The sequence below is a fragment of the Polistes fuscatus genome, unplaced genomic scaffold, assembly GCF_010416935.1.
Source record: "Polistes fuscatus isolate 324 unplaced genomic scaffold, CU_Pfus_HIC Scaffold1, whole genome shotgun sequence".
Taxonomy (NCBI): Eukaryota; Metazoa; Arthropoda; class Insecta; order Hymenoptera; family Vespidae; genus Polistes; species Polistes fuscatus.
In genome coordinates, this window is record NW_025112997.1 from 12,461,073 (window position 1) to 12,600,611 (window position 139,539).

Consider the following 139,539-nt stretch of genomic DNA (forward strand, 5'->3'; position numbering starts at 1 on the left):
AAGGATGAGAAGAGGAAAATATATATATGTATATTATATATATATGCATATATATAATTTATAATTTAGTATTTGTATAATGTATATTGTAATATATATGTTATCATATTATAACATTCACGACTATATATATTATATGTATGTAATATTATATAATTATATTATAATATATACAAACAAATTATATGTATTGACAAAATTATATATACATATATACGTAGTATATATATATATAATATGTGCATATGTATACGTATATCATATAGTAGCAACTACTTGCAAGACTGTGGAACATTATAGGTGTATAAATGTTTAAATAAATTATTATAATGTGGCAATCAATTATGTTTTTTTTGTGTATATAATTAACTGACAATACAGTATATAAACAAATTATCGATAAATCTTTAGAAAAAAAATATACTTACCGGTTCGTATCTTCTCGTAAATATTCGTCGAGTTATCTACTCGCTTAATTAATTATTTAAAAACGTGTTAACATAAACTTTATTCCGTATTTATTATTAAATATATGTCTATATTTATATATAAATATTTATATATACTTCTATAGAAAGTTATCCGATAAATTTAAATTACAACGATTACGTAAATTTCATTCTTTTAGCCACCGGTAGAAGCAGCACCAGTTGCATACAACTCGAACGCCATCTACCGTTCAATCCAATCAAAATTCTTTTAGTATCGGGCAAGAAGAAGTTTTGTTATCGAATGGTGTCAGTGTAATTTAATATTTCTTGTATTACGAATATTCATGAAATAATTTTTCGTAACACGGAATTAAAATCCATATATTATTATATAATTATAGAGTAAAAGTTTTTTTAAATTAGAAATTCTATAACCTCCAAAAATATGTCTGCCACTAAATTACAGGTAAGATAATAATTGCAAATAAAACTATAATTTATATATCCTAATTAGATAAAATATATGAGTGAGAATAATGTTTTAATTTAAATTATATAATAAGTTCTTATCCGATTTTAGTCATTATATTATTTTCCAAAACCAAATCGATGGACTAAAGGAATAGGAGCAGCTCTACCAGAAGAATATAAAAAATTTTGGAAAGAATGGAAAATTCAACAACCCACTGCGGTTCATTACATAAAAGAGGAGGGAAAATATACTAGAAATGAAAAAACAGGAGAAGTGTATGTTTAAAAAAAAAGTCAACTTATCAAACTTTTAAAAGAATATTTATCATTTGTTTTATTGTAGATATCCGGTACAAAATATACCGATTCCTCTGAAGTATCCAAAAGAATTTGATCAGTTTATATTAGGTGGTGAAGCTATAGTCCAAGGGTTCATGAAACGTGGAAAATATAATCGCAGAAGTCCTCATTTTTGGTTTCCTGTATTAAGGAGATCAATACTCTATAGTGAAGTTTTGGATACATATATAAGAACTGTCATTACATTGAGAACTATTAATTTAATTCATGAAAATTATGGATTTGATCATTATTTATTGAAGGTATGTATTAGGGTATAAGAAAGTATTAGGAAAATATTAGCAAATAAAATTATAATTCATTTCCTAGACTCCAGCGTGCGACTTGAAATCAAATCTCGCTGTGAAACTAAAGCGAGAAATACTTATTGCATTAGCAGATAAAACATTATATCCAAATGATGAAGCCAAACGAGAAGAAGTATATAACAAATATTCGCAATATTTATCTTCAGTAAGTTATTATATTTGTTAACTGCTTTATATATATATATATAACTTTGAAAATATCTTTATTTGTATTATCTTTCACTTTTTAGTATACACGAGCAGAAATTGAATGGTATGGCTTAACGTTTAAGGACGCGTGTAAAAAATACATTAATTTGCAAAAAGAACAGACTATAGTCGAACCATTAAAAATTAAATACAGATCTGAATTAATAGCTAAACTTAAAGAAAACAATATTGAAGAAGTACAGGGTGTTGATGTCAGTTTACCAGATAAAAAGTACGTATTGCATAAATAATCTTTCTGAACATTTAAACTTTTAACTAAACATAATTTTTATAGGGACGGTTCATGGTTATCCAAATGGAATCCATTTCAAAAGACATCAGAAACCAAATAAATAATATTTTTAACTTGATAATGGATATTTTGTAAATAGTAAAAGAAAAAGGAAAGTATTTCAAGTAAACGTAATACCCAAACAATGTTTTCTTATTTTTACACAATACAAATTTATTGGTATTAGATTTTTAAATTATTCGTGGTGATATAAAGTGTTCTTTATATGATGTTAAAATCGATTTTTAAGAACTTTCATTATTACGAAATTATTAAAACCTGTAGTTATTTAAAACTTTCCTATAGAGAAAGATAAAACAAAATAAAATTCAAAATTCACATATATATGTATATTGTACCCTAAATATGAAAGAAATTTTCTAAGAAAAATTTCAAATTTGAAACAAAATTTACTAAACTTCCTTTGACGTAAACAATAATAAAACTATGATATTGAACATTCTACATCACCATCTTTTGGCAAGCAATCTAATAATGATGCTACAGCTCTGGTAATGTATGTCATTGTTCCAAAACTACCACTAGGAGCACTATCATAAAAGTGTTGGCATACGTAAGCTGCTCCTCCACACAGAAGATTTCCCAATGCAGTTGTTTCACGCTGTTCTTTCGGTTTGGCACAACAGAGAGTAGCATCACCATCAACTTTCATCTAAAGATGATATATTGATTAGAATTCTATGCATAATATAATATGATATATTATTATTATTATTATTATATATTCATAAATATTCAAATTAATAGCCACAGTATTCCATACCTGATCTTCCAAAAAGATAGCATTTGCCTTATGTACTAAATGTTCAACAGCAATAAGACCTCCTAAAGAAGCTACTGCATTATGTTCAGTTACTAATGTTAATACCATTAAAGCTTCAACAACAAGTTGACGATATTCTGGTTGCGGTATGGTGTTTAAAACTGTCTCTACTGCTAAAGCAAATTTTAATTCACCTGGTGTCATTTCTTGAGTAAGATTTTGAGGAAGAACACGTCCCTCTATAGCTAAACCTTGACACTAGAAAAAAGTCATAATAATAAAAAGTTAATAAATAAATAAGTTAGTATATATACATACATATTAAAATTTTTAAAATATACCCTTTCTAAAACTTGCCAAACTCGTGGATAGAAACCTCGTGGTACTCTGTTAAGTGCACCATCTAATCTACGCCTTCGTAACCATTGTCCTTGGCGATCAGGTTCAGTTTCACTGCTATCTGTTTGATCGGGACTTAAAAATCCACCAATCTGAGATTTCTAAAAAAATGTCGTTATAATTTTATATTTTACATTGATTATTTAAATCAAATTTATTTACCTTGCTCACTCTACTTGATTTGCAACTGATGATAGAAAAATTACCTCTTCCAACTGCAAAAGCAATAAAACATTAAAATATTATATTATCGGATTAATTTTGTTCCTAATAAAAATTTAAGGAAACTTACCACTACTTATCGCAAATTCTTTTCCGCTCATGATATGATGTAAAAGATTTTTCATTTCAAATGGAGATAAATTCAACAAATGTTCAGAAGCTTCTTCACCCGTACAAATCAATGTTCTTGACAATTCCGTGGCCATTACTTGAATAATTAAGCCAACCCTAAGCCTCAACATTTCATGAAATAACTGCGGTTCCGTTCTAATAAACATAGCTAAATATACAAGCAATTCCTGTGTTAACATAGCTGTGGATTCATCATCTCCATATGCTTGATGAATCAAAGATCTTAATTCATTCTCGGGTAACGGAGCTACAATCGTATGCTCATTGCTTGGTGGCATTCCAACAGTAACTTGTTTTTGTCGTACTAACAAGTCTGTGACAGCTTTTGCTAAATCTTCTACTCTTTTTCCTAGCATACCAGCAGAGTGACGAACAATGCCCCACATTTTTTGTTGACATGCTTTTTCATAAAGATCCTTTAATAAGTCTTTTACTAATACTGGATGACCTTCTTCTACCATGCCCGTATTGAAATAAAGTCCTTGTGAATCGACCTATAATGCATATAAAATTATAAATTTTATAAATGAAAATAAAAAAAGGAACAATATGTTAAACAATAAACTAACAAGATATTGTAATATGTCTCCCTGTTCTTCAAGACTCTCAGTCTCGCGAAGCATTGTTAATAATTCTTCAACTTCTGTATCAGCATATTGTGTCTCAGATATGGCTCGAGATTTATGACTTTTTCCAGTAGTTCTCCATATCCGAATATCTTCCGTAGGAGATGGTGTACGATCGGTGTATGGAGGTTGCGTCGAACTTGGACTCAAAGTTGTATCTGTCACTTCAATAAATGGATTTAAGTTTATTATAGCAGCAGACGGTCTACGATCTTCTGCCGTCATTCCGAAAATTTCAGCTAAAAAAAATTTACATTATATATTAATATATAATATAACATATAATTATATTGCATCTAGTAATATCACTATGTTATATCTCTGTTAATATCACTCTATTAAGATATAAGATTTCTTTAATATAATTACATACATACATACATACATACATACACACACACACACACAACATATCACACTTACAAGTGTATATATATATATTAAACTTATTAGAATTAAAATAGAAAAGAAATTAGTAAATATTATAGTTAGAACACTTACATTCTCAGAGTATGACGGGGACCCGTAACAGAAGAAATGTATTATAAAATCGTTAATAGTTCTTCTTTCAGGCAACATGCAATAAAACTTTTAGAAAGTTAAAAGTATCTTCAATGAGTTAACTTAATAATATTTGCTTTTACTTACGTTCAACAGCTATAGATCGTGTCTTTTTAATGGCACCTTTAACAGACATTCTTCGTCTCAAATTTTTTCCAGTTCTAACCACCGGCTTGTTAAGAAGACCAGTGCGATGAGGAAAAGCACGCATTAAGTGTTCATCTAAATATTGTTGAACCTAAGAAGACAAGAAAAGTTTTTACCATTTCCCCATTTATCAATTGATATTTATATGTTCATAACATATAGTATTAACCTGAGGATTAAGTTTATCAGGACGTCCATCTTCTGAACTACCTAAGAAGCTCAAATTCGTAATACATGATGTATTAAGAAAATCATTTAGATTTCCCAGTGATACCCTAGTACCATTTATATAACCACTTTTCAATTTTTTCATAGTAGTTATCATTGCCAATGGTATTTTTCCTTGATCTGTAATGATAAATATTTTTGTTGAATCTTACAAATTGGACAAAATGCAATCATATAATAAACAGCACTATTTGACGACTAGAAGCTATTCAAAAGTAGATCTTGTTATATTGACTACTTTTTCTTATGATGATCTAAAGCTGCCAAGGTCGTACCTAAATGATTATGAGTAGCAACTAGTGTTATGGTAGGCCTGCCCAGCATTTGCTTCCAGTTGATGGTCAGGAAGGCCAAGTTGGTTGTAAAAGTATTCGCAAGGAGAGCCGCATCGTTTGTTGTGTAGTATTCCTCCGCGTCAAAGTTCTAACACATGCAACAAACGCGCACACCACCAAACACATAAGCCATCTGCGAATGTTTCTAACCAAATTTAAGAGACTATGATTTTTCTATGATTGTTTCTTTTATGTTAAATGAATTGCAATTTGTTTTTTTTTCAAATCATTACTTGATTTTGTAAGTTATTTTAACATTAGCAGCTTTTGCTCAAAATATTATAAACAGTCATCTTTTTAAAAACAAAATTATAATAGTTAGTATATCATAAAACAGATAATACTTAATTTAATCTTCACTGATGAAAAGTTATTATAACAACTATAGCCATTCAGCAAGATTGACGGCAAAAAACAAATGCAAACATGCAGACAGACGTGATGTAAATAAAACGGGGAATGAATTTTCTTTTATAGAAAGATCAGAATTTTGTAAACAAAAATGTTATCAGAATACCAGGAACCTATCGTCTACACCTCCACAATTAAGAAATACAAGACTTCTCACAATATCAAAGGTCATCTTAATATTTTTCGTAATATGTGAGGAAGACAATAACAAAGATCAAAACTATGGCTTTCAGACAATACGTTACTGTACCTAGATGAACGTTCTTGAGGGGCATGACCACAAGAGGCCGGCCCAACATATTCTGCCAGCTAGACTTCAAGAAATTAATTTCGCCTTTGAATATGTCAATCATGAGCTCATAGTCCGATGCGATGTAGAAGCGGGTCATATCTGTCAACTAATGTTTGGTGCAAGAACAACAAGCAACATAAGAAAAGAAACAAGAATAGAATGGTGAAGAAGATCTACGGACATTCAGGTACTAACCTGTGGTGTGAATGCAAATATTTTATCGTGCAGAGAATACAATTTACTGGTACTCAGGATTCCAACATCTCTTGATTTACGGCCAGATAATCCTAACTTTTTATTTCGTCCTGAAAATATAAATTGTTTATTTAATATTTTATATATATATATACTTTTTTATTATATATTCAATATAGTAGTAATTATAACATGCTTGAAATATTGCATTAAATATCTATTATTTTAATTACCTAAATAAGTATATAAATGACTAAGTACTTTTGCTGGTTGCACTTCTATTGGCGCTACTTCTGCGATGGTTTGGACATGAATATCATGTTGTGCAATTTTTTCTCTAATCTCTGCATCTTCTGCCAAAATAACAACTTGAACCACAACATCCGGTTTTTTTTCACTGCATAAACGTCGATTCAGTGGATCTAATTCACCCACTGCTAGAAAGCCCTGTTCAAAGCATAATCAAATATCGACCAATAAAATTAAACACATTTTTTTTCACATATAGAAGAATTATAACTATACTTACTTCTTGCAATAATTTGCCCAAAATGTAAAGAGATTGTGCCCACATAAATGGATATCTACCTAAAGCTATGCGAGGTTGACTACCAGGCTGAGTATATTCTGCTGCAACATTTTCAGGTGCAACTGAATATAACTCAGGAACTAATCTCATTCCATCATCTGCCTTAATCGTTATTTGTTCGAGTAACTTTGAGTACTCTGCTACTGCTTCTTTATTTCCTTGGAAACAATAATCTAATATTAAATAACAAAAAAATAATGGCCATTCGCATTCTATATTTTCAAACATGCGTAGTTCCCATGGTTCGTAATATAATCTGTAAATTATATATATAATATTAATATAAAATTACGTTTAAAATTGTCATTACCATATTAAACATTTCTGTTATATCTTATTATACCTGTTAGGATCTTCCTTTGGTGTTCTATACCCATCACGTAAAAATCTCTTACATCCATAACGTCCTTGTAATTTACTTGTTATCGCTTCTCTTGTTAGTTGTATTAAATTAGGTTCATCTACCGCAAATGCAGGGAAACTTATTATAGACAATAATCCACTATCCAATTCTTTAGAATTTGATTCTCTAGGTAACATGGATTGTAAAACAGCTTGGCACTTTTGTGCTTCATCAGCTAATACATGAATTACGGAAGTAGGTCCACCTCTAGCACCAAACAAATCTAATTCGTTCAAAGCTTCCATTGCAGCTTTTGCCATTCCAATACTGCTAGCATTTAATTCAGGTAAACCATGGTTAGTTTTATCACCTCTTTCCCAAATCCCGTAATCAGGAGTACAATAAGCTGATTCAATGTAAAATACTAAATTTTGTATAAAAGCAACCTACGTATACAAGCACAGATAAGTAAATGAAATAGGTAACGTTAATTAATAGTATCATTAAAAATTCTAAGTACTTACCTCGTCAAGATTAAATACAATTTGTAAGCCAGATGCTGTCATCTGAGCAAGTACCAAAAGATATAGAGAAGTAGCATCTATTTGTAAATGACCCCATTCGTTATCTCCGACAACAGACTGTCCATTAACAGAACTGTATTTAGCATGTAAGGCATCAAGAGGATTTTGACTAGATTTAAACTTTTCAACTTTATCTTTTTGCTGCATCATAGCCATAAGTAAACCTCTCATTAATTTAACGCAACTTTGTTCTAATTCATAAGTTTTTGCTCTATCTTCATCGACGTCAGCTATCTTTTTATATGCCATTGAAAGTCCCCAAACAGCGAGGATACAATAAATATTATCACGAACCCATGCATGATTATTGTCGCTGCTTGCAGGAAAAAGACCAGTAACAGGGTTTTGGTGGTTCATAATAATCTTATGAACTATTCTCTGGTAATAGTCCAAACGGACGCCAGAATTGCTTCTACTACGCATCTTCATGTGTTTAAAAACTGTAACATTTAACTCCTGATTATATAATGCCACATTGTGTCATATATTATTTGCATATTTATTAATTTTTATCAGAATATTGTATTTTATAGAAATAGCATAAAGGTTAACAAAAAATTATTATCATTATATAAACATACCTCTTTAATATAAACACTTTAACGTAACAACTGAAAATATTATTTTACTTCCAAATGCGTATTATATTAGAGGAATTGTTATTCGAGAATATTTTAACAAACACATTCTAATTACTTTTTTAATATCACGAAATGGTCCTATTTATTGGAAAAATGTATTGATAATTGTAATATTAAATAATAAAAAGTGAAACGAATGTCAAATACGGCACTAATAGTAAAAACTTCTTTCCTAGATTTTAGATCCGTTCTACGATGACTTTGTCCAACTGCACATAAAGTGACATTGACTATATTCGTACGCCTTTTTAGATCTCTGTTCTTTGCTCAATTCGTTTGATGACGTATCCAATTGTAAAAGATTTACCGAAACGATTAACGCGTTATACAGTTATATCTTTATTTTCTATTCAAATATTCACAAGAAAGAAAACAATTATTGAATTTTATAACCACAAATTTCTTTCCCTCTTTATTCATTTCCTTCTACTGTAGAAAAGAGTTAAATATTTCAAATGTGCACGTGTTCTCTCGAGATACAGAATTTGTACAAGCAAAAAAAAGAAAAAGAAAGAAAATCGATACAAAGCGGGAAAGTATATAATTTCAAATTTATTTACTAAACAATCAGTAAAAAAACAATTTGTACTTTTCTATATCGAATTAAAAAATTATTGAAATCGAATTACAATAGACCTTAATAAATTTTAATGTTTTTAATAAATCTTGACGAATTAGAAAACGATCAGAGTGATCGTGTGAATAACTTGAGAATCGAATAAAAGTGCTAATGTCGCGGATCTGCGAACGAGCCTTAATGATTTGGTTTTGCTGTTTTGCGCAACAATTTGATTCGGAGTTAATTTCAAAGGCAGTTAGCTGCAAAGTGGATATGGAGTAGACGTTTTTGCAGTGGTCGCGAACCACTTTTTTTAGTTTTTATATATATGTTTTAAATAAATTTTGCAGTTCTACTGTTAAAATTAAAGATCGTTTTGGCCTCGATAACATTTATAAAATTAATAACTATGAGCTACATAAAGATGATTAATTTAAAGAAAATTCTACTGTTACTATGCATTACATCTGGTTTAACCTCGTCTGCCAATAACGAAACACAAACAGATGGTGATGGGTCAAATAAACTTTCCTCGAATTCAAATAATTCGAATACTTTGACTACCTTAATACAAAAAAATGTTGAACCGGTTATACCATTAACAACGAACTTTCCATCCATTAGCACCAAGGATTATAAAGTATGGTAAACTTCAATTTGTATGTCATTTGACGTAACACAAGTATCATGTTGAAAACATATTTTTATATAATTGTAGGAAAAAAATATTAGTTTCGTACAAACAGAAGGTGGTCCAATCTCAAATTTACCGTCCGTGAAATCATCGATATTCAATCAGAAAGTAATTGCCAAAAATAATTCTTCATCAATGACGGTTGATAATGTATCTGTAAACAATGAGAATGTTAGTCAAGCCATGACAACTGAAAAAGATCTGCCAGTTTTGGATAGGAAAAGAGGATATTTAACTTCTGATCAAACAACTGTTAGCAATGTTAAAATAGAACATGATAATAATAATAATAATAATAATAATAATAATAATAATAATAATGTAAATAATTCTAAAATTGAAGATATCTCTACAAAAGTAGTCAGCAATATTACACAATTGAATAATATGAATACTACTGTACTACGTGTACCAGATATATCAGAAAAAAAACTAAATGATACAGTTACTTCTATAATGCCACCTGCGAACAAACATAAACCAAACCCAAAACCAACTGTGACAATGGGTGGAGGTTCAGCAGATCCAAATAAGCCTATACCTCCATCACCAACAAAAGGTTCTCCATTAGGAATGCCAAGAAAAATTGACTATATCATACCTATTGCTATTACCATTGTAGCACTTCCAATATTGGGTATAGCTAGTTTCTTTCTTTATAACCGAGGTAAAGACTGTTGGGATAAGAGGCACTACCGAAGGATGGACTTTCTTATTGATGGAATGTATAATGATTAGGTAACGAAGGAATATATCTGAAATTGATCCTTGCAATAAGATTTTGTAATATACATAGTATACAGTTAAACTGCTTTATCGTTATATTTTGTTATATTTTGTTCTCTAAACATAATCAAAGAAAATTTTTATATAATTTGATTAGATTTATTCTATATTGACATATATATATATATATGTATGATATTGGTTGACAACATTTTTTTGAGATTTTGTTTATTATAACAGTTATGTAGAATTCGATTGTGTCAAAAAAGCAATGCCATAAAAAAAATTAACTAAGAGAAGGAAAGGCAATGTCAATAATAAGAAAAGAAAATTTCAATTGTATATATAAAAAAAATAATTAAATTAATAATGAATCAAATCTCTCTCAGAACGGTCATTACAGTATAACTGTTGGATGTCTAATATGTTAATCTTCTATTAAAAGAAAGGCTTTATAAAAATTAGCCAAATTTACCTGCTATATACCCAGGAATATAAATGAACAATAATGATATTATGAAGATAAAAATATAAAACTATTTTTAGTAGAATATAATGCAAAGATATATTGCATTCTCATACATCAAAGTAGACAATAACGGCATTATTCAACAAGACCTTGCCCTTCAACTTATAAATATAATTACGACAGATTGTTGTAAAATAAGACAAAATATACTCAATGTTGGTTTTTAAATTGAAGTATGGTGCATAGATTTGACCAAAGAAGTATGTAATTGATAATATTAATGTAGTATCATTGTTGCATTTACTTGTATTAATTTGATTTTTACATATTTTTTACATGCTATTCTTTTTGTTAGAAATAACACGAAAAAGGCTCATGTTGTGTACATACATTGAACTATTGCCATAAGTAAATGTGTTCTATTGACAATGTTCGATAATTGTCTTATATTGTTGCAAAACCTATCAATGATTTATGGGTTGCGTCCATTGTAAAGTTTTCAAAATTGTTATTTATGAAGGTTATATTTTGTCTAAGTATGAAAAAAGCAATAATAATTATTTTTATACATGTGTATATGTAAAAAATTTATCAATATTGTTATGAAATATAGATACTTACAAGCACGATTATATTTAATGATTTAACCCATTTAATATATATTTTTAATTAAGACAACAAGCGCACATAAATGACAAAAAAGATTTGTGTAAGTGTTATAAAATTTGCATTCTCTCTATTTTTCTTTTTTTTTTTTTTCTTTTTTTATAGACGAAATTTCTTAAGATTTTTATTATTAAGCTTTTTGTGTGTAGGTACATAAATCCAGTGACATGTCATTATATGTAAATCACATATTGTACATCCATTAACAGACAACTATTGTGAGAAAGATGATTAATGTCATCCTCCGTATTAACTTGCAAAGAATAATGCTTTTTTTCTTATAGAATATTAGATACTATGCATTATTGCAAAATATATCATTAATCAATTGTCATAATGTTTACTGAGAATACAGTATATATTGAATCTCATAAGTCGTATTATTTCGAACAGCATATTTTTAAAAGCAGAAACTATAAAATAAAATAAAATAAAATAATGAAAATAAAAATAAAATATACAATCAGTTTTAAAATATGGATATATCGTTCAAGTTCGATCATCCAAAATTATAGTTTCGGCGATGACATTCTGTACATTTTGTACTACATAGTACGTTTATATATAAGCAATTTTCAATTAATTTTAATGAACCTCAAACGTATAAAGCTAATATAGTATTTAATAGTTATGCACAAGCTATAACCACCTAACTAATAAATTTGCTACGAAAAAATTACTGCAAACTTAACGTGGAATACATTGAAATCGTTAAGTCATTGATTATATATAAACTACGATAAAATAAATATAAAAATAGTATTTGTCATAAAGTCAAGTTTAATATTAACAGCTTATTAGTTGGAACGATTAACGCAATCTATCGATCCGACAGTTTTTAGAGAATGTTATTTTTATAATTATGTTACTTTTGTTCACGATGATTCGCTTTGTGTCGCGACGATCTCGTGTTTTCGCGTTAATGGTTTAAACAAAAATTTACATTATCGTTTTATAACAAACGTTTACACTAATAATTAAAAATCCGTCCAATTATGTTCAAGAGGAATTTTTTCCTTATCATAGACAAAACGATTTATATCAAATTATACATTCGAATATATTTTGTTGTTGAAAGGAAAAGTAAAAAAATAGTATAAGTTGTTGTGCATGTAATTACAGCCGAAAGAAATCTCTTTTTCTTTCTTTCTCTCTCTCTCTCTCTCTTTTTCTCTCTGTTTCTTTTTCTCTTTAAAAATAAACGTTACAACTATCACATAATAACAAAAAAGATAGAATTATCTTAAAAATTTTGGTTAAATGACTCGTGAATGCGTCGAATTATATAGATAAAGTTCAGCGAGATTAGGCCTCGATTGATCACGCTGACCTATGGTTGTGCACGATTGAACAAGTTCACGAATCGGTATTTTACCGATCGTAGAGTTTCGAAACTTCTTTAAAATTGATCGAAGAAGAATCGTTTGTCAAATGCAAACCGAAGTAATCGTCGTTATTATTTTTCTTATTCGACGATACCGATCTGAACCAGGAAGTTTAGTTTCAAGATTAATCTCGACACGTTTATACAACCGAATATATTATCTTCTTATTTAGATTTATATTTAGTTTCATCAGGAAATGCCTCTCTCGGAGGTACCAAACTAAGCATCATCACATGTCGTTGATAAGCCCTTGAATTACGAAATTGAGTATCCGTTCCATGAAGACGATCTAAAACGCCTAATACTCCAAAACATTGATTAAATCTGAAACAAATAAACATGTATATTTATATTATCGGCGTGATATCACGTTAAGCAATTAAGATATTTAGAAAACGAGAAAGAGATGATTCTTACCTTAAGTGATGAAAATCATGTGCCTCTGGAGATGGGAAAAACGGTAAATGGTAACCAGAATGAGCATTCAACGTCGAAAGAATCGCAAGTGAGAACCACAACCATGCGGTGGCTACGTGAGAGCCAACGATGAAAACACCGAGAAACGGTGGAATCAAATTGGAGCCAATGTGTTCTAAAGGATGACAGTACAACGCTGTTACCGCTACTGGTGCAGTCCATTCATGATGCTGTTTGTGTATGTACTTGTACAGGTAACGGCTGTGCAGGAATCTGTATAATTATGAAATTAAATATATAGGAAAAATGTCTTTTTCTATTATATCAGGCTTTAATAACGTGTGTACCTATGTGAATAGTAAAATCCAATTTCCTCGAACAATATATGAATGGCTATCTCGACGAGCACCCAGTGAAAAGTCGGCAATTCTCTTACCGAGGGATAACCGCGCCATTCCATAAAGTGATAACTGCAGTATGCTATAGGAAGTCCAACGATTATCTGATTTAACAATACTTGAGCGATTACTTTGCAGAGTTCTCTCGTGTCGACTGGCTCGTTCGTGCCTGGTTGTATCTTGTATCTTCGTAAAGCTGCCGGACGATTTGTAACGTCGAGGATCGTATAAATGCCTCCAAAAATCCAGTAAACCATGAACGTCAATCCCATTGACCCTAAATAAATAATATACTATATTTACAATTTACTTATATATATTAATTATAAATATATATTATTATTACGCGGTGTTTTTCTTTATTTTTTATTTTATTATACCATAAACCCATAAGGTTACAGGATCGTCTCCAAACTTATTCAAAATCTTGTCCCATTGAGCTTGCCAAAAGTCACCGGAAGCGCCCCAAAATCTTTGGAGATGCCTATGATATGATGTAAAAATATTAAATATGACATTTAACACGTAATTTGTTGTCAAAAGAAAAAATATTGTTTACCATGTCAACGAATTGCAAACGGCAGCAAATCCAATAACGACAGTTCCGATGACGAAAAGAACGCTTCTCAAGCTCGAAAGCAACGTAGGCGGAGTTTGATTTTTGCCGGCATCTCCGCTTGGATTGGTAACTGAAAAATTTTCAAGTGATTTATTATTATTATTGATAAACAATTTGAAATATTGATTCTTTTTTTACATCTTAAATATAAATAAATCGAAAATTATTAATATTTAATCGTGGATAGCTGAAATGGTAAATAAAATATATTTGCAAAACTTTACAAATGACGATAAAAGTATTTTATAAGATAAACAATTATTTTTATCATTCTATTCATTTTATATTTTATTTATAAAAAATTTCTTCGATTCGTTTGTTCTGAAGCTAATTAACGCGAAACAAGTTGAAAAAAAAATCACTTAATTAGAAGAGCATATAGAATCGATATTAAAACGATATATCGATCGACACATCGATATTTTAAATAGAAATGCTAATTCTTCTAATTGCTTATAATATTTGTAGATAAATGCGATACGGGATCAAAAGGGAATTAATTTTTACGATCGAATTAGAAAAACCGAGAAAACGAAAAATTAAATTCATAATTTGTTTTCTTCTTATACGAATTATCGTATAACGTTTTAATTTATATTTCACAGATAATAAAAATATTTCATGATTATATATTTTCTTTGAAGTTATACTTCTTTTGTATATATACGTATATTGTACATTATATAATGTAATAAATCATGTAATTTTTTTCTGCTAGATCATTCTCGTGCAAATTAAATAGAATTAAGAACTATTTATAATAAGTAAATAGATAGAGATAGAGATATAGATACGAGAAAAGTGAAACAATATGGTGGAACGAAGAAAAAGAAAGTTAGCGATTGTCCAATTTTATTAAAACGTAAAGAATAATTCATTAGAAATTATTTCTTCGATAAGCGAAAAAAAGAACAACAAAAATAAATACGTGTTAAATGAATTTCTCACGATTCTACGTGACTCACGTTTCGATTGCGCTGAATCGCACTCTTGTTGTTGTTGCTGGGATTTCTTTTTGATTATCTTTCGAAACATTTTGTTTAAGAGACCTATGCTCGACATAATTCGACTACGCGCGTTATAGGGAACTAATTGATATTACACTACAATATGAATTTATCTTCGAAATTGTAATAGAATAAAAACTATAAAAATACGAGATCAAAATACAAAGCTCGTTATTTCGCACACAGTATCGTATCATTAAATGAAACGCACTACACCGTGTATGCTGTTCGTGGTTCATCATCAGCCAACAAAGACCAAACGAGAGAGTTGGAAGAGTGAGAGAGAGATGAAGAGAGAAAGACAGACAGACAGAAAGAGAGAGAGAGAGAAAAAGACAGACATACAGAGACAGACAAACAGAAAAAGAGAGAGAGAGAGAGAAAGAGAGAGAGAAAGAACCTTTGCTCCCCCCTTCTACAATTTTTTTATCTTTTCTTTTTACTTTTTTTTATTTAGTATCATTATTTAATTTCGACAGTGAAACGTCATTGACTTTTTTATACTCTTAACAAAATGTTTGAATTTATTGACTTATTTTTTTTCTTCATAAATATAAAAATTTATGAAGGAAAGACGTTTCTTTATTTCGTGATTAATATTATACAATATTAATTTATTAATTTATTATTTTTATTATGAAATATATTTAAATATTAGCTTTTGTTTTTCTTATTTTTTTTGTTATCTCTTTCTCGTTAATTTATAATTTAAATAACGTGGTCATTAAAAATTAAAGTCTTACTTAAAGATTATATATACATATATATTTATTTCATGAATTTCGAAAGATTTTGATTATTAAGTTATTCTTAAATAAGGTTGAAGTTTAACAGTATATATAAGTGTGCGTACTTGGATGTTTCAAAAGTCACTTTCCGAACTGAAAAATTATAAATTTTTTTTTATCAAGTATTTGTAATTTTTTTAATTTCTTTTTCCTTTCTTGGTAAAATAACTTTTGGGGTATCCTGTATGTAAATATACAGAAAAATGTACAGGAAAATATACAAAAATAATATACACAAATAAAATGCATTATTTTATGAAATGGTTTAAATTTATTGTTAAAATAGTTGTTTCTGTGTATCGATGATCTTTGTATAAACTATTAGCAGAGGAAATCGATATAATCTACTGATGCAACGAATTATAAATAAACGTTCAATGCTCGGAATTTAATATCATTGGTCTACAGATATCACCTGTGTATGTTAGTTGAAAATCATTTGAATTTTCTGATTTATAATATGTAACAAAAAATTGTTTAGGATAAAAAAAGAATTGATAAAAAAAACATAATATTTGTTGTTATCGTATCATCGATCGATCACCGTATTTTTATTGTTTGTTGACGTTGCTTGGTGATTATGAAAGTCCGATGTTTTAGATTGTGTAATGCAGATTAGTAATATACATAGAATATAAAACGTTGTCACATGGTATAGATAAGCGCAATAACAATAACACGAAACATTCACTTTGCACATGTAATACGCAAAACGATTCATAAATGTCACAATGAGTAGTAAACAATTTTTATTAGCTATTGGATTGCAAAAGTCACAAGTTAAATATTCGTTCTTTTACGTTTTATTAAAGAACGTAACAACGGCTGAGATAATGCTACAGTTTTGCGTTATAACATCTTGGTGAAAAAAAAAATAAAAACAAAAAAATAATAATAATAATAGTAGTAGTAGGTAGTGATAATAATAATAATAATAATAATGATAATAATAATAATGATAATAATAATAATAATAATAATAATAATAATAATAATAATAATAATAAAAATAATAATAGGAGATGGAAGGAGAGGGAATTAAAATAAAAACAAAATAAAAAAATAATAAATAAGCTCGGGGATTTGAACGCGTGAGTAATTAATCGATCGATTTCTGAGCTCGTTTATTTATCCGCAACCTATCCTTTTCTGACCTCCTCATTCTTTCCCTCTTCCTTCTCAACCGTGCGTTCTACTCCCCTTACTTCCCCCACATATATATATACAAACACAACCCACTCAAGAACGGTGCTGCTGCTGCCAACGACGCCGTGGCGATCTGGATTATAAAATAAATGTCAAAGGAATGAAATTTTACAGAAGAAGAGAAAGAAATGTTGAAACATGAGATGCATCCCTTTCGTCAATCAGAAACAAACAAAATAAAGAATCCTTCCACGAAATAAGATTAATTTATTAATTTACGTGACACTATATTCCCCACTATTAATTTTTAGAAAAAATTCAAGAGGAAATATGATAAATAAAAGTAAAAGAAAAAGAGAAAGAGAAACAGATAAATATAGAGAAAAAAACAGGTACAGAGAGAGAGAAAGAGAGAGTAAGAGTGAGAGGTATATAAAGAGAAAGAGAAAGAGAAAGAGAGAGGTACATAAAGAGAAGGAAAAAAAAAGAAAGAGAGAGAGAGAGAGAAAGAGAGAAAGAGAAGTACATAAAGAGAAAGAGATAGCGAGAGAAGATTGCACTTCTTCTATTTTACCTTTGCATTGTCTTTGGACGTCCATCACGATCGACGACGTCCACGATATTTATTCCAAATATTCACGTATAGACGCGACGAAGAAGCAAGAAGATCGCATTTGTTTCAACTACTTCTAGCTCGGATACCGTGTATTAGTCAATATTTTGTAAATACAGACTTGGCTGTCACCATCAGATGCGCCGTAGCATCAGAAAGCGATTCTCCTCTTTCCTCCCTTACCTCCAATTCCTCCCTACCACCCACGATTTTAACGCGCCTGCGATCAAAGGTACACAGAATCACGTTTAATGGTACCATTTTTTCTTCATCTTACATTTTTTTCAAATTTTGAACAGATGAAATGTGTTATTATTCACAACGACTCATTATTATCGATAACCTTTTCTCGAATTGCGAATCGTTATCAAATCTTTTTCTATTTTTTTTTATATCAAATATTATCGATCATCAATTTTGTTTTCATACAAAAAGCGCGCCAAAATCGATTGACCAATCGCTTTGAGTTTTGTTTATCTGAGAAAAAGTGCGCGATTGGACAGTATCGTTTACTTTTAATTTAAAAGAAAAGCAATGTTATTATATTAGATATTAAATAATTAATTTTGTCGATGAATTTTAATCGATTATAATTGATTGCTTAAAATCAATTACGTTGGTGTATAATGGAAACTTTTATTATAACAATCAATCAGTATTTCAAAAATTATCGTGTTTTGACAATTGTTTCTTTTTCATTGTAACGTATATTATAATATTAAATAAGTTATATGAAGACAAATAAAGTTTTTAAATTCAAATAAAATAATAATGTTAAATAAAATGAATTATATTTGACAATGCAGTTTTAGGGCGTCAATTTTATTACGTTACTACGCGTTAAATTCGTGTAATGGCGCCACTGTTCCAACCTTAACTTAACGGGTGGTAATGTTTGTCCAATTGCTTTCGGCGAAAAGTAAAGTTCGAAAGAAATAGTTTAATTAATTTTTAAATATTGCATTAAAAAGAAGCAATAATTCTTACGTGTGATAAAAAGGCAAGTCTGTGTGAGTATCGTGTATATGTATTGTTCATTAGTTTCTAATAGAAGAAAAGTGCGTGTGGTGCGAAAAAAGATTGAAAATATGTGCAGATATAGTGACGTATTTCCATCTTGACATCTCATTGAACTAAAATAAAAGGTAAATATAATTAAAAGATAAAATATTTGTCTTTAAAAAAAGGAAGTAATTCTTGTAATTTTTTTCCAGTTATTGAACCGTTTCTTAGTTAGTTCAATATCCTCGAATAATTTAATCATCCCTTAACCTTTCCGTGTCAATTTTTTCGATCCTCTTTAGTACGTACGTTACGTCATTTTGCTACGTGTACACAAATATTTCTTACCTCTTCGAATGTTTAAAGACATGAAAACTATTTTCTTATCTATTTGACAATGATTCATTTGAAATTGAAACAACGAAATATACCGTAGATTAGTTTTCATTTTTTTACACATTTTCAATTTGTTAATATAAAATATAAAATTTATCTTATAAAATTAAATCTCGAAGATCAGAATTTGTGTTTATTACTTTAAAAATATATTAATATATATATATATTTAATTTATATAGTTGATCTCATAAATTATATATATTTTTGCATTATTCATTAGAATATGTAAAAGCTAGAAAAGCATAATATATTGAATTTTATATGCTTTTTTAACAAATATTATTATTATTATTATTATTATTATTATTATTATTATTATTATTATTATTATTAATATCTTTAATTATCTTACAACTATTTCTTTTTACTATGCCGCAGTTAATGTTAATGCTATCTTTTTATGCTACAGTGATCCTACTATTATGTTGGATATATGTAAAAGATTGACCAAGTTTATAGAAATGATTACAGTGTATGTGTGTAGGTTAATATAATTAGTTTACCTCGACAGTACTATTATCCAATTAGCTCATGAAAATGAGAACATTGGGTGAAGCTTGAATATCTGAACATTTTAGTAGAATTTTCACTGCCACTTATTCTACAAGTTATTGCAAACTAAATCAATCATAGAACTTAGTTTAATATAATAAATAATAATGAAGTTTTTTGTTGTACTTCTATTTATGCAGTTCATAATGTGGGGGGAATTTGAGGAACCACCAGGGACCGTGGAAGAAGGTCCACCTGAAAAACTTTTGGAAGCAAAGAAGACCTGCAAGCAAAATAAAAATCAGTTGGAATCTCTTAAAGAAATTATGTTGAAAAACAAACAAAGTTTGAAAAAGAAAGAAGAAGAAGTGCAGGTGACATTTAACATATTTTTCCCTTATTGCTTCCATTATGTTATTATAGCTTTTTTATTTCATAATAATATTAATTATTTATTTTATTAATTTTTGATGGTTGCCTCATTTTTGAATCTATTATTATTTGTATATATAATTTTAGGAATATGCTAGTAGGCTATCAAAAATTAAATCTAGGACTAAGTTGTCGAAACGCAGTAAAGAGGGTGCTTCAACATCCAAAGATGTAGAACAACCATCTGAAATTGATACAAGTATAAAGGATATTAGTCAAGCAACAACACCTAAAGCTAAATCTTCTTTGCTTCAAAGAATGTTGGTAGAGAATAGGAAAGTATTTGAACAGCGTAACAAAGAAATGACAGAAACTAAGCGAGCTGTAGAAGAAAAAGTGGAAGCTATTAGACAACAATTAGATGAAAAAGATTTAGCAATGATGGAATTGCAGAAAGATCAAACTGTAACACCTGTAATAGTTACTTCTGAAGTATGTTATATACTTGAGATATGTTATATGAAATACTATTTAAGTAATAATATAATATAATCAGTTATATAATATTTTTATTTAAGATGGTAATACCAGTACCCGAGTCTACTTATATTCAGGAGAAGGATAACAAAATAATAGAACTTAACAATAAAGTTTCGGAGTTACAAGCAATTATTATGGATCTTCAAGAAAATTTGAAAGAAAAGGATTCGGTTATTGATTCAAAGACTAAAGCTATAACGCTTATGTCAGCTGATCTTTCTAAAAAGGGTAAAACAACATTAGATACGCTTGAAGATACGAAAGGTGAAATGCGAACCATGCAAGAACATTTCGTTTTGTTAGAATCATCATTAAAGCAAAAAAATGATAATCTTCTTCAGCAACTTCATGAAAGGGATGATAAAATATCAGAATTAGATGATACGATTAAAAGGTAAGCATTAAATAAGGATGTTCTCTGATTAAAGACATAAAATATTAAGACATTTCTCAAAATTGTTGGTTAGATACGAAAATGAACTGGCTGAACAAAAATTATCTGAGATAGCAAACTCTGATTTGTCGCGTTCGACTTTGGATACTTTGGCTGATACAAAAAGTGCCATGACATCTATGCAAGAAAATTTTATTCTCATTGAGTCTTCCTTAAAAATGAAAAATGATAATTTACTTCAACAATTGCAAGATTATGAAATTAAATTAGCAGAAGCTAATGAAAAAATATTTCAATTAGAATCTGGCAAAGGTATTGTAAAAGCACCTTCAATAGAAGATTTACAATATAATCTAAATAAATTGAAAGAAAATAATCGTCAATTGCAAGATGAGAAATATGAACTTCAAAAGAGTATCGCTGATATGCAAAATAAGATTATTGCTTCCAAATCTATGCATGGAAATGGTGCTATTATGGAAAAAGATAACAGGATAGCAGAACTTGAAAACTTAGTAGAAGAACTTAAAAAGTCCAATGATTTGCTCGAAGAGGAATCTAAGACTGAATTACAAAAGCAGCTTGCAGAACTATCTGTGAAGAATGAAGATTATTCTAATAGAATTATGGAACTTGAAAAATTAGTACACAATCTTGAAATAGAAAAGAATGAAATTGCATCTCAACTGCCATCTGAACTTTCAATTCAAAAAGAAAACGAAAAAACTCAAAAACTTATTAAAGAATTAGATGATTTAAATAAAAATATGATTAAAATAAAAGCTCAGCACAAAAGTAAAGTAAAGGCTTTACAAAAGCAATTGGAAAACTTTAAAATGGTAATCATAATTTACATTTAAATGATAAATGTATATAAAATTTTTTTATATTTAAAAATAAATAATGATATATTAACACATAATTTAGGTGTCCGACACAAATGCGGAGCTCGTTAGGCTGGGAAATCAAGTTGCTTTATTGGAGGAGGAGAAAGGTAACCTTCAGCTGAGTCTGGTAGACTTTGACGAGCTTAAAGGTAGGAACCAGGACAGGATTTATTTCGTTGTTCTTTCCATCCTTCTAGTTATGAAATATAATATGAGATTTATCCATATGATTTGTATAATAGGTTAATTTTTATAGTGCAATGTCAATACAAAAATATTATATATATATATATATATATATATATATTTGTGCGTGTACTTCTATGTATTTACATGCATATATGTAATACATATATTCATGTATTTACACATACACATGCACATATATGCATCAATGTTATTGTAAATGCTACAGAAAATCTCTTGTATACTTAAAAATCAAATATTTATTTGTAAATTTATAATGAAACAGTATAGCTTTTAACGATTTTTGGTGATGGATTCTTACTTGACTTTTAGTTAGTTTAGTTTGTAAATATAATGATAAAAAAGCTCATAAAGAATACTAATTAACGAACAGATAAATCGTGTTAAATATTAGTTAGTTTTATGTAACATGGTACCTACTTTACTTGTCAAAGTTTGCTATTATATCTGATTTGTAGATATAGATTATTTATCCTTTATAAAATATAATCATCTTTTTCTTATTATCTATTACTAATAAAAAATTTATCTTATAAGTCATTTTATCTGCATGAAGGGTTATGAGACTTACAATATTTACTTGTTCATGGTTACTTAATTGTTAATAATGACTACATATAAATATTAAATTAATTTACATTATTAAACACATAAGATACTAACAATTAAGTTAATACGATTAATCAATAACATTTTGAATATATTTTTAAAAAATGATTTATGCTTAATTTTATATTAATTATATTTTTTCTTGTTAATGGATTGTTAGTTAAAAAAGGGTAAATATTGTTATAAAAACTGTTTGCATATTTTCAAAATTCATTTCTATATAAAAACACTAAACATTTATTGCACTTATTACTTAATGCTCAATATTTGTTAAAAATAAACCAAATTATTATGTATATTATTGGTATATCATACAATCTGTATAGCATCTGCAGGAGATTGGCAAGAACGCATAGCAGAGCTCGAAAGCAGAGTATCCATGCAAACTGATGAAATACAAAAAAATATTGATGCTATAGCTATTTTGGAAAATCAGAAATTAGATCTTATCCAAGGTAATATATTATTATTTAGTTTGTAAATGAAATACTGTAAAAGATATAAAGAGAAGTAAAGAATATATATATTATTTATTATATTTCAGAGCTACATTTAATAAAACAAAAAGTTTCCGAATTAGAAGCAGAAGTTGCGGATGCTGAAAATCATAGAGTAACCGCAGAAATGAAAGTAGTCGATTTAGAGGAACAATTGGAGTCAGTGCACAAAATAACAGAAAATAAATTAGAAATGTCACCTAATGTAAATGAGCTTCTTCAAAAAATAGAAACTTTACAACAAGAGAATACAGAACTATCAAGTAAATTAACAAAATTAGAAGAAAAAAGTACTTCTGATGCAGGATCAACCGAATCGTTTGAAACTATACATGAAGTTGATAAAAATGAATTATTGAAAAAGATAGAAGATCTTACACAAAGAAATGACGAATTAACGTTAAAATTAACGAAATTGGAAGAAAGAAATAGTTCACATGCTGGTTCTACAGAATCTTTTGAGGCCATAAATGATGTAGATAAAAATGAATTATTAAAGAAGATTGATCAGTTAACTCAGGAAAATAATGACCTTATAGTAAAACTAAGTAGGAATGATGAGAAAGGATCTTCTGATACAGGTTCTACTGAATCGTTTGAGCGTATTCCAGAACATAATGAGAGTACAGCAAAGATTGAGCTTCTTACTCAAGAGAACAATGATCTCGTAATTAAAATGACTAAACTCGAAGAAAAATTACTTCATCTTGAAAATAGTTATTCTGAAATAGTTGAATCCAATGATATCTTACAGATTCGTAAAAATGAGCTTGATTTACAGAATGAGTCTTTATTATACGTAAATAATAATCTATCTACTGAATTGACGAAGTTAAAATCACAGATATCAGATATGGAAGAAGAAAATACTAATTTCCAAAAAAGAATTGAAGTACTTACCACAGAAAATAATGATTTAGTTATAAAATATACAAAATTAGAGGAGCGTCTAAGTGTAATTCAGGAGAAACAATCCAATAGTACAGAAAGAACAGTGCGTTCTATTGATAATGAAGATCAAATGAATGCTTTACTTTTAGAGAAAAATAATCTTGAAAAGGAATTAAAAATTGTAGTAGAGAAATTAATTGAACGTACTAATAATGCATCGTTCTTTGAAATAGAAATTAATGATACAAAATTAAAAATGAATAAGTTGTTAGAAGAAAAACAGGATATTATTATGAAAATGCAACAACTTGAAGAGATAAACCAACAGTTAATGGATGATTTAAACAGAACTACTCAAGAAAAAGAAGAATTATCCAATCAGATTGAATTTATCAACCAAAAAGAAAGAAAAACAAAGGAGGGACAAGAAATTAGTGCTGGGTTACAGGAGTCCATAGAAGAACCTGATAACAGTCAGCAGACAAATGTATCTGCAATATTGCAAGATGAATCTGCTATCATTGCATCGTTAGAAAAAGAAATAAAACATTGTAAGGAGTTAATAACAGAACAGACAAATGTTATAGAAGAAATGAAGTTGAAGTTATCGAGTCAGGAAGAAGAATTAGAAGAAAAAACTAAACAAATACTTAATTATGAAGCATCTGAGAAAGAAAGAGAAACTTTAGAAAACGAATTAAAGGAGATGTCAGAAACAATAGAAGAATGGAAATTCAAATATGAAAATTTGGAAGAGAAAATGAATTCATTGGAAGTAAGTAAGGTATCTATTGAGAATGGCTTTAGTATGTTACAAGAAGAAAATAAAAGGTTAATTGAAGAAATAGAACGAAAAGAAATGGCAAAAAATATATTGAAAGAAGAATTAGAAAGTAGAATAGCAACGCTTGAATCAAATCTAGAAAAGGAAAGAACAATTATCTCTAAGAAAGAGGATGAAATAAATAGTTTGAAAGAAAGCTTAGAAAGTAAAAATCAAGATTTGCAAAATAAATATTTACAAAATGAAATGATGGCCATAGATAATTTCCAATACGAACTTAAGAATTATAAAATTGATATTCAACAAAAAGATCTTCGAATTGTTTCACTATCGCAGGAATTAGAAAGAGTTAACGATGTTTTGAGATCGACGGAAGATGAAATCTATTCTTTAGAAAAGAAACATTCGGAATTACAAGAAAAATTACGCGAGTCGGTACCTCGTACAGAATATAATAAATTATTAGAGGAATTACGCGATAACGAGATACTTGTTAATAATATGCAAAGTAAAATTGACGAACGTATGAAAGAAAAAAATGAATTATTAGTCCAATTGGAAAGCATGTCTCAACAGAATCAAGAAGTACGATATCAATTGATACAAAAACATGAAGAACTTCAAAATGTTTTGATGATCAAAGAAGAGTTAGATGCACAAATTATAGAAACAGAAAAAACTAAAGCTGATGCAGAGAAAAGAATAATGGATATTGAAAGTTCTTTGGAAAACAATGCTAAATTTATCGATGAATTACAGTCTGAACTAAAAGGTGCCTATATAATGATGGAACAGTTAAAAGTTAAACATCTAGAGGATATAGAAATGCATAATCGAAGACTCGAAGATACTATAGAAGAATTAAATACCAAAATTCAAGAATGCGAAAGTTTAAAAACTGAGTTATTAGAGAAAGAAAAGCTTATTAGTCAGAATCTTTTAGAAGAAACTAAAATTACTTTAGAGACTAAAGTTGCTGATCTAGAACAGAAACTTGTTGATTCTGAAAATAAAAAACAAGCACAATTAGAAAAAATGAAGAAAATTGTAGCGACCTTAAAAAGAAAAACTGCCATGTGTCAAGAATTCGAAGCAAGAATTGCAGAATTGGAAGAGAAGTGGACAAGTGAAAAGGACGAAAAAGAAGCGAAAAATAAGAAAAATCAAGAAGTTGAGAGTTCTATGCGAGAGAAGGACAATAAAATAGCTGATTTGGAGGAGAAGTTGAGTAAAGCTAAAAGTGAGACAGCTGATTCTCTTGAGCATGTCGAAAGACTTACAAATGAAAGTGCTGTTCTTAAAGATAAAATGTTTTTACTCATCAATCAAATTAGTGAATTGGAAGATGAATTGCATAGGCGCATAGCACAACATTCCACTGACATGGAAGCTGAAAAATTAGCTAAACAAAGTGTTATCAAAGAATGTGAATCTTCCAAAAAAGAAATTCTTCAAAAATATGATCAACAGCAATTGATTCTTGAAGAAACTAAAGAAAATGCAAGAGAGCTTAGTGTACGCATGCAAGTTATGGAAACAGAATATGTAGAACACCTTGGATTGATAAAACATCTTCAAGCTGAAAATTGTTTATTATCGTCGAAACAAATACAGATTAATGAAAAATTGGAAAATGTAGAAAAAGAGTCAGAAGATCGACGATTGCTTATTGAAGAATTACAAAAGAAAATGGCTGTGTCGACTGAAGATCAGATAACTCAAACTTCGGAAGATGAATTGAGACACGATACAAGATCAATAGTACAACAATGTGATCATTGTGAACAATGCCAAACCATAGTACAGGCATTAGAGGCTAAACTTCAGGAACGAGAAGCTGAAATTGAAAATTTGGATAATGAATTAGCTAATTCTATTGGTAATTTTGTTCAAATGCGTGAATCTTTAAGATTCAATGATATGATGAACCAATCCACTATAAGAAATAGAACGATGGAAGATCCTTACAACGATCTTCTATATCAATATAATACATTATTAGCCAATAACGAGGAAATTAAAATTAAATTGGAAAACATGGTCAAAGAAAACGAGGAAATTGTTGAAAAAAGTAAAACTCATGAAGCTTTGAATGCAAGTTTGCAAGACAAAATTCTTGCTATGGAGAAAACTCTAATGGAAGATGAAAAATATAATGACTTATTGAAAAAGTATAGCGAACGGGAAAGTGAATTACAAAATTTACTAGAAAAACTAGAAGCTATGGAAAATGAAATGAAACGATCCGTAGAAATGCTACAAGGTGAAATAACTGTACTTAAGTCTGAAAAGGAAGAATTATTAGAAAAGTGTAAATTATTAAGCGATCAGAAAGAAGCTTTGGAACAAGAATTGGAACATCTTAAGATAGAAAATAACGAGCATAATCAAAGGTTAATAGAATTACAATCAGAATTAGATAAACTTAATCAGAAAAATATAACACCGATCGAAGAAACGGTTAATGTTAGCTTGACAAAAAGTAGCGATTTGGATATCGTATATGAAGAAAAATATACTTCACCTCAACTCTTTGATGCTTCGAAAATTTTCGGACCTCAGTATGATATAGATGAACAAAAAGAAACAGCAAAATTACAGGATCTCGTTAATAACAAAGATATTGAATGTTTAGCTCTTAAAAAAGAAATTGATAGTTTACAGAAACAAATGAACGAAGATAAAGCACAAATGTTGCTTAGTCGTAACGCATATGAAGAAGAATTAAAAATTTCTCAGGAACGTTGTCAAACAATGCAAATAGAAATAAACAATTTGCAACTGGTAATAGATGATAAAGTTAAACAAATTGGATTGTTAAACGACGAAATGAATAACGTTCACAATCAACAAGAAAGTGTTAATACGCAAATTGAAGAATTAAAAAAGACAAAAGACAGTGAAATTCAATCTTTGCAGGTGGAATTAAATACTACAAAAGATATTATAACATCGTTATCTATGCAATGCGACGAACAAAATAATTTCATAGAAATGTATAAGTTGCAAATTAGTAATTTAGAACAAGAAATACGCAATACAATGAACAATGACTCGACACTTGATTTACAGCAACAATTAATGGAAATTACGAAGGAAAAAGATATGTTGCAATTGCAAATGAATGATTTAACTCGATCCTTACAAGAATTAAAACAACAAAATATTATTCTACAGAGTGTCAAAGAAGAGGAGTCGACCAGAAGTGCTATACAAAATTTGGAAGTAACTCCAAAAGATGAGAATAAATTACAAAAAGCAGCAAGTGGAAGCAGCGAGTTAACAGGAATACAAACGACATCTGTTATGGAACAAAGTACAAATCTGAGTGTTGATGACGCAAATGATAAATTCAATACTGATGAGGATACTTGGGGTTGGAATGCTGATGATGTACAAACAACGGACGATCATCATGATACCCATTCCCCAATTTCAATAATTCCTAGTGTAGAAATACAATTGCGTACAAAGATTGATGAAATGGAAAAGAAATTATTAGATTTGGAAGAAGAAAAAGTGAAATTGATAGAAGAAAATAAAACTTTACAAATAAGAAGTGGTAAGATGGTGAAAAAATTGAAAGAGTACAAAGTTCAGGTTGAAAATTTGCAACAACAATTGAAGAGTCAAAAATCTATGACTGGTTTATGTGAATTAGATTCGGCTATCGAAGAAGAATTAAGACTTCAGATCACCGAATTAGAGAAAAACTTAAAAGAATCGAGTGCGGAACATAAGCACCTGCTTGTTGAAAAGGAAAATCTCTTAAAACGTATCAATGTGCTTGAATTGGCTAATGAAACATACATAGATATGAAAGAAAAGCAAGATATGAATATGGAAGTTCTTAGATTAGAAAACAAAGATCTTATGAACAAGATAAAGTCCTTGGAAGGTAGATTTTCGGAAGAAAATATAACACCTGAAAGTGAACTGGAATTTGCAATGTCAGCTAAGCAACTGCAGAAAAGAGCTACTGAAGATGTGACACCAGACATTAAACAATTATGCGACAAACATAAGGAAGAATTGGAAGCTCTAAAAGACGACATGGAAGCCCTTGCTACAGAAAACGAACAGCTTCAAAATTATTTGGAAGAACAGAAATCAAGGATATCGACGCTTGAAGAAAAATTAATTGCTGGGAAAAAGGATAGTCAAGAATTGAGGGAAGTTCAAGAAAGAAAAGATGAGTTGCAAGGTCTGTTGGAGAAATTAGAAAAAGAAAATGAAGTTTTGAAGAAACAATTTGAAGAACGTCTTGGTGACATTTCCAAGGAAACTCTTCAAATGGAAGAACAAATAAAGGAACTTAATCAACAACTAGAACTATCTAAAACAAGAGCAAACGAGTTGCAGAAAAGAGAGGAAAATAGTCTCGAAGAGAAATCCAAAATGGAAGAAAAGATAAATAAAGCTAAAATAACAGAAGAAAAACTCTCTGCTGTGTCGGAATCGTTAACAGAAGTTACAGAACTTTTGAATGCTCGAGTACAAGAAGTAGCTGATCTAAAACAAGAACTTCAGAAACAATATGTAGCTCGTCAGGAAGCTGAAGAAAAATTACAAAATAATATACAAGATTTAACTTATGAATTGAGGGAAAGGAAACAAGAATTAGATGATTTACGAGGAGCCTTTAGTGTTAAAGAAAGCGAATTGATTCAACAGAAGAGTGTTGAGACCGTTAGTTTACTTGTGAGCGAAGCTACGCAGGAACTCGTGCAAAAGCATGCAATTGATATTGAAGATAGAAACAAAGAAATTCGTGATCTTCGTGATAAATTAAACGCATTACAAATAACCAACGATGAATATGCCTCTGAATTAGTGAAGAGATCTACTCAAGAGGAAACTGTAATATCCTTGTCACAAAATCTTAATGAAAAAGTTATGCTCTTGGAAACTATCAAGGCTGAATTATTACAGACAAAAGAAGAATTCCAGCAACGTCAATTGCAATGGGAAAGTGAATCGCGACAACATTCGTTGGACATCGAAAAATATTTATCGACAATCGGTCAATTGGAAGATCGTTTGCGCGAATCCGAATATGTATCGAGAAAATTGCAAGAACAAGTCACGAGTTTATCTCGTTTTGAGCAAGAAATCGTAAATTTACAAGCAACTTTGTCGGATAAGGAATTCGTTTTGAATAAATTTGAAGAAGAATTGCAAAGATCTAAAGTGTTATTAAACGAAAGGGATGCAGAAATAAAGGAGCTACGAATTAAATTGCAACATTTTGATGAAATGAAAAAAGATCTCCATGAAAGTGCGAACGAGTTCATTCATTCAACTGCAGAGTTTGAAACGGTATGTAAAAATTTGGAAAACACTGAAGAAGCTTTGAAAGAAACTGAATCTTTGCTGAAAGTAACAGAAGAAAAACTTAACGAAAAACAAATGGAATTGGATAGACTTTCTTCTAATAATTCTTTCCTTCAAAATCAACAAAGTTCCACTACGGGCGATGGTTTACCATTATTTAGAATGGGAAATGATAATGAAGAGATGCTTCATAATACGATAGAAAATTTGAAGATTCAATTAGAAGAGAAACAACAAGAAATAGAACACTTAAAATATATTATTGAAGAGAACACCTATCCTAGAATTATTCAAGAAATGCAAGTTAATATTAATCTTCTTTACAACGAAAAAGCACAATTAGAAAATGCATTGCAAACAGCTCAGCATAGTTTATTAGAGAAACAAAATCAAATTGAAAGTTTAATTAAACATTTAGATGCACAAGAAAAAGAGGACTCGACTTTGCTTACGAGAGAGAGAGATCGAAGATCAATTCAAGATCAAGAAGAGATCGTGAAATTGCAAAACGAGTTGCATGCAAAGGAACAAGAAATAAATGAATTGAAATATGTCATAGCTGAGAAGGATTCCCAATTGTCTCAGGTCAATTTGGATCCTTCCTCGTACGATTACGAATTACGTGAGAACTTGCAGAGCTTAACGGCAGAATTATATGCTAAAGAACAAGAAATTCGGCAATTAAAGACGAGTATAGACGAAGCTCAAAATGAGATCTTACGTTTGAAGGATCTCGAGAGGATTTCGGAAGAAACCAGAAACATGATCGAAAGATTGACCTCAGAGAAAGAAACGATTCGATTGGAAAGCGAAGAACTTTTGGAAAAGAAACTAGCAGAAAAGGAATCGGAAATTGATGCCATCAAACAAAGATTATTAATGGAAAACGAAGAATTCCTTAATAAGCTTAGATCTAAAGATCACGATGTAGAGAACCTTAAAAGACAATTGGAAACTTGGTCGATGGAATTTGATGAGGCTTTACGTCGTAAGGATGAAGAATTACAAATAGTAAATATGAATCTTCAAGAAAAGGATAAACTTATTTCCGAATTGACTTTTACAAAGGAAGCAGAAATTCGAAACTTGACCATTCAAATTCATGAAAAGGACATACGTATTGAGGAACTCATTGAGTTATATAAAAAGGATCAAAACGAATTGGCCGAGTTAAGACAGTATATTGAAGAAAAAGAAAGTGAGATTAGAGAATTGACCGATCGATTGGAAAGTAAAGTTAAGGAATATGAAATGATTCAACATGCTCTGAAGAAAGATTTTCCTATTGCTGAAGCAATGAAAATTCAGGAAGGTCAAGAAATGGAAAGAACGATTTTAAATACCTCCGATATTCTCGAAGGAAGCGAAAATTCGAAATATTCGAACGAACTCGACCTCGCTCTTTACATGCTCCACCAACGAGATGTCAGATGCGAAGAATTGACCCACGAATTGATGCAATTGCTCGAGGAACGTGACACTTTGCAATTGCGATTATCGAATGCTATTCGAATAAACGAAGAATTACGAAAAATATCGTCCGATTCGAGCCCGAAAAAAGATGCTCCTGCTTCCTTAGAAACGACGGATGAACCCCTCATCGAGCATCCTTCCCCATCGAAATCGGACGGACCCGTTGAAATAGCCAAAGAAGCCATAGACGCACCGATAGAAGAAGATAAAGCAGCTCTCTCTCTGAAGTACGTATATCATTTTAGTTAAATCCCTTCCTTTTGCTAATCCTGACTGTTATATGTTGTACAAACAAATATTTTTATAGTAATCAGTCAAACAACAACAACTCACCTAGATAAACTCGAATCTTACTTATCACGTAGAAGATTTCGAAGTTGTGCTTATGCATTTTTATTTATCATTACGAAAACTCCTTATTGCTGCCTTCCCTGATATTTCTCCTGTAATTCCTCTAAGATAGACAATACGTTCGACAAGTTTAGAAGAATATCTTTTAAGAACAAGATGTATACTTTAAGATGTCCTTGCTCCGATTTTATTGCAGGTCTGTGTTTTTTCTAATAACATTTTCACGCTTTTGATTATTTTTGAGCCAATTTAAGAAATATTTTTTTCAAACGATCTTTATAGTACTATAATTTTTCTTCCTTTTTTTTTAATCAAAACCCTTTCTTATACCTCTTTACCTACTGTGAAAGAAAGCTCCTTGGTATACATGCCTTAGGTAATGCAAGTACCTTAGTATAAGCTAGTTTTCCCTTTAGGCTGTCGCAGTTACATACGGTTGGCCATACAAAGGACGTACGGTTAAGGGATGAACGAGAGTTGAGGCACACGCAACAAATGTCTTTACTAGCACATAAAGATGTCCTAAGTACCCTACCTCCGGAAGCTGCTGCAAAACTTGTTAATGCGAACTATACGCTCTGTACGTACTATCATTATAGATTCATTTTGTCGTGTAAAATCTTTTTAATTAGCTTGAAATTTGAAAATCATATTGTTACATTATTATTATTTTTCCGTTTAATGATGTTTATGACATTTCCTTACAGCACGGGACGTTCAGAGTCAGTCGAGCGTTCTCTTGAATTGGCTATGGGGGAAAAGGTAAATTCTCTGTTTTATTTATAAGAGGAATACAAAGTATATATATATATATATATATATATATATAAGATGATATACCCTATGTATATATTTCTTTATTTATTTCTAATAATTGTATTTTATTATTTGTTTAATAGCACACCGAAGGTGATGCACATGTGATGAATGAGCAACGGGAGTGAAATGGACTACATCCTTATCTTTTGGTTACATTCCTGCCAAGTGCCAACTGCCAAGATTTTTTCTGCAGTTAGGGGTCTCTTGTAGTTAAAATCGAGATAAAGAAAAAGGCGCTTCATTTTCGAACGAACGAAACTGTTATAATTATACAGCGAACTTTTCGTAGTTTTGAAAAGTTGCATGCGCCTCATGAAACTCCGGTGGCCACTTTAGATTACTTAGAAACGAATTTTCTTTTTTTTTTTATTTGTTTTATAGATAAGTCACGTAATGTTTAGAGGTCTATATAAAGTCTAATAATGATACACGCGATAATAATATAAGGCTTTTATCAGGGGTCGTTATCTTTGAGGGAAACTCCGAAAAAAATATGTTCTTTATTGTATAATACTTGTACAGCCTGCGAGCTCTTGTATAATACGAGAAAATAATTCCCACTATTAGTAATTATTTTAATTTCTGTTATATTTGATTAGGTGGGAATAGTAATCGTTTTTAGTGCAAATGAATGATTTAATCGAATATAAGTTTGTTCGAACGATTAATTTCTTTTCCTATTTCTATATGCATATATGTATATATATATACATAAATATATATATATACACTAATTTATTGGTATAATATTGTTCGCACTGTTGAGTACTTGTTTTTAAATCTATAAAAGAATTTTTGGCGTTTCATATGACAATTATCTATATATTTATAAAATAATTTTAAACGAGTATTATGTCGTATACAAATGATAGATAGGAACACTTTAGAATCGTCGCCTCCCTCGCGTACAATTTCTCATTTCTTATTTTCACAAAATTTTGTACAAAACAAAACAAATGAAAAAAAAGAAAAGATAATGAAAATATAATAAAACAGAAGAGAGGTATTTATCTGATATATTGTATATGTTAATTTTAACCTATTTAAATTATCAATTTTTCATCGATGTGTGTGTTACTTGGAGAACAAATTAGATTTATAATGAGTTATGTATTATCATAATTAAGATATTTCTATTTGATTTTCTTTCTTATTAAATAAAAAAAAATATATTTTTCTGCGAAAATAGTCGATGTGTAAGTGTTACTTTAGATTATTTAAAAATATCTTCATTATAAACAAAATTAACAGCTTGTCTTGGTGGTTAGACTTATTTAAGACTATTTTTTTTACACATTATGTTATATTTAAACATAGAAATACATTTACATTCAAGAATAACATGTTAGAATACGTCCGAACTTATTGGAAAATGAATTTACTTGCAACACAAGTAATCATTCCAGAGTTATAAAATTATTAAAAATAGTCATCTAATCGATATATTTTTTTTATATCGTTGAGACTATTATCAGGAAATAGATTACAATGAGATAAGAGTTTTCTTCTTCTTCTTTTGTTTCTATTTGATAAAATTCATTCAACTGGATAATTAATACGATTTGTTTTATATCATTTTCCAACTAACAAGATAAAATTATTTTCTTTATTCGTAAACGTTTTATTATTCTTTCATAGATTAGAAGAAATCTTTATAATAGTTTTGAGTTTAGAAGTCTTGCAGCTTGAAACCAATCGTCATTTTATAGTATTACTATCTTTTATTATATTTGGATTAACGAGATCAATACTCTCTTCATCCTTACTATTTCTTATATTATTTTCAATTTCATTCGCATTTTTTACTGTAGTACTATAATCTTTATTCTTCAGGTCTTTTCTATTCTTTGTCTTGCATAGTTTTTCAGATAATAATACTAAAAGAATTATTATACCTACGAAAAAGAGAACAAAGATCATCAAAATCATTGTTTTTAATAGACGAGAATATTCATTAGAATCTTGTTTTTGTAAATATGTCAAGAATGGCATGCTTTTGCTTGCATTTTTAATCTCGCTCCAACTGATCCAAGTATTGTTGTATAGTAGCGGATTCCCCAAAATGTCTTTCTTTTGATTACTTGGTTGTACTACAGTAAATCTGTACTTCAGTATAGCTAATTCTAATAGGGCAAGAATTTGTGGTTTTGAATCAGCTAAATTAATCATTTCACATGGATCGTTAACGATGTTGAATAGACAAGGTGCTATTAGAGTATCGCATTTAATCTGTAAAGCAACAATTTCGCATATTTTTGATAAGTAATATACTCAAATAATTATAAACGCGGTATCATCTATAATTCGTGATAATTAAAATAATAAAATTAATTAACTTACTATATCTTCTTTTTTAACATTACATTTGAGTTCTGCTTTCTTTCGTAAATCAAGTAATTGATCCACAGTTAATATCTTCTTTTGAAATTCTTTATTAGTATCGTTTGCAACGCTAACGTTTCTTCTTTTTCTTCTCGATTCGATTATTTCCTGAGCAGTCATTACACCAGCAAGAGCGATACCCGTTTTGCTTTGTAAAATTTGATTAGGATTGTATGCTGGTGGAAAACCAAATTCTTCGCTCGGCTTGCCACTTTCTCCTAACCAGTCATCAACACCAACATTACCCGTAATATATTTAAAATTTTTATAACGAATGGCTGCATAATCGCTAATATCATCGATATTGATGAGTATTTCAGTTCGAGGACTATTACGATTTTCTACTATACTTTCCCATAAATCCTTGCCGTCTATTTTATTTAATTTGCTTTTGTTTAATCCTTCAAATAAATAATTGACATTGAATAGTATTCGATTGAAAAACAGTAATAAAAATAAAATATAAATTATAATCATGTTTATATATATAAAATCAAACCTGCCGCAGAAAGTAACGTTGGTAGCCAATCGACAATAGTCATTAATTGATTTGAGACTCTCTTTGATTTATTTATGAATGGACTCCAAATAGCTGCGACTCCTCGTACAGCACCTTCCCAAGGGGTTTCTTTTATCTTCAAATTATAAAGAAGGAGATGACTTTTAATTAATTTTATTTTGTTCTATCTTTTTATAAGTGTGGGGTTTTGAATTGTTAAGAAGTATAGATATGAATGTGTGAATGGTATGAGTGTGAGAGTGATTGAAAGAAATGAAGGAATGCATCCGGTCGAGGATAAAGAAAGAGCGTTAGTAGTAGACCAGTCAACGTGGGCCAAACATCGACTTTTTTTACTAACAGCTTCAAAATTTGATCTAAGGGTAAGTTGACGACTCTGAATCGAATGGTGCTAATTTTATTAAAATCAACCCCCGATGTTTTGAGAAAATAGGTAAAAAAGGGTAAAATATAGCCTTATCTTAGAATCTAGGCATTTAATCGAAAAAAGTTTCAAACAAAAGTTGTAGAGAATTAAAATGTACATAAAAAATGTTCTATGAGTTATCTTCGTATTTTCAAAAATAAGCGAATAGAATTGGATTGAAGATGGGAAAATAATTGTAAGAGTGGGGAAGCAAGTCCCGCCTCTCAGTCGGCTTTTACACGCGAGCGGGCTAGTGTGCGTGCGAGCGTCCGTGTGCACTAATCACAAACGAAGGATCTTCGGCAATCTTCGGGACTCTCGGTCTTGAATGAAAGTGCGAGTGAGAGAACAAACCAATATTTCTCTCTTTTTATTTGTTCATGCGATAACGAGTATTTTTGTTTTGGCCATCGATTGTTGAGCGTTCTGTATACGAGTGCGAGTGAGAAAGAAAACCGATATTTCTCTCTTTCTATTTTTTCATTTGGTAGCCAGAATTTTACGTCTTGGACATCGAGCGTCGAGCGTTTTGTATATCTATATATATCGGCGTATAAGCGCGGCATTTTTAAATCGAATCTTGATGCTTATGGCACGCCGTTTCTTTATTTATTGTCAAAAATAATGAACCTTGAGTAAAAAAAAAATAATTCATTTTAGCAGAAACTATTATTATTTAATTGAGAGTAAAAATAATGAATTAATTTTGTGCCTCGCCATAAAATTAATTAGAATAATTAATCGATATAAATTCTTTGCCTCACAAAAATTTATTTGTATATCAAATTGAATACGTATTCTGTTTAAGACGAAATTTAAAATTTAAATATTTTTCCTATTAAATTATGTATTTTATAAAATTTTAAATTACTGACTTTTTGTCTCGTAAAAATTTATTAGTGTATCAAACTAAATACATATTTGAAAAAGAAGAATTTTGTATCCACACATAAAATTAATTCAAGATATATATGAAAGGATATTCTAAAAACGTGGAATTTATTTTTTGTCTATACATAATTTTAATTCATTTTTATTATGTTATAAGAAAATAGTAATGCATTCTGATTTATCTTCGAAGTCTTAAGAATTGTACGAAATAAATTGAGCTATTATCAAGTGGTGCGTTAGCGTAAGTAGTAACGTCTTCGCTTCTCGCGCTGGGTATTTAACGTTCGATTCTTCGTGGGGGAATTTTTTTTTTTATAAGTTTTTCTATCCTTAACAAGGAGACGGTCAGTGAGTCCCACCTCAGATTTTTTTCAAATTTTGCACTAACGATATAAAATTTATTAAGAAATCAACATTATTACGCGAGTAATAAAGTCACTAATTATAAATTAAATAATATCCAATAAATAACAAAAATTTATTTTTAACTTGCCGAAACGATACATTTTTTAGAATGATATTTACAAGATGAATTTGTAATTTAAGTAATAAATCTTCCTTTATTTGTGCAATATGTAAAAAAATTTATTGCTTTTAATTTTTTTGTAATAATTTTAATATTTTTTCTATATATAATTAGAAATTAGGAAATGTAAAAATAATTTATATAACCTAAGGATAGAAAAACTTATAAAAAAAATAATTTCCCCACGAAGAATCGAACGTTAATAACCGATGCGAGAAGCGAAGACGTTACTACTTACGCTAACGCACCACTTGATAATTGTTCAATTTTTTTTTCATACATTTTCATGGAAATAAAAATGCATTACTGTTTTCTTATAAAATAATAAAAATGAATTAAAATTATGTCTAGACAAAACATAAATTCTACGGTTTTAGAATATCCTTTCATATATATCTTGAATTAATTTTATGTGTGGATATAAAATTCTTCTTTTTCAAATATGTATTTAATTTGATACACTAATAAATTTTTGTGAGGCAAAGAATTTATATCAATCAATTATTCTAATTAATTTTATGGCAAGACACAAAATTAATTCATTATTTTTCCTTTCGACTATAAAATAATAGTTTCTGTTAAAATGAATTATTGTTTTTCTTTTATTGAAGGTCCACTATTTTTGACAATAAATAAAAAACGGCGTGCCATAAGCATCAAGATTCGATTTAAAAACGCCGCGCTTATACGCCGATATATATATAGATATACAGACCGCTCGACGCTCGATGGCCAAGATGTAAAATTCTGGCTACCGAATGAAAAAATAGAAAGAGAGAAAATCGGTTTTCTTTCTCACTCGCACTCGTATACAGAACGCTCAACAATCGATGGCCAAAACAAAAATACTCGTTATCGCATGAACAAATAAAAAGAGAGAAATATTGGTTTGTTCTCTCACTCGCACTTTCATTCAAGACCGAGAGTCCCGAAGATTGCCGAAGATCCTTCGTTTGTGATTAGTGCACACGGACGCTCGCACGCACACTAGCACGCTCGCCTGTAAAAGCCGAAGGAAAGGCAGGATTTTGCTCCCCACTCTACAATTATTATTTTTCAATTCTCCACAACTTTTGTTTGAAACTTTTTTCGATTAAATGCCTAGATTCTAAGATAAGGCTATATTTTACCCTTTTTTACCCTTTTTCCCCAAGATGCCGGTTGCTGATTTTATTATAATTAGCACCATTCGATTCAGCGTCGTCAACTTACCCTTAGATCAAATTTTGAAGCATTTACTAAAAAAGTTCCGGGTTTGGCCCGCGTTCACTGGCTAGAAGGATCACGATAGGCGACGACGAGTCGGGTTCGGGTGTTCCTTGCGGTTGTTTTCGGACGTAGAGAGTTACACTTATTGTTAATATATCGTAGCGTTAGGTCATTGGCTTTAGATTATAGATATTTACTATTTTATTACTTACAAACATTATACCTTATTAGTGTTTATTAATAAATACTACTTTACTACAGTAAAACCTCTTTTTGTGCGGTCCTTTTTTATACGATTTTATTTTTGTGCGATTTGTTTTGTGCGATTTATTTTTATGCGGTATCTAAATCTCAGCAGCGTTGCTACCAGTTTTATGTTTTCTTTCAATGTACATATACATGTGTGGACGAACTCTGATTACATGGTCTCCTTGACGACGATGTATCCGGACTTCGCGACGCTGTTCATCTGATTTAAACAATCTCCTAACAATTATTTAATTTGATTGAAAGCATTTTCACATCTATATTTCGCAAATAATTGATGTATTTTCTAAGTGCGACTTTTTTTATGCGGTCCCTGTCCGCCGCATAAAAAAAAATTAGGTAGTATATCGTACAAAGTTGTTTATAATATGTAAGTATTTATAAAATTACCGAATATTTTTTTGTACGATTTCTTTTATGCGGTCCCTATCCACCGCACAAAAAGAGGTTTTACTGTATTACCATTATATCTCATATCTCTATACGTAAATCTTACATAGGTTTGATTACTTACGCCTCTAAGGGGATAATTACTGCCATGATTATTAAAAACATTTATCGTTGGTGCTCCATTATCACTAATAAATAATATTATACTATTTTCTAACATTCCACGTTTTCTCAAAGCTGCAATCACCTTGCCTACGCTTTCATCCAATTTCGAAACCATCGCTGAAAAAATGATTAATTTTTGCGAGATTACACAAATAAATTAAACTGTAAAAAAGAACTATTAGGAACCGAAAAATGACGTTATCAAAACTTTCAAATATGAAAACACTTTCTAGTATCCCTAATAGCAATTTTAATACCGACCCGCGTAAGTTCTTCTTTCTGGATCATGGATATATCCAAATTTAGCTATTTCTTCGTCGGGTGCTTGTATAGAATTTTTAAAACCTCCATTGTGCGGTGCCAGATGTGCGAGATAAAGAAACATTGGATTTTTGGTATCATGAGAATTAATAAGTCTCACCGATTCCTCCGTAAATAGATCAGTTGAATATTTATTTAATGTATCCCAGGCTACCGAAAGATTTCTTCTCATATCGAAGCCTGCTTTATTTAGGTCATCCTAAATAACATTAATTGAAATCTAAAGTAACCATCGATGCATACAAATTTTTGAGCATTCTTTGAAAAACATTGTTTTAATGAAATAAGCATAACTTACCAAATCAGCGGCAAAATGGGTGTAATAGTCTTGAAAGCCAGTGTAGTATCCAAAGAATGTATCGAAACCGCGATAGGTAGGAGTGTAGACTTTTTTATAAAATCCTAAGTGCCATTTACCAACGGCATGTGTTACGTAGTCAGCTTCTTTTAAGTACTGAAAGAAAAAGGTAGTAAATAATTTCTTGTTAAAAAGAGATCGAGAGATGATTACTGTAAAAGTAAAAGTTTTACTAATAAGAATGACTTATTTCTATATATATATATATAAATATCTCTTTTTTTACAATCGTATTAAAAAACTTCAAAAGAAAAATGTGCATTATTGCAACTATATATATGTTTTTGGTGATATTTTTATAGAGCATGAAAAAACGAATAAAAATTACCTTCATGACCATATCATTATAGAGATTTGTCTAGTTTTTTAATACGATTGTAAACAATGGAAATATTTAGGTGATACAGTTAGACGTTTCACCTTGTATGATATATCCAGCATTTAACACGCAAGTTCATATTTATACGTTTGTAATTGAAATACCTGAGGAAGTAATTTTTCGTTCAAAGGAAGTCCTCGTGGTTCACCAGCTAATAAAACTGAATGTTGCATGCCAAGTCGAATCGGATATTTTCCTGTCATTAATGCCGCTCTACTGGGTGTACACAAAGGTAATACATAATGACTGTTTAGGATAACACCATTGTATGCAAGAGCATCGATATTCGGTGTTGGAATTTGATCAGATCCATGAAAGCCAACATCGTTCCAACCCTATTCGTCGTGTCAAAATTGTACTTCTATATTTTTCAATGAAATCTCAGAATTCCTTTAATTATAAATATAATGTATATTTTCCTTACCATGTCATCGGCAATAATCATAATGATATTCGGTTTTTGACGATTGTCACGATAAAATTCTTTCTCTTGATTTTCCTCTTTTTCAATATCATCCTGACTCTTCGAAATTGTTTGATGTAATGTGGATTTTGATAAGAAGATCGCATAATTTAATTTAAAAACACTTAAAAGACAGAGCGTTACGAATAATGGCGTTAAACTCGTCCATTTTACATTCATCTCTTTTTTGATACTACAAATCAATTGAGAAAATAGACAACATAAGAATAAAATGACACGATGTTCAAAATTGAAAGAGAAATTATTAATAATAATAATAATAAATTCTTTTCAAGGGGGAAGATAAAACGCTTTAAGATGTTAAGTAATAGTTTTTATCGGTGAGTATCCCATGTACAAAAAATCGTATAATCGATCAATTACATTTCTACCCACTCTACCCAAGTATGTATCATAATTTATTTTCATAATTACAGGTATATGTATGTATGTACCTATACACTCTAATCTAACGAAACGGTTTCTTTCTCTTTCGTCTAACGATACATTCTCTTACCCACCTATACTCATACCATCACACATATGACAAGTAAAGAATAACATTTACTCGGTGATACTTATAAAGAAATCGTCTATTAATAGTTCTAGGAAACTCGAATTCTCGAATTCCCCCAACCCCACACTCGGCCATTCTGACAAAATATATCTGTCCTCAGATATCCAACAAATCATACCACCACCATCAGAAATTTGTACATCTTTTCGAATCCATAGTTCGACAACAAAGTAATAACCAGGAATCTCCTTAGTGAAGGGGATAGCCCCACGGTCAATTTAATCCAACAGCCTTTCCATTTACCGTAATCCCGCACCACTTTTGTTCGCGACGTTACCTATTCTATACCGTTTTGTTCGTTACCAAATTTTCTCTTTCGCGTGTTCGATAATCGGCCCGCGTCTGCAATGCTTTAGGTACAACCATCAACGCGTCATCATTTATACCCTCATTTAAAACATCACTCTCCACAACACAAACGCTCAACATACTTTCCCTAACATTGCCAATTGTTCCATGCAAGCTTCCGTCTTTATCCGAATCTTCATCTCTACACTTCGTTCCTTTCGTCTCGGTTTCAAGTCCACTTTCGTCTATACGAACAGGTATGACGGCAGATAAAGGACTACAGCTCGACGTGTCCACGTTCGTCATTTGTTTATCCGATTCGTCCCTCTTCGGAATCAACCTCATCGGACCAAGAAACGATAACTGTATTTTATCACCGATCAATCTATCATTCTTTTTAGCCTCTATTTTGTCTATGATATTTGCCACTATCTCGCGCGCCTTTTCCGACTGATGATTTTCTAAATTCTAAATCCTTCTAAGATTTTCTAAATTAGTCTTCTAAATTCTCCGTACATTCCACGTTCGTATAATTTAGGATAATTTCGCTTGTCTCCGCATTTTTTCTTCTATATCTCGCGTCTGTAATATTAGATAAATCTACTTCGTTACGTTCGTTAATCGCATCTATTTTAGAAATTTCATGTACCTCGTCATTCGTCATTGAGCTTTTCCCTGTATCACAAATGGAAATTTTGCCTGTATTTATTGCTACATTTACCTTTCTCAAAAAGTCATTATCGATAAGCATGTCATGTCTTAAAAGAGTATCAGAAACTACATGAAATTTAATAGGATACATTTTCCTATCAATGGTGACCGTCGTTTCCATTTCGCCATACGTATTATTTAAGTCAGAGCCTACGCCCCGAAATCGAAAACGTATTGATTAACGCTGTGATCTTATTGTCCCCTATTTGCACTGCTTTAACGCACTCTTCACATGTATATTAAAATATTCATACGACTAATTTAATGTAATTTAAATTTTTGAGGAATTACTCACGTGTTCTGCTTCAGAATATAGAGTAAGAAAAAAATCTAGACGAATAATGTGTCGCAGACGAAAATCTGGTTTTCATTTGTTTATTTAAAAAAAATTTTTTAATAACTTTCAAAGGAAATTACAATTCGAAATAAAGTAACGAAAATTAAACCACTATCGAAAACAGGAAGGGAACGTACTCGGAAGTATAAGGCACGACTAAAAGCATTAACAACAAAAAATTTTATTTGCAGATAAATAATGATCGCAATATCTCAATAACGAAGTATGCTGACGTTAGCTGTATGTTGAAGTTAGCTGACGTTTCCTCTTAATATACCATATCTTTTGTAAATTATATATATGTGTATATCTGTGTATCGAATTTAAACAATAATAAAAAAATTTCACTTTAAACATGCCCTACTTTTTTTGTTTTTTTTTCTTTTTCTCTCTTTTTCTTCTATTTAAAATCACATATCGCTAACAATAAAATTACGCATTTTGATATTGTACGTTTACCTTTCGAAGACATTTCTCGTTCACGCGGTATGCAATAAATAAAACGAATGAAATAAAATAAGTAAGAGTCCGAATGAGATAGCCTTTGGCAATACGAGATCTAACTGTTCGTGAAACACGAGTTACCAAGCTTTATTACCACTTTAGATTTTCCATGAGAAAAGGTAAGGCGAGAAGGAAAAAAAAAGCATTTGGAGCATGACGAAACTTTTCTTCGGTTAAATAATATATATTAATATATATATTAATTAATATACGTTACCGTCAAAGTACGAAGTGCCTAGAAAATGTGTGAAATATGAATACACATGTCGAATTTCAAGTTAAAAATATTGACTCGGGAGAAGAAACAGTTTCTTCGTATTTTAATGCAAAAGTAAAACAAATTTAATTTAATTTTTTTTGTTTTCATATTATATTTTTTTTCAAGCCTTGAAATGATATCGTGGCTGTTAAAATGAATTCTCAATTTTGCTCAATATTTGTTACGATTTCATCGATCTTTTTCACCGGCTGTTTATTCTGGACGAGGTGTATTTATGACCTCGAAATAATCATATAGAACAAAAAATATATCAATTTTGTGTCACGTGTATTAATAGTGCATTTTGTTGATAAATGTCATGCATTTATTTATCGATTTTACGATGAGCGACATTTTTTCTTTTTCGCAAGGAAGCATTATGTCGATAAATATTTTGTTATCAGTTTGAGTTGAATTTTTTTTCTTTAACAATATTTTAAAATGTATCAAATTTTTTTTCTTTATTTTTATTTTTTTACAAAAGGTAATTACTTTTGACAGAATATAAAAATATCAAGAATTTTTTTTTGAAAAATTACTCTACGGTGTAATAAAATGTGCCCATAATTATGAAAGTCGTCTAAGTCATATATTTCTTGTTTCGAGATATTTAAAGAATTACATTTGAACATTAAATGAATTCTATATAATATTGAAATAACAAACACTATCTAACGGTTCAGTTTGACAATATCGTGAAAATTGCATTAAATTAATTTAGTTTAAAATAATGTTGTGTGAAATAACTAATAAACTTATTTTTTTTCATTTTGACTTAGACCACTTTCATAATTATGGGCACAAATATCAATAAAATATTAATATCGTATCAATAAAATATAAAGAAACTTTTTCCCCGACCCGATAGAATAGAATAAAAGATTTTCATGAACATCTGTTTAAACGAATCATTGTAAATACACATTATCTGATTATTTTCAGCAAAGATTTACTTACATATGACATATTTGTTTTAACTTTACACGATTCTTATTATAATATGATTATCTAATAAACTAACCACGAATTAGAAGAATAATTCAAGTATGCATATCTGATAATATTAGCGTGCGAAACAGTAGTCAACTATTAATAATATATGCATAATTATTAATCAATTATCTTATTATTTATCGAAAAAGATTAAAATAATTGAACAATCAATTTTGACAAATAAAATCCGCACTGATTTCGTCAATATTTGATTCATTTTCTAATCAAATCTCAAACCGGTGTTTATTATTCAGTTCAATGCATCCCAACGTATTCCTCATAAACATATCGATCGATGAATTAGCTCATTAATTATGTTCTACTCTCTTGATTTATTCCATTTATACAATATATCAGTCAGTTCTTGGTCAACCATTGATTTTTGTAAATAAGAATCAAACGTTCCTACCGTCTATTGGTATAATTTGGTAAACAATTATGGCTCTTCGACATAACAACGATCGATTCGCACGTCGTGTGATCTAATTAGCTAGGTGTACAAATTATTTTAACATTGGACGACAAATACATGGAATATTCGAATCTGATCAATCGTATTTATCTTTATCTCATATCGAAGAAATTATTAATGTAATGTCTGCTTTTTTTATAATTTTTAATTATACATTATATTGGATCATTTGTATGAAAAAAGATTTCTTTGGTCATTTACTGATATTTATCTTTACTTTAAATCCAAAAATTATATTACGTTCTAGCAAAAGACATTTCACACGTTATTTAGAATATTGTTGTGTTTCGATTTGTCAAATAATCTGTCTTTTTTTTCGACATCGTATCAGGGTGTGCATAATAATTTGAAAACTTTTACTTTGAATTTTCATAACAACTATTATGATTTTTTACGTTCAAATGAGAAACATTGTACCAAATGTAGTTGAGGTATGCAAAAACCCGAAAATATCTGCTTGAATCAGATCAGGTTCTTCAAATAGATGTATCGAAAACATTAATAATTTTAAATTTGATCGGGAGTGATTTTCGGAATTTCGAAATTGAATAAAATTTTTTTACGAATATTTCTAATTCACGGTTATGTGAAAAAAAAATTCATTTCGAAATAAAGTTATCTAAATCGACAAAATCCTCAACGTGTCTCAATGTTTTCGAATTTTTTTATACTTTAAAATTAATTAAAAATATTTTAATATGACATACTCATTTTTGATTGTCTGTAAAATTTATGCCGATTTATAAATGTATATATATATTATTATTAATATTATTATAAATATTAATTTTTAAATGTTTTTAAGAATTAGCACGAATTTTCTGGAGAACCTAATATATATTATATATCGCAGGGAAATGATGAAAATGGAGATTTGATCAAATCTCTAAGGTAAATGATCAATTTACGAAAGATGTTAAAATAACTGATTTCCTTTAAGAAAGTAAGTGATTTAATCAAATATTATATATAGAAATATATATATATTATTTATATATTATATATTTTGTTATATGGGGTTTCCACGGTTTAATTAAAATATACAATTTAACGCCGAAATATATATATTTATATATAATTGTTATATTTGCTTTATACAATTATAGATATAGTAATTAATAAAAATAACAAATGATTTATTATAATATTGAAATAATAAAGTAAAGTTTCGAATGTCAGGTAAAAACTCACCGATTAACTTATAGCTTCCTGCACTTCGACTGTCTTATGCTCGACTGTCAGTTCTGCATTTCGTGCTTCCCCGATCGCCATCAGATAGCCTCGACGTTTATTTTCACCATGGTGACGTCAAATCGTCCAAAAAAATTAAAAATCTTTTCTTCAAGACAAAGAATTCTAATCCTCAATGTAATTAAAGTAAAATATAATCATTGAGTTAAAATAACAATTATACGATAGTGATCGTCATATCTTAATTGGTGTATTAGTAAATATTTTAGTACCTCAAATATCTATATTGTTTTTTAAATATACGTCGAATATGTTTTAAATTAAAATTTGAACGATTCAACGGGGCTCAAAAAATAGCAAAATATATTTCTATATTGCTTTAAATATTGCTTCATTATTTTTTAAAGGTATTTTTTAAATTTCCTTTTCATTAGATCAAATAGAACCACCATTTTTTTAAATATCTACAATGATAGTTTCTTTCGTTCGATTCTATGATCTAGCTGTATATTATCAAATAAAATAATAAAAAGAAAAGGAAAAAATTCTTATTTAATAAATTTCAGTGATATGGATATTTAATCATTTACAATGATATTTTTTAAATTTAAATTTACATTCTTTGGTTGTATATCTGTATAAAACGAAGATAAAGTATTATAGATTTTTTTATTTTGTTTAATGATTAATAATTCTCTTACTGATTTTAACATTAATTTTTGATGAAATTTATCTCTCACATCAATGCGTTTCGATAAAAGCGAAAGAAAGTTTATGTAGTATATTATTTGCACGCCAATATAAAAGGATGAAATTATTTCATTCGTTTGATAACTGTAAATAGGAAAAAGTGAAAGGTACAATTTGACTGGAAAGTAATATAAATGGATAAATACATTTCACATTGAATACTTTTATTTCTTCAAAGATTGTATCTCATCATTTGTATACATATGATTAGATAGTGTCTTGGTTTATATCCGCATAACGATGCTGGCATATCCTATAAATAAAAATAAAAATAAAATGTCATATTAAAAATATTTATTAAAGAGTTATAATTAATATAAAAAATAATAATATATTGATTTTCGTTTGATATAGAACGTGAGTTACCTAACTTGATTACTTCGAATAATTTTCTAAATTGTAAATTAAACAACAAATTATTTTTACAGATATTATGCTGTATCAAGAAGGCCATAATGTACCATACGTGTGAATTCTGTATAAGTGTGAGAAGATTTTAAGGTAAATTTGAGTTATTTTCTTTTTTTTTTTAAATGAAACGTCCTATTATTTTATGGCAATTCAAAAAAACATTAATTTTCAATTTAAAATGTATTAAACATTGTTTTTGTTATAAAGCTAATGATTAATACTACTTTTATAATGTTTATCTACATTTCACGTAATACTTAAGATATTGTCATCAACTATTTTCGTGATAAACTATTATTTCGTTATCGGTGATAAAATCGTACGAAAGAGGTTGAACAAGGAAATTGAATATAACGATGAAAAACAAGATATACAATTTTAATTTACGATGCGTGCAATGAACATGCAAAGAGAAACAAAGTTACAAATGTCCAAAAATAATGTATCTTAAACGAAGTCAATCGTCATAGTCTACGTTTCAAAAACTTTTTTCTATCGTTTTGAGACATTAGAAATTTTTACGTTAACAATTTACCTTCATTGTCATAGTATTCAACTTTGTATAAAATAATTTATTGTTTAATATACAATTTAATAAAGTTATACGAAATAATCGAGTTAGGTGTTTCACATTGCATAATAATATAAGAACAGATTAATAATATTTACCTGTATTAGCAGGGTCGATTAACATGATTTTCTAGGTTTACAAAATGTACCTGTCTTGCATAACTGTGTATCAACCCGTACAAATACAGATCGATCCGGAACATCTCTTTTCGGATATTGTCGTTGATATAAATCTCTAGCAAGAGAAGCATTACCGTTGGACACACCATAAATGTAATGCATGTCAGCATATTCACGATCTGAGAATAGGCGTGGCATGTTGCAAATTAAATTGCACTTTTTACTGAATGTTTACTGAATGTTTGAACGACTACTGAACAATTATTATGAATCCCTGCTATATATTACATTATTCTTATCAACAATTTTTATTATGAGTCACTTCGCAACTGCGGATGTGATAAAACTTACTTTTTTTTTTTCATACTCGTACAATATTGGCACGTAATGCGGAAACAAACTAACATTGCAAACTATACTAATACAACTTTCGCAACATTTTATCAAGATATGATACAAAATTCTTAGTTTTTTTTTTCTAAAAATCTTAATCTTAAGTCATTCTTGTAATAAATCGTTTAAGTGCATATCGATGTGATATATGCAATGTCAATGACGCAATTTAATCGAGTGTTCGAAGATAAATGTATTGTACCCGTGTAAATGGAGTTTCTTAGAAACAAAATCTTGAAACCTTTACAAATGACACGTATACAATAAACAATGTCAGATAGAATCTATGAAGCGATAAATATTGGTCATTTTTTGTTGTTTTTCAATATCTTTTTCCTTGTAATTCCTTCATGAGTTATAAATTCAATGTCATCGAAATTTCGGAGGACATTGGTTTAGTACAAAAAAATGTTCAACTTTCGCTTGACATTAGAATAGATTCGATTGGATGCACGTCAACGATCGCGAACATTAGAAAAAAGGTTTTAACGTTTAATTGCTTACCGCATTTGAATTGTTTCCCGGTATTCGTGTATCATTACATTCGTTTTTACTTACAATTTCATATAATAAATCGTGTAAATTAGTTTATTTCGATTATCTCTTAAAAGTCATCCCTTTTTTTGATTTGATTAATAATTAAACGTTAATAATAATATTGCATTAATGAAATTTCTAAAGTTTCAAACAAAATTTTTCTATAATTAAATCGAATATTTATCGAGAAAATATGTAAACAACGTAAAAAGTTTGAATCTTATTTTATCAAATATATTTTTATTTATTATAGATAAATTAATCATTCCGTATCCGCCAACGAGATATCTTACGATTCAATGTCATTCATCACTCATTCACGATCTCGTTTTGGAAAATATTTTTTTGCGTACTATTTTTATTATTATTATTTTTACAATTGAATATTTGCACGCAAGTTTTCACTCGAATTTTTTCGAGTACAGTAATCATTCGAATTATTCTACACCGAAAAGAAATTCTGGACATGAGAGGGGGAAAAACAAGTTGAAAATAGTTTAAAAATCATGTTTCAGAAATACTAATATTGATATTATAAAATACACAATTGTGGATGGTATTTTATGCTTTAAAACCTAATTGCACTAATAATAAAATTCTCACGATTTGTAACGATAATAATCCATCATTTCTTTTTATTACATTCGAGTCAAAAATGTAATATTTTAAATATTTTTGATTGAAGATAAAAAGAAAATAAGTAGCTCTTGAAAGTAGGCAACCCGAAAGTATGCATAAAAGTGCTTTTGAAATTTGCCTATCCTTAGGCGCAATAAAAACGTATTAACAATGTCTTTATATATTTGATAAAAATTTTAAATGTACGAATATGTGAAAATCGTATAAATAATTTATTATTATTATTATACTCTTCTCTTCTATTGTATTATTCGTTAGTTAAAATATTCAAGAATGGAGAAGTCAATGAGTAATACAAAATGTTTTATATGTGTAGTACAGAATGACAATTTTAAATGATAGGAAAGATAGAAAAAAAAATTTCTATAGGAAGTGAGAAATAGTTAATATATTATATCATCTCTATAAATGGTATAAAACGTATGCTTATATACATACATTTGTTTATATAACAAATACTATTAACAATGAATTTATATTCGGAATATTCTATATAAGTATTTTGTTTTATTATATAATATTAATTTAAATTTGCTTGCAGAGATATATAATGTGACATCATTACATAAAGATATTCTGTTATTCCTAATATGTATGTTTATATATTTTATTATTAAATACTATCAGGTATTTCATCGTGCAAAGATGTAATTATTAATTCATTAATCTAAAAATGAAAATTATATTTTATTTATTAAAATTTAATTATTATTTAATGAAATTTACTTGAAGAATGAATTATTTGTTCTAGAATATTTATATGCTTACATATAATTTTTCTACATGCTCGATCATACGTATTGTTTAAAAAAAGTACTTACTTGGACATTAATTGGGCTGGCTAGTACATAAATAATTCCATCAGTAATATCCTTCTGTGATAACATATTCAATTTCTTCAAAATTTCTGATGGTAAATTAAAAACTTTAACCATTTCAGTGTCCACAATACTAGGACTAATATCCTGGTTAAATAATAAACAATGATTAATTTCTTTTTTAATATCGAATTAATAAATGTTAATTTATTTTATATATTTAAATGCAACTATGTATAATACATAAAAGCAATTTCGTAACGAAAAAAGAAAAAACAAACAAACCAAAATAATAGAAATATTACCGAAATTTTAATGTTCAATCCTTCGTCCAAGATTTCATTACGAATACTATCGCACATAGCTTTTACAGCATATTTGCTGGATGGATATAAACTGAATGGTACCTTTGTGATGTTTGCATTATGGGCACAAAGGCTGCATAAATAAATTAATTAATATTGAATGAACTCATGATAAAAAAAAATCTTAATAAAGTATACAATAAACTTGCCCAATTGTACTAACTATAAATAGTAATAACATAATGTTATTGTATATTTTACTTTACCTGTTAATATTGATAATGTGTCCTTGAGTTTTGGATTTAGACATTAATCTAACAGCTTCTCTTGTACAAATAGCTACTGCGATCACATTAACGTCCATAATATTACGAAAGTGTTCTGTTTTTCCATCTGAAAAAAAAGGAATATGATCTCGATATCGATATATTTCTATTTTGTAGATTTTGTTTTCTCTATTTTTTTTTCTTTAGAAAATATCATGCAAATCTAATAAATATAACTTTTCTTGTTTATAGAATATCTTATAATATCTAACAATAAGTATTTGTACAATGTCTAGGAATATAACAAATTGTTCGTAATTTTTATTCTTCTGTTTCCTACGTTGCCTAAAAATGGCTGGCAATTGTGGGCAATGCCTAGGCATTGCTCACAGTGTTTTTATTTTAAATCTTTTGTGTAAAATTTATTAGCAAACATTTTAAACAATAAATAAAGTTCTGAAGACTTTATCGATATATGCGAGTTTAATAATTTTATTCATATTTTATTAATCGTTAAGTATTATTAAATACGACAAAATTAGTTTACATGAATTGTTATCTTATTTATGGAATACATGCAATTTGTTTTTGTTATTTTTTTAAGTCCATCCTGTTTATCTATTAAAGTAGTTACTTGCAATAATTGTGTTTTGCGATTAAAATCAATGTCAAGCATTTATACTGTTTATAAATGTCATATGTAAAATTATCTGCAAAGTTAATTTTATTAATGTTTAAAATAATCATTTACAATAATTATTATGCAAATGTTAAATATTAGAACTAACAATTGTGTTAATAAAGTGCATTAGCAAACATTCTTCTTTATCAATAAATTTTATCAATGTTTGTAATTGTTCGTAGAAAAAAAAATGATTTTTTTTTATCCTTTGTTTTAAATCTCAAACAAGTAGCAAAGAAATTTTTCTACCAATTCACAAAATTTCTTAAATCTTTTAAATATATCTATTTTCAAGATCTCCTTATTGTTAAGTAATTTATAAAAATCCTGAGATATGCTTTCTCTTTTGAATATCAACACGTATCGTATATATTAATGATTAATTATTTGTGATATCAATATCAACTAACATTGTTTTCCTCAATAAATTATTATTCTATCTACACGAATTTAAATGAATAATTATATTCTCATGTATATTTCTTTGTGATTGTAATATTATGCTAATTAATTATTATAAAGATAAAAACTTTACTAATGATTTGTTCATTGAAAATGACACCGGCATTGTTTACGAGAATGTTGACTTCATCGTGTTCCTTTTCAATATATTTGAAAACATTTAAGATTTCTTCTTCTTTAGAGACGTCACACTTTATAGGATAAATCGTGCCCGGTAAATTTAATGATTCCACTTTAGCTTTTAATTCCTCCAACTTGTTCAATCTTCTTGCAATGGCAACGACCTTGAGATTATATCGTGCCAATTCTTCAGCAATTTTAGCACCAATCCCAGAACTTGCTCCTGTCACTAATGCAACTTTACTTGACCAACGTTCCATCTTCTTAAGACTTCTCACAGTATCACGTTTAACAATGATCGTTTCGCTAACGTCTTGAAGGCTTCTTCTCTCGCACTGCTTATTTAACAGCTCCCTTTCCTTTTTCTTCTCCCCCCATACGTCCCTTAAACCAATTATCGTGCCGGGCCAACAACTTATAAAAGAAAGAGTGACTAGTTATAATTTGTTATTCTCTCTCTAACTTTTCTTTCATACACAATAACTAAATATTTTATTTTACAATGAAACCTAATTCGTTTTAATTAGGATTGATTGGTTCTGTTAATTATATAATAATATATATTCAATTTAACGTTAAATATTAATCAACATCAATTTGAATACTTCAAAAGTTAGTTTTTTACATCTGCCAATCTTGTTCTCTTTAGATTTGCTTTTTCTTTTCTTCGAAAATATCACGCAGTATTTTCAAATAACAAATACGATTTAGCTCGTTCCTTTTTTTAAAATAAAAAAAAATATTAACGATTTATTTCAGTTTATTAATCAACACTTCATTTATTCTTCAATGTTAAAGAATTTATCTATTTGATTGATTAGTAATTAAACTGAAATAAATATAATTTTGTATGTTATGATAAATAACGAATTAAAAGGAAAAAAAACATAAAATAAAAAGATAAATAATTCAGAAGAAAATTGAATGAAGAAAAATAAAATAAAAATGAAATAGATAAAATGATAAAAATTAAACTAAATGATTATATAAGAAAAACAAGATGTAATATCGAATGGAAGATATATCAACATTTCTTCAAAATAATATTAATAACTAGACTCCGTCGCTAATGACCTTGCTGTTGATGTGACTATAAACTGGTAATAAAAAAAAAACAAAAAAAAATTAAACTCCGGACATTTAAGATAGTGCACAGCAATCATTTTTAATCAATTTTTGCGACAGATATCTTAAATTGTTTTCTATTTTAAGATATTCATTTACATAAACATTAAAATAAATATTGACTGAAATATAAAATAAATGATACGTAACGAGTGAACCGAGAAATATGATAAGCTTAGATTATTCAATAAATCTATCGAAAACTTTTGTTATCTGATGTAACATGATTGAAAAGTATGAAAAAAAATGTTAGACACAAATTATTATCTTATAATTTGTAATATATAACGTAATTAAAAATATCTGTATCATGATTTCTAAGAATAATGAGCTAATTATGCTAACGTTATTATAACGAATAACAACGCGATAAAGGACTGAAATTGAATAATTAGTATATTTTAGATATCTTAACTTTAATTTCTTTATTCTTACAGAATAAATTTAGCCACTCCTTAGCTAATTTGATATGTTGATATCAGTAATGTGATTCTTGGAATTCAGTTGTATAGAAGAGTCATCATAGAAGAGTTTAGTTACTTAAAAGAATTATGCAAGAGAGTTACATTATGTATAATAGTTATATTAAAAAAAATTCAAGTTTAAAGTGATCATTCAGAAATTAAGTAACATACAATTTGTAATTCTTTATGTATATATAATTATTATTGCTAGACTAATTATAATTAAAATTATATTATTTTCTTCTCTAATTTATATAAATATTTAAAGAAAAATTATCATATTATAAGGCCTTGCGAGTATAGGTCTAACTCAAAATTCGATAATTTTTTTTTCGTCCTTGTATCGCTGTTTTACAAAACTGGTTTATTGCTTTTAAGAATCCAGTCCGTTGTATTTTTGGATTTACATATATGTGACAGTTTATAGGCAACGTGTATGCGAAGATGACATTTAATAGTGTTACTATCTCCGCTGCGTAAAATGATACTTGAAAAATATTGGATGACTTTTAAGAGCGATAGATTTACAGATGCGACGAGTTAACATAAGATTTTATAAATCGTCGCTGCTTTTTTTACGTTGTGCAGCTGTTCAGGTTTATGTCTTACATGCTTATAATATAATAATAACAGGACTGTCAAATTCGTGGTACTGGAGTCACATACAACCCAGCGCTGTAATAAATAAGGCCCGATATAAATAAAATCGTAAACTTTCTCAAAACATATTTACCTAACTATTTTGTTTAAAAATTATCGTTAGAATTTCGTTAGAACCGAGACAAATGAAGTACAAAGAACAAAAAATGTTATATGTACTTCACAGTAAAATGAAAAGTATCTTGATCGAAAAAATGAAAAATATGTTTTTATTTAAATGGGCATTTGTTCAGTTCGTTCTACGTACTTGTAATATCTCATTAAAATCAATCGATATAATGGTTCAAGTTGTCAAAAGCATATAATCAATTTTATAGAAAATCCGTATGTTTCATAGATGAATCTCGAAAATTACTAAAGCAGAAAAATTCGAACGAACATGATCATGTCGTGTCAGAATCCTATTGGTTTGGTATCGATCGACGTGTAGAGAGTTATCAAGGTAGTTTGTTCGAACGTCAATCTTTCGGGATAGCACGAGTACCCTCGAGATTGCACGACCGTCCCATCTCGATTGGAAAAACGTTGAGTATGTGTGTATATCTGTATGCATGTACATTCAATTAATCATTATTCATTTCCGTTGAATTAAAATTATTAATAAACATAACTTTAAAAAAAGTCTTGTGTGTGTGTGTGTGTGTGTGTAACCCAAGTGCATCTTTACATCCAGCAGATGCATACCATCGAATAATAATTTCGTAGTGTGTTTTTTTTTATATGTTCAAAAGAAATAAAAAAAGAAGAACAAGTAGAAGATCTAAGAGGAATGGAAGATTCGTTAAGAATAAAATAAATAAGAGTGGTAGAGGACGAGTGTGTCGTCGTCGTCGTCGTCGTCGTCGTCGTCGTCGTCGTCGTAGTTTCAATGAAAAGGTAGAAGACCTGCCGAAGGTTACCGAAGACTACCGAAGATAGAAGAAACTTGCCACGAAGGGTTCTTCAAGATGGCACCATCAGCGATATTTAGAACCTTCTCTGCCTCTCTATTTCTCATTCACTCGTACCGCTCTTCCATCGTCTCCATCTCACTCCTTTATCCTTTCTTCCTTTCTTTCTTCCTTTCTTTCTTTCTTTTTCTCTCTTTTTTCTCTCTTCTTTCTCTTCATACTTTCGTTCTTTAGCGACCTCGAATGATACCTCCACCTTTTTACACCTCAAAACCCGATAACCTACATTTCGCATTTGTGGCCAAGGGACTTCGAGATAAGAATGTCTCTTTAATGCTCATACACCCAAGGGAAAGGACTATGCTTTTGCGCCTATAATCCTTTTTTTGTTATTTTTTCTCTACATTTCTTCGTCTTTTTCTTTTTTTCTTCTTCCTCCTTTTGCAACTTGAAGGTATCCCCGTTCGTTTATATTTATTTATTCACTTTCTTGAATCTTGATAACCGATTTTCGGTTGACTTTTAAATAAAATAAACAAGAGTCTCGTCGACGAGAAAAATTTGTCAAAATCTTGTTTGCCCATCGTCATTTATTTTTATCTTTAATCGGATCAATTCGAATATAAACTTCTTCAACGTTTTATATTTGATAATAATTCTCATCTTTTTATCCCCTTCCCCTAATATCGATCTGTTTTTTCTTTCTTTTTATTCATTTTGAATATAAATAACAACAATAAAAAGGACAAACATTTTTTTAATCTACCGCCGAGATTTTCAATTGTAAGCATGTATTAGTTACACACGCACAGTAGGTTTTACATGGAAGATAAACGAAGATTTCTCTTTTTATGGATATGAAAGTATAGTTGTGCGAGTGGGTGCAATACATATATATAGACATTTGCAAAGCAGACTTTAATTTGCAATGTTTCATATTTGCCCCGCGGAGGATGCGAATCTAGCGACTTATTTGAAATTTTTGTCGGTTGTACGACTACCGTTTCCTCGTCGTAGTCGTCTTCTTCTTTTTTTCTTTCTTTCTATCTTTGAACGAACGATTAGAAAAAAAATCTTCAAACAGAAATATAACTGTTAGTTTTTGCAATTATGACAATACGATTGTTATATTTCGATTTTTAATAAACTTATAATTTATCTGTAAGTATTATTTATAAGTAAGAATCCTGTAATATGTAAAAATAATACAATAAAAACGCATAAAATTTATATTATTCATTATTAAATAAAAGAAAATATATTGTTCACCATGTGCAATTGGTTAAAATCTTATTCTATATTAAGAAAAATTTGTTCTTTTTAAAACGGTCATTTGTCGGAGGTTTAGTGTTAATATTTACTTTTCAATAAATATAAATTAATCTGCAGTAATGACAGTCTTTTATAAGCATTAATACATTTTATCTTGCATCACCGCAAAGATAGAAAATTAAATACGAAATTCGTTAAACAATCGTCGGTTGTCTATCAGTCACATTTTCTGACACCGAAGTATAAAAAAGTAAATTTTTCTTATAAAAAAAAAAATAAAAAGAAAAATACATAGATTCGTTTAATGGGGATTGATCATAAATGAAAAATATTATTTGTTAAACAGTGAATTCTTTTTCGACTAATTAATGTAAGTTTTAGAACGAAAAAATATTAAAAAAAAAAAAAGAAATAATCTTATCTTATGTAGAAATAAATTCGTTAGAAAAATTAATGACAATTCGAATCACTGCAAAGATAGAAGATTAAATATAAAGTGTTAGTAAGCACTCGTTGATTCATCGGTTTTCTATTGATCACGTTTTATAATTAAAATATTAAAAATACACAGATTTTTATTTGATAAAGGAATAAAATCAATTTAAAACGTCTTACCCCCGTTAATTTACTCCCGGCAAGATTACGAACGAAGAGAACTTTTGTCGGCGACTTTCTAAAGACGACTTAAATGATTTAACTATATTTCTAAACATGTGTTTACTTTTTCTCTCCCGAGTTAAATGTAAACACTCGAGACTGTTACAGTTCGGCCGTCCTACAGTAAGCAAGTCAAATTCGACGCATGGCTCGTAAGAATATTATTCTATTTAATATTTCAACGATTTTTAATTAATTATTTATAATAATTAATTATTAATTATTAACGTACGCTTACATCACATTGAATTATTTTTCTTTCATCGTTTTTTATTAGTTTCTTATCAAATCAAACGTGAATTTCTCATAAACAACCGATTTATTTTCTAAATTTTATTTAATATTTAATCCGATTGTTTACTAATTATATATATTTCTTTCACGAATTATTAATTAAACTCTCATAATCGTTGATAATGAGAGACCAGACGAAAAATTTTTTCTATACGACTGATTAATTGTCAATAAGTTTATTAATATTTAAACAAATCTATTATTAATAATTAATTGTTTAATTTTTTCAATTATTTAGCAGACTACTTCGTATCAGAATAAAATATTCCTCAAACATTTGATTAATATTTAAACTATTTTCAATAACCTAATCGTTTGAAAAATTCTTCGTATTATTTTACATTTTTTCCTTTTGAATCAGATAAAAAATGGAATTCGATCAAAAACCAGCGTTGTCCAGGAAACAAATCAATTTTATTTTTGTGAATAAATATCTAAATATACATCTCTATGCCAGATTAAATGAATAATTAAAATAAAAAAGTAACGTGCTTTTCATATAGAAAAAACTACTCTTACGATGTAGTAGTGTTCTTAAACTTGCGTATGGATTAATTTTGAACGTGACATTAATTGTCTTTTTGATTATCTACCTTTCATTGGGGCCCCCGAAATGTTTGCAAAAGGAAAATTAGTCCATGGAATAAAGGGAAGTTGGACAGCACTAGTTTACTCGTATTTTTTTGGTCGAAAAACAATCGATTTGAATGAGGAAAATTTGGGTCATGTCTCACTATAGAAAATGCACTCATCCGTCATGGATAGAGATCTCCGATGGAAGTTTCCCTGCTACGTAGTGATTCTGTACATCAAATGTTTGTCCATGGATTACGACTTTTCTTCTATCAGTTTGTGGTTTTTCTTCTCAACCCCTAGGAAAATGGATATTAATTACGAACCGGGGCACGGAGAAATTTCCTTTAATCGATTCCATCCCACAAAAAGTAGCACGAATCATTGTCGTACAGTGTCGAGCCACTGTGTTATCTATTCCATCTTGAAATTGAAAAAAATTCCAAATTCGAAGTATCGAATATTAAGAATCATTTTTAATAATAATTAATAATAATAATAAGAAGAAGAATAAGCAAAAAAAAAGAAGAAAAGAAAGGCAAATGAAAGGGTGACAAAAAGTACGCTGAAGTTAATTCGCAAATGGCACAACAACAAAATCTTGATTTTCTTTATCTCCTTTGGGTATTTTCCAGCTCGTTATGAATTCTCGAATAGACGGAAGTATTGTTTATTCGGCTTGAACGAACTCCTTGGAACTAACCTAGCGAATAAGGGATACAACTACGGACACTAACCAGAGATTTCTTCGGTGAGAGTAAGATCAAGAGATATAGATATAAATATAGACAGAGATAGATATATATTATATAAATATAGATTATAATTGAGAGAGAGGGAGGAGGGGGCAGGGTGAGGGAAAAAAGGAAGAAAGGAAAAGAGAAGACTGCATTGTTGACAATGCACATTAGAGGAATCTTCGAGGATTCCAGGATTCTCCATTGAAGTCTTTGGGTTTTTGCAAAGGAGTCGTTTTACAATAGGCTTACCGATATCGAGCTCTTCGAGAGGTTATTAAAATCCTCGACGATCACCTCGGATTGCGGCGCTTCGTCGGTATGAATAAAAAAAAAAAGCTGCATAAAAAAGAGCCCGGTGTTATATATAAGGCCGGAAGAATTATTATTATTTCGTTAAAAATTACATAGAGATTAATATGTCGATATGAATGAAAATGGATTAAATAATTAAATTATTTTCACGTGATTCCACGAATTCGATCTTTATCTTTCAGATCATTCTTCGATCGTAACGTTTTTAGTACGAAACGATATTTCGTTTATTTGTTCTTTTTTTCGTTTTGTTTTAAATCCAAGAATATAATGTTAGGATGAATGAAGGTAAAATCAAGAATTAGATAAAACAATCATGGACAAAATTAAGAATTTTTATCGTATCTAAAATATAATAATCAATATAATATTTGATCGGTGTGTTTTTTAGTTATTAACTTATGATGAAACTAAATAATGTTATTGTATGTGATATATATATATAATATCTATTATAAATTATTAAATAAAATTATCTCTAACGAAATTTATATAATATATCAATATTATATTGATTGTTATAGTTTAGATCATTGACCCTTTTATTTTTGTAATTATTCTTTTGTCTTTTTTTTTCAAATTTTCTTCTTCTTCTTCTTCTTTCTATCCTGATAAAAAAAAATTCGATTTAATAGCAGTCACACAAACTGGAACGATAAATTTGAACCGGATCGTGAGAATGGAAACGGCTCGATGTTTGGTGGGGAGTCTTCGATAGAAAGCGGTTAGCAGCGACGAGGGGGTTGAAACTACCACCTTTCGTCAGCTGTCTTCCACGAAGCAGCCAGTACGCGTCGTGGCTCGGCCACGTGCTTTTCGTGCTTTTCATACCACTCTACGTCAATCGGTTGTTATTGTTGTCCCTCTTTTATCGTTAAATGAAACAAAAATTGTTAACTTTTTATTATTATTTTTTATTATTTATTATTATTTTTATTATTATTTATTATTTATTTTATTATTATTATTATTATTATTATTATTATTATTATTATTATTATTCGTTAAATTGATTTGTTTCATCGTTGTTCGTTTATTACCGTTAACTTTCATTATTATTTTTATGTTGTTTTCTTTTTTTTATTCTTCTTCTTCTTTATATCAATCAACGAATGTAACATTCTTCATTAAGTTCAATATTCAACATGTTGTTGAAAATTAATCTATGGGCTTTTTGTGCGTAGGAAAAATTCGATGGAATTTTTACATAATCGTCATGTTAACCATCGTAATCGTTCGATCATCGTAACCACGTGGCACTCAAGGATCAATCGATTAATTTAACGCGGACTTGAGTGGTGAGTTATTAGCTTAGAGTGAAACAAAATAATGTTATTGACATATATATATAATATTATATCTATTACAAATTATTGAGTAAGATTATCTAACGAAATTTACAAATATATTATTTATTATATCTAAAAATGATATCTATAATAACATCGATTATTATTATTTTTTCTAATAAATTTTAAACTTTAATTATATCACTTATAATCGTAATATATACAATCTATTATATAACGAGCAAATCATTAATTATAATTAATAAATAAATGTTTTATACAGGTTGAAAGGTATGTTAAGAAAATTAAGTAATTTTACGTTAGTTAATGTTTTAAACTTTAATAAAGCTTGTAGCAAAAGGGAAGCTTATATGATTATCGTGTTAATAGAATTGCATATAAAGTAATTCAACGAGAGAGAGAGAGAGAGAGAGAGAGAGAGAGAGAAAGAAGCTTAACACCATAGTTGCATAATTTTTGCACGTAAGTTTAATATCAAGATCGTTATGAGATAAAATTTTTTACTACCCATCCGAGTCATTCGAATTCTCACGAGTATTTATCGAAAAATTAAATGTGAGTCTGCTATCTTTAACAAAGTAAAGAAATAAAAAAAAGTTCTAAACAAAATTCGATCGAGAGTCCAATTCGTTTAAAGCAAGATGAATTTCAACTATTTTTTTTTTTTTAAAGAAGAAGTATTGCTCTTCGTTTTTCTAGAAAAAATAATAATACGTATGGTATCCACTTTTGTAATTAAAACGTTCCAGTTTCATAGTGAACTGAAACGTTTCGGTAAAAAAGTATTTCCGTAAAGTTTACGTGATTTTGAGCGATGGAAAAAAGCAATCTTTTTAATTTAAGAAAATTAAACAATTAGTCGTATAAGAGATATTATATTATAATATAGGCATACAATGTTTGGCAAACTAGTTTCATTTCGTAAATTTTATTTCTTATTGGAAAATTATTTTCTTCTTCTTTTTCTTCTTATCCTTATTCCATTTCATTTATTCATTGAGAAATACATCGCCGTTATTTTGTGAAATCCCGTTACCGATCTCGCACAACCTTTCTCACGAGATAATTAATTTTCCATTATGAAAAGTACCCTTTGTACCAAATCTTATGAGAAAGTATAGAAATTTTTAATACGAGGATTGAATGCACAATGTAATGTCTTTTTTTGTATTAATTGTATTAACAAATTGTCATGCATGATTATTTACAATTTTCCTTTTATGAAGGAATCACAGGTTTGTTATACGTTTTTATACGTTAGCTTGATTACATTACGATATTATTTTCGATTTGCATCAAAAGAAGAGCAGCAAACAATTACTCGTTTCTTATTGTTTGTATCAGGAACCAAAATTCGTCGAAGTGTTTCAATACCGTTTTTAAAATCTTCGATGAATTTTAATCATTAATACAACTTTCAAAAATAAAAAAACGAATTATGTAATTAGTCGTTGTTATTCTTTGGTATCAATGTAAAGCGAAACACGTTACGATAAAGAAAATGCAATAAATCTAACATGTTCAAATTTTTATAGTCGTAATTAGAAGGAAAAAATATAAACGTTAATATTTGACCATACAAAAAAATATTTTCATTGCATTACGGATAATTATTGATTTATTAGGTTGAACGAAAGGTTCGAATCGATTTGAAAAAAAAATATAATTTATGTATAATTAAAAATATATAAATTTATATAATTATAATTATATTTATGTAGCAAAATGATTACATATTTATATATAACACATACATACAATAAAATGTCCAACGTTGTCTCTTGTACATAAGAAGATTTTTTTCCTTTATCAGTGTTTTACACGTACTGAAATTCCTGACAAATAACAATACAAAACAACCATACTCTTGGTAAAGGTCATCTGATGGTCAAAATGTTATATATCATTGAATTTGTTTTTTTAGAAGGTATAAGAATATTCTAATATAAATATGCAGTCTTATTTAAAAAAAATATGATAATCTTGATATCTCGCAAAAAATGACCTTGAAAAAAAAATTCGACCTTTCATTATATCGGCGCCTTAGAATAGAATAATTTTTTCTTCTGACATTTTTTTTTATCGTACGTAATAAACGAAATATTTTAGGTGGTCGAATTAGACGAAAGATATATATATACATATAGATATACAATTATTACTTTTATTTTTATCTTCGTTTATGCTTACCTTGTTAGAATTTATTTTTCTATTAAAAGAAGATGTAAAAACAAAATCTGATGCCAAGGATCGAGATCTATGTAGTTCTAAGTCAAGAGTTAAATTATCATGAAACATATAGGCGTATACGTGAGGTAAAAAAAAAAAAAAGAGAAAAAAAAAATATCGAAAAAGTTATGCATTAAGAGCTTTGTTTTATCTCTTCTTTTAAAGATCGTTGAGCATTCAGCACGGTAATGGTAAATACAACCACTCGACATCGCCGTTTTTAAATTGTAGGGCACCATTAAAAAGGGTGTAGGTTAACGAGAATCGCCTGCAATAATTTTCTTCTGCGTCTTTCTATTTTTTTTTCTCTCTCTCTTTTTTTCTCTTTTTTTTTTCACATTACCACAAGCCACTTACAATATCGGTCAGCTCGTTGATACGAGCACTCGGACAACGCTTCAAAAGATTTGAAGAAACTTATTTTTCATCCTAAAGCTAAGTGATAATAACACGAAATGCAAATGAACATTCGAATGAACATGAAGTACCATTAGACTTCTGTATAACGCGGTTAATGCGTTACACGTTATAAGAAATTTGTTTTTATTAGAAAATTTGTCCGGTAATATAATATTATACAATTTTATTTATTTTCTTTACTTTCCTTGAAATAATGCACCATTTTTTTCCTCGCAAAATATGCGTTACACATATTAATGTCAAAAAAAAAAAAGAAAAATACTATCTTTCCCGGAAACTATCTCGTTGATAGTGTAATAATAAACAAATAAAACCAAGAAAATAAGAAAAAAAAATCGATAACAAAATATAACGATCAATTGAAGAAAATATAATTTGTCAATGGAAGAAATGACTTCATTTTAAGATAATATTATTTAACACGTTGATACAAGAGAAATCATGTTAAATAAATAAATAATAATAGCATAATCTTCGAGACGCGTTACTAGAAATTCGTAGTTGCATGAACTCGTGTTCGTCTATTCATTATAAATTACACGTAGTTCTTCTATCTCTTAGTTTGTCTATAAAATAGTTAATAATAAATAAGAACAAAAAAAAGGAATATTTTATTATTGTTAGGTTGTAGTATACTAAATAACGAGCTTACGGTTAAAGGGTAAAAATGATTAGATTGAGAATTAATGAATAAATAAAAAGACGATGGTACTGCCTTTATTCGAGTAGGGAAACACATCGAGTGGATTTAGTATATCTTGAGGCGTTAACCTGTTTCACAAGTTTTTTCTTTTTCTTCTTTTTTTTTCCGTTTTCCCGATGGATTTACTCGAAAAGTTGACGTGAATAATGTTGCTAGATTTTTCTTTCCATTCATTCGTGGGAAACAACAACGAAAGAAAATCAGAATGAAATAAGTGTAAGAAAATGGGAGATATAGAGGGGTGGGGGGGGTTATGGATAGGGAAGAAAATGAAGGGTGTTGTCACACGGCCAAATGGTTTCTTCTACGCACGTGTAATTGAAATCGACTGAAGGACGAGGATAAATTGAAAGTCTGACAACGCAAAGAAAACGCTAGAATTGCTTTAGTTCTTTTCAAAGACACCAAAAGTAAAAGTTTCTTCATCTTCTTTTTTTATTTCTTCTTCTTCTTCTTCTTCTTCTTCTTCTTCTTCTTCTTCTTTTTCTTCTTCTTCTTTATATTCGTATTCTACACGATACATCGTCGTTCAAATTCTACAACTGTTCTTCTTGAACAAACTCGCTAACTTCGAGTTCCTTATCACTCGACAAAATTGTATTAACTGTTACTTCATTTAATACTGATTTATTTCAATGATACATTATTATTTTATACTAAAGAAATAATAGTCTGTCGATAAGATATTAATTATCTTAACGAACGCTATATATCAACCAGCCAGTTTTCATTGCTTTTTTTTTTCTTTTATTAATACTCTACGTAAAATGTTTGTAATATAAATTTTTATAAAAAATTAATAAACTCGAAATACACACGTTACGTCATTTTAATAATACGATCTAGGAATTTTTAGTAAATTCGCAAGAACAATTACAAATCTAATTAATTACTTTCCTGTTGTTTTTCGTTTTTTTTTTTTTATATAAGATAGAAACTGTCATTAGGATCAATTGGTTAAGAAACACTAGTACAAGTGATCAAATCGAGAATTAAATCTGATTGATTCAGGAAGCTTACGTAATATCAAATTTTGTAAAGTATTCAATTTGAAATTTGTATCTCGCTATGTCATACCAAAAAATAATTCGACACTACTTAGAACATTAAGGTAAAAAATTAACAGAGAGAATATATCGTATTTCGCTAGGAAAGCGTAAAAAATAAAAGAGTAGAAGAAATAGGAGGAAGAGAATGACTACGTGTAAGCGTTTAACGAAAACTTCAACACGTTGGATAAAAAGAAAACGCCACAGGGTAAATCGATAAACACCGAAAAGCTTTAAATAAGTAGAAAAATGTTTCGCATTTTTCGAAGACATCCGTCCGGCCTAAGTTAAAAAAAAAAAAGGAAAAAGAAAAGAAAAAAGAAAAGAAAAAATCCTTAAAATGTTTCTTCAAACCTATAACTCACAGTTAACAAAGGATAAAGTCGTTTATTCTTCAGAAAAATGTATATAGCTATCTATAAGACTCTTGACTCGTTTTATTCTCGATATTCACTCGTATATATATTTATCTTCCGACTATGTAGGATATTTTTTAGTAACCTCAAGAAAAAGCAGCATGCATTATGATATTCTTATCGTAATATCATTTATAAAAGTTATCAAAATATCTTTTTACAATCAATCAAATAATTTTCTATTCCTTACTTTTCAAAATTACAGATAGAGAGACAAAAATATACTATTTATAATTATATAATAAGAAGTATTTATCAAGACTCCATGCTGACAAGATAATTCCAATTTATATAACGAATATAAGACAATGATTTTAAAACGTAAAATAATATTGACGCAATTCGAATACGAAAAAACGAAACTGTCATGGATATACAGTCGTTAATTTGTTTTTCACATAAAAAGAAAAAAAAATGTATATATGTATATATATATAAACGAATAAAATATTAATTTTTGTTTAAAAAGTACTCCCACTTCCACTGTTATTAGGTTTACAATCTCTGTCGACTTCAGGATTTGATAATTCTATGTCAATGTTTTCGATATTTCCAGACATCTGCTCACAATTCATTCTAACGTCTTCCAAGTTATCGTTCGGTAGTTCCTCTATTTCTAACTGTTGCTGTTCATTTTGATTTTGATTGTAGTTAGAACGCTGCAGGACACGATTTCGCGAGGATGATCGTTTTCTTGATCTGATCTTTGCACTTTGCCCCTTGTGTTCTTGCTTAATCGGTGACCTCTTTCTTTCTGGAGACGAAGAGCAATCGTCGTCTTTAAGAAAAGAAAAAAACAAATTTCTTAAACAATCGTTAATCCAGCTAACAAAATAAAAATATCTTTATGGAGAATCTTAACTGACCTCGGGAATAAAATGTATTATTTGAATTAGCCGATTTATCGTATAAATTATCGTCGGAAATATCTGAATCATAATTAGAAATCTTCTCGTAAGAATGATCGTTAGATCGTAATAAATCGTTTTCCATTATTTCGGACATTTTCTTTTCGATAAATTGTTTACGTCTAACGGGTAACGTCCAATCGTCGTTTTCCTCTTCCCTTCCACCTGTTTTTCGTCTTTGCTTTAACTTTTGTCTAACTTTTTCCTTTGGTTCTGGACATTTCCGGCGATGAGTGCATTCTCTGTTTCTACTTGCAATCCCTTTATTACGACGTGTTTGTTTGCTAGTTTGTTTTTTGCTTAACAACGGAAGAACATCAAACATTCAAACGATCGAAATAAAAGATGTAGACAAATTTTAATGTAATATTGAATTTTTCTGATTAAAATGATCAAAAAATATACGAAAGTTATACCTATTGGTATTTTTAATAGATCTTGTAGATCTTTCGGTTGATTCGTTTGATAATTTATCGGTTAAACCATCGGTAAATTTGGAATCTTCTGTCACGGATTGTTGAACGGATTTCGGATTTATGCTGAGTAAAATCTTATATCTTCCTCCTCTGTGTCGTAGCAAACTAGCATTGACTGCATGTTTCAATGCACGACGAACCTGTTAACAAATTTTCTTAAGATAATATTTATAACTAGATATCTTTGGATCTATCTTTCTGTTTCTTTTTTTTTTACATATTGGTATTTTTTTATTATCTTGTATCTTTTTTCTTTTTACCTGCATCGTAAGATTCCTAAAAGATCCATTCGAATTTTGGTGAACAAAATCAATGATGTCCCGTACGGTAGAACCTTTCCTGTCTGACAGATTTTCAACCGCATCGAGGACAACGCTCATTAGCAACGGATTCGACGGTCGTACCATAATTTTTATTTGTTTACGTCACTTTTTATCAACGATTATAATAACGAGAATCTTAAGATCTTGTTTTTAAATTTTGTTCGTATTTATCATCGAACGAGCGAGCATTCCTTTCGTCCCGGCATCAAATAATTATCGTTCATTCGTATGCCATCTGTCAATAATTTGTTTTTTTTTCTTTTTTTGTTTAATCTGTAAATGAAAAATTAGTTTTATTCGAAACTGTTCGAACCACGAATTTAAATAATATTCTATCCGGAAAGTCATTAACAACGATCACCGAACCAACATTTGTTGTTTCTTCACGTTGCCTGGCATTTTTAAAATGAAGTTGCAGTTTTCTCAATGACTACAACTTCGTATCCTCTCTTTTTAAATTTATTTTTTTTTTTTTATCTAAATCATACCCTTTCGTCGTCAAATAGATAATATATACATACCTATAACTTGTAAATCGTAATCCTCATCAAATTCAAAATTTAAAATTGACCTAAGCACAAATTAGAACTTCCTGTAACTTCTAATTGGACACTTTATGCGTTTACTCGTGTATCTGTTCCGTTGTTTGCATTAAACTATACAACTCTAAGACCAACCTTGTTACATCCATGTGCAAATTGCATTTCTGTCTATACCGAGTGGTGTTCAATAATTATTATTATTTAATAATATACAATATCCGTTATTTTTGATATTATGAAAAATTAGCGAGAAACATATCTGTTAGTAAAAAAAGAAAGAAACAGAAAAATATTTTTCAACGTCATCGGTATTTATAAATATAAGCCTACGATATTTTTATGCAAAAAATGTCTGATAATTCTTGCTACCGTAACGAGATATAATTTTTTCTTTTTGGTCGAAGAGAGAAAAAAATTTCAAAGGAAAGATATTAATGGCGCAAAATAGACTACATATTCACGATAATATTTTTATCTTAAGTACAATAATATATGTGCATGTACTTGAGAAAGTTTTGCATGAGATAGCAGATGAAATAGATGATGGTTATGGTATAAGGAATCAATTCACATTAAAAAAGAAAAAAAGCAAAAATAGAAACAAATTAAAGAATTCAATTAAATATTAAAATAATAATACCAATGATTATAAAATCTTATAAATAGTAATTTTGCGAGATAATTCTTTCAATCGTTTTATTTGTTCCTTAAAAACGTATAATTTTGTTCTCACAGTAATATTTCCATAAAACCAAAAAATAACTATCAATTAATATTAATATTTATTGAAGTAATTAATAGCATTTATGACTACGATTTGATTCTGCAAATACGTTTTACCAAAGTAATCTTCTATCGAATATGTAGAAAAAATAAACAAAACTGTCATTCGTAAAAACAGCAATTATAGATATTGTTCTCGAAACATCACGAGGACCCTTTAAATACACTTACCCACACATGTGACTATATTCCTAACTAACTAAACGTTTGTGTTAACATGCGTGATATTTGCTAGTAAGATACCTCATTATCTTTACAACGTACCGTTTTGCAAAATTTTTTTTTATTCTGTTTATTTCTATTACTATTTCTTAAACGATAATTCGTTTTCGACTAATTGTAAGTCTTTCAATGAAATATAAACTAACGTAGAATACAGTTCCTACGCTGTTTGTTCAATTAAATCTTTCTCTTAAATAAATAAAATATTTAACACGTTCATTCATTGGCGCTGTTTGATACGGTTGTCCGTACGAAAGTAGACATAATTTGTTAAGGAAACAGTATATAGTCGTATGTATATATGTAGTAGAGATCGTAATACGCTGTTTGTCCGGAAAATTGAATTTCGAGATAGAACGGCAAAGTGACACAGGACTCACGCACACGCAGAAAATCGGTTTCACGCTTACAAAGAGAACCTTATTCGATCGGTCTTTCCCCTTTTCCCCCCAGGATACTCGTGTCATCAGCATGTCATTCATAGATTCGTTAATGAACTTTCACAGATACGTTGAACTGCATTCTTTTCTTTTTGTTCTTTTTCTCTTATTTTCTGCACCACGTTCCATCCAATTAAATGTAATCAGTGTTCAATACCGATAATCTTTCGATTCGCAGCGATCTTTTGATATCTGCTAAAGGTTTTTTTTTTTTTAAAAACATTGACTAATTTATTCCCATACAAACAATGTACATATTGTGACCAACAAATAAATATTTGTTAATACAAATTAATAAATCAAGGGCTAATCATATCCCTTTGGCTTCTAACTTGAAGATTAATGATTAACTTTTCTTCATAAATGAAAAAAAAAGGATCTTATTTTTTACGTATATTTGAATAATATTAAATAATATATATTGATTGTAAATTTTGTTAAAGTAAAATAACGACGTGTGGACAATCTTTATAATTTATTTTTTTTTTGAGGGGGGAAGGGTACAATTTATGCAAAAACATTTTACTTATGTCCATGCAATATATTATATTTAAAAAGACTGTGCCGCAATTTCAAATAAATCGAATCAAAACTCTAATAGAAATCGTACAGACAAGTATGAGAAAAATAAGTTTAAAATTTTGTTAACTGATCAAATCACTATGTTATACTACGAATATTTTGATGAATAAAAATGAATCATTTAAACAACAAAAATGTATTTTTTTCAAACTTCAAAGATAGTGTTACTATTTTTAAGTGTATCGTTGGATATTATAATATACATATATGATAACTAATAAAACAATTTATAATATATAAACATTATATATTAAAACGTTTCTCTTCTCACGTTTTAATTCTAGGGTATCGAGAATACGAACGATTAGGACGAATTAATGATCCGTTCAAGACATTGTCGTGGGAAGATTCGGTCCCAGGACATCATGAAGCAACGAGTCCTACTCGCCTTTGCCAATGTTATCACTTCTTTCGCTTCATTTCTGTAAGTTAAACACTGATAATTGGAAAATCGCATTGTTCGATTCACCGTTTGTTTGTTTCTTTCAAAAGTACCTAAGACAATTTATAGTATTTTTTCGTGCTACAAACACATTAACTTTAGTCACGAAATAATCGACAAAACGTTCAATCGTTCGTTCGTGCAATTACCACCTGTCTGTATTTATTTAAGAAATAGCGCATAGAAAATGTATTACGGTGAGATATAAATAATATAACAATTTCAAAGAACAAACTTAAAAAAGTAAATAATAGTACAAACGGTTTAAGTAACATAAGTATGAAAGTTGAAACTAAATATTTGTCATTTTTAATAACTTCCGTTATTACGTCTCGTCATGATTGGCGAGCTATTATTTTGTAATTATTTAATAGCCATCATTTTTCTTATTAACCGTCCAACTGTAATGGTCTAATTTGATTTTAACAATGGGTTAGAAAATAATGTCACGTACGTCGGTATTCAAGTATGTTAGAACAAAGAGGCCAACAAAATTTGTTTTTCTCTTTTACAGTGTAACGACGAGTGCAAAAACATCAATGAGACAAAGAACGCAAAGTAACAATCATAGCAACATCAGTGAGTTACTCGACAATCTTCTTCGTGGTTACGACAACAGCGTGAGACCGGATTTTGGTGGGCCACCAGCGACGGTAGAAGTTGACATTATGGTCCGTAGCATGGGTCCAATCTCTGAAGTCGACATGGTAGGTCTTATCATTGGTAATAAGAAATTAACAAAAATTGCGAAAGAAAAAAAAAATAAATTTTCGAAATAGAGTTTTTATATGGAAATACGTATTTCGTTTACAGACGTACTCGATGGATTGTTACTTTCGACAATCTTGGGTAGACAGACGTTTAGCATTTCAAGGTGGCAAGGAAACACTCGCTCTCAGCATATCAATGCTGGCAAAAATTTGGAAACCTGACACGTACTTTTATAATGGCAAACAGAGCTATCTACACACCATCACTAGTCCAAACAAATTCGTTAGACTTTATAAAGATGGAAGGGTGCTTTATAGTTCGCGGTAAGTATTATCTAAATTATCGATAGACAACAAAATTTACTTTATTTATTAATTAATCTATTAGCGTATAATATGAAAGAGAGAGAGAGATAGAGAGAGAGAGAGAGAGTACGCGAATCGCGAGATAACGAAATAAAGAGAAAGAAAGAATAAGAGTAAGGTGATAATAAAAGACTTGAGGAATATCTTCGCCGCACTCATTCTTATTATTCTTTTGTCACTCGTTGTTTGCAGATGAAAGGATCTAACAAAGCTAGATGAATTTTTTGCCTGTGTAGATTTTTTAGCGCAAAGTACTAACCACCCCCTCCCTTCCCCCTACCCGCCCTCGCTCAATCTCTTCGAAATATTCTCGTAGTAGTAGTAGTAATAGTAGTAGTAGTAGTATCTCTTAGGTGGCATAATATACATGACATGCCCCGGGCCGAGGGTAGCCCGAGAATCAAGGGTTAATTCTGGCGTGCACAATGGAGCCGATTCAGAAGACTAGGTCAAGAGAAAGGGAATGGTTTAACAAAGAGGAAACATACATCGTTCGTTCTTTCGTTCTTTCGTTCGTTCGTTCGTTCGTTCGTTCGTTCGTTCGTTCGTCCGTCCCTCGAATCCGTGGACTCTCTTTTTTTCCCCCGTATTTGTATTTGACTTATCCGCTAATTCCACGTTGAAATAACGCTCCCGTAGCTGCTTCGAACAGAGACCATTGAAAAATTCAAGGACACTCTTTACTCTTCGAATATCGAATGCTGACGAGGTTAAACACCCGATCTTTATTCGTCCCGGTAGATAGTCCAAAATGATTCCCTTTATATAATATATTTTTATCTCTCTTTTTTTGTTCCCCTTACCCCCTACCTCCTAACCTCTCCCCCCATTCCCACCCCCTTACGCTACTTTTTTCTTTCTTTTTACTTTTATCGGTAGGTATACGTACTTTTTTCTCGCTAAATTAAAAACATTGTCGATAGAAAAAGGTGAAATGATATTTGACGAGCTCAATCATTTGGAATAGACAAAAAATCTCTTTCTCTCTCTCACTTTCTCACGCTGGGAACACCTGCGTCGCATACGTTACGCTTGTTGAAGCACAACCATCATCGGATTCACTGTCAGTGGATATCACGTCCAGTGTACTATTTACACCGCACTTTATTAGCCACTGTAGTACTGTACTGCGAACTGACCTAGTCGAACCGTCTAAATAACGAATAACCCTTTCAGAGAAAATTCAATGAAATTCGGTTTGGGAAGTCGTAAAGAAGAAAGTCGATCTTCCCTAAAATGTCAACGTTAATATTACTTTCTATCCTAGCATCAAATGAGACGTTTCATCAAATGCGAGGGAACGTGCAATACGTTTAGCAAACATTTACGAAATTTCGTCGACTTTCTATTCGTTCGTTCGTAGTAGTTGGTACTTGCAAAAGGTTGTGCAATTTGCGTAGAGACGTAGTCTACAATTATGTATAAATTTTAACGGGAAAAATTTCTCTTTTACGACACTTATTTTCAAATATTTTCATCTAACGGATATATTTGAACGGGGTTACCACTATTTCTTTTTCTTTTTAACAACACGAAAAGAAAATCTTTCGACCTTCCTCCCTGCCCCCTCCCACCGGTGGGCTAAAAGATGAAAAGAAGATACTCGTAAATTCGTATTCTCGTACACACGTTCGTAAAAATCAATTGAAAATAAATCAAAATAAAGTGAACCTATATATATAGCTCTACGTCGGACGTGAACATATTATATACGAAAGAACAAAGAATAAAAAGGGCATGAATAGTTTCGAGTTAAAGGACAGGTTGAGAACACGTTGTAACGTGGGAAAATGTTTCCTCCCCCCCAACCTTTTCTTCCTTGATTCTTTTCTTTATCGTATCTTTCTACAAATGGGTTTGTATCGTATACTCAACGATACAAGGACCAAGGCATTCTTGTCCAGGTACGTACGTATGTACTTTTAGTTTCAAACGGAAAGACAGTCGACCCCATTTTACGACCCCGTCTTTCCCTCAAGCGCACTTGCCCGTATCACTTTACGCGCCTTTTGATTTCGATTTCTCACCAAGATGTCTCGGAGATTTTCAAACAAGATATATCATACATTTCGTATCACTTTTCTACACGCGTACACGCGCACACATATTTATTCTATCTACCACGAATAATTTTAAACAATTCATAAAACGTTAGAATATCTAACGAAATTGGCTGACGATTTTGAAAGTCTTGAATTTATTTAATATTGAACGTTATTTGAATAACAATTAATAGTGTAAGGTCAACTAAACACAACAAATATATTCGCAGATACGTGATACGCATATGAATATACATATAAAGTATCACAAATGTTGTTTTTTTCGAACGGAAATATTAGACATTATTTTTTATCGCTGCATCGTCGAGAGGTCATCAATTTTTAACAGCACTTGTAAACAGAAATTCATATCTTGAAATTAAATAGAAAATATTGTCGTTCTATTAATAAATTAATATTGATTTTTTCGTCCTGTTAGTTATCTGTTCTTTTTTTTATTTCACGATAAAACGATATGTTTTAAATCCATCACAGACGATTCTCGTATAATATTGATTTCGAAATCGATCTTTGGAATCTTACTCACTTACGATACTTTTCTTTTTAAAGATAAACAAATGAAACATTGAAATAAATAACATTATTGATACGAGAACTACTAGTATCGTTCAATTTGATCCAAAAAACTAAGATAAAAGATATTCTTAATTAAACAACAAATTGGACTCTATATTTCATTCCTCTTATACGCGACGAATAATCTTTTATATTATGTATGCAATAAAAAATAAATTATTTCTAGCTAAAAATGTATTTTTAAGTCATTAAATGTTTTTTTATTACTTCTTTCAATACACCAATTCATGACTTACGATATACTTAAACTCAAGATGTTAGAGAAAACTGCTATCTTTATCAATAATTTTGTTTAATATTGTGAACATCTTGTGAAACGTTTACGAAAAATATAATACTATCTACTAATAAGAAATAATAATATCAGCATGCATACGCAGTATGAACAATCCTTTGACTTTCTTTTTTTATTTTTCCCGATAATCGTGATTTAATGTTTGATCTTCGAGAAAGATCGTAAAGATTAAAATGCTATTACCAGAGCGTAAGCCATTAATCGTTCATCGTTTGACCAGTTTCACCGAGATTCTCTCCGCATAATCAGAAATTCCAATAGTCTATGAAAGGTACGGTATAAATTACATCAGTTTACTTCCTTGAATGACATTCGACGTAAACTCGAATAAAAACAATGCTTTTTTGACAAAAGTTTCATTAGATATTTTTCGTTTAGAAATAAATAAAAAAAGAAGAAGAAAAAAAAGAATAATAAAATTAAAGAAATAGATTATTAAAATAAAAAAAAAAATAAAAAAAAAAATAGTTGAGTAACGATCGAGGTGGGGGAAGAGAGGGGGGTGAAGAAATCTAATCGATGCGAAGTATTTATATGATATTTGTTAAAAATAAAATTAGATATATTTTCAATGAAAATAAAGAAAAGCATTGATTTTACCATATTCATTTGGCATCACTCTCATTTTCCCCGACGGAATAGAATTAAATGCATTGCTATCTGTCAGGGATAATCTCTCGCGTCTTCGTGGATTTTCCAAGCCCCTAAAATCTCTGAAGGCTATCTTGCCAAAATCCATGATTTTAGATTCTGCCTACGTGGTACGTGGGAATGTTACAGGGATCGTACAGTAACGGACGCGGTAGAATAATCCGGGACACTGGACCCGAAGTAATTTTAGAATTTGATGGTATCTCTATGTTAATCGAGTTCGTTATTTTCATGCAAACGAGACACCTTGCTAGCCTCGCGTGCGTACCAACCTCGTAAATAATAACGACGCGATATCAAATGCACTTGCTATCCTCCTATCGAGTACACTCTCTCTCTCTCTCTCTCTCTTTATTTTACTTTCCGCTTTCATCGGGAGAAAATTCTATCACATATAATGCGAAATCACCGTTCATTTGTATCATCAAATATGACGTCGATTTACGTCGATGTATATTAAAAAAAAAAAAAAAAAAAAAAGAAAAAAAATAAATAAATATTTTACCACACAACATCTACGAATGATTATGCTAGTACATCGCTCGTACGTGAGATATTACGGGTGAAAATATTTTCGTATGAAAATATTATCCCTCCCCCGAGAAATCGATCATTAACCCTGTAAAATTTTGAAATGAACCTTTTTTACGGTCTAAGGAAAATTTGTTTACTACCGAATATGTATATGTATGTATATGTTACCGAAAATATATCTCTAGAAAAAAAATGTTATTTTTTTATATCAATTATTACGCGAACTCTTTTCTGAATAATCATAAATCATCCCGAACGATGTTCCAAAACTAGATATATAGAAGGAGACGCGTTTTAGGGCATGGTACCAAAACTAGCATGAAAAATCGAATTCTCCGGTGTTCAGCATCAAGAGATAAGGATCGACCCGGATGTAATTCGGGATGGATACTTCTATATCTATATCTATATGTATATATGCATTCGGGTTCAGTAAATCCATAGGATCTCTCTCTATCTGCGACTCGGAATGTGTGTACACTTCACGCTCCAAGTGATTCATACCTTCTAACGTGGAATTGCAGTACCTTCTGACGTCGAAAATGTCGAATGAAAGAGAAAGAGAAGGGGGTAGAGATGGAGAAGGAGGTGGTGGAAAGGGGGGAAGGGAAAAGACGACATCGGTTTTCCCCGAGTATAGGTACACTTCAAAATCCACAAGCAATTTACGCTCCCTTTTTCGCACAACGTTCTTCCTTCTTCTTCTTCTTCTTCTTCTTCCTCCCTTTTTTCGATTTTTTTCTTTTTATTATCTCCGATGTTTCCTAACACGTGGGATCGTATTTTCGAAAAAAAAAAGAAGGAAGAAGAAAAAGAAGAAGAAGAAGAAGAAAAAAAGAAGTGGAGAAGTACACTTCCCTTAACATCGTCGAAGTTATTTCGTCGAAGAAGAGAAGGGTTTCGTCGAATTAAAGAACATGATTGGCAATCTTCCCCTTTTGCTATCACCGTTCTCAAGTCAGTCCTTTTTTAAGACCTTGACTTCCTTTCCCATTCTCAACGTCCTCTAATAAATTCCTACGCTAAACGGATACCACATAAGATTTGATCTCGGTACCGCATAAATGGGCTGTCAAAAAGTAACTCTGAAAAGAAGGAAAAAAAATAAAAGAAAACGCCGGGAAGACTTCGAACCCGAGTGTTTCGTTAATCTAACGCGAAACATTTGGAAGATACGATAAAGTAATAATATATATGTATCATTTAAACGAAAGAGAAATAAGGGGGAAGAAAAAAAGATAAAAGTAGAGGAGGAGTGAGAGAGACCGAGAAATAATTCTATTTATCTTTACCATTTTACTTTTCCATAAAACAATAATAAATATATTTGATTAAAATCCGCTTAAAAGGTGGAGGTTACAAAACTTTGACGTTTTTTGATGAAACTATCGCAAAAATATTTTTTGTTTTCATTATCATTCAATATACGACGTGTACATTGATGAATATATTGAAATAAATATTATTTGTATGATATTAAATATTGACGAAAAGATATAAGTTGTTTTGCGTCGATAAATAAATATTTCTTATACTTGAAAATCGCATAAAAAAAAAATTTGTCTTTTTAGGTTAGTTTTTCCGAGTACCAAGATGGTGTAACAACCCCTTTAAGATAATCTCATTAATTCGGCACGAGTAAACGAAATAAATAAAAAAGTAGTATCGCTTTATAAAAATGATTCGTTTAATATTCTTAAAGAACTACTACTATAACAACAACAAGAAAAAGGACAAAAGGATATATTAGTGAAATTAGTATTCATTGATGATGAGGTACATAAAACGATATAAAAAGGTACGACATAAGATCCAGAGAAGCAACTTCACTTGTTACGGTCGAGAGAACTTGTCAGACCCTTTTGATCTTTCAAAGGGAACTAGCTCCTCTTTTCGAGAGAGAACCGTTTCCGGTTTCTGGGCTGACAATTAAGTCGAACCTTCGCTTCTCTAATCGGTTCTTAATCTACCCTTGAATGCTGCTCGTCAAAAATATATTTCTTAAGAAAGACTTGTTCAAAAAAAATAATCCTGATTAATCTAAAATTTAATTTAACCTGCATATATTTAAACCGAAAAAAAAGGAAAATTTAACCCTAAATCCAAGCAAAATGGTTTTTACTAACGCCGTGAGTGGGAGGATTTTTTTCAATTTTATTGTTATTTAAAAAAATCTGATAAAATTTATTAGTACTCTTTTTAAAGTTTCTAATATATTGTGTAAGAGTTTATTTTGTTATTTAACATTTTCATTTAAAATAAAAAGTAATTATTCAAACGTAGTAGCACTGGCCCCGAAAAAATTTACGTTACCGATGGAGGGTTTAAAAAAAGTCGAATTCAACGTAATTAAATGAGTGTATAGGTGAGATCTACTACCCCTATTCTTCGTTCACATAATGATAGAAAAGAAGAAAATAAGAGGAAAGAAATTAAGCGAGGCATGAATGGGCTAGCGTGAGCTTGGTGAGAAACACAAAGTAAGGTAAAGAAAAAAGGATAGAGTGGGGTAGGACAAAAGGGTGTGAATTGAAAGTAAAAAACGAAATATGACGCCAAATATATATATATACTTGAAATATATGAAAAAGAAAGAAAGAAATAAGGAACAATCACGGGTTGGTCCTTGGCAAAATATCTTTTTGCCTTTGCGGTCTTCATCCGCAGGCTCTTTTTTAAAAACCTGAAATAAAGCACTTTCAAGTGGTTTATTAAGTACGAAAGAGAAAAATAAAGGTAGAAGTGGAAGAGAAAAAGGTAAAGAAACAAATGGGATAAAAACATTTTCAACGAAAGTAAATTTTTGTTTAATTAATTATAATGACATTAGAAAAGAAATATTGTGTAATTAAAAAAGATTAAGGGATAAAGGGTAGGAAAGATAAGAACACGATACGCGTATCTCGATTGGATACATATACCTACATAATCGCGAGATCTAGTGAACGCTATGTTACGGAAGAGGTATTCTTATCAGGAAAGAGCGTGCGAGATGAGAACGTTGGAAACTGCAAATCAAGTGATCGAGCTACTTCACGAGCGTGATGGATCCGATTAATCACGGATCGTCCGTCCCTCTTTCGGTTCTAACTATCTTACCATCGTTGAAGTTAAACTATGCCATGCAGTACTACGATAACTTGATCAATTTCGAAATCCAGATCTTCGTTATCTACTTAGCACCTAACTAACTTTCACGTTTCTGCGAACTGCGTGTAACATCTTCTAACCAGTAATCCATAAACTATCATTGCAAAATTATACAAGTTCAAACGATTCTGATGATACTCGTCTACTCCGATAGAAATGAATCGATAGAAATGTTTTTTCATTTGTTTCGCAGACTCACGATCAAAGCTGGATGTCCGATGAACCTCGAAGATTTTCCCATGGATACGCAAAGATGTCCATTGAAATTTGGCAGTTGTAAGTTGACAAGATCGAATACCGTTTCACACATCAAACATTTTCTATCTAACTTTTTCTATTCTCCCGTACCCCTTTCTTTCTCCGTTTAAAATCGAGACAAAATTTAATGTCATAAGCTACTTTTTTTTTATACTTGCTAACCGATGAAAAATGTTTTAATTAATTACCATTCCATAACAAAGTATGTATCTCGCGTGCAAAAAGTTTTAGCACGTGAAGCGCATAGATGCATGAAGAACTATGAAGAGAAATATACTCTCGTTTTCTTGTGTTTTTTTTTTCTTTTTCTTTCTTTCTTTTTATCTTGCTCAAAGTCTAATGAGAAGTAAGATGAGAGGAGGAGGAGAAAGGAGATGAAAAAAAAATATAATAAAATAAAATAAAAAAGAAGGAGGAGAGGAAGAAAGAGAACGTACTTCTCCGGTGAACTCATTTATAATCTCCTCGTAAGGAGATCTCGATGCTAGTTTGTCTCGAATAAGGTAAGAAGAGCCAGATTTATTTCCCCCTTGGAGCAGCTCTAATGTAAAACAAAAATAAAAAAAAAAGAACTAACTAACTAACATAAGAGAAAAAGACTAAATAAAAATTTAAGTCCTTCTACGAGAAGGAAAGTGATCGATCGATCTCGTTCATTCTTTTTTCCTCAACGTCTAAATTCTTTCTTTTTTATTTTTATTTTTCTCTCTCGTTCTCTCTCTCTCTCTCTCTCTCTCTTTCTCTTTCTTTTTAGTTGGATACACAACTCGCGATGTCATCTACAAATGGAACAGCGATAGACAAGTTGCCATAGCGGAAGACATGAAGCTATCCCAATTCGATTTAGTCGCAAATCCTACTGCGAATCACTCGACAACTCCGGCTCTGTCTCATGGTGAGTAGAAAATCTAATCAACTCAATCGAATCTAATTATAAGAACTGAGTTGCCCGGAAAGTTCATACCGACTTAAATTATATAAATATATATATATATATATTCGATTAAAATTTTTAATATATTAGATTGCGTGAAAGTTATCTGCGAAAGTTAACGGAAACTCCGCGCCGCGCTATCTACATTAAAACGGCGGAAACTTATTTGTACACCTAATATTTATGATACGATACTAAAAAAAAAAAAATAAAATACTCAACGGAGTTGCTCATCCAAACTAATAATTCCGGAGCCCGCGTATTTTTAAACGCGCCAATAAGCTTTTAGTACAACGTATGCAAGCACTTCTTGAAATCGCATTTGTATATTCTTTAAATATTGCTATATATTATTTTTCTTTACACATTGGATCTCGATCCCTTCGATCTAATTATTTGTTTATACGTCGATACGAGCGTAGGAGAAAAAATTCATAGACGAGATATCTCGTAAACCGATCTCAACACTCGGTTTCAATTTTCCTGACAACCCCAAAACGTACAGAATGTCTCAAATTTAGACGACCAAACTTAGACGGTCGTCAAATTTAAGCGACAAACTTTGGTCGTCTAAGTTTGGGACACCCTGTACGTATTTTTATCTGCGTGTATTTTTAGAACGATTAACCCATTTGCACCCGTAAGCGTAATAACCTGCGAACTATGACTGCCACTTATCACTGAGCGCGGAATAATTCGCGCGCGTCTTGTTTCAGCGGTAGGTAAAATATTCAAGGTACATCGCCAACAAAATTCTACCTATTTTATTTTTGTAACACAACGGTATTTCTAATTGAAATTAAATATTGTTAAAACAATTTCGATTCAATAGCTTGAAATTAAAATCAATAGTCGATCGAATGTTTTTCTAACTTATAAATCGTGCAATTAATTATAACAATGTCTAATATAAATTGTAAATACTAATGTAAGTCAAAAAAATGGAACAAATTTATTTTACGATTTGACTTGATAATATAAATAATAGTAATATGAGATAAATCATATTCGGATGAACCAAAAATTCGTGCGTTTTTAAACCTGTCAACTGGATATGACGAAATATTCCGTCAAACACGAATTACTCTACTGCAATAGACACGACGAAATTTTTCGTCATGGAATGATGATATTACTTATAATTATGAAACAAAAAAGTCCCCATTGTGAAACGAGTTGAATAAAAATTTATTCCCACACGATTAACAGGTTAATTAATTAATATAAATAATAATAATAAATTAAAATTAATTTTTAATTAATATTTCATTTGCATATAAAGTAATTTTATTGACTTCAAAAAATTGCACTATCTGAAACAACACAATAAACGCACGAACTTTTGGTTCACCTTAATAAAATATATATTTTTAAACAAATCTTTTTTTTTTCGCTTAGTTCACTGTCACGATTAACGATAGTGGATTTAATTGCGAATTCGAAGCAATATGATGTAAATGGATTAAGAAATTGAAAGAAAGTCATTGTCGTGAAAATTCACGAGATATACTCATTGATGATATTTTTGTCTTCTACAATTCTCTTACTTATTAAAAACTCCAAAACGGAAATACTTGATAAAAATAGCCTCAATTAAATCGCTAGACATGTGAAAGAGACAGAAAAATAAAAAATGCAAAAAGAAGAAGAAGAAGAAAAGACGTGAACTCTTCTTCCGTAACATTGCCATAACATCGTTCCCTTCTCTTCTTCTTTATTCTGCAATCTAATATCCGGCACTCGTAGAGACTCCATCTCTAACTTTCCTTCTTCTTGAATAGCTAGTAAGCAAGCGAATGACGATGAAGGTAATTGAGTAATCTCCTTTTCCCTTTCCCTCTCTCTTCCTCTTTCTTTCTTCTCTACTATTTCGTTAGAGAATATCGTTCTTCCTACATTCCTTATAATACAAAATTCACACGTTGATTGAGATATCAAGATTGATTATTTTCTTACAATTTTTATAAATTTTCCATCGCCATGAAATTTCATTGATATCTCATCAACAACAAAATGATCATATTAACGCGAAAAATATATACCAATTGATTGTTGTAATTCGAATTAAATGTTGATTCAAAATTGATTCTATACATTTAATATACGTATATACATTTCTTTATAAGAATCGTATAGACTAGATAAGAATTATAACAATTTTCGTCGGTGAGACTCTCATTTAAAAGATGTACATATATATATATATATATATACAAACTATGTATGCGAGATAAGTACTTTGCAAACAAACTCGTCCTGCAGAGAATCACACAATGCGACTCCTCTCCTTCGTTGTCCACATTTTCCTCGAAATAGTTCGATGTCTGATGTATTGTGTCGTAGCATCCTCGGCAACTTGCCAATTCAACATCGAACGCGAAATATTAAAACGTGTGTTTAACGATTTACCTTTGGATTTTAGCGGAATACTCAATGCTATTGGTATATTTTCACCTGCAAAGACACATGGGTAACTTTTTAATACAAGTTTATGGGCCTTGCATACTTCTGGTAGTACTCTCTTGGGTTTCATTTTGGTTGAATAGAGAAGCTACAGCTGATCGAGTATCCCTTGGTACGGTATCATACTTACAATAAAATGTTTAATTATTTACTAACGATTTTCGTGCAAAGGAAGACATTTTTTTGTTTGTCTTTGCAGGTATTACAACTGTCCTGACGATGACCTTTTTAGGATTAGAAGCTAGGACAGATTTACCTAAAGTACCCTATCCTACTGCCTTGGACTTTTTCGTCTTTCTTTCATTCGCCTTCATTTTTGCCACGATCATTCAATTCGCTGTAGTACACTACTTCACTAAATATGGTTCGGGAGAGTGTTATTTCAGCTCTGATTTAAGCGACACCGAAAGCAGTTCCAGCGAAAACGAGGAAATCTCGCGGTCACCGTCCAAACACGGAACGGTACGTGTATTTTTTCTCTCTCTCTTTTTTCTCTCTTTCTTTTTCATTTATATTAACGAAATAAAAAGATAGCTCTTCCTTGTATTACAGTGTGTCCCAAAAGTCGCATTTTTACGAAATAAAATAAATATAAAAAAATCAATATTGATTTATTAATATTGTATTACTGCAACATTATGTTTTTTCATTTCGAGATGTGAATCCTCTCGGTTACGGTGTTATTAAAAAGAAATATGGACCGTCGCTCATCTGTCAAACAAAAAACAAACAAAAATATGTATAATTTTTTTTTCGTTTTCAGCAAAACTTTTGGAACAACTCGTGTGTGCGAATTTTTTTAATTTAAAGTAACGTTTAAAATATAATTCGTCCTATAACGTTCGTATAAAAGACGTACTCGTACCACTTACGAGTGATGTATTATTTATCGATTTGAAAACGTAGACAAATATCTCTGTTTCTCTCGGGAGACGCGACACGATCCCACAAAGATGTTTCGAGTAGAGTTTGAAAGCATAGAGAGAATAAAAAAAAGAAAAAAGAAATAAAGAAAAAAGAGGGAAAAAAAAAGAAAATAACTGGACGAATTTTATGAAAATCTCGAGGCACCCGTTCCCGTTATTTGGCAAGTTTTCATATTGATATATATACATATATGTATATATATCGAAGCGAGCCCAATTCTAGTATCACTCGTAAAAGTTGCGATTGAAATCGCTCTTTTTGCTAAAACCGCGAAACGTTTCGTACAATGGCAACAAATATCGGGCCGTTAATGAGAATGAATATTCGAAGAGAGAGAGAGAGAGAGAGAGAGAGAGAGATTAACGATTAATTCAAATCGCAACAAAAAATCGATAAAAATAGAGTTATACTTATAGATTTTGAATAGATGCAATTGTTTATTTCAGAATCGTCGTCAACAAAATTCGGGTAATTCGATTCCTGGAAGTAGTAGAAATTTCACAGTTAACGGTGATGGTTATATTGAGGTAATACCATTGTCTGTAATTCCTGATCGAGAACGAACTATCAGCCATTGGCAGCTACCATGTGTTTCTTGTTCTCCATCGGTGAGCCATCATCGTCGAGGGAATCCTCATCATCAAACGGTTCCAACTCCGACGCCAATACCAATACCACAGGCTCAGTCTCAGTCTCAAGCAAAACCTCAACAACCTCAATCTCAAGCTCAAGCTCAACCTGGGCAAGCGGCCCAGTCACAGCCTAGAAAATCTTCCTCCCTTGAAAGGATCAATTCGCCTAGTAAAAAAATTCCTCCAAGAAGAAGACGTAGACGTACGCCAAGATATAATTCGGTTTCGAAAATCGATCGTGCCAGTCGCGTCGTATTTCCATTATTTTTTCTCGCTATAAATCTATTCTATTGGTACGCTTATCTTTCTAGAAGCGAACGTATCAATTATTATAATTCAAATCCCAATGGAGCGTGATAAGACGAGAAGGAGCGTACGTTCGCTCCAATTTTTCTCAATCGTTACCGATCTCGCGAGATATGTAAAACAGGAGAATCGAATAGTAGAATCTCTCTTGATAATACGATTAACATAAGTTTTAGAATCATAAATGGTTTACCGAAAAGTGTTCCTCTAATAATATATATATATATATGTAAATACGTATAACCCGTTAATGTGAATTATTAATAATTTTAGTCGCATCGTTCTCCTTCTTTCGTTTAATACGAGAGCTAATCGGAACACCCGAACTTTTTGACCTCGATATCGTCTAATCGTTGTCGAGTATTCCGTTAAAAAATAAGTGCTTGTATATACATATATATGCTTTTCTGAACTTGACCTCAAACTTAAGAGCCTTTAACATCTAAGAAATATGAATGTAATTCTATCAGAACAAAAAAAAAAAAGCTCGTATTAAGATTTACTTATTATATTTAAATTGAATTATATCTAGTAAGCAAAAATTGATACTATATTATTAAGAACTTGTTGAAAAATAATTTTAATATTGCAAGGCACAAATATATAATCGTTTTTAATTATTTTAGTTATTACTTATAATAAGTTATTTTTACTTTAGCAATAGTAACGGATGAACTATCAATTTTTTTATTTATCTATAATAAATACATTTAATGAGGTTTCGAAAGAGCTCATAAATCTTAGCATCAAATGTTAAAAGCTATAACAAACTTTATTGACATGTTTGCTATGCTATTAGGATTATTTTGTCGCATTCATCAAAGAGAAAATTATCTTTTAAGCTAATACGACTAGCATGTATTTCACATTGAAAAATTATACGTGTGTCGTTCATCTATTATAGTCTTAAATGTCTCCGTCAAAGTATTACGTTAAATAGTAAATAAACAATATCCATGTGGCCCTATTTCTTCGTAATACAATACGTATACAATCATGCTTTATATTTAAAAGTTACATAAAATATTGGAAAAATGATAACAAAATATAGTAAATTAGTTTTTATTGTGCGTAGATTAAAATATTAATGAAATTAATATACAAAGATATTAATTTATTCTATTCAGATCTGTTCATTTTTGAAAACCTATACATATATACTTTCTAAACACACTACTGATTCATACTATTCATACATATCATTCAACATATTATTAATGTTTTTTTATATCAGAAGAAAAATAAGATCAATTTATTTTACGATAATAAAAATTGTTTACATCTATTTGTGCGCCAACGGACGCGTAAACGTTTAGTTCGTTACTACTGATACTGACACTTTACTGTTTCTTTTTTTAAATTCTTTTACAATATAACTTTACTAATATAGCGAAACGAAAAATCAGTTACAAAAAACAATACACATATGATGGAACTATAGTGAAAGATGTAAACAAAATAAAGATACCTGTACATGTTCACAATATATAAAGCATGTAATTTGATCATAAATTATTGTAAATTAACATTAACTGTTTTTAATCCAACAGTTATTATCAATTACTTGATAACAAACTAATTACATCTGACAACTGATCAGTATAATAATCAGGTATCACAAGATCATCTTTTGTTTGCTCCGATTCAGTGACAGATTCTATATCAGATTTTGTGGTCACGCCTGATAATACAAGTAATGTCTTGAAACCACAACGTTTTCCAAGAAGAATATCAGTTTGAAGACTGAAATGATTAAATTATTTTACTTATGTTTTTCAAATCAAATTAATCGAGTATTTTTCTTAATACTTACTTATCACCGATCATCAATGTTCTTTCAGGATTTAAGTTATATGTTTTTATAATATATTCACTTAAAAATGTCTCTGGTTTCCCAATCATTATAGCAGATCTATTGCTAGCGGTTTCGATAGTTCTTATAAAGCAACCGCTACCTATATAAAGGTATAAAAAACGTATAAAGCTTAATTTGTTTTATACATAGATAAAGAAATTAATAAAGGATGCATATTATAATATTGCCTGGGAATTTATTTGTATTTGGAGAAGGTCTATCTGTATCACAATTAGTTCCAATAAAATGGACATTAGGATCTGCTAAATAAGTAGTAGCTTTCAAAAGTTTTGGATAGCTGAAATACTTATCAAAACCGACAATCACAGCACCTACATCTGGATCTGGTTTAAATTTCTTTACTAAATCCAATTCATCTCCTTCCATAGCATCAGGCTAAATAGTATTATGATATATTGTATATATATATATATATATAAATATTATACTATGTTTTAGCATTCAACTGCCATACCTAATATTTATAATAACTTACTCCGACACCAATATGCTTGATATTTACTTCTTCCAATTCCTTGCCAATTGCAAGACTTCCAACTATGTAAACTTTTTTATTAAATTGTTTTTCTTTAAGATATACTGCTGCTAAAAATGACGTACATACTATCTTATCCTAAAAAGAAAGATTTTTATTAAATAAAATGGAAAATAAACAACAAATAAACCATTCAAAGGTCAAGGAAATTACCAATACTACAACTCACACATGAATTCTTAACTTTTTTTGACACTTAGAGGGTTAAATGGCAACAATTGTAATAGTGGTTGAATAATAAATGATATGACAATGTATATAACTTCATCAATTTTCTCTACTTGTTGCTTTGTGAAGTTAATCGATTTGGCAAATGAGAGACTTACACATAGGACATTAAAATAATTGACAAAAACATATAAAAATAATTGATGAATAAAATAAAAATATCATATTATTAACAATACTCACTGGGGTTACTTCAAAACCAAGTTTTTTGCATTTTTCCACAAATTCAGGTCTCGTTCTTGTATTATTATTGGTTATATAAAAAAATTTTTTCCCCGATTCTTTAAATTTATTTACAGCTTCAGGTGATCCTGGTACAACCTCGTTTTCTCTCCATAGAACACCTGAAATAATTTTTATTATTTAGCTATTAAAATAATAAATATATTAAGCCATATATACAATTACTTACCATCACAATCAGATAAAACAACGTCAATAGAATTCAAAAAGGTTTGAAATGTTTCTTTAGATAACGATGACAAACGTTTAGCCGACATCGTAAATGCACCTATATTTCAATATTTAAATGGAATGAAATTGATTTCTACTACGTAAAGACATATGATTCTTCTCTAAAGATTTTCACTACAATAAACTGAAATCATAAACTATCAGCTTTACTAGATGCAGAGCATTGGCAAATTGGCTGTGCTGTTAACATTACGTAATAGCATGTATGATATTATCTATATATATATATATATATACATATATATTAACACTCATGTCAGTAATTCCATTGAAGAAGAGTTGTTGAATATAACTTGGACCCTACATCACGAAATAATAGACTATTAACTACAATATCCGTATCTTGATAGATGGCACTTTATTCTTTACTTACATAATATTTTAATTGATAATCATTCTACATAGTTTTGTTTATTCAAACTGATAATATCAAAAGATTTATTACAATAATAAAAATATTATTATAAAAAGTCGTAAAAAATTATATTAGTAATAAATAGATTAATTAGTAACAGATTACTTGTCCAATATTTGAACATTTTTATCATTACAACTTTCTTATTACTTTCAGAAGAAAAAAATATATTTTCTTAAAAACTGAGTTAAATGATTTATTTTTAAACCGGATACATGATACCAATAAGTGATATATATCTTAAATTAAGTGATCATTTCATTTAACATTTGATTGTAGAAAAAATGATGTTTTTATTACAAATATTTTATGTTAAAAATTAAAAAGTGATAAAAATATTTTATTTAAATTTAAGATATTTCTAACGTAATATTTTTTCCAGTTTTAGAAATAAATAATTCTGTATAATATAAAAGATCTCCTATAATGCATCAATATAATAGTCAAGAACAAGCTCTTTTTCTTTCGGTTTATCTGACTGCTTCCACTGTTGACTCACAAAATAGTACTATAACTTGTAAAACATTCTGCAAAAAAAATTAAAAAGGGTCATTTAACCCATCATGGTAAGTTAAGTGTTAATATAATTATTAATAAAAGTGTCACAGGGAAGCTGGACATGTTAAAAATTGTTTAAAACGTTATTTCGATCTTATTGAACGTTTCGTCCCTTCGTCGGGACTTCTTCAGCAACTGAAATTTTATTATGACTTTTTTGAAAAATACATATTATAAAACATTTCATGAAAGTTATTTAATATTACCTCGATCGTTAATATTCAGAGTCTTTTACATATTATTACGAAGACATACATTCTTATATTTTTAAAAAATAAACTGTAATTAAGATACTTTACATACGTCTAGAATTTTTCAATAATCGATTTTTTTTTAACAGATTGTTCTTCTCTATAGTTTATGCTTATTTCTGTGAAAGTCGATTGCAAAAATTCCCCATAGATCCAAAGTTATGGTAAAAAATGTAACTGCCCGACGAGAGTTTTGGTGCGCGTAGATAGCTGTCCTTTGTTTGAGACACTTCAAACTTTAAACGCGCTTTTCTCGAAACTACTTTCTCCGCCACGGTCGGCATGATGACTCATACAGTTTTTAATATTTTTTAATGTGATTTTTTTTTTAAATATTCCAAATCGTTTTCTCTATAGTTGTGTCGAGACGAATTTTGGATACTTTGATTTAAAAATTTTAGAAAAATAATGAAAGTGTCAAATTGATGACGTAAAACGTATACTTTTTTTTCAAACTATCATAAATTGCTAAATTTTCCGAAATTCAAAATTCCGGCTCGACAGGCTATAACTATAACTTTATTTTACAAGAATTTTTTTAAATTCTGTAGATCGATCAAAATTTACTGGAGATATGATGCAGACTGTCGAGCAACTTTTTTTTTAGTGTTGTGGATCACGTGATTTTTTATATAGTAATTTTTGTAAAAATAAAGTGAAATAAAATTTTGTATAAACTTTAAATACCAATAAAAAATGCGCACTATTTATTTTGATTAATTTCTATTGTTATCCCTACTCAAAAAATTGTTTTCTTTTAGCGCATTTTTGGCGCTGCTAGACAAATGTAAGGCCTTAACATTTACAAATCGTAAATTACGTATCCTAAAATTGTTATATTCAAACACGTAATCAAAACAATACTGATTCAATCTAGACTAGTGTTTAATAGTCTACGTATTTTCACTATTATGGTGCCCTCCTCTCTCTATTACTGTGTCCTATTGATGATAATTAAACTTTAATATTTCGTTGTAAATACTATTTAAATTTTTTGTGTCGGTTCTGTAATTAATTTTATTATTATTTGCTATGTGGTACATTTCGCTTACATTTCTTTTGTACCAATTGTCTTCTATATCTAAAATAGTTGCTGTATCAAATTTAAAATTATGTCCTGTTTTAAAATGATGTTCAGCTAACGCGGTGGTATTACTTTTTTGTGCATTAGTAGGTTTACAATCATTCCTATGTTGATCTATTCTTTTTTTGAGTTTTGTTTCGTTTGTCTTATATAACACTTGTCACATTCACATGGTATTTTATACACTAAGTTCGACTGATCTAATTTATCAACCTTATCTTTTAATTTAGTGTAAATGGAATTCACTTTTACTAAATTATAAAAAACTAGTTTAATATTAGTGTTTTCAAAGCATTTACTTATTTTATTTGATAGTGGTTTGATAAAAGGAAACTTAATAAATTTTTTATTTTGCTGATTATTCGGATTTTACTAAATATACTTACTAAAATTTGTAATAGCTTTTTTATTATAATACAGTATTTTATTATTAGTATACGTCTTGATTTTTGTCGTCTGTACAGGGATCCTGTGTAGTTTCCAATTCTATATCAGTTTTTCTTTTCAAGAGTTCTGCATCTTTTTTTTGATCGAATCGTAATCCAGATAGAACTGTTACCATACTCTTTCTAGGAATGCCAGAATCTTTTCTTATTTTACGTTGTTTAGTTATTTTTTTCTTTTTAAATTTCTGTTTACTTTCATGAGTTTGTATATGTTGTATTAATTTTGATTTCGCCGATAGTTCTGTTTTACATATATCACAAATAAATTTCTTATTCAGATGATAATAATTAATGTGATTTTTCAAATTAGATTTAAACAAATATGATTTTTTACAATCTTCATACGGACATGGTATAAAACATCTAGATTTATTATGAATTTTTAAGTGATTCTTTAAATACTTTTCATTTGAAAATACTTTTTTACATTGATCACATTTAAAATCTGCAAAAAATAAAAAAATTACATTATTCGTAACTAGAATAAATAATCTATCAAAAAACATATATATACAATGTTTAATTAAAATAAGAAATATTCTATAAATCAGAAAATGGTGAGAATGAAGTGGAAATTGTAAGTGTTCTATTATACAAAAATTCCTTAATCCAAACAGTCATGTCTCCTAATTAATTCGGATACTGGAGGTTCTACAGTATTTGCTTTTTATTGTAGTATATGCATATGTATACGAATACTTTTTTGGTGTTAATTCTTTTTCTTTTACGGATATAAGGAATTTCTCTACACAATCTTTTCAAAACAACATCCACCACCTTTCCATAGAGGTCATCTTATCACCTCTCTGAAGTCAACAGCACACAGTGTTCCAAAGTGGTCACCCATCCAAGTACTAACCATGCCCATCGTTGTTTAACTTTAGTAGCCATTGGAGAACTAGTTTTTTCAACGAGGCAAGGCCATTGACTGCTTTCTATTACAGAATAATATTTACCATTAATATGTTGTATTTGTTTATGTTTAAAAAGTAAAGTCCATTTATCAAAAACTTCCGTACATTGCGAACAAGGATAACTTTTCTTTCCTATTTCATGTAGTTTTTCATGACGCTTTAAATTTTTTATACTTATAAGTCTTTTATCACATTGATTACATTGGTATGAAATAACATTATAATGTATAGCAATATGCTGAATCAATTGATGCTTTTTAGTAAATTTTCTCTTGCATTCATTACATGTTAAAACATTACTATGCACACGTGCATGATGACGTTTTAGATTATGGAGATTACTTATCATTAGAGGACATTTGCTGCATCTAAAAATAACAAAATTACATTATAAAAAATATAACAATTATTTTATATATGTACATTATTATTTAGAAAAGATACCTACTGTAATTTTTTTTTTGTAGAAGTATGCGTTTCTATATGTCTTTTCAAATGACTGGAATTAGTATAAGCTTTTGTGCATTCAGGATAATTACATTTGTAAGGCCTCTAAAATATATATATAATAAAAATTAAAACTTTTTAATTTTATACTAAATTAAAATATATATATCTTAAAAATAATACCTCTCCTGTATGTAATCTTATATGTCTGTCTAATCGAGACTGCTTAAAATATGCTAGATTGCATCCAACATAGTTACATATATATTTTCTTTCACTTTGTTTAATATCAGTAGAAATATTTCCAATATTATGAGATTTAGTAGCACTTAATTTTGTATCTAAAAGATTTGCTGTCTTTTTAGATAAATCCATTGTATACCAGTGACTCTTACACGTATGGATTTCTGTGTAACTTCTTTTTGTAATTTAAACACAATATCTATTTATATAATATTCTGTATAATTTATTAATATTTTTATACAAAAATAAATAAAGAGAAAATATTTCACATTATATACTTGTATTTCAGACAGCAATATTTTAAAACAATTTAAAAAAAAAAAAATTATGTAGAAAGAATTTTTATATGATATAAAAACTAAGGTTAAACTTTTCGGATGAATCGAAAGATTTGTTAAGATTAATTTCTGGATATTCTTATTTAAAATTGTTAAATTTTATGTACCGAATTAATTTCTTTTTATTTATATTTTAATAAAATAATAATAAAAAAATCTTTTTTATTGATACAACTGAATCATTACTATATATCTCTAATAAAACTATAAAATAAATATTTAAAAGAGAACGAACATTAACTCACTGCATGAAAGGGACCACTCACGATCAGCTGATCGTATTTCGTTATTTCGTTACAAACTGATGTAAGTCAATTAATCATATAAATCGATCACTTTTTTTATAATTATTAAAACTATGACAAATAAAAAGAACTAATATTTCGTATATTATATCGTAAATTAATACAAAATATCAGAAACTATATTATCATTCACACCCATCAAGAAGAGGTTAAGTTTACCTGCATAAATTAAAACGATACATGAAAAGGTAAAAATTTATAAAATTAATTTTTTAAATCTAAATATATCACGTATATATTGTAATTTAAATTATGTTTTCAATGCTACATTGTGTATACGATATTATTTCAGTATGACACAATTATACGTTATATATAAATTCAGTCTAACAATAATACGTTATATATAAATTCAGTCTGACAATTATACTTAATGAATCATACTTTTTATTATTATTTAACTATTTTAAATAATTATCAAAAGTATTATATCATATTTCTAGATATGATCTAAATACAATAATAGCGGTGAATTAAAAAATACAATGGGTCAAACTTTATGCGAACCAGTGACAACTAAAAAATCTGCATGTTGTCGAAATTACAATTACCATGTGGGTAGTTCTTGTATGCAAGGATGGCGGATTAAAATGGAAGATTGTCATGTGCATATCCTCTCTCTTCCAGATGACCCAGGTACTGCTTTTTTTGCAGTATACGATGGTCATGGAGGTAATAATTTTGTTCTATTTTACTTAAGTAACATAGAATGGATACAAGTATAGATTTAGATACATATATAAGAGGCAATTCATATATTAATTTAATATTCATATATTAATTTAATTTTAATATTGGTAGAAAGGTATAAAAAGTTATTTGCATTCAAAGTTAAAACTAATAGGTGCAGCAATAGCTCAACATGCTGGAAAGTACCTTCATCAATACATCACCAAGCGAAGTGAGTATAAGGCAGGAAATATTGTCCAGGCTATGCAACGAGGTTTCTTGGAATTGGATAAAGCAATGCAAAGTGATGCAGTACTTAGAGAAGAACAATCAGGAACTACTGTTATCGCACTGCTCATCAAAGATAATATTTTGTATAGTGTAAGTTGTTATAGTTTACTAACCATTTGCAATATATGTATATCTAGTTTTTCAATTTACACATAAATATTTTGTATTGTGTTTAGGCTAATGCAGGCGACAGCAGAGCAGTAGCAAGCATTAACGGAAATGCAGTTCCACTCAGTCGAGATCATAAACCTACATTGAAAGACGAACGTGATAGAATTGAGGCTGCAGGTGGTTGGGTCGAATTCAATCGTGTTAATGGTCACCTTGCTTTATCCCGTGCTCTTGGAGACTTCATGTTTAAACGTAATAATTACTTGTCACCGCAAAAACAAATCGTAACAGGTAAGAAATATTATAAATACTTGTAATAATACAAGTAGGACATATTAAATGTATGAAATATGTTCCCTAGCTTTTCCTGAAGTTCAACAATTTCCTATAACAGAAGATTGGGAATTTGTTGTCTTAGCATGTGATGGAATTTGGGATGTAATGACGAGCGAGGAAGTAGTAAATTTTATAAGGTCTCGTTTAACTTGGTCAAAAGTTGTAGGAAATGAAATGGAAGGTGTTATGGATCCTGAAGAAATATGCGAAGAATTAATGAATTGCTGTCTTGCACCAGATGCTTTAATGGGTACTGGATGCGACAATATGACAGTTGTATTAGTGTGCTTTCTTCACGGAAAACCATATGCACATCTTATTTCACGCTGTCAAAAATCTAGTACAAATTCTTAGTCATTTATAGATTGGTATATTGACATTTCCTCCTTTTCTTTATCTTTCTCACTGTAACAATCGTTATTTTTTTGAACTACCGTCACTATCATCATTATCTTATGACGCAATTTCTTTATATCACACCATAAGTGTTAATTAAGGAAGTATTGATGTTACGAAGTGGGGATGAAAAAACGAAAAGGTCGAATTTTTAAGTATAAGCATCTTTCATTTTTTTTTTGTGAAAAATTTAGAGGCCTCTGTTGTAGATATATTAATAGATCTATTTAAATAACTATAAAATTTACTAATTGTTTTTATAAAAACATTATCTCTGATTTTAATGTAAATTTAATGTCTTGAAATTATGCTTTCCATGTGTAAACATATGAATTCCATTATGTACACAATTATGGATTCTTCAGGCCACACCTTTGGAAAACAGGCCGCACAGCAGCTCAATTATAAGCTTTTATTTACAATCTGAAGAATGGACGAGAAATATTCTAATATAATTTGAATAACAATCACAATAAAAGATTGTAAGATTTTTATATTTAGAGTCCATAACGGTCTTGTATAGAAGAAACTGCTGCATTTGCAAGAGAACTAAGTCTTCCTGCAACTTTATTTACACCTTGACGTACACTTTCGCGTACATCGTCCAAATCAACTACACCAGCACGTCCTCCGCTAAAGCGAGCTGATAAAGATGCAGCAGAAGAAGTCGGTGAAGAATCTCCTGTGCCAAAATAATCTGCCGATGATATACTGGATGAACCTTCAAAGCGGCGAAGGTTACTTTTGCGTTCCCACTATGAACAAGTAAAAATTATAAATAATTCCATTTTTCAAATAGAGTAAAATTTTTATCATAATAACGTTTATTGTTACTTACTGAGTCATCATAATTACTGTCTTGAAAGTATTGATCAGAGCTAATAGCTTTAGCGCTGCCAAATTTCTTTTGAGCTTCTCCTTCATCTGATGTTTTATTATCGCTTTTACTATTATTTTGACGACTCACAGGTGGTTGTCGTTTTGGTGGTTCCGGTTCTGCAATAACAACTACTTCTTCGCTTTTAATTTTGTTACTATTGTTGTTAGGATATGGAATCGATAAAGCTGTATAAAATTCATCCAAACTCATAAATAAATCACCAATAACATCGGTATTTTTTGATCTAGGTTCAGCAGCTGTAATATTTTTTGATGAAGATTCTTGAGTTATTGTCTTCATATCTCCTAAAGCCGAGTGACTTGCACCACTAAAAGAGAGTAATTATTTATGTTAGTGGAGTAGTATCGTTAAAAATTACAAATAATTTTATATTATTATAATAAGATGATAAAAATACCTGCGTGCATTGAATCCTATTCCAAGACGTTCTGCCTGCCCAGCCTTTGACGGATTTAATTGTTTCGTTCGTTCTTCCACTTTCTTAGCTTGCTGACTTAAATTTTGCTCATAACGATACGCAAATCGTGTCGCAATTTCATCTCGTTTTTCTTTTGTTCCTTCATTTCTTACCATCTCGTTTACTTCATTTCCAATTTCTACGACACTTTTTTCTAATTCGTCAAAATTAGTTTTTACTCTTTGTGCTCCTAGTCCACCAGCTTTTTTTCCAAACTGCATACAAATAATATAAAATGATCATCTATATCTAAAATTAAGTTTGAACTGTAACATCATATTTAAGCAATATACACGTGCTTACACCTGGTCGTTTAGATTGAACTTTCCTAATACCAATAGTAGACTTTCTTTCAGATTGTGCAGATGGAGCAGATTCTGAAAGTCTTACGGAAGGCCCTACAGAATTAAGAACAATCTCCGAAGATACACTTGTATCATTTTTCTTTACATTTTCTGTAGTCATTGCAGAATTAGACACAATTTTTTCCTCTGTTGCAATGTTAGGTTCATCAGAATTTAGATCAAAATTTTCATGTTCTTGGAAAAAATCCACTTCTTTGGATTCTTCTGAGTCCGGTTCTACATTTTCCTCTAAGTGCAGCTGCACATAAAATTATTCTTATAAAATATGCTGATGTAATCATAACTATTTTAAACACCCAACCTCATACAGGAACATATAATGCAAGCTTGTCTTAAACTACTGCAATAAGCATATGTTTTGATCATAAACATATGATATGAATTTACATATATTTTAATGAAATGAATAAACATTTATAAAATGTAACATCTCAAATGCATGAATGAATCAGTAATTTAAATGTTGTTGAAAGATGTATATAAAATTAGACAATATCTTTTTTGAAAGCAATCTTTTTTTATAATTTCTTTTTTTTTCAGAATAGTGTTAAGCAAAGATTAGTAAAATGAAAATAGTGCTTTGTGAAAATGTTTTCACAGCTCACCATTGTTTTATTTTGTGTTGGAGGAAGAAAAACCTACAATTTTTATATTTTCATTTATAACTATTTCACTGGATAGTGTACCATATGTCAATTATTAAGAAGTTAAAAAGTAAAAATTCTTACTTTTGTTCCATGACGTCGCATTGCAAGTGCAGATGCCAGTGCTAATTTGTCTTTATATTGCATTGCAACACGAGAATTATACTTCTGTTGGGCATCCGTTGTAATACAATTATGTTCAGCAAAATACTTTCTCTGCGAAATATAGAAAGGAAATACGATTAATAAAAATACAATTTTATGACAGATACAAAATAAAAGTAAGTCAAAATACTAAAAGAAAGATACTAACAGCATTAGCATTTCCACCTAATTGCATATTTCTTAATTGTAACCAAGTCCAATTCGTATCAAGCTGAGTTGATCGTACAAATGTCAAATGTACTCCTAGATTCCGATGAACAGCAGAGCAGTCGATGCATAGAAAAACTCCATAAGTTACACTGGACCATGCTGGATTTTTTGCATTGCAATCGAAACATGTCTATAAATATTAATTATAATCCATTTAAACGTTTATTTAAAAATAGTTTATAAAATTATTAAACAACAAAATAATTTTTATTAAACACAATAAACAAAATTAGTTTATTAATGTTAATATTTTTCTTATTATTAATTTTAATTTATAATTTCCATAATTACTATAATCATTAAATGAGAAAGTGAATGATCGGAAATAATGACAGGTTGGGGACATAAATAAAACGTGTAGTGATTTAAATAGATTTAATTATTTGAAAAACTACACATTATATACTATATATTTCTTTGCTTTTATACAATTGAAAGAGAATATTAATCAAACCTTATTCGCTGGAATTGCACGTAATCTTTTAAAAATATCTTCAATATCGCTCCTACTAGGTCCAAATTCTGCCATTTTTTGACGTGTTGTCAATGACGTTGCAAAGAACTGTGGGGAAGTATGAAAGCGGTCAGTGTCTTTTTGGCGCTGTTATCGCTTTATTTTAAATTATATATTTGCATCATATATATATTATATAGTTTTATATATATATATATATATATATGTATAGTTTGCATTTATAATATTTACATATGCAATTCTGATATAAATTTACAAATATAAATAAATACGAAAAAATAATAAAACATCAATATTTACATTTCTATGTTATTAATAAATATTAAGTTAATCGTTGTTTTTTAAAAAGTTGAATAGAAAATCGTAAATAAATTTCTTGATCTTCGACGTTATTATTTTTTTTTCTCAGCAGATACATCTGATCGTCCTACATTTGGTGAATCGCTTACATTAACTTCTTCTTCCTCTATTTCCAAACTGTTCAGTCTATATATTCAAATATGAAAATACATTTTATATTATCTAACTAAACTGTGTATTGTTCTTATTGCATATACAATATTCAAAAAAGATTAGCTTACTCGTCTTGTTCTAGACTGTAAAGCATTTGAAAACCGGCATCAAGACTAGGAGGAAATCCCATATCTGGATCTAATAGTTGAAGCGTTGGTACTTCACGATAAACATTACCAAATTCATCTAATTCATCTAATTGCAATTTACTAGCTGCTTCATCCAAAACTATTCTATAAGTTAAAGCCAAAATAATAGTATTGAAATCGAGATTCAATTTATTATTTGAGCCGTTCACAGACCGAAGATTAACTCCACTTTTAGAATTTTGTAAAATTTTATTACCAAAACACTTGATTAATACAAATAAATTTTCTTAATAATTATGCTTAACATCACTAAATGACAACCATTTTTATGACTAATCAATAATAATTGATATGACAATATATATTACTTCATCAATTTTCTCTCCTTTTTATTTTGTCGAGTTAATTGATTTGGCAAATGAGTGGCTCATCTATAATATGCAAACTTACTCGATATTAAATTTAATTTACCTTTGTTTTTCCATCATTATTTCAACCTTTGTTTTCATATTTTCTTCAAATCTTATAATATATTCCTGATAATAATCATGTATAGCTGTTATCCCACCTATTCCTGTTTCTAACAAGACTCTTTCCATGGCATCCTGAAATAAAATATATATATGTAAAATATAAAGTCATTATATTCTCTTAAATTTATTATAATTATTTTACTGGGAATCCATGATCTTCTTGTTCGGATGCTACTTTCAATAAAAGAGTCATTCTTTTCAAAAAATGGTCAGCAATGTCAGTAAGCATCTCTACGGCTAGATCTGATGAGAATTCAAAACCTATATGAGCTAACAATACGATAACTGCATGCCTCAACAAATTATGCGCTGTTTCTGGTGTTAAATGGTGAACAGTAGAGGAATTCTTGAATGTATCTCTAAAAAAATAATTTAAACTTATAATTCTAATGTGATAAATTAATATCATTACTTAAAAATTGTACATACGTCTCAATGTCTGCAGGTAAGAATCGAAACAAATTAGATGGCACTTTAGATTCTTCTTGAGAATCTTCTCCATCAATCACAGATAAATTTTCTAATACTGTTCCTTCATCCTATTTATATGGATTACATTAATTAAATCACACTGATAAAATATTGATTATTTAAATAGTTAAGTTACTTACCATCATCCTTAATTGTTGATGAAAATTTATTGTATTTAATACATGAAGGTTTCCTATAGGAAGCCTAAACAGATAGTTTGACATTATTATATAATATTAAAATTATACTTTACGTCTTAGTATTATTTCAATATATTCTTACTGTATATATTCTGGTTGTCGATCAATCTGATAATCACAATCAGTATTATTTGCTTCGTCCATAACTTGTCTCCAAACATTTTCTATAATGTCTGGTGTAATTACTTCTTGTTTCCAAGTTTCTCTAGGAGGCAATTCACCCCACAAAACTGGACTTCCATGGGCTTTGCTAGATTTCATCATTTCCTAGCAAAAATATTTTCATTAATATACATTACTATAACATTTATATATATAATCAATTTTAAAAATATACATAATAATGATGTATACAATAATATTTATTATGAAATATGCACATTTCAATTTTTTGTAATATTTTTTATAATAACAAATGAACAACGTACCATATAAAAAACTATATTCGAAATAAGAATATTAACAATACAATATCGATTCACTCTATATTAAAATATCCCGCGCAAAGTGCTGAAACTTCAGATAATACAAATTACAGTGTTATTGCATTAACCAAATAAAAAATATGCACGTAAAAAAAAAGGTATTATTTACAAAATACTTCAGCTTTATCTTGTCTCGTAATGATAACTTTTCCTTCTTGTGATAATATTTCCAATGCAATGCAAGAACGACACTTAACCGTATGTATTACTCTTTATATGATTCGAAACGTAATTGAATTCTAGTAGGTTATAAAATCTATGCAACGCGTTTTGTCCATATTTTGTTATTTGTTCTGAAGATATTACTTAAAAAATAAATATCGATTTTTTCGATTATCGATATCGCTTGCAATTATAATAATACATATAGATAAAAATAAAGGTAAGCAAGTAATTATTTAGAGAAAGAACAGCAAATATATATATAAACTATTATAAATTATTACGTATATATTGCATTATAAAATTTTATATTTATATTTTAAGAACTGTAATATTAAACAAGCAACGGACTATACTGGTTAATAGACATAATGGAAACTGCAGCAGCTTCAATTTTAAAACGAGCAGTGGAGAAAGACAAAGAGGAACAATATACTATGTCTCTTATATTATATCAAGAAGGTGTACAAATACTCCTAGATACTATAAAAGGTTTGGACTATAATATAACAATTTCATACATATATAGGGTAGTAAAAAGAAAAAGTCCAATATTTTAAGGGGCTGTAGTACCTATCAAGAAAAGTATAAAATGTTTAATTAACATGGTTCCTAAAATCAACCTTTTCGATGTAAATTAACTTTTATTGTTTATGAGTATTCAATATCATAAGGAAGTCTTTTGGCAATGTATTGAATATTGACCTTACAATATTGGGCCCTTTTTTTATCATCCTATATATATAAATATTTTCAATATTTTTTATCATGCGTATTAAATTATTGTCATTGAGAAATTAGTAATAAAATGTAGAAACAAAGGACCCAGTTAAGAACAAACATTTTACTCTTATGGCATCGCAATACCTGGATAGAGCGGAGAAGGTAAAGCAATTAGTCGACAAGAAGAAAATACAAGGTACATACAGGGAATTAATAAAGATTAAGGATGGTGCAACCGGTTATGGATATAATAGTCTTTTTGGTAGATTTTTGGATGCTATGGTTACATTCATTCAGATAGAAGATCCATATATAAGAACCTTTCATCAGGTATATTAATGTTTAATATTTAACTTTTTAACGTACACATTGAAGTTAATTAGAGTAAATGAAATTGGCAAAAATGTGTACAATCAAATTAATTTTTGATGCTTTGCTTATAGTGTCAAAATCTAGTAAGAATGTGTGAGTTGGCAGTTCAAAAATGTCATTCTCTATCAAAAATATCTCTCATTACTACATCTGATCCAGATGATTCTAAAAATCAATCTAAAAGGCTTGAAGAAACGAAGCAGAGCCTGAAATCACATCTTGTATCATTTGAAATTACGTATTCTGATACATTACATGATAGACAAATTATGTAAGATACTTACTCATTTTAATTATTTTAATATTTGGTAAAATATATTTAATATATTTAATGTATGAATATATATATTCATATTTTTTTACAGACTTAGCAATGGATGGATAATAAAGATAGGACGTGGTTTAGATTATTTTAAAGCACCTGCTGGAAAGTTTGCTTTGGGTTCTTGTGATCTTGAATTAAGATCATGTCACGAAACTACAGTAGATATTTTTCATAGTAGTCAATTGAATGAAAAGTAATTATGAAGTAAGGTATGAACATTGCAGAGCGAAAAGTTGTTCGTTTTTCAAACCAGTATTAATGCTTAGGTTGTAAGAAATGATGGAACACGTATCTTTTTCTTTTCTTTCTAAGAAATGGTATAAGTGGATGACATGAATTTTGACTATCAGATTTTTATTCTTAAACAAAAAAGTTTTCACTTTAAGAATATAATTCTGTATTATTATACTTATTATAAGGGTCGTTTATATTTCATTATATGAAATTTTTTGGTCGTAAGCGGATCGATGGGATGCTTTTTATATTTTTATCAAAATTATAATATATCATTTATTCATTTACATTATAAATAGTTATATTTTATAATAATTATTTTTAATATTGCGAAGTATATTAAATTTTTAATAGATATGATTTGTTCCAATTACTATGAATTACATATATAGTATTCTTGTTTTGTATATATATGTGTGTGTAGATATATTTACTTTTCTTTTTATAAAACATTTACATTATTTACAATCTTTTTTTCGGCCATTTGCACTTATAATTAAATGTATTTTGAAAATTGAGCCGTTCATTTTCCAAATCAACTAATTCCATAAAATAACAAATAGAGAAAATTGATAAAGTTAAATATATTATCGTATCATTTATTGTTCAACAGACATACTCCATTTTGTCGTTAAATTGTTTTACAAAGTTAAGCACCAATTAAGTGCTTTGACATTAAAATTTAAAAAGATTTTAAAAAAGGAATCAATTGCTTTGGTCTGTGAACGGGTTTAATTAATTAAATTAATTAAAATAATCGTGTGCTCTCGCTACATCTATTTGTTTCACAGCTTTCTTGCATGCTCGTCTTAAAGATTTTGTATACTTTAGAAGTCCAGCCTCTATTTGTTCTTCATCCTCGGTGAGAAGAAAGTTGACGTCATACGTGGGAAGACAATCGGCACCACCAACTGCAACTACTTGTCTCGCTATTTCTGGATCTACGCAAAGTCTTATCAAAGCAGCTGCAGCTGTGGTCTCTAAAGTTTGATACGCTACGTCCAAACCTAGAGGTCTCATTCTAAGGAAACAAACCAATGCAACAGATGCTCGTACTTTAGCCAAGTATTCACGAGCTTCTGGTAAACGTGCTAATTCATTAATAAGAGAAGCCACTTGCTGCATCAACCAAACGTTTCCCCCATTTGATTTTTTCACGCTTCTTAATAGTTTCTTAACCGTATCTTGTTTTATTATAATATCAGCGCATTTTCTTGATTTAGATATTTGATTTAACGCAGCAGCTGTCAACAATAACGTTTGTTCCGAACTAGCATTTTCAATAAGATTTCCTAAAGCAATAATTAATGTATCCGCAAATGGTTCGACATGTGGTAAGCCTACGGCATTGGTCCATGGTGCAGTTATCTGTACTATCAAAGCCGTAGCTTCCATTTTGTTGATTTCCGAGGACGTTTGACTGGACAAGAGGTCAATCACGATTTCCGGTCCGTCATCTTTAACGAAGTGCTCAATTGCTGTTCTCGAACAGCACACGCTCGAGAGAGCGCGTAGAGACGTGGCTACGTAATCATTTGATTTCCTAATGGCAGAAATAAGATAAGTTAGGAGAGCCCTAATTCCTGAACATCTCGCGATACTACTGCCCGCTCGAGCTCCAGCTAAACCTAAAGCAGTGAGAGCTGCTAAAGCCCCTCTAGCCACGCTACTATCTTCCTTCGGTGTTTCTTCCAAACATCTTACTATTTTCTGTAAAAATAATTATCGTTAATAATAAAACGAATAAATTTTTGTGTAGGTTCTATTTAACAACAAAAGGATGACAAACCTCGATATAAAAATCTAAACGAGTATTAATGGCACTATCTACATAATCTTTCATGCTTTCTAATTGCATGATAATCCCCTTTAAGTTTGTTTGTTGAATTCTTCGAGGTGGCGGTGCTCCTAATTTCGATAATACTAGAAAAGCGTTTTCTTCGATGGCACGTAATAATTCCATTTGTGATCTACCATTTTTCGAATGCGAGATCTCCCTAAAAAGGTAGATTGTATCGTGTTAACGTATTAAACGAATTAGTCGAACACGTTATTACTTTTAGAAATATTATAAAATATCCTTACTTTGAAATATGCTGATAATGACGTGAAAATTGTTCAGCTCTCACGAGAAGCTTGCTCGCAGCTGCCGTAGCCAAAGAAGATAATATTTTCAAATCTTTCATTTGATCCTCCTCGGAAATCAGATCGTTGTGCTTTCGCCGTGGTAAACTCTTACTTTGAAGAGCGATATAACATTCGTTCGACGTTTCTGTTGTCAGGTCATTTAACCATGTCTTTACTGGTGGTGCAATCTCGCCATCAATGTTATTACGAAAATTGACGAATAAATCGTACGTGAAATTTGTTGAAAGTATTTTCGTTACTTTTGTAGAATTTAATGATTCGTCTTCTAACGAGCTAGATGAAAGACTAGGCACACCACTCACCATGATCTTCGTTCTGAAAAAAAGAGATCATTCATATTACGAACGCCTACGTTAATTATTATACTTTCGTAATTTTGTCTTGTACAGTAAACTCCCGTAAAATGCGAGTTCTTATAGTGCAAATTTCTATAACGTGCTAAAAATATTGCGACTATCATTTTCTTATAACACGATTTCTCGTACAACATGCTATATAATAAAATGCAGGGAATCCCCGCATTTAAAAAGTTGTCTTTATCACTACCGATTTCTTCTTCGTTATATTTTATTTTTATTTAAAAAAAAAGAAGTTTTATCAATATTTATATCTAATATATATATATATATGTTCTCATGAATTAATTATAAATTATCTCGCGCGCGTGAAAGAAATAAACATTTCCTTAAACGTAAATTCATACAACGCGTAACATATTAATCGCGTTATCCGAAAATTTACTCTATTCTCTTATCTTTTTGTTTTCTTTTTATTTCCAAATACTACCTTAAATGAGACATAACGAAATATGTTAGAATTTTGAAATTTCATAATAATAAAACGATTATTTCTTTCGTTCGATAAAATACAGGAATACTTTCGATTTATTTTCCGTCTTCCGGGATAATGGATCAAAGTAGAGAAGCGATAGTGAATAAAGACTGACTAATCGGCCACCTCCGGAACTGGGATTTTCTTCTGAATAGGATGACTAATCTCGGTTCTTATAAAGAATGCAGCTATACGATCACACCTGCACCCGTTCTGTACTCGCATATATTAGTTCAAATTCTTTTGAGATACGTTGTCCCTCGAAATGAGATGATCGAAATCGACTTTCTTATTTCTTTCTTTCACTCATGTACACATATCTTGTGACACATTAAATTTATGTACGATATATTAAACTAAACATTAAAGCGGTTTGCGTAAATCGAGCTGAAAAGGAAAAAAAATATGCGTGTCAGACGACGTCATAATATCGTTTTTATCGAAAAAAGTGACTCAATGTTAATCTCGTAACATCCTACGGATGAACAATTAATTTTTTTTCCTCCTTCTAAGAAAATTAATCATCATTTACGTTGATATTCTTCCTTGTAGTAAATATATTGAAGTGCTCGGAAAGTTTATTTTAATTTATAAATATAAATCGAATATAATATATTTATAAATTTGTCCACAAACTTTCCGAACAATCAAATAGATTATTAAATTTTAATTAATGAATAGACTTCGTAAGAAATTTAAATTTATATTGATCATTAGAAAATGTTCCGTTCTTCTTTAGACCGACAGAGTATCTCAGTTATTTGTAACTTCATAGAAGGCAAGACCTTCCGTATTATGAGACAACTTGTGCATATAAAGTGTTCCTTGGCTATACCAGAATATTAAACATCAATATCAGTAGGTGGATTGTTTTTTTTTACTCGCGCCATACGTGTCTTTTGGTGTATCGAAAGAGATTAAGACATGCCTATCAATACGTTCAAAGATACGATGCGCTACTTTCAATATATAGCTTTAGAATCGATAAGTATATATACTTACTCTGGACAAATAATATTTATCTAGTAATTTAATTCAGTACCTCTTTTATATCGTATATCGCGAAAAAAATTTCTTCTACACAAAAGACGTATATACTTGCATACATACACTCGTGCAATAGTATCTATTTACGAAAGCCATAAGAATAACAAGGTGAAGTTCATTACGCGTCGCATTCCTATCGGTTTGGCTCACCATAGGCATATGATCGCAACGATTCACTCTTCTTTCATAAAACCTACACATTCCTTATATCTTATCGTTAATGAACAAATTTCAACATATAAGATAAATCTATTGATGATTTTTCATTTTTCGAATTTCACAATATTCGCTAAGATCATAATGCACTTTTATTTAATAATATAATTTGGTAGATATTAGACTATTTAATATATTTTTTAAATCCACCATTTTGTTAATATAAATACTAGAAAAATATACCTTTCGTTCCGTTGAAAATTTCGTGTTTTGGGATCTTTCGGAGTCGAAGTACAAGTCGGTCGTGGTATTAAATCCTTCTCGAGCCAAAGCGAACCAATTTTATGTCGAATTTTACGATTTCTTTCCTTAACTTTTTTACGTCGTCTTCTACGTCTCTGAGGACTTTCATCTTCTAAAGTCTGCGAGCAATTAGATCGTTCGGAGTCGGAGAAACCAGAATCTAAACTCTTCAGATCCTGACTGAGAGGACTGAGGGATCTGTTCTCTGAAACTATGGTGTTTCCTTCGTTTTCGTGTGTACCATCATTGATATCTGTTTTTTCTCTACAAATAATATTGAAAATTCTTATTTTATGAAAAGAAATTTCTTTCATTGTCAGTAGATTTCACAATACATGTATTTAATCAGTTTCCACGACTTACCCTTGAAGTATTGTTGGATTTTCTTTACGGATCGATGCATCATTGAAGGTCTTATCTTGTTGCGATTCACTGACTACCGGACAAACGTGTATGACAGTTACATTATCAACATTGATGAAATGACTTTCGCGTAAACTGGAGGATCGATTTTCTTCTTCTTCTTCGTTTTCTGAAGGATAATCCGTATCGATTGGAGGGGGAGGAGGAAATTGAAGTACCTCAACGGGATCTTTTCTACGGATCGCAGAATTTTTCTTTAAATCCTGCGATGACATTTGTTCCCAAAATACTTTACTTTGATATCTCTTGAAGGTATTCATTTTGTATTTTTCTATTTTTGATTAATTCGTTTAATCTCGTCTTACTTTTGAATTTTCTTTTCTCATAACGAAGAGTAAAAAGTTTATATAACATGCGTTGTAGTCGAAAAAAGAACCCCACAGGAGAATAAGGAACGGTCTGAAGAAATAGGGGGTGTCTTCCTTTCTAACGCGTGCCAGCAGTGGTCACAGTTCACAATTGGTCTCTTCGTTGAATACGATCCAACGCAAGGGTGGTTTCACGATTCAACAGAGCGGAACAACGGTCCTCCCACGGGTCGCTTGGCCTCAGGACGACACCTGATGGTTTTCTCGTTTGAACCCCTATGAAGAGTACTCCCGTTAACCGTACATTTTAAGAACAAGACAATCGTTAACACTTTGAAAAATAATTTTTCTATGTTACGTTTTCTTATAATGTTTCAAGGTCGTAAAATGAATCCTCACTTCTTCTATTACTTTTTTTTGTTTTATTTTTTACTTCAAATAAAAATATTTCCGATAATACTTAAATCAACAGAAGGATAAAATTTAAATGAGGAAAGTCGTCAAGTCTATGCGATACCGATCACTATGCGTTGATGTGCCGCAAACGACTGACTCCGATCGAGTTGCTTCCGACTTCTCCGCCTAACTCAATACGCCTCCCTTTTTCGTCCTCGCATAAGCCAAGTAGTATGTGAGTCTGGAACTCCTCCCCTTCTCTTTTGTCGCTCTTCTGGGGTGCACTACCTTTCTCTCTATTTTTTTTCTACCCCCATCCATGAATGTTCGTTTACTCTTAATGTATGTATTGGTTGCACACTATAACCGTTAAACCATAAATTCTTTTAATTTTTCGCATAATCGATATTCATTATCATTCTTTTATTTCTTTTTAATGTATAAAAGTAAAATAAAAATAATACGAGAGTTCATTATAACGTTTACTTTTTATAGGTTGATAAATTATCTCCTTTATGAGATAGAAGATAGAAGAGAAGAATATTGATAAAAATAATATAAAGATAAATATTACTATATTATTTCATAACGTCTTATTTATCATTGGATTGCATCGAATACTTATGTACATACTTATATATATATATATATATATATGTATGCATCACATTCCTTATCGTCGCTTGTTCTACGTAGGTATATGCGTGCGTGCATGCGCTCGTGCGTGAATGACTCATCCATGGGGCCAAAAGGGGGACGAAACATGCATCACCATGGGCATTTTAACACAGATGCCCCGTACGGCGCGTGCCCTCGAACCAATCCGACGCCCCTATGCGTTGCTTCCGCAACGGCAACCACGTCTGCACGAGTCATTTTCTCTACGACCCCCTCTGGTTTTTGAAGGGGGACAGAAAACGAGAAGAGTCACACCTGGCCTTTAAAAGTTTTCTCTCCATTGGCGTGATTTTGTAACGCTAAGCTAGACTTTATCATTTACATGCTGTGTGTGTATATAAATACGTATGTTTGTTACTGATAATAAGAAGAAGGATAATTTGTACATCTTAAAAATTCATCTCAGGCAATTGGAAATTTTGCATCTTTTCTCTGTTTTATTCAAATATAGAAATAAATATAAATAAAATGTTTGAATATTTTACATACACTTTTGAAATGTTCATCTTCCGTTTCTTTCATACTTTTTAAAAAGAATAGAAAACTAGACTGGTTTGCTTTTTGTTTCCAAAGTTTTGAAAGTTACAAAACTGAAAGATAAATACATTCGAATGTCTAATTGATTCTTTTTGACCATTCTATCGAGTAAGTCCATCTTACTGGTATTCTTTATCCTATTGTTTAGTTTTCAAAGGTATACTAAGTCCATATGCAGCTATGTATTGCACATACAAAGGTATTCTAGCGCTTGTACAACCCCTATTGTACTTACTTACATACATACGTGCCGTGAAATCGAAGGGACAGCTGCAGATAGACCGTTATTTAAACGCGTGCTCTCGCCCAGATTGATCGTTAGGCTTTTAAATTTTCAATATGACTAATGTTATATCTTTAAAAGCTTTAATAATTACTTTTACGATCTTTATAAACGGACTAAGAAGTAATACAAATATTTATATTGTAAATATTAGTTATTCTAAAATTTGTATATATATTATATCTTTATAATCGTTTTATGTACATATGTTAAAAGTACATATATATAGAAATATATTAACATATTTTATATTAACAATATAAAATAATGTACTCATTAACAAAATATTCATCATTATTAATATATTATTCCTATCGTATCACATATACAATTTTTTACAAAGCATAATTAAATTCATACGCTTATTGCTTTTTTATAAAATATTAAAATTAATCTTTCGAGGATTAAATAAATTTTTTAACTAAATAAAATTATCTCTAATTTAATTTTGGAAATATTAATTTATTATTTTCTCTCGTTGTTTTAGAAATAATAAGCTAGTAGAAATTAAATTTTTATTCAATTATAATCATATACTTCCATTTTTGAGCAAAAAAATTCTTTGCCTAAAATACAAGTAAATTATATGGCTGCATATTGTAATGACAGAATTCAGATGATTCAGTTTTATTACCAGTAGATATAATGTTAATTCTGGTTAATCGATATTTAATTATTCAAGCAAATATTAGAAAATATAAAGGAGAATGAGTAATGGTCAAAATATGCCGTAGAGTCAACTAATTATGTATCGTATTTTGAAAAAAACATTACGCTTTGATTTAATTGGCTGAAACAGCTAGCCGCGCGTTTCCTGTGCCCTTCACTGCAAATGCAATTTTTTTTCACAAACCACAATGTATTTATTCTTTATGTTTATTATTTATTTATTATACAATAAATACATAAAAGTAATAAACAGCTGTAATTATATACATAAGTATTTTTATTCTTTTATTAAATAAAACTTCTTACACAACGCGTGTCGAACATTTAAAATTCGCGTTCAATACTTACGCTAGCACATAAGGGAAGTATAAGAGTAAAGGAGAAAGAGAATTAGAGATACTATCTTTTATAATATGCGTAGCGTTAAAAAGTGTAAGAAACTTTACTTTTCCTGTGTATATCAATTGATAAATATCACACACACTTTTTTTTAATTAAATATCGACATATTGCATCTATCAAAAGAGATAAATAAGATCATTCAGAAATGCATAGAAGAATCATTCATCGGATACATATACAAACGAATTTCTTTGTGTGCATATTTCCTACAAAAGAACTGTCAGAAAGAATACCATACAAATAGCCATAAAAGGACCTGAAATTGGAAGTCATTAAAGCGCAGCCAATATTCTTGACGCCCTCTAGCGATAAAATTTGGAAATATACATTTAGAATCATTAGTATTATTTCCGTTGTTGCGACTTTACAAGTGGTATTTTAGATGTATAGGAAAATATAAAAATCTCTTTTTATTGGCTTACGTTTGATACTCGTGATAATTGTCCAATAAGAAAAGAGAATATAATTCCTTCATATTCGATCGCAGCGCCACTCTGTCTGAAAAACTCCTTACGTTCGTCGTTTCTTTCGTTTTCCTAGAAGTCAGAATTATATTTGATATTGGATTCGGACATAGATTCTTTCAGAACTTTTCACGATGGTAATTTAAAATTACTTTTTTTTTATTTTTTTGCTTATTATATAATAAGATGAAAATGAAGAATTCGTGTCTATTGTTAATTTTAAAAGGATAAAATGAAACCGGTGATAGCTTACGTGAGAATGCAATAAATGGCGCACGTGTGTTATTGCCGGATGATATAAGAATAGTTATTTTAATTTTGTTTTATAAATTTTCTTTTAATTAATTGAAATATATCATATATATATATATTTTAAATAATTTTTTTCCTGCATAGTACTTCAATTATATTTGTTTATTATTAGGTTTCCTTAAATCCTGTAAGGATTCTTAAAAATGAAGCAGAGGAGGAAAAAGCAGAAATTGCTAGATTGAGCTTATTCGTGGGAGCGATAGCAATAGGAGATTTGGTAAAATCAACATTAGGACCTAAAGGTATGGATAAGATTTTAGTAGCTCATGGACGATCAGCAGGTCAAGTGCAAGTTACCAATGATGGAGCAACTATTCTTAAAAGCGTTGGCGTAGATAATCCTGCCGCTAAGATTTTAGTTGACATGTCACGTGTTCAAGATGACGAAGTTGGAGATGGGACTACTTCTGTTACCGTACTTGGTTTGTAAATTTGTGTAATGATATTATAATATTGGATTCCTATTGACTCAATGTTAGAAATATTTTATTAATGCATAATGCATTTAAAATTCTTTAGCTGCTGAATTATTGAAAGAAGCAGAAAAATTAATAGAACAAAAAATTCATCCACAAACCATTATTTCTGGTTGGAGAAATGCGACCAATGTAGCAAGAGAAGCGCTCAAAAATGCAGCCGCAGATAACTCTGCAGATAGTGAACGCTTTCGTGAAGATTTATTAAATATTGCACGTACAACCTTAAGTTCAAAGATCTTGTCTCAACATAAGGAACATTTCAGCAAGTTGGCAGTAGATGCAGTATTGCGACTTAAGGGATCTGGAAATTTGTCAGCTATTCAAGTTATTAAAAAGCGCGGAGCAACTCTTTTAGATTCTTTTCTAGATGATGGCTTTTTGTTAGATAAGAAACCTGGTCTTCATCAACCTCAAAGAATTACAGATGCACAAATACTTATAGCTAATACTCCAATGGATACTGACAAAATTAAGGTATAGAATAGCTATATTGAATTTCACATTACAATGCATATAAAAATATTAATATTGATTGATAATTATATCTTCTGCATTAGGTATTTGGCTCTAGAGTCCGTGTTGATTCTATGGCAAAAATTGCTGAATTGGAAGTAGCAGAGAAAGAAAAAATGAAGGTGATTATAAATTACAAGACAAATAAACATTCATGGAAACATTGTAATCAATAATGAATAATATATTTTGTATAGGATAAAGTTGATAAAATTATTAAGCATGGTTGCAATGTTTTTATAAATCGACAATTAATTTATAATTATCCTGAGCAATTATTTGCTGATGCTGGAATTATGGCTATTGAACATGCTGATTTTGACGGAATTGAAAGACTAGCTCTTGTTACTGGTGGAGAGATAGTCAGTACATTTGATCATCCTGAGTTGGTAAAACTTGGTAAATGTGAACTCATTGAACAGGTTGGTATTTTTTGAGCATACATGTATACATAAGTTATGAGTATATATGATATACACTATATTTTTATATAGGTAATGATCGGTGAAGATACATTACTTCGATTTTCTGGTGTTGCTTTGGGAGAAGCGTGTACTGTTATTATACGAGGAGCTACTCAACAAATTCTTGACGAAGCTGAGCGATCATTGCATGATGCTCTTTGTGTTTTGGCAGCAACAGTTCGTGAGTCACGAATTGTTTATGGAGGAGGTTGTGGTGAAATGGTAATGGCATGTGCAGTTATGAAAGCAGCAGCTGCAACTCCCGGAAAAGAAGCAGTTGCAATGGAAGCTTTTGCTAAAGCTTTACAACAATTGCCTACTGTTATTGCTGATAATGCTGGTTATGATTCAGCTCAATTAGTCAGCGAACTAAGAGCTGCACATAATTCTGGAGCTAATACAATGGGTTTAGGTGAATTTTTACAAAAATTAAAGAAATAGATTATACCAATAAAAAAAAGAAGTTCATATAGATATTATCTATGATCATTTTTACAGATATGGAAACGGGAAGAATTGGTTGTATGAAACGACTAGGAATTACAGAATCATGGGTTGTAAAAAGGCAAGTTTTACTTAGTGCTGCTGAAGCAGCAGAAATGATTCTACGTGTGGATGATATTCTAAGAGCTGCACCAAGGAAGCGTGTCAAGGACCGTGGACGTTGTTAATAATGAAAATGACTTAATTGCTATTATATTATTTACATTGCTTTTCTAATTTGTAATACGCGCATTATATCGAATTACTTATATTTCAAACTAAGTATTACACACATCCTCATTTTTATTATTTAATACAATTATATCTCAAACTATTTAGAAAATGTTGGTGTATTAATTCTTCTAAAAAAAAAAGAAATAAGATGCACTGTCATAACATCTATCGTAACATTTTTACGAAGTAATCTATTTCTACGAAAAAATTTATTTCATGAAAATAATCTTTAAAATATTTAACAAATGTGTTAAAGTCTCATGTAATTTCTGTTTATATTTTGAATAAACCGCCATTGTACCACTATAGACAATGAAAACATCATATTGTATCAATAAAAATTAGAAAATAATAACTTATTTAGATAATTGATAACTACGCCTAGAAATTTATTTTATTATAATTGAAAAATAATTCTAATACTTTATTATATTTATAAAACATCAAGAATATAAACAACAACTAACGATCAGATTTGGTTCAACATAACCTAAAACTTCTAAAAACATCAAAGCACAATGACACTAGACTATTCATTCTTTTGTTAGTTATTCCCGAATTGAAACAATATTTTTAATATGATATATTTATTTAAACTGTAAAACAAAGGTAAACAGGACAAAGTGTGACAGTCACGTTTTTGTTAATTTTCTTTATATGAATAGAAATTTGTTAAATAAATCTGATCCAATTCAGATGAGATAAATCAAAATAGATTAATTATAATTTTATTATTTATAAAAGTTTCCACATGCAGCAACCTCCACGTGGTGAGACTTGGGCAATCCACATTACTTGAATTATAAAAATCATTCTTCTGTATTGTAAATAATGCAAGTATTGTCGAGCTAATGGCTGCAATTACTTTCGATATTGTTTTTATTTATTAGATTCTGATTAATTGATTTAATAAAAATATTCTTTATAAAAATAAAATATTGCTAGAAATTTGAAATTACGATAAGCAAGTTGAACTAAATAAGTAATATAAAGATATATTATATTAAAAATAATTTTGAATTTAACGCGCGAACAGTAATCTTGTTATGGCGGATAGTTTGTGTTTTATTTCTACCACATTTTGTGTTCATATTGTAAATGTTTTTATCTCTTACAATTAGTGTTTATTACTTTATAAATAACTTATTACAACGTAAAATTCCAAGAAATTTTGTGGAATAATATTCATGTATAACACAGCATTAAAAGTGACTGAATTCATCAATAATTTTGTCCACTTCTTTCCGGAATGAATAATAGTACATAATAGTTGATTAAAAAGTACTTAAAGGTCTATAAGTAATAAAATAATATACTCTAATTTATTTTTAAAATTTGACTACGATTTTGAACTAATAACAAACGACAATTGGGACAGGTTAAGAATCATTGTTAGTGAAACAATAGAAGTCTCTGTTACTAATTTTAATATAGAATAGAATATCGTGATTCGATTATTATTGTGCAAACAATATGACAGAATTTGTTACAACATCAATTACATCTAATGAATTACAAGAAAGATGTAATATTTGGGTGGAATCACAAAATGAACATTTGTATTCCGAAGACACATCAAAAGATAAAATAGAAAATAATTACAATGATTATGAAACAGATTCTGAGTTTGATTCAGTTTCAGAATGTGGTGGTAAAAAACGTAGAGTAGGGAAATATTTAAAGCATGAAATTTTACATTTAGTATGCGAATGGAAAAATTGTAAATTTGATAGTAAATATATGGAAGTATTTTCAAGACATGTTGCTAATCATTTGAGCGATTTAGAAATAAAGATAAAAGAAGATGATACAGAGGTTTACGTATGCCAATGGAAAAATTGTTCATATGAAAGCGGTATTTCTGATGACATTTCACGGCATGTCAATTATCATTCTTACCATACTAAATTAAAATGTATTGGATCAAATATTCGTCAAAGGGTCAAGTTACCTGTAAGTATAATGATAATTAAATAGTTTCAATAACATCAAATATATATAAACTTGTGTGTGTGTCATAACAGAATAAAATTTTTACAGAAATGTAATAGAGATACAGATTGGAAGAATATTATTGATTCACAATCACCGCATATGTGCAGATGGGAAGAATGTTTAAAGATTTTTTCTAATTATCAGATGTATTTGTATCATATAATTACTCACATGGATACTAATCTACGTGGTAATAAAGTAGAAGGTGGAATTGAATGTAAATGGACAGGATGCAAAAATAAATATCCTAGTTTACATAAACTTAGAGATCATTTAAGATGCCATACCAAAGAAAAAATAGTTGCTTGTCCAGATTGTGGTACTATGTTTGCTTCCAATACAAAATTTCATACTCATTGTAAAAGACAAATTCCTATAGATGGTAAGACAAATATCAGATCTTTTATTTCATATTTTCTATAAATATTTTTCACATTAATTTTATGTTTATCGTATCACTGTAATGATTTATTTTTTAGTACAAGGATTTCAATGTTCACATTGTAATAAATTCTATCCAACGGAAGGGATTCTTCGTGATCATATGAGATTGCATGTTTTTAATTATAAATGTACTTTATGTGATATGACTTGTGAATCTCCAGCTAGTTTAGCAAAGCACGTGAGATATCGACATGTATCGACAAGAACTTTTCCATGTCAGTTGTGTTCTCATGCTGCCAAATCTCAACAAGATTTAGATTCTCATATGACTGTTCATACAAATGGACCCAATTTCTCTTGTCACTTTGAAGGTTGTTCTTTCACTTGCAAAGGTGCTTATACATTGGACAGGTATTTTGATTCTTATATTGTTTTATATATCTTTAAATAACAAAATCATATCTACTATATACAAATTTTCATTATTTTAGGCATGTTGAACGTGTTCATAGTTTAGAAGTAAGATGGTATTGTTGTCATGAATGTCCTGTTAAATATAGAAAAAGTTATCGTTTAAGCAAACATCTTATTGAAGCACATCATTTACAATTACCTAGTGGTCATAAGCGATTTCAATATGTACAAGATGAAGATGGCTGTTATAGACTTCAAATGGTTAGATATGAGACAGTAGATGAAGAAAATATTTCGTCTATTGAAAAACCAATTATTACAAATAAAAATTATAAACTTAAATTGGATAAATCTTCATCATTGGTAAAAGTAGAAGTAAGAACAATTATGTTAATCAATTTATACAGAGTGCATAATTTTCATTAGATTAATAAGTTTTAAATATTAAAAAATTACATTTTTTCAGATATTAGAAGATAACAACACTGAAGATGTGCAAGATTTACAGATAAAACCTATAACAGATTTTAATATAGATAAATCAATGCCTGTTATATCAAATATTTTAATAACTTTTGATGAAATAGATGAGAAAGGAAACATAACAAAAAGTAGAATCATAAATTCTCAAAGTATGTAAAATGTCAAATCATAACAATTTTTATTAGAATTGATATAAATAAAAATTTAATCTGATAGTTAAATTTTAAAACATGAATAAATTTTTCAAATAGTAACTTAAAATAAATAATTTATGATTATTTTTTTTTCTTAAATATATTAGAGATACCGAAAAGTTTTGGTATTTTAAATCTTTTAATTACAGCATGTGTTTTTAATTTTAATTTAAGTTTAATTAGCAAATGAAAATGATGCTATTGATTACATATTTTTACTTGAGGTCTTATATTAATAACGTAAAAACTTTCTGGTTTCATATATATATTTATTATTTATATATATATTTATATATATTATATATATATAAATGTATTTATTAATTGTTGATATCCAAAAATCGTTTTATGATAGTAATTTTAACAAATTACATAAAATGAATAAAGTGAACTTCTTTTTTGCTTGCTACAATTAAACAATCTGTAAAATGCGTACTTATATTTAACGATACAATTGGTTCTTTACCTACTATTATTAATCTTGCTACACTAGATTTCAAATGTAGCTTGTTCCAATTGTTCACATAATATATATAAACACGACCTAAAAATATATGCATATACACACATATACATTATTAATATAATATAATTAATGCATAAAATATTTTGTTGTTTTTAAGAATTAATAAAATGCATTAACCATACTAAACAAATACAAAAAACAATTTACCTGTCTCTATACCTAATATAAGAAGGCTTCCATAAATAAGAACAGCAGTGGGCTTTCCATGAAGTATAGAAGGTGCATCGAAAAATTTCCATTTTTTACCATAAATAGAAAATCCTATGGATCCATATTCTGAAAATAAAGAAAAAAAATAAGTTAACTGACAATATATTTCATTATCTTTATCGACTTTACCTGTAATGCATACTGCTATATCAGTAAACATATAGTAATTACGGATAGGTATACTTGGTGGTTGTATATATTTTGTTATAAATAATTCTTTATCTTCTGCCAATAATCCATAGAAAAAATTACCTTCTTCTGTGTAAAAGCAAACCTATTAATAAGAGATTTATTAAAAATAACAAAGTTTGGAAAGGATTATAATGCATACTTCAAAAAGTATTGTGGCCAATGCCTAGGACAAGCTCACATTCCCTGAAAGTCCTACTTTCCCTATAACATATATATTTTAGATATATTTTATTTCTGTTAAATACCTTATCACAATCTGCAGTACCAGCAACAATGCGATTAACGGGAAGTTCATATAAAGTTTTAGGTATACATCCTTGGACAATTAAAATATTCTCTATAATAGTGTAGCAATAACTTTGACTTGTACTGTGTAAAAGTATTGTAATGAAGCGATTAAGTGGAAGAAACATTAGCTCTACCTTTATAAATGTCTGTGATATTATTAAATAATAAATTTTTTTACCATAGCAATTTTCCACGATCCTTTAAAATAAGATTCTTAGATTGAAAATCCCAGAATTTTATATGATCATTTATAGAAGAAGATGCAAGAATAATTTTTTTACCTACAAAATGCAATTAAAAATTAAAAGATTTTATACATAATTATAAAAATTAAAAATACTTTTAGAGCATAATGCATTATTATATTAACATACTATTTTTCAAGAATTTAACTTTGAGTACATATTCCATATGATTTGCTACATACATTGATTTATTACTTAAATCATCAGTATTGAACAAATAAATATATCCTTTCGATGTGCCTATAGCCAAATTATTTCCTATAAAAAATAGTTATCTCTTAAAATGGTAAAAAGGATAGAGAAACTATTCCAATTAATTGTACATATATGTTATTTTACCTAGTACTGCAATACAGGTAATAAATTCTAGACATTGATTTTTTGCCAATGGATACAAAGTATCAATAAAAATATCACAAGTTATTAATTGCTTGCATTTAAACCACCATTTATACATATTCATCCATATTTTTTCTTTTTTACTTGCATTTATCAAATCAACATATGATCTATTAGGATATAATGTTTCAAACAGTAACTTCCATTCATTTGGTGGTATATCTTCCTTACATTTTGTATACCACAAATCGCTTTCCTGAAATAATCAACCTGACGAAAGTAGTATAATGAAATTACTATTAAATTATATTAGACGTATCAATTAATTCGATGTCTTTTAAACAAATTTAGTATTAATTTTTAGAGTAATTATACATTTATTATTCTTTGAAATAGTCTTCATTATTTTTGATAACTTTGGTGTATTTTTCAGGTAACTGGCAAATTCCTTGATGAAAATAAGGATGATGATTTTGATGCAATGAATTTTATATCAAGGCACCGAATTCATTGCTATATCAAATATAAACAGTCTTATAAAATAACAATTTTTGTTTATTAAAAAGATAAATGTTTACTTTTAAAATGTTATTAATAATTTCTCTCCAAGAATTACACACAATTTTTATCCTAATTAAATTTACTGGATCAATATATGAAAATATTTGCTCCCAAATTTCTATGGGAAATGTCATGTTTTACTTTGTTTTAATTCACTCGAGAAGGTGAGGTTTTTTTTTGTTTTCGTTAAAAGTGCGGAGCCGGAGACAACTGTTGGTTTAGAAATGCTTAATGAAAATTGGCATTTCTAACAATTTGAGCTTTAAATATTTTTGAAGCATTTCGTGCAAGTGGCAATTGTAATCCCTGCGGGTGAAAAAATTGTCGCTATGGTGAACCATGATTATTATGCATACAAGATTCAACTAAATTACCTTACATAATAAAAATTATAACTACATACAATGCATAAAAAATCGAAAAAAAGGCAAATGCTTCATATGTGCTTATGGTTTATGCAGATAGTATAGACACATATTAGATTAGTATAGACACATATTATACTTATGAATAATCTACATCGATAGCTTTCACTAGGCGTTTTAACCAAACAAAAATTATTATGATTATACAAATGCATATTTAAGTGCATCAAATGTAACATATATTAGTTTTATAAATTTAAACAAAATTATTGCGCATGCGTATAATGTACGAAGCTTATCAGGCAGAATTTGAAAAGAGATTTGAATTGTTAAATTCCCTATCTTATTATATCTCTACGTAAATATATATGTTTCTAGGGAAAATTAATTCCTAGCAGTAGATGTTGCAGCGATTGCTTACGCCATCTTAAATCTAGGGGCTTTAGTCTTAGCTAGGTGCAATGCAAAAATAGTTGAATGGGAGTCGTGTGTATAGAATTAAAAAAGTTGATATTATAACCATTTAATAGTGCAAGGTATTTTTTAAACAATAAAGATGAATCCTAATAAATCCAAATTATCAAAGAGTATTTTAGAAATGAAGGTATGTTAGATTTTGTTTGTGATTTAATTTTTATATTTAAATGTATAAAAATAATGATAATTGAATGAGTCTACACGTGATACAATACCTGAATTACAAAAATTGAATTATTTTCTTTTAATATACTTACCGTTTAATGATAAGTAATGATAATGATTTAAACACACATTGGATAATGTGTTTTATGTATATTTATATATATTAAAAATAATATTTATAGTTTATGAGGAGGACAAAAGAAAAAGTTGAAAAACAGATGATAGAGAAAGAAGGAGAAGAATACTTTGGTGGTCAATTTTCAATTAAAATAAGCAGTAAATCGTATGTATTTTTTAATATATTGCAATATAATTTTTCTACTCAAATTTATACATGCATATATTTTAAGATGATTATATACATATAACACTTATATTTTTATTTCAGTGATCAGTTTATCGTTGAACCTAGTTATGTGGTTTGTGAAGAACTGATTGAAGGTAGACTAAGTTTCAACGGTATGAATCCTGAATTAGAAAAATTATTAGAAGAGGAAGAAATTAATAAACAATTGGAATTGGAGAAAAAACTAGAAACAGATGTAACGGATGAACAAATGGCAGATAAATGGTTATCGCTTAGAAAGGTAAAAAGAAAGTTTAAAAGGCCAAAACAAACAGTAAATAAAACTGGTCAAATTCCGAGGAAAAAGGCAAAATTTTTAAAACCAGTTGATTAACCTTTTTTTAAAAATTAATAAATATTTTATTCCCTTCATTTATACGGTCATTGGTTTCACGAAAACAATTCATAAATGGAACCATGAAAAGCCATTTAAAATAAGGATCCGTTTTAAATTTACAAATATCTATTTAACTTTTATTGAGGTAGAAAAATAAGTTTATTTAATTACGAAATAAATTATACTGCGGAATCTCTGAATTCGTATTTTTTTTAAATAACTCATTATTGTGACATATGGAGTTTGGTATCTCAAGTGCATTAAAGTGAATCTGTATAAATGTATAAATGAAGGGATTTTTTTACACTGTATATATAGATTATTTAAATAAAATACATATTTAAATAACTGAATTTAATTATATTATAGCAAATTCACTGTAAATATGTATAAGTGTATAAAATAAGTATCACATAATTACTAAGATTTATTTATTTTATTATGAAATATAAGTTTAGACAATTTATTAAAATAGTGTAAAGTTTATACAGCATAATTAAAAATATAAGTATGAGATTTACAAACATTTTTTGTTTTTAAATAATATTTTTATAACTTCATTTTTTCTACAAGTATTGGATTTATTATTATTATTAATATACTTGATATTTTATACATACTTTCACAAAGAATTTTTAGGTACATCTAACAAAGTATTAAAAGTATCAACGCATACACCTTCATTACCATCCTTTTGAATTGCTTTCTCCCAAAGTATATCAAAAGTGTTATCAGGAAAATTAATTCCAATATTTTCAAATATATTTCGTATTTCTTCCTTACTTCGAAGCTATAAACATTTTTATTAGATATTACGAATAAAATATAAGTTCAATGAACATAATACAATTTTAAATTCTATAATTTAATTACCAATACCTTGAAAAAATCTATATGATTCAGATTATATTTTGTAAAAGTATTGGGAAAAATTAAAGCATAAGCATTGTCAACCTTTGAATATAACTTTTCATTATAAGGATAATATTTAGACGGAGTTATGCAAGATTTATTTTCATCGTCGTTTAGATTTGATATTACTTCTTCTTTACTTTCTGAAATATCTAATAATTTTTAATAATCATTTATAGCTACTATTATACTAATAAACTAAATAAACTTAAAAATACACTAAATAAACCTTTTATTAATACTTTTTGGTTTTGGCAATGTAGGAAATGGACGTTTCCAATTTAGAAGATCCACTACGTTGTTATAAAAAAGTTTATTCTTTCGTCGAAATCCTAAAAGATCTAATAATCCCTCAAATAATTCTCTTTCTGGATGAATTTTGTATTTTTTCAAAATTGTAAATACATCTTCTTCCGATAAGATACCAGTGTGTTCCTGAAAATAAAAGAGGAAGTTAATGTACTTACTGTGTGTTTTGTTGGTGTTTGGTGTTTGTCCTACTATGACGCTGAAGTCCAACCTGTGGATCTAGGTCTCAGTGAAAAGAAAATCTTTCCATTTAAGGAAAGTGAGAGGAGGAAGAAGAGAAAGGAAAAATGAACGAATGAAACTCCTGGTCTATTTTTTATGACAGTGAAGATATTTGTCTAATTCGACATTGTCAAAGGAAAGGTCGGTCTGTTAGATAATAGTAGGAATCGAGTAAATTTGTTGTTTTCGGAATTATATTTTTATGTTATTGTTAATTATAAGTAATCATATAAGTATCATTACCTTGTCCAAGCAGACTAAATCTTCATAAATATCAAAGTAATCGGTACTGGGAATACGTTTTTTAAGATTATCACGCAAGTTACGTAGATATTGTAAATATTTCCATTTCAAGATCGATGTATTGTCCATAGGTGATTCTTGTAACGCATCAGCTACTGAATCTACTTGTTTTTCCGAGGGTTTCCCATATACAGTCGTTAAAGATAAACATTTTGTTTTCGGATTTCTTTATGAATTTTCCATGATTTTTTGCACATTATATTATATTTAATTATTAATTAATTATTATAATAATTATGTTATTTATATTACTTTACTTTTGTCCAAGAAGCAATTGCGTGTCTTTTAAGAAATCGGCTTGAATGTAATTGACTAATGTGGTAGTACTATAATCTTTACTTTGTATAATCTTTTTAATTCTAGATCCTCTTACATCAGCATTATTTTTTTTTCCGAAACAGGTATGTTTGTTAAAATGGCAGTTATAACTATGTAAAAAATATAATTACTTTTACTAGCTTTTCAAGATGTTAATATATAAAAAATGATTATATAATATTAATAATATATAAAATTTCAAATACGTAATAAAATATCATTTTTAAGTTTTCAATCTAACACGAGGAGGGTTCGAAAGTTTTGAGCCTAACACGATGTAGAAAATCATAAAGCTGTTTTTTTTAAAAGGTGAATTTTGAATTATTTGACTTTAAATAGTCTAAGTATACTTTCTAAAATTATATCGATAATATTACTTTCTAGTAATTCGTGTTTCTTCATTTTGTTGATTTATTTTTTCAAATCTACAGTGATCAACATCAGTGTGCATTACCGGTTTAGTATCAATTTCGGGAGGATTTATTAATTCTGCCATTGTTGTTTCTGGTAAATAGATACATTTTTATTTATATTTTTTTTTCAAAACAACCTTAAATTGAAATTTTGTATTTTTTTCTACTATAATAATAATAATAATAATAATAATAATAATAATATCATGCGTCCAATCAAATTGAATTACATCTTTGTGTATGTGTGTGTGTGTGACACAGTACAATAAAAATAATTATAAATTAATATAGGATCGTTTTTTAAATTGGTTTGAAAAGTATATATATTTTTTTTTATACGAAACCATACCAGATTTATATTTTTTCCCGAAAGTTGTTTTTAACGGATCCATACCGATTGGTAGATATGGTACTAAATAGTGAGTCTTTCCAACTTCTTTGTTCCAATAACTTTTCATTACAGTATTTTTCAACTCCGAGACAAGTGTTTGGAATGGCGTTAATAATTGATATTGTAAACATTCTTTTACCTACGAAATTACATTTTTATTATTTCATTTTCTATAAATTTATCCTAACCTAACCGTATATAATCTCATGTAGTCAATATTCGATAATGTAATTTATTGTATGGTTTCACCTACAGTTAGAGGCATTCGCTTCTTTAGAGACATTAAAGTTTTACTTTTAACAGAGTTAGAAAATAGAAAACTATAATATTAATAATTCATGTTATATTAAAAATAATTGTAACTTACGGTCGCGTTAGAATTCGAATTTTTGTTATATAAGGAATTAGGTTTTTCCGATAAAGAATAAAAAGATTTCGCGTTAGAGTTCGCCATTATTTTATTTATTTTTTAAAATGGTAATTAATAGAAAATATTTATGAATATTAACAGTAAATTGGTCGATAATATTTTATTAAAACAAAAGAAAGAAACATTGGTACGCGATATATATATATATATATATATATATATAATGCATATTATTTTTTTTATTCGATCTATTATTCTGAATATAGATGTAATTAGAATTATATTATAATTATTTAACGTATCATATAACGTACCTATATATACGTATACTTTCACTTTTTATTATATATGCAATAATCAAATAAAATTAAAATGTACAAATATTATATATATACATATATATTATAAATCGAAAAACAGATAAAAATTATTGATTAGTATTAATTGTAAGAAAACATATAAAATCTGCCGTGAGGAAATAAGCTTATATTGTAGCGTATTTTATTCTACTAAGAACTATAATACATTTCTAATTCTTAATGAGAATAAAAGATGTGATTGTGCAATATGTTAAAAAAAAAAAAATACAAAAATAAAAAGAATCGTGCGTATGAATTAAAAATAAGAAAGTAAATTGTAAAACCGGTTTGCTTTTTCGATCAGTGACGAAGGTCACGTAATGTAACAATAATTTATACTGATCGATTGACGAATTTTTGTCGATGCCTTTTTTTTCTATTTATATCAATGTTTTTAATCAAAATTAATTTCTATCGCTAAATGAATTTTTTGTATATTATAATATATTTCTAAATAAAAAACAAATAATTGGAAAGTACAAAAAGAATGAAAATGATTTATCATTGAAAGACGAACATGAAAGAATACGTAGTCAAATTTTTTTAAAAGTACAAAAAACTAGCAATAACGTGAGATCCTGGGTGCTCTTTTGAACGAATTTTTTCATTACAGTTCAGGTATACATCGTATCCTTACGCATATCATATATGTATATATATATACTCGTATATGGTTCAGCAGCTTCACTTGGAGCTCGCGTTTTTTCGTGTCACTTAATTATCGTTGGCAATTAAGCTTGTGTTTTATTGGAACTCAGAAATATTTGTGTTAGCAGAGCAAGAAAGATCATGGGAAAGATCACAGCTACATGTCCGAAGAACTCTGTGTTAACATCTCTCGAGTATACAGTCAAAAATATTTATATAACACCGACTTAATCAAGAGACTACATAATTGCGTCGTTGAACTAACCACTTAACAACAGCAACAACGTAAAATTCAGCCTCGTTTTCATCTCTTCAACCAAGAAGAGAATCTTCTTCTTTATTCGTTCATTTCGTTTTATTTTTTTCTTTTTTTCTTTTTCCCTTTTCAAGAATCTTTTTCTAGGGGTAATACTCTTTCCACGTAATAAGATTAAAAGATAAAAATGAATTTGTGGTAATTTAAACGTCTGGAAGATCAACACCGAGAGCAACATTTAATTATAAGATCGTTACTTAGATATAAACGGTTATTTTTGTATGATTCTTTGAATGTTCACGCAGGCACATTTTGTTTTCGAAAAATATGAGCCTTAAAAGCTTGGAATATTTATTTACAAATCGAGATTTCTTTTCAGAATCTTCATTCGCTATCTTTATCTTTCCCTTTCTCTTTCTCTTTCTTGATACATCCGTGTGAGATGATCCCTATTCACGAGCTAAGGATAAAGATTTCAAGATAAATGCATAGAGCGAATGGACGGTCGTTTTAAACGCCTAGAAGATTAAAGAGACATCTAATTATGAGGCTTCCTAGTCATGGGAAAGGTCATGTACCATAATCCTATGTGATTTCAAATCATGCTGCTTATTTTTCTTTGTTAATGAAAATATATTTTCACAATTAATATTGCATTTTGATTTATCCGGGAAAAGATAATAATAATAATTAAATAGATATACATATAATTTATATAAAATAGAAAATCAATTAAAAATATCATTAACAAGTTATACAATAAAATTCGAGATTTCTGCATACGCATTTTTTATACAAAACATAAATTTTACTAAACCCTTAAGAGTTCCCCCTACCTTTCGAATCATTAGCCAAAACAATTGGATTAATCTGATATGTACATTTCTTAAAATGTGTTCTCATGTTACTACTCTGGGAAAAATGAAGGCCACATTTGGAGCAAGAATAAGGTTTGGATCCGGTATGAGAGTTGAGGTGAGTCTTCAAATGGTGTTTCTTCGTGAAGGCCTTGGAACAAAGAGTACATTGATAAGGTTTCAGTCCTGAGTGAAGCTTCGTGTGAAGCGTCATGTTCGATCTATCCGCGAAAGCCTTTTGACAGATGTGACACTGATAAGGTCGTTCTCCAGAATGGGTCCTGAGATGCTGTTTGAGAAGCATTTTCCTCGAGAAAGCTTTGCCACACTGTTCGCAACTATGTGGTTTCAAACCGGTATGTATCTTGGCGTGCATGTTATATGCCATTCGTTGATTGAAACTTTTACCGCATACAAGGCAAGCGTATTCCTTACGATTGCGATGGATCTTCATGTGCGAACTAAGGTAACTACGATCGTTAAAGAATTTCCCGCATTCCGTGCAACTGGCCGCGAATTCCCGTGTACCCTCGTGAATGCTACGATGGTACTTGTAATTGCGCAACTGCGAAAATTCTTTACCGCAATCGTTGCAACGAAAAGATTTCTCCCTTTTCGTTTCTTTTCCTTCTTCTTCTTCTTCTTCTTCATTTACATTCCTACTAGGATCTATCCGAGGATATTCGAGATTCTCTGCAACCTTCCCCGACGTTGCGTTCTCTTTGGATACGTAAGTTTTCTCAATTGAATCTACGTTATTTTCGAAGAAAGAATCTTGCTTGATAAAATCGTACTGTTCAACGGCATATAAAATTCTACCGATATTATTTTCTTCGTGTTTGTCGTCCGTAAGCCTATTGGTATTCTGTGTAAATCAAACACATTAATGAATAAATATTAAATAAAGAGGAATGTAGATAATTAATAAATTAAAATATACTTACGAGATCCGTCATACTCGATCGTACTTTAGGCGAATGATGAGGTCTGACGATTTGACGCCAAGGTGATGCCGTCACGCGATTCGCCACGTGACGAAGTTGTCTCTTCCACGTTTTCCGCCATCTTTCTTCGGGGTAAATCGTCGGGTCCTTGTTTATCCACGAGTAATCCGTTTTATTAGACGATCTCAGCATGTCTGGGTATTTAAATGACGTAAATAATTGCGTTTCCAACGAAGAGTCCTTCGTACGAAATCTAGATTCTTTATGACGTTCAATGACTCCAGTCGAATTCTGAGACATTTCGTACGGTATATGATTTATTGTAGCCTTGAAATCGAAGGTATACGATTTATTATCTCGATCGAATGTATCGTACAAGATAGCAGCAGGCAAAGGTGGTAAACTTATATGTAAGATCATAGCTGTTCGTAGAAACGCATTCAATCTTGTTCGTGATACTTTTGTACTACCGGTATAGATAAAATCTAATATTGCCGATAACTCGGTTGATTCGATCTCTTCTAATACGATTGTTATAGGTTCCCGATTGTTCGACGGGTTACCATCAGCTTGCAATATTTTCTGTCAAACATACAAATGAAAATATAAATATAATTCATTGTCGGATTTTTAATTATTTTTTTCTTCCTTTTTTTTCCTGTTTTTTTTTTCTTTTTTCTTTTCATTACAATTCGACAGCTGGAATAATAACGAGAATTATTGAGGGGGGTTTTTTTTCTTTACCGATCGATCCAGCTTACGCGATAAGTTATATAACGTGATTTAATGAAGTATAAGAAAAAAAATTGACAAGAGAGAAATAAAAAAGAAAATCAAACCTGTAAGTAAGGACTAGCAGCTGAGAGAACGAGTCGATGCGTCAAAAACCTTTCACCACCGAAGCAACAAAGAACGACGTCTGCGAATGTACGGGATGGCGTTGCTTCTTTTAAAAAATTTTCTATATCCGGCAACGTTTTTCCATAAAGACATATAATTTCTCCCATCGTTTATTAATTTATTATAATCACAAAAAAATAACTTAAGTATCGATATATATATTTTATATATTTATATTAAAAAACAAATAACATATATTGTTATATTATTTTAGACGATTAGACAAATTTCTTCTTACTATCTTGTTGTAATATTTGATTTTACGTATTCGTAATCGATCTATTTTACGTTGCGAACTCACTAATGATCTTTTATGCCAATAAATTTTATCGATCGATAATCGATACTTCTATTTTTTTTCCTTTCACTTTTTAATTATTTTTCGATGTAATGTAATTAATAATCTCGTTGTTTATCGTTAATAAAATCAATACGATTTGTTGAGTTTTACTCTCATTTATGATACTTTTCATTATCGGGCACCTTTTACACACTTTTCTTTTTTTTTTTTCTATTCACAGATTCACGTTGCTATACGATATAGAGAGAATGATCGACGGTGATCGGAACGTGAGATTGACGATTAACATCCGAAAGACTTCGACCGTCTGACTGAAGTAGACTACTATACCTTTTCTTCATACGATCTTTTCTGAATGAAGTGAGAAAACAAGGTGTGACTTGTCTCCTACCATATTTACCTTACCCTCTCCCATTCTCTTTACAACCCTTCCTAGTCCACATGTAATTCGTGATTTCGAAATAAACGAATTTTACTTTACAATATGACAACTTATAAAAAATGACATTTTATTTGAAAAATAGAAAGAAAAATAAAACGAGAAAAAATTTAGAATTCAATATATTTCTCTCTCGTCAATCTTTTTAAATAAAATAACTTTGACGTTCTCAATTATTAATTGAACCACTTCGTTTCGATTAAATTTATAAAATATAAAAAGTAGACAAAAATTGATTAAGTAATTATACACTCTGTCGTATCATTTATTATTGAACAATAATAAAAATTGTTTCCATTTAATGATATTATGGTGTAATTATTAAGGAAATTGATTTTCAATATAAAAAGTTAAGTAATTATGAAAGTATTTTAATAATAAAATTTGTAAAAATTCCAAATACGAAGTTAATTGATTTGTCTTTTATTTATGAATGAATTAAATATCGTTATTTTGATCTAAAGATTTTCTTTTATTTTTAACGATACAGAATCAATCATTTGTTTATCTATAACCTCTTATATACTTTTTAATATTGCTAGTGTAATTAAAAAAGGACATTTTAAGGGGTGGGTTAGGGGTGTATTCCCAATTAAAAATATTTAAACGTTTTTTCGGATAACAAAGTTAATAAAAACGAATAAGTATCATGGTTACTATCGGTACAGAAGCCAAAATAAAATCTTGGACACCTTCTCAATCTTGCAAAATTCAAGATAAAATCATCTCCTCGGATTATGCTACAAAAAAGACTTTTATACCGTCCTATGAAAAGTATATGGCTATATATATATATGCAAATGTATATTTATAAATTTTTTTGGCGTGTAGATATCGTGACTTTGAATTATTCTATATTTTTTCGTTTGGTTTCGATGCGCGAAACTAAAAGTATGCATGGATACTTGTGTATAATTTTTTATACTTGCGTTGGGCAAGAGCAAAGTGTGACACAACATCCGAATGATTATGCAAATTCATCTCGATGATCTCGATTTCGAAACCACACCCAAAATGTATATATATATCTTAACCTGTTATATTTTTTAGAGAAAGACGACCGTGCATCGAGCTGCTATTGTCGAACGAGTATCAAAGAATTTGGTGGAGAGATAAGAAAAGCTGGGATAAAGCAGTCGTTCCAAAAACAAGCAAGAAAAAATTATTGCAAAGAATGGTAATTTTTATACGTTTTGATAAATAATTTCTATTATTATGTGCTGGGATAATAATGAATTCAATGAATTAAATCCAAACAATTGGAATAATTCACTTTATATGAGATTTACTTTATATTATTATAATCAAATCAAATGGTTTCATACGTTTTAATTTGCATTAAATCAACTGCTATAATTACCGGAATATTATTAACAATTAATTAAAAATGATAAAATATATTGTTACGTTAAAAATAAAATACTTTTATAGATAATTAAAAAGATACCAAAGAAGGATAGTTGTCCGCCGAACTTTCAAGTGTTTGAAACGAAGAAGAAGAAACCGAAAAAGAGTGAAAATTTGGATTTGGCAAAAAAGTCAAGTGCCGTTTAAAAATTTTTATCAATGAAAACTTAAATAAATGCAAATCTTACAAAATTGTGTCAAATAAAATAATCGAAAATATTAGAAAATTCTTTTCGACAAGAAATAACATTAATTGCAAGAATAAAAAGTTAATAAGTTGATTATGGTACCACGTTGAAATTTCGTTGAAACTAAATTCACATGAAGACCTTCTATAAAATTAATCATTTGATCCTATTTTCTGATCCAACTTTCTATTAATCCTAAAAATAAATTTTACGACCTAAATATACTGAATTTTATACATATATGTAACAGGGATTAAAAACAATGCATAAATTGTTATACAGTAGAACGGTAGAAATCAGTATCAGAATGTTTTTCTTGTATTCTATATATATGTACTTAATCCGCTGTCGAGATCCCCACCTGCTGAACGATATAAGGTTTCGGTAAGCCTCGACGTGCTTTTATTGTAACAGTACAGTCCATAAGTGTTGTCTTGTATGTTACCATTACGTTCCCATGGAGTTATAAAATTTGTATGACAAGGTGTATCATCGAATATAAAACATTATAAGTTAATAGATATAACGCCATATATAACAAAATATTGTTCAACAGTTAAGTGTAAAAAACATAGATTTAAAATTTCGTGGTACATTTGTTTTGTATCTTTTCTGAAGAAAAAAAAAAGAAAAAAGAAAAACCATAAATAATAAAAAATATATCCTTGTACGATAGTTCGGCAATAGTTGGTTTTACTGATTTAACATAAAAAAAAAAAAAAAATAAAAAATCGTAAGACAAAAAATCATCCGAATGAATTCTGTTATGTTTCGACGGAAAGCTTGCAAGACGTGAATTATGAATCCATCTGAATCACAACAGAATCTTCTTAGCAATGAAGTAAGAGCACCCTCGGTACAATCGTTAAGTCCACCGGCTGATTATATTCTCGGACCCGTTGAAAAACATTTTCTATTGAGTGCGGAGAGAGGTGATTGTGCTACCGTCAAAAGGTATAATCAAAAATCTATTTAACGTTTATATAAAAAAATTTAATAAAATAAATAAATAAAACGAAAATTGATATTAAAACAGATTGCTGGAAGAAAATAAAGATCATCCAGAAATCTTGAATATAAATTGTGTTGATCCATTAAATCGATCAGCTTTAATAGCAGCCATAGAAAATGAAAATATCGAGCTTATTAAATTGTTATTGGATTTAGGAATACAAGTTAAGGTGATAAGAAAAAATAAGAAATTAATAATAATAATAATAATAGTTCAATATATTTGTTAATATCTTTTTTTAATTTAATATTAATTACTATTGCAGGATGCACTTCTGCACGCCATCAAAGAGGAATACGTGGAAGCCGTGGAGATTTTGTTAGAATGGGAAGAAAGAATTCATATTTCAGGCCAACCTTATGTAAGTTCAAGAACGCGTTAAATCAATTTTATAACATCTATCTATATTGTATTTAAAAGATAAATCAAAAAAATTGATATTTATTTCAGAGTTGGGAAGCCGTAGATAGATCATCATCTAATTTCACTCCTGACATAACTCCCTTAGTATTGGCAGCACACAAAAATAATTATGAAATTTTGAAAATACTTTTAGATCGTGGAGCGACTCTACCAACCCCTCATGATGCCAGGTAACTTATTTTCTACCGATCAATAATAGAAAACCTTATATTGCCGTATCTTTAAATTAGCCCCTTGACTACGGCAAACTTTGAGACGGTGAAATTTTGATTAAGCATGCATTTTTGTGTGAAAACATATCTCAATAATCGAAATATTAAATTTCACTACGTCAAAACGATATTATTTATTTTTCTTTGTATTTTTAACCGAATTTTTATTATAAATACTATAGGCACTGTCAGTGTCACAAACACTAAATTTCTAAGCGCCTATAAGCGTCCGCAGTAATCTAGAAGTTTAATCGTTAAATATGAAACGTCCAATTACTCCGATTACATTCAATTAAAAATCTGATATCTCGTGTATAATGATTTAATATCTAACGTTTGTTATAATACTATCGTTGTACGATTTTAGATGTGGTTGCGACGAGTGTGTAACTTCGAGTGAGCAAGATTCTCTTCGGCATTCCCAATCTCGTATAAACGCGTACAGAGCCTTAACATCACCGTCCCTTATCGCTTTATCTTCGAGAGATCCACTTTTAACGGCATTCGAACTTTCATGGGAATTACGTCGTCTCAGTCGAATGGAACAAGAATTTCGATTTGAGTATAATGTACATTTCATTAGTAATTATTCTGTATATTAATGTTTTTTATTTTCTTTTTTTTTTTTTAATTAAATATTTAAATTATGTCCATGTAGGAAATGCGAGAGCAAACGCAAACTTTTGCAACGTCGTTATTAGATCATGCACGTACATCATATGAATTAGAAATTATGCTCAATTATAATCCGACTGGAGATAATTGGGAACCCGGAGAACGTCAAACTTTAGATCGACTAAAACTTGCCATTAAATATAAACAAAAACAGGTAAATGTTGTATAAAAGGGTGTCCTAAAAGTTGCTTCATTGATTGTTAAAAAAAAGATAAACAATAAAAAACAAATCAACATTGGTCTATTAATGGAGAGTGAGAATATTTTGTTCTACATTTCGAAATATTAATTTCTAGTTACATTATATTGTTAAAAAAAACATGGACTCACATAATGTTGCCATTCCAAATATTTGTCAAAAATAAAATTTTTAATGTTTCAGTTCGATAAAACGATTTTTGTGACTCCCTTATATTATATTTTGTTTTATACATGCATTCATGAAGGCATTGCCTATCGTAAGAGGCACAATCATTCAAAATTTCTATTTCAAATATTAAATTTCGAATGTTAGATCCTAAAATGTTTTAGACAATTTTATTATTCAGATTAATTTGAAATTTATTTTATTTTCAGTTCGTAGCTCATCCAAATGTGCAACAATTATTAGCAGCCATTTGGTACGATGGTCTACCTGGTTTCCGTAGAAAAAGTATGATCGGTCAATTAATCGAGGTCGGAAAACTCGGTGCTATGTTTCCTGTTTATAGTTCAATTTACATGATGTCTCCTACGTCCCAAATGGGTTTGTTTATGAAAAAACCGTTTGTCAAATTTATTTGTCACTCTTCCTCCTATGCTTTCTTTCTCAGTAAGTAAACACTTCGATATTTTCTTTTTATGTCGTTTTATAAAGGGATGGCCGGTGGGAGGGGGGATGGGAGAAGATGGAGAAAAAGAAAAAAAAATATCTAAAAATGATTTGCAGTGTTACTCGGAATGGCATCCCAACGAATCGAATATTTGGTTATCGAATTATTTGGCAATGCGTGGATGCGTGAAATACTTGCAGGATGGAAAAGACGAGAACGAGGCTGCATTCCGGGTTTCGTTGAATCCGGCGTTATTATCTACGTAATAAGTAAATTAATATTTTATTTTGATATGAAAAAAAAAGAAAAGAAAAAAAAACGACAGAAATTGACGATCCTTATGACGAAGATAGACGATTTACACAAGAATTCATTTGATAATATTATATAAAAACATATTAATTATTTCTTTTATAAATAATGTAGGCTTAGTTGTCGGGGAAATAAGATCATTATGGTCGGATGGATTACTCGAGTATATATCAGATTTATGGAATATAGTGGACTTCATACAAAATACATTTTACGTTATATGGATAAGTATGAGAATGACTGCTTGGTTTATAGTACAAGTACGTTTTAATTATGATCCATATAATTGTTCCTTATATTCATAAATAATATTTTCCTTTTTATTAATCTAATTATTTAATTTTTTTTATTTATCAGTTAAATAATTAATGAATTAATCATTTTTTTTATTTTTAATTTTAAATACCACCATTACTTGGTTTATATTTGTGTAATTTACATAGAGAGAATATTGGAGTGGAGAGGATCCTTGGTATCCAAGAGATAAATGGCATGCTTTCGATCCCATGCTTCTCTCGGAAGGAGCCTTTGCTGCTGGAATGATATTTAGGTAAATTTTTTCTTATCGATTTTTTATCATAATAAATTATTATTTCTTTAATATTTTCTATATAAATTTTCCTTCAAATAATTCTTCAACGTCCCTAATATATTTCAGTTTTTTAAAACTCGTTCACATATTCAGCGTAAATCCACATCTCGGACCTTTACAAATTTCTTTAGGCAGAATGATAATAGATATTATTAAATTCTTTTTCATCTATACTCTCGTTCTATTCGCCTTTGGTTGTGGCATGAATCAGTTAATGTGGTATTATGCTGATTTGGAAAAAATGAAATGTTATCATATGCCTAACGGATTACCTGATTTTGATAATCAAGAAAAAGCTTGCTCGATATGGCGAAGATTTGCTAAGTATAACAATGATATTTATAGATCATTCAAATAAGACCGAATATAATTTACGGTAAACGTATTTACAATTTGTTTGTTTTCTTTTTTTTTTCTTTCAGTCTTTTTGAAACCTCACAATCATTATTTTGGGCAAGTTTTGGTATGGTAGATTTGCTATCCTTCGATCTAACCGGAATAAAAAGTTTTACAAGATTTTGGGCTCTGCTTATGTTTGGTTCATATTCGGTTATCAACGTTATAGTATTACTCAACATGTTAATCGCTATGATGTCAAACTCATATCAGATCATTTCGGTATTGTTATAAAATAATAAGAAGCAAAAAAAGTTACAATCATTAAATAAAGAATTTTATTTTTTCATTGAATTAAATGAACTTTGTTATTATCTTCAGGAAAGGGCTGATACAGAATGGAAGTTTGCAAGAAGTCATCTTTGGATGAGTTACTTTGAAGACGGTGACACCGTGCCGCCACCGTTTAATATGGTTCCCACGAGTAAATCTTTTGATAAAATTCTCAAATGTGGTAAAGGTTCGCGACCCACTCGATCCTTGATAGTAAGTTCCTTTTCATAAACATTATTACAATAATGTTTTAATTAAAAGTTATTCTTATATTTTATTAAGCTTTAATTACTTTAGAAACGGATTTAAGATAATAATGATAAATTAATATAATAATGTTTTAATTAAAAGTTATTGTATTATTTTATTCAATTTTAATTATATAAGAAAAGTAAATCGCGTTTGTATGTAATTATGTATTTGTTTTTTTTGTTGTTAGAAAAAATCACGAGAAAAGGCAATGGCTAGGCACGACACGGTAATGCGATTGCTTATTCGTCGTTACGTGACAGCGGAACAGAGAAAACGTGATGATTTTGGTATCACCGAGGACGATGTCATGGAAATTCGACAAGATATCTCAACATTACGATATGAATTAATCGACATTCTCCGACAAAATGGAATGCGAACGCCGACTATTGATAAACAGGATGCTGCATGTTGGTAGAAATTAATATAATAATCTTTATTATTTTTTTAGACTTTACATTTATGCATATATTTATGCATATATCCGTATGCAAGGTGTTTTACAAGGTTTGAAATGATTTTAACATGTTAAAATAAGTCAAGAAGGAAAAAAACGAGTAACATTATTTTGGTTTAATGCACCAATTTGGAGAAAATCATATTTGAAAATTCTATTGTACATTTATTAATATTTAAAACGTTATTAACAATGCATATTACAAGCATGTTATTTTACATTATCCAAGAAGACATTTTTCAAAGTGATGTCCTTGTTGATGTATATATGTATATTCTTGTTCACCTTATTTAAAACGACAAAATGTTTCTTATTTTCTTTTACAAATAGAATCACCACCTTACACTCAGTTGTATCACCTGTTCGGATGCATTCTGTATATATTCTTTTATCTATACATATAAATTAATGTATATTTGTTTCTAGTATCTGGTAAAAAAGGTCGTGTAATGGAACGTCGCTTGCAAAAGGATTTCCAGATTGGAATAGTAGAAGGCATTGTCAATGCAGTTATACAAGGAAATGAAAAGGAACCGAAAGATGTGTTTAGTCAAATTGCTAAAGCGATAGGTCGTAGAAGCAGCGGTGGTAGTAAAAAGAAAGATTGGAATGCTGTTGTTCGACAAAACACATTTGCTAGGGATCCGATTGGTAGTTCGAATGAGGCATTTGCTAGACAAACGAGAAGGAGTTATCGTAGAAATATGCGAGGCAATGCTAATTCCGATTTAGCATCCCTCGATCCTAATCGTTTGGTCGAGTACAATCCCAATCTATCCGAAGTTACGCCTACTACGAGAATCGCTTATGCCAAATTCATGTTGAAACGAGTTAGGCATATCGATGAAGTTGAAAATACGGAAGGTCAGTCAATAATATACATACACAATCTATTCATGTAATATATATATGTGTATTAGGTCGTTATTAACACATTACTTACACTTACTTACACATTAGTAAATTTTATATGTAGAAAATATTATTTATTTTGTTATTTTATTAAATCATATATAATATAGAGAGAGACAACGGAACAGAATGAATTATATATAAATTCAATGTTGTACATCTAAAATTTACTTAAAAAAAAAAAAAATACCGAAAAAACTTTTTAAGAACGACTTAATACCATCTTATTAGTACATCTAATTTTGTTACGAGTTAATAATAAAAAAAAATAATTAAGCAGGAGCTGAAGGAGAAGGAGAAGAAAAAGAAGGAGCAGGAGGGAAGAGTGCAACTTCCTCTGAGAAGTCAAGTATGATAAAAAAAGGTCCTGAGGGTGACCGTCCAAAGTTAATATTGTCAGAATCTTTGAAAAAAGGAATATTAAAATCAATGAGCGCTGGAAGTATCGATAAGGTGGGTGATAAATTATCACCGGATGGAAAGACGCCAGAATTTAGAGCACCAACGCCTATACCTGAAGATCCGAGAGAGGATGATGTCAGCAAAGTATCGGCTGAGGCACAGACCTCAGCGAGTAAGTCTAATAAAACTGATGCGGATAAAGATAAAACACCTCAGAAGGAGCCAGCCAAGGATCAAAATGTCGATGATGCGAAGAAGAAAGAGGAGGAAGAAAAAAAGAAAAAGAAAGAGGAGGAAGAAAAGAAAAAGAAAGAGGAGGAAGAAAAGAAAAAGAAAAAAGAGGAAACAGCTAAAGAAGCATCGAAGCCATCTAAGTCACAAGACGAAAATGTTCCAGTTGCTACAACTAAGTTACGTGGAAAATCTAAAGCGACTGGTCAAATTATGGGAGGCTGGATTTAAATATTTTCTTAAGGAATTTTCTAAGAACTTGATAACATTAATGTACCGATATCTGTAACTTTCAAATAATTACTAATGTAATCTTTTGAATTATCAATGATATCATTAACCGCATACGAATCGTTATCTTACAACAAGCACAGTCTAAATATATTTGAGTTATACATAATATCTATATTGTTTTGATAAAAAAAAAAAAGAGAAAGTACAGTTATGCATAATATGATTCTAATGACACAAATGTTTACAATTCCCCTTTCTTTCTCTCTCTCTCTCTCTCTCATTCTCTTTAACTTCATGTTAAATTACTCTTCTCAGTATCTATATTACACTATTGTCATTTAAAAATATTGTAAGTTTAAGAATTATGTAAATTCTCTAATCGTAATGAATTTTTTGAAATCGTGTTTATTGTATAATATATTGTGTATGTAATAGTATTAGTTTTTAACACTAACAGTTTTTACGAAACCTTCACGAAGATTTATTTATTTTACCTTATTGGATATTCTGTCCAGTTTTTTACTTACTACTACATACTATACGGCAGTTGGAAATAGAAGAGTGAACGAAAAGGTAAATGATATGAACATCGTATTATATTGTAATATGCAGTGTTATATCACTATATAATATATATATATGTTACAAGTAATGTATTTATTTCAAGCTTGTATATATTTGTATATATTCAAAACTTTTTTGGCATTCTATAGAATGCTCGAGAAAAAGTTTCGGGCATTCTATAAAATGCTCCCAGTAATATATTTCTTGTAACATATATACGGATAGATACACATATATATGTTGACGTTACTTTGTGAAATGACTAGCTAAACCCTGAAATAACTATACTGACCTGATAAAATACGCAGGTAGGCAGAATTACATACTTCAACTAGATAATATATGAATTTACAAGAGGCGGGTAGTTAAGGTATGAAATTGAGATTTGATTCATAGATTAGACCCGATAGAACAGTACAGCTAATAAAACATTGGTTTTCAAAGTTCAGAGACAGTACAATAAAAACGTCTAGTTATTTCGAGTAAAACCTAGGATTTTTACGATTTTACTGAACTCTACAATTTAACGTTGACATATATACATATATATGTATATTATATATGTATATTACAATCTCGACGATTTTGCTTTTCAACAATACATTGATTTGTACAGTATGAAATCTTTTAGCAGTATCTCTGCCTTATTATCATTAAAATATATTGCCCATTTTGTCTATTCAAAATGATTAGTATCTATTACATTATATCATACATATTGATATATCAACAAATATATTACACCACAGAGAATATACAAATACTTATTACGAACTAGAGTACATACAGAAGTACTACATACATAGATGTATATAAGATGTACATACATATAAATATTGAATCACTCTTCATACTATAAACAATATTCGCACCAAATACTATTCAATATGTATATATATGTTCAAGAATATTTATTACTTGACTCAAATCAGTTATTTGCTAGACCGTAATTACAAATTTATCATTTGGCGATTAATTCTTCAATTCTTTTCTCTATTTGCAACTTTATATAATTGAAGTTTCATATCTAGAATATATTTATCTTCTTTCATCCTATTATTATTACTATACATATCTGCAGAAAAAAATGTTTTACACAAAAATTACATAATTTTCTTGCCATATAGAATTAAAAATATCTGATGTTTTGATAAAAAATTCTTTTTAAAATACATAGGCTTATAACATTTAGGATTGCGATATATTGATTTTCATAGTCATATCAATTATTCAAGATCATGGAAAGATTAAAAGTAAGTGCAACCGACTGTGTATATTAGAAAGTATTACATCCATTGATATTGGTCCGAAGAAATTGTATGCAAACATACATGATTATAGAGATCTTGTCATGAAAAAGGATAACTTAAAGTTAAATATTAATGATCAAATAATAAGCATTTTTATGTGTTTTTTATAAAAACATACAACACATAGATTTATATACTAATTTTTAAAAGGATCAGAAAATATTTACTATCATTAAACTAAGTTCATAGAGAATAGCATTACATATTAAGAAAGATGTTCGTTATTATTACTACAACGAACGAACAACAAACAGTTTCATATCAACAATATTTTAATTATACACGCACACATATACGTGCATGCCAGCATAACAATAAACGCGCTAAATAGTTACATTGACTTAGTGGATAAAAGTATTTTCAAATACATTTACCAATATAATGATATTCTCCCAAATATATCTTTCATTATATGTGTGTATAGTATTACATTTAAAATGTGTTTAAAGTGAGAAGATAAATTCATGCCTATATTAGTGGCAGTGATAAATCGTTAGTATTTATAAAGAGAAAAATTTTACCATACATAAAGTAATATCTCTGATAAGAAAGATATATTTTATCTCTATCAATTTAAACAACA

The 139,539-nt window shown here is 29.4% G+C and overlaps 22 protein-coding genes, 1 long non-coding RNA gene and 1 pseudogene across 35 annotated transcripts in view; 10 read left to right on the top strand and 14 right to left on the bottom strand.

The window, feature by feature from the left end:
* Positions 1-677: 677 nt before the first annotated feature.
* On the top strand, positions 678-2,194 carry LOC122516047 (39S ribosomal protein L28, mitochondrial). The gene is made up of 6 exons (XM_043633580.1): positions 678-897; positions 1,012-1,178; positions 1,246-1,504; positions 1,572-1,715; positions 1,801-1,991; positions 2,055-2,194. The coding sequence occupies exons 1-6, from the start codon at positions 877-879 to the stop codon at positions 2,110-2,112; spliced, it is 840 nt and encodes a 279-aa protein (XP_043489515.1). The 5' UTR covers positions 678-876; the 3' UTR covers positions 2,113-2,194.
* LOC122516029 (probable phosphorylase b kinase regulatory subunit alpha) lies at positions 1,211-9,065 on the bottom strand. Of its 4 annotated transcripts, XM_043633567.1 has the most exons (16): positions 8,481-9,065; positions 7,840-8,339; positions 7,316-7,761; positions 6,913-7,228; positions 6,617-6,830; positions 6,384-6,493; positions 5,426-5,573; positions 5,092-5,270; positions 4,863-5,013; positions 4,158-4,453; positions 3,527-4,082; positions 3,397-3,449; positions 3,177-3,335; positions 2,836-3,093; positions 2,626-2,724; positions 1,211-1,382 (listed from the first exon to the last, which is right to left on the bottom strand). In XM_043633567.1, exons 2-16 carry the CDS (start codon positions 8,326-8,328, stop codon positions 1,335-1,337), a joined length of 3,522 nt encoding a protein of 1,173 aa, XP_043489502.1. In that variant the 5' UTR covers positions 8,329-8,339; positions 8,481-9,065; the 3' UTR covers positions 1,211-1,334. The 4 variants fall into 4 exon arrangements, with proteins under 4 accessions (XP_043489502.1, XP_043489485.1, XP_043489476.1 ...); XM_043633550.1 differs by lacking the exons at positions 1,211-1,382; positions 5,426-5,573 and adding an exon at positions 6,147-6,294 and having other exon boundaries at positions 2,453-2,724; XM_043633541.1 differs by lacking the exon at positions 1,211-1,382 and having other exon boundaries at positions 2,453-2,724; positions 8,481-9,062.
* Positions 9,066-9,300: 235 nt separating this feature from the next.
* On the top strand, positions 9,301-10,615 carry LOC122520555 (putative uncharacterized protein DDB_G0290989). Its single transcript, XM_043640645.1, has 2 exons — positions 9,301-9,739; positions 9,818-10,615. Exons 1-2 carry the CDS (start codon positions 9,509-9,511, stop codon positions 10,529-10,531), a joined length of 945 nt encoding a protein of 314 aa, XP_043496580.1. The 5' UTR covers positions 9,301-9,508; the 3' UTR covers positions 10,532-10,615.
* A 443-nt stretch (positions 10,616-11,058) lies between these two features.
* LOC122520543 (fatty acid hydroxylase domain-containing protein 2) lies at positions 11,059-18,205 on the bottom strand. Of its 2 annotated transcripts, none has more exons than XM_043640632.1 (6): positions 17,989-18,205; positions 14,414-14,543; positions 14,235-14,338; positions 13,804-14,131; positions 13,457-13,729; positions 11,059-13,363 (listed from the first exon to the last, which is right to left on the bottom strand). In XM_043640632.1, exons 1-6 carry the CDS (start codon positions 18,011-18,013, stop codon positions 13,204-13,206), a joined length of 1,020 nt encoding a protein of 339 aa, XP_043496567.1. In that variant the 5' UTR covers positions 18,014-18,205; the 3' UTR covers positions 11,059-13,203. The 2 variants fall into 2 exon arrangements, with proteins under 2 accessions (XP_043496567.1, XP_043496558.1); XM_043640623.1 differs by lacking the exon at positions 17,989-18,205 and adding an exon at positions 15,439-15,710.
* A 680-nt stretch (positions 18,206-18,885) lies between these two features.
* LOC122520527 (golgin subfamily A member 4-like) lies at positions 18,886-33,746 on the top strand. Of its 3 annotated transcripts, none has more exons than XM_043640602.1 (11): positions 18,886-19,172; positions 20,121-20,294; positions 20,440-20,784; positions 20,871-21,226; positions 21,300-22,065; positions 22,154-22,262; positions 23,256-23,384; positions 23,474-32,135; positions 32,676-32,839; positions 32,967-33,021; positions 33,159-33,746. In XM_043640602.1, the coding sequence occupies exons 2-11, from the start codon at positions 20,127-20,129 to the stop codon at positions 33,181-33,183; spliced, it is 10,779 nt and encodes a 3,592-aa protein (XP_043496537.1). In that variant the 5' UTR covers positions 18,886-19,172; positions 20,121-20,126; the 3' UTR covers positions 33,184-33,746. The 3 variants fall into 3 exon arrangements, with proteins under 3 accessions (XP_043496537.1, XP_043496546.1, XP_043496529.1); XM_043640611.1 differs by having other exon boundaries at positions 22,154-22,220; XM_043640594.1 differs by lacking the exon at positions 18,886-19,172 and having other exon boundaries at positions 20,073-20,294.
* Positions 33,747-34,361: 615 nt separating this feature from the next.
* On the bottom strand, positions 34,362-41,403 carry LOC122515469 (arylsulfatase B-like; the record flags this gene model as incomplete). Its single annotated transcript, XM_043632873.1, has 8 exons — positions 34,362-35,307; positions 35,419-35,861; positions 35,960-36,095; positions 39,794-39,951; positions 40,096-40,354; positions 40,454-40,609; positions 40,997-41,227; positions 41,317-41,403. Coding segments are annotated over 8 exons (2,001 nt in total), but the record flags the coding sequence as incomplete, so codon positions are not given.
* Positions 41,404-50,473: 9,070 nt separating this feature from the next.
* On the bottom strand, positions 50,474-53,114 carry LOC122518089 (farnesol dehydrogenase-like). The gene is made up of 5 exons (XM_043636773.1): positions 52,714-53,114; positions 51,497-51,623; positions 51,231-51,363; positions 50,929-51,072; positions 50,474-50,774 (listed from the first exon to the last, which is right to left on the bottom strand). Exons 1-5 carry the CDS (start codon positions 53,018-53,020, stop codon positions 50,721-50,723), a joined length of 765 nt encoding a protein of 254 aa, XP_043492708.1. The 5' UTR covers positions 53,021-53,114; the 3' UTR covers positions 50,474-50,720.
* Positions 53,115-60,513: 7,399 nt separating this feature from the next.
* On the top strand, positions 60,514-85,943 carry LOC122517248 (gamma-aminobutyric acid receptor alpha-like). The gene is made up of 11 exons (XM_043635689.1): positions 60,514-60,594; positions 60,932-61,045; positions 70,435-70,574; positions 71,107-71,299; positions 71,406-71,626; positions 79,131-79,213; positions 79,950-80,090; positions 82,552-82,704; positions 82,792-83,054; positions 83,966-84,127; positions 84,281-85,943. The coding sequence occupies exons 3-11, from the start codon at positions 70,468-70,470 to the stop codon at positions 84,506-84,508; spliced, it is 1,551 nt and encodes a 516-aa protein (XP_043491624.1). The 5' UTR covers positions 60,514-60,594; positions 60,932-61,045; positions 70,435-70,467; the 3' UTR covers positions 84,509-85,943.
* LOC122517235 (glycerol-3-phosphate phosphatase-like) lies at positions 85,688-87,766 on the bottom strand. The gene is made up of 6 exons (XM_043635686.1): positions 87,509-87,766; positions 87,280-87,440; positions 86,809-86,946; positions 86,501-86,708; positions 86,271-86,412; positions 85,688-86,200 (listed from the first exon to the last, which is right to left on the bottom strand). The coding sequence occupies exons 1-6, from the start codon at positions 87,594-87,596 to the stop codon at positions 86,014-86,016; spliced, it is 924 nt and encodes a 307-aa protein (XP_043491621.1). The 5' UTR covers positions 87,597-87,766; the 3' UTR covers positions 85,688-86,013.
* A 3,368-nt stretch (positions 87,767-91,134) lies between these two features.
* On the bottom strand, positions 91,135-91,253 carry LOC122523655 (annotated as a pseudogene).
* Positions 91,254-92,482: 1,229 nt separating this feature from the next.
* Positions 92,483-94,924, top strand: LOC122517384 (probable protein phosphatase 2C T23F11.1). Of its 2 annotated transcripts, XM_043635754.1 has the most exons (6): positions 92,483-92,573; positions 92,687-92,760; positions 93,016-93,244; positions 93,417-93,622; positions 93,709-93,934; positions 94,005-94,924. In XM_043635754.1, the coding sequence occupies exons 3-6, from the start codon at positions 93,058-93,060 to the stop codon at positions 94,331-94,333; spliced, it is 948 nt and encodes a 315-aa protein (XP_043491689.1). In that variant the 5' UTR covers positions 92,483-92,573; positions 92,687-92,760; positions 93,016-93,057; the 3' UTR covers positions 94,334-94,924. The 2 variants fall into 2 exon arrangements, with proteins under 2 accessions (XP_043491689.1, XP_043491682.1); XM_043635747.1 differs by having other exon boundaries at positions 92,504-92,760.
* Positions 94,851-97,924, bottom strand: LOC122517306 (ADP-ribosylation factor GTPase-activating protein 2). Of its 2 annotated transcripts, XM_043635693.1 has the most exons (9): positions 97,893-97,924; positions 97,572-97,679; positions 97,056-97,247; positions 96,827-96,958; positions 96,704-96,736; positions 96,037-96,336; positions 95,674-95,948; positions 95,214-95,583; positions 94,851-95,130 (listed from the first exon to the last, which is right to left on the bottom strand). In XM_043635693.1, the coding sequence occupies exons 2-9, from the start codon at positions 97,644-97,646 to the stop codon at positions 94,873-94,875; spliced, it is 1,635 nt and encodes a 544-aa protein (XP_043491628.1). In that variant the 5' UTR covers positions 97,647-97,679; positions 97,893-97,924; the 3' UTR covers positions 94,851-94,872. The 2 variants fall into 2 exon arrangements, with proteins under 2 accessions (XP_043491628.1, XP_043491629.1); XM_043635694.1 differs by lacking the exons at positions 96,704-96,736; positions 97,893-97,924 and having other exon boundaries at positions 97,572-97,714.
* Positions 97,925-97,960: 36 nt separating this feature from the next.
* On the bottom strand, positions 97,961-100,129 carry LOC122517377. Its single transcript, XM_043635734.1, has 9 exons — positions 99,993-100,129; positions 99,827-99,914; positions 99,481-99,665; positions 99,339-99,402; positions 99,157-99,266; positions 98,870-99,086; positions 98,666-98,799; positions 98,174-98,338; positions 97,961-98,078 (listed from the first exon to the last, which is right to left on the bottom strand). Exons 2-9 carry the CDS (start codon positions 99,827-99,829, stop codon positions 97,985-97,987), a joined length of 972 nt encoding a protein of 323 aa, XP_043491669.1. The 5' UTR covers positions 99,830-99,914; positions 99,993-100,129; the 3' UTR covers positions 97,961-97,984.
* LOC122517412 (MIT domain-containing protein 1-like) lies at positions 99,905-108,466 on the top strand. Of its 3 annotated transcripts, XR_006303849.1 has the most exons (7): positions 99,905-100,081; positions 100,370-100,537; positions 100,860-101,098; positions 101,212-101,411; positions 101,506-101,674; positions 107,807-107,936; positions 108,008-108,466. XR_006303849.1 is itself a non-coding variant. In XM_043635790.1 (6 exons), the coding sequence occupies exons 2-5, from the start codon at positions 100,417-100,419 to the stop codon at positions 101,660-101,662; spliced, it is 717 nt and encodes a 238-aa protein (XP_043491725.1). In that variant the 5' UTR covers positions 99,906-100,081; positions 100,370-100,416; the 3' UTR covers positions 101,663-101,674; positions 102,531-102,633. The 3 variants fall into 3 exon arrangements, 2 of the variants coding, with proteins under 2 accessions (XP_043491725.1, XP_043491717.1); XM_043635790.1 differs by lacking the exons at positions 107,807-107,936; positions 108,008-108,466 and adding an exon at positions 102,531-102,633 and having other exon boundaries at positions 99,906-100,081; XM_043635782.1 differs by lacking the exons at positions 99,905-100,081; positions 107,807-107,936; positions 108,008-108,466 and adding an exon at positions 100,174-100,265 and having other exon boundaries at positions 101,506-102,472.
* Positions 102,269-107,794, bottom strand: LOC122517264. Its single transcript, XM_043635690.1, has 6 exons — positions 107,274-107,794; positions 106,548-107,191; positions 106,125-106,448; positions 103,785-104,162; positions 103,489-103,696; positions 102,269-103,409 (listed from the first exon to the last, which is right to left on the bottom strand). The coding sequence occupies exons 2-6, from the start codon at positions 106,865-106,867 to the stop codon at positions 102,444-102,446; spliced, it is 2,196 nt and encodes a 731-aa protein (XP_043491625.1). The 5' UTR covers positions 106,868-107,191; positions 107,274-107,794; the 3' UTR covers positions 102,269-102,443.
* Positions 108,467-110,370: 1,904 nt separating the features above from the next.
* On the top strand, positions 110,371-113,201 carry LOC122517332 (T-complex protein 1 subunit beta). The gene is made up of 7 exons (XM_043635695.1): positions 110,371-110,481; positions 110,769-111,078; positions 111,176-111,609; positions 111,693-111,770; positions 111,846-112,070; positions 112,143-112,524; positions 112,611-113,201. The coding sequence occupies exons 1-7, from the start codon at positions 110,479-110,481 to the stop codon at positions 112,781-112,783; spliced, it is 1,605 nt and encodes a 534-aa protein (XP_043491630.1). The 5' UTR covers positions 110,371-110,478; the 3' UTR covers positions 112,784-113,201.
* A 578-nt stretch (positions 113,202-113,779) lies between these two features.
* On the top strand, positions 113,780-116,326 carry LOC122517348 (histone H4 transcription factor). The gene is made up of 5 exons (XM_043635699.1): positions 113,780-114,782; positions 114,870-115,206; positions 115,304-115,619; positions 115,700-115,997; positions 116,089-116,326. Exons 1-5 carry the CDS (start codon positions 114,303-114,305, stop codon positions 116,260-116,262), a joined length of 1,605 nt encoding a protein of 534 aa, XP_043491634.1. The 5' UTR covers positions 113,780-114,302; the 3' UTR covers positions 116,263-116,326.
* Positions 116,327-116,640: 314 nt separating this feature from the next.
* Positions 116,641-119,312, bottom strand: LOC122517359. Of its 3 annotated transcripts, none has more exons than XM_043635716.1 (9): positions 119,064-119,312; positions 118,678-118,966; positions 118,100-118,355; positions 117,890-118,018; positions 117,694-117,796; positions 117,473-117,596; positions 117,165-117,309; positions 116,973-117,101; positions 116,641-116,843 (listed from the first exon to the last, which is right to left on the bottom strand). In XM_043635716.1, exons 2-9 carry the CDS (start codon positions 118,792-118,794, stop codon positions 116,668-116,670), a joined length of 1,179 nt encoding a protein of 392 aa, XP_043491651.1. In that variant the 5' UTR covers positions 118,795-118,966; positions 119,064-119,312; the 3' UTR covers positions 116,641-116,667. The 3 variants fall into 3 exon arrangements, with proteins under 3 accessions (XP_043491651.1, XP_043491645.1, XP_043491660.1); XM_043635710.1 differs by having other exon boundaries at positions 119,035-119,312; XM_043635725.1 differs by lacking the exon at positions 119,064-119,312 and having other exon boundaries at positions 118,100-118,369; positions 118,678-118,766.
* A 147-nt stretch (positions 119,313-119,459) lies between these two features.
* LOC122517426 (M-phase phosphoprotein 6) lies at positions 119,460-120,694 on the top strand. The gene is made up of 3 exons (XM_043635807.1): positions 119,460-119,629; positions 119,850-119,950; positions 120,056-120,694. Exons 1-3 carry the CDS (start codon positions 119,582-119,584, stop codon positions 120,345-120,347), a joined length of 441 nt encoding a protein of 146 aa, XP_043491742.1. The 5' UTR covers positions 119,460-119,581; the 3' UTR covers positions 120,348-120,694.
* A 221-nt stretch (positions 120,695-120,915) lies between these two features.
* LOC122515546 lies at positions 120,916-123,672 on the bottom strand. Its single transcript, XM_043632975.1, has 8 exons — positions 123,586-123,672; positions 123,162-123,357; positions 122,792-122,918; positions 122,354-122,524; positions 122,037-122,262; positions 121,505-121,697; positions 121,224-121,405; positions 120,916-121,140 (listed from the first exon to the last, which is right to left on the bottom strand). Exons 1-8 carry the CDS (start codon positions 123,670-123,672, stop codon positions 120,973-120,975), a joined length of 1,350 nt encoding a protein of 449 aa, XP_043488910.1. The 3' UTR covers positions 120,916-120,972.
* Positions 123,673-125,670: 1,998 nt separating this feature from the next.
* Positions 125,671-127,659, bottom strand: LOC122515636 (zinc finger protein 677-like). The gene is made up of 3 exons (XM_043633076.1): positions 127,492-127,659; positions 126,653-127,234; positions 125,671-126,573 (listed from the first exon to the last, which is right to left on the bottom strand). Exons 1-3 carry the CDS (start codon positions 127,657-127,659, stop codon positions 125,671-125,673), a joined length of 1,653 nt encoding a protein of 550 aa, XP_043489011.1.
* Positions 126,363-126,782, bottom strand: LOC122517450. The gene is made up of 2 exons (XR_006303861.1): positions 126,653-126,782; positions 126,363-126,573 (listed from the first exon to the last, which is right to left on the bottom strand). It is a non-coding gene; the product is annotated as an uncharacterized LOC122517450 (long non-coding RNA).
* Positions 127,660-130,240: 2,581 nt separating the features above from the next.
* LOC122517433 (transient receptor potential protein) lies at positions 130,241-137,550 on the top strand. The gene is made up of 16 exons (XM_043635819.1): positions 130,241-130,841; positions 130,924-131,068; positions 131,165-131,260; positions 131,350-131,492; positions 131,902-132,103; positions 132,193-132,363; positions 132,786-133,020; positions 133,138-133,290; positions 133,448-133,593; positions 133,777-133,883; positions 133,992-134,249; positions 134,348-134,543; positions 134,643-134,807; positions 135,034-135,256; positions 135,730-136,167; positions 136,496-137,550. The coding sequence occupies exons 1-16, from the start codon at positions 130,687-130,689 to the stop codon at positions 137,077-137,079; spliced, it is 3,417 nt and encodes a 1,138-aa protein (XP_043491754.1). The 5' UTR covers positions 130,241-130,686; the 3' UTR covers positions 137,080-137,550.
* Positions 137,551-139,210: 1,660 nt separating this feature from the next.
* Positions 139,211-139,539, bottom strand: part of LOC122517408 (lysoplasmalogenase-like protein TMEM86A) — a 3,129-nt gene continuing 2,800 nt past the window's right edge. Inside the window, exon 6 of the mRNA XM_043635771.1 lies at positions 139,211-139,539. This exon is cut by the window's right edge and continues 190 nt beyond it. The gene's annotated coding sequence lies outside the window, so the exon portion shown is untranslated.

Excerpts from the sequence above, each read along its gene's own strand:
- LOC122517332 (XM_043635695.1), top strand. Across the intron at positions 111,079-111,175 it reads TACTTCTGTTACCGTACTTG|CTGCTGAATTATTGAAAGAA; the intron begins GTTTGTAAATTT and ends AAAATTCTTTAG. Across the intron at positions 112,525-112,610 it reads AGCTAATACAATGGGTTTAG|ATATGGAAACGGGAAGAATT; the intron begins GTGAATTTTTAC and ends TCATTTTTACAG.
- LOC122517426 (XM_043635807.1), top strand. The coding sequence starts at position 119,582 with ATGAATCCTAATAAATCCAAATTATCAAAGAGTATTTTAGAAATGAAG. Across the intron at positions 119,630-119,849 it reads AGAGTATTTTAGAAATGAAG|TTTATGAGGAGGACAAAAGA; the intron begins GTATGTTAGATT and ends TAATATTTATAG. Across the intron at positions 119,951-120,055 it reads ATTAAAATAAGCAGTAAATC|TGATCAGTTTATCGTTGAAC; the intron begins GTATGTATTTTT and ends TTTTTATTTCAG.
- LOC122517433 (XM_043635819.1), top strand. The coding sequence starts at position 130,687 with ATGAATCCATCTGAATCACAACAGAATCTTCTTAGCAATGAAGTAAGA. Across the intron at positions 131,069-131,164 it reads ATTTAGGAATACAAGTTAAG|GATGCACTTCTGCACGCCAT; the intron begins GTGATAAGAAAA and ends TTACTATTGCAG. Across the intron at positions 131,261-131,349 it reads ATATTTCAGGCCAACCTTAT|AGTTGGGAAGCCGTAGATAG; the intron begins GTAAGTTCAAGA and ends TATTTATTTCAG.
- LOC122520543 (XM_043640623.1), bottom strand. The coding sequence starts at position 15,535 with ATGTCGAGCATAGGTCTCTTAAACAAAATGTTTCGAAAGATAATCAAA. Across the intron at positions 14,339-14,413 it reads GTTTGCAATTCGTTGACATG|GCATCTCCAAAGATTTTGGG; the intron begins GTAAACAATATT and ends ATCATATCATAG. Across the intron at positions 13,730-13,803 it reads GGATTTTACTATTCACATAG|ATTCCTGCACAGCCGTTACC; the intron begins GTACACACGTTA and ends ATAATTATACAG.
- LOC122517264 (XM_043635690.1), bottom strand. The coding sequence starts at position 106,867 with ATGAATACCTTCAAGAGATATCAAAGTAAAGTATTTTGGGAACAAATG. Across the intron at positions 103,697-103,784 it reads CATTATCAGCATATTTCAAA|GGAGATCTCGCATTCGAAAA; the intron begins GTAAGGATATTT and ends CTACCTTTTTAG. Across the intron at positions 103,410-103,488 it reads GTTTAGATTTTTATATCGAG|AAAATAGTAAGATGTTTGGA; the intron begins GTTTGTCATCCT and ends TTATTTTTACAG.
- LOC122517306 (XM_043635693.1), bottom strand. The coding sequence starts at position 97,646 with ATGGCAGAATTTGGACCTAGTAGGAGCGATATTGAAGATATTTTTAAA. Across the intron at positions 97,248-97,571 it reads GTGCAATTCCAGCGAATAAG|ACATGTTTCGATTGCAATGC; the intron begins GTTTGATTAATA and ends TAATATTTATAG. Across the intron at positions 96,337-96,703 it reads CAACACAAAATAAAACAATG|CTGCACTTAGAGGAAAATGT; the intron begins GTGAGCTGTGAA and ends TTTTATGTGCAG.
- LOC122515546 (XM_043632975.1), bottom strand. The coding sequence starts at position 123,672 with ATGGCGAACTCTAACGCGAAATCTTTTTATTCTTTATCGGAAAAACCT. Across the intron at positions 123,358-123,585 it reads ATTCGAATTCTAACGCGACC|GTAAAAGAATGTTTACAATA; the intron begins GTAAGTTACAAT and ends GTAATTTCGTAG. Across the intron at positions 121,406-121,504 it reads TACATTGCCAAAACCAAAAA|AAAGTAAAGAAGAAGTAATA; the intron begins GTATTAATAAAA and ends TAGATATTTCAG.
- LOC122517348 (XM_043635699.1), top strand. The coding sequence starts at position 114,303 with ATGACAGAATTTGTTACAACATCAATTACATCTAATGAATTACAAGAA. Across the intron at positions 115,620-115,699 it reads GGTGCTTATACATTGGACAG|GCATGTTGAACGTGTTCATA; the intron begins GTATTTTGATTC and ends TCATTATTTTAG. Across the intron at positions 115,998-116,088 it reads CATCATTGGTAAAAGTAGAA|ATATTAGAAGATAACAACAC; the intron begins GTAAGAACAATT and ends ACATTTTTTCAG.
- LOC122517235 (XM_043635686.1), bottom strand. The coding sequence starts at position 87,596 with ATGTCGGCTAAACGTTTGTCATCGTTATCTAAAGAAACATTTCAAACC. Across the intron at positions 87,441-87,508 it reads TGTTTTATCTGATTGTGATG|GTGTTCTATGGAGAGAAAAC; the intron begins GTAAGTAATTGT and ends AAATTATTTCAG. Across the intron at positions 86,709-86,808 it reads TCAAGCATATTGGTGTCGGA|CCTGATGCTATGGAAGGAGA; the intron begins GTAAGTTATTAT and ends AATACTATTTAG.
- LOC122517359 (XM_043635716.1), bottom strand. The coding sequence starts at position 118,794 with ATGACATTTCCCATAGAAATTTGGGAGCAAATATTTTCATATATTGAT. Across the intron at positions 118,019-118,099 it reads TACCTGTATTGCAGTACTAG|GAAATAATTTGGCTATAGGC; the intron begins GTAAAATAACAT and ends TATTTTTTATAG. Across the intron at positions 116,844-116,972 it reads TATATTAGGTATAGAGACAG|GTCGTGTTTATATATATTAT; the intron begins GTAAATTGTTTT and ends ATATATTTTTAG.
- LOC122517248 (XM_043635689.1), top strand. The coding sequence starts at position 70,468 with ATGATCCGTTCAAGACATTGTCGTGGGAAGATTCGGTCCCAGGACATC. Across the intron at positions 79,214-79,949 it reads TCCATTGAAATTTGGCAGTT|TTGGATACACAACTCGCGAT; the intron begins GTAAGTTGACAA and ends CTTTCTTTTTAG. Across the intron at positions 80,091-82,551 it reads AACTCCGGCTCTGTCTCATG|CGGAATACTCAATGCTATTG; the intron begins GTGAGTAGAAAA and ends TTTGGATTTTAG.
- LOC122518089 (XM_043636773.1), bottom strand. The coding sequence starts at position 53,020 with ATGGAACGTTGGTCAAGTAAAGTTGCATTAGTGACAGGAGCAAGTTCT. Across the intron at positions 51,364-51,496 it reads CACATTATCAATATTAACAG|CCTTTGTGCCCATAATGCAA; the intron begins GTAAAGTAAAAT and ends TTATTTATGCAG. Across the intron at positions 50,775-50,928 it reads CCAGCCCAATTAATGTCCAA|ATTAATGAATTAATAATTAC; the intron begins GTAAGTACTTTT and ends TTTCATTTTTAG.
- LOC122520527 (XM_043640594.1), top strand. The coding sequence starts at position 20,088 with ATGAAGTTTTTTGTTGTACTTCTATTTATGCAGTTCATAATGTGGGGG. Across the intron at positions 21,227-21,299 it reads TTAGATGATACGATTAAAAG|ATACGAAAATGAACTGGCTG; the intron begins GTAAGCATTAAA and ends ATTGTTGGTTAG. Across the intron at positions 32,840-32,966 it reads TAATGCGAACTATACGCTCT|CACGGGACGTTCAGAGTCAG; the intron begins GTACGTACTATC and ends ATTTCCTTACAG.
- LOC122517412 (XM_043635790.1), top strand. The coding sequence starts at position 100,417 with ATGGAAACTGCAGCAGCTTCAATTTTAAAACGAGCAGTGGAGAAAGAC. Across the intron at positions 100,538-100,859 it reads ACTCCTAGATACTATAAAAG|AAACAAAGGACCCAGTTAAG; the intron begins GTTTGGACTATA and ends AATAAAATGTAG. Across the intron at positions 101,412-101,505 it reads TTACATGATAGACAAATTAT|ACTTAGCAATGGATGGATAA; the intron begins GTAAGATACTTA and ends ATTTTTTTACAG.
- LOC122516047 (XM_043633580.1), top strand. The coding sequence starts at position 877 with ATGTCTGCCACTAAATTACAG. Across the intron at positions 1,505-1,571 it reads TTGATCATTATTTATTGAAG|ACTCCAGCGTGCGACTTGAA; the intron begins GTATGTATTAGG and ends TTCATTTCCTAG. Across the intron at positions 1,716-1,800 it reads ATTCGCAATATTTATCTTCA|TATACACGAGCAGAAATTGA; the intron begins GTAAGTTATTAT and ends TTCACTTTTTAG.
- LOC122517377 (XM_043635734.1), bottom strand. Across the intron at positions 99,267-99,338 it reads ATCAACAATTAAGGATGATG|GATGAAGGAACAGTATTAGA; the intron begins GTAAGTAACTTA and ends CCATATAAATAG. Across the intron at positions 98,339-98,665 it reads ATAATGATGGAAAAACAAAG|AATAGTTTTGGATGAAGCAG; the intron begins GTAAATTAAATT and ends TTTAACTTATAG.
- LOC122517384 (XM_043635754.1), top strand. The coding sequence starts at position 93,058 with ATGGGTCAAACTTTATGCGAACCAGTGACAACTAAAAAATCTGCATGT. Across the intron at positions 93,245-93,416 it reads AGTATACGATGGTCATGGAG|GTGCAGCAATAGCTCAACAT; the intron begins GTAATAATTTTG and ends TAAAACTAATAG. Across the intron at positions 93,935-94,004 it reads GCAAAAACAAATCGTAACAG|CTTTTCCTGAAGTTCAACAA; the intron begins GTAAGAAATATT and ends TATGTTCCCTAG.
- LOC122516029 (XM_043633550.1), bottom strand. The coding sequence starts at position 8,328 with ATGAAGATGCGTAGTAGAAGCAATTCTGGCGTCCGTTTGGACTATTAC. Across the intron at positions 6,494-6,616 it reads TCATTTATATACTTATTTAG|GACGAAATAAAAAGTTAGGA; the intron begins GTAATTAAAATA and ends TTATATTTTCAG. Across the intron at positions 5,014-5,091 it reads CTGATAAACTTAATCCTCAG|GTTCAACAATATTTAGATGA; the intron begins GTTAATACTATA and ends TTGTCTTCTTAG.
- LOC122520555 (XM_043640645.1), top strand. The coding sequence starts at position 9,509 with ATGAGCTACATAAAGATGATTAATTTAAAGAAAATTCTACTGTTACTA. Across the intron at positions 9,740-9,817 it reads TTAGCACCAAGGATTATAAA|GAAAAAAATATTAGTTTCGT; the intron begins GTATGGTAAACT and ends ATATAATTGTAG.
- LOC122515636 (XM_043633076.1), bottom strand. The coding sequence starts at position 127,659 with ATGGGAGAAATTATATGTCTTTATGGAAAAACGTTGCCGGATATAGAA. Across the intron at positions 127,235-127,491 it reads CTGCTAGTCCTTACTTACAG|AAAATATTGCAAGCTGATGG; the intron begins GTTTGATTTTCT and ends TATGTTTGACAG. Across the intron at positions 126,574-126,652 it reads GATCGAGTATGACGGATCTC|AATACCAATAGGCTTACGGA; the intron begins GTAAGTATATTT and ends TGATTTACACAG.